Source organism: Myxine glutinosa, chromosome 2 (assembly GCF_964187855.1).
Source record: "Myxine glutinosa chromosome 2, kmMyxGlut1.1, whole genome shotgun sequence".
Classification (NCBI taxonomy): Eukaryota; Metazoa; Chordata; class Myxini; order Myxiniformes; family Myxinidae; genus Myxine; species Myxine glutinosa.
This window is the reverse complement of record NC_136262.1, coordinates 269724955-269869133: the sequence shown is the minus strand read 5'-3', so window position 1 is coordinate 269869133 and position 144179 is coordinate 269724955. Positions and strand designations below refer to the sequence as shown.

At 46.2% G+C, this 144179-nt stretch overlaps 2 protein-coding genes across 3 annotated transcripts in view; one reads left to right on the top strand and one right to left on the bottom strand.

The window, feature by feature from the left end:
• Nucleotides 1–20482, top strand: part of LOC137420551 (attractin-like protein 1) — a gene marked incomplete at its 5' end in the record, with an annotated part of 219432 nt that extends 198950 nt beyond the window's left edge. The window contains 3 exon segments of the mRNA XM_078772550.1: nt 3079–3186; nt 14069–14183; nt 19987–20482. Of these exon segments, the coding sequence (XP_078628676.1) occupies nt 3079–3186; nt 14069–14183; nt 19987–20111 (348 nt within the window).
• Nucleotides 20483–51226: 30744 nt separating this feature from the next.
• Nucleotides 51227–131430, bottom strand: LOC137420554 (GDNF family receptor alpha-4). Of its 2 annotated transcripts, none has more exons than XM_068105703.2 (8): nt 130881–131430; nt 121282–121923; nt 120649–120714; nt 103066–103402; nt 86412–86521; nt 66666–66800; nt 64347–64534; nt 51227–52388 (listed from the first exon to the last, which is right to left on the bottom strand). In XM_068105703.2, the coding sequence occupies exons 1-8, from the start codon at nt 130939–130941 to the stop codon at nt 52236–52238; spliced, it is 1692 nt and encodes a 563-aa protein (XP_067961804.2). In that variant the 5' UTR covers nt 130942–131430; the 3' UTR covers nt 51227–52235. The 2 variants fall into 2 exon arrangements, with proteins under 2 accessions (XP_067961804.2, XP_067961803.2); XM_068105702.2 differs by having other exon boundaries at nt 103066–103405; nt 130881–131238.
• Nucleotides 131431–144179: the final 12749 nt, after the last annotated feature.

Here is a 144179-nt window from a genome sequence, read left to right as displayed (position 1 = left end):
ACATGTTAGTGGTACTTTCACATGTTAGTGTTACTTTCACACGTTAGTGTTACTTTCACACGTTAGTGTTGCTTTCACATGTTAGTGGTACTTTCACATGGTAGTGGTACTTTCACATGGTAGTGGTACTTTCACACGTTAGTGTTACTTTCACACGGTAGTGTTACTTTCACATGTTAGTGTTACGTTCACATGTTAGTGGTACTTTCACACGTTATGGTTACTTTCACATGTTAGTGTTACTTTCACATGTTAGTGGTACTTTCACACGTTAGTGTTACTTTCACATGTTAGTGGTACTTTCACATGTGTTACGGATCCGTCACTTCCGCCTTTGTTGTTATTATATACTGTTAGGATTTTTAGTTTCAGGTAATATTGTTGTTAAGATTTTTGTGTGAAATGGAGATGACTTTAGTAAAAGATAAAAATAAATGTTTGTGGAGGAAAAAGGAAAAACGGGGCAAAGAAACCGGAAGAGAGAGAGGGAGAGGAGGAGAGAGACAGCTGTGAGTGGCATCGTGCTGCGAGCGGACTTTTTTGATATTGGTCGCGAATGAGTTGAGGCTTCCCGGGAAAGGGATTGTTTGTGACATCGTCATATATTGCGATTGCAATTAAACCTGCATCTCAGGTTATTACCAAGCATGAGTTATTGTTGGAGAAAAATCTAGCGCCTCCATTACAGGCCTATACGCCATTTTGTCCTCGAAGAGGCTGTCCACTTGGTGCATCGTGTTTGTCGTTGGGATTCCCATATCAACATCATTGTGTTGATCGCCGTTGGTTTTCCATATCGGCTTAACTACAACAAATATGAACCATTTTGTGTTCGAAAGTTTTGAGGCCATATGCAGATGTTGTGCGTTATATTTTTTACTTGCATGGAGAGCATTAAGAAGCACAAGTCACAAGTAACTCGAGGCTGATCTTGTTAGCATATTTGATATTACTTTGCTGCTCCGTATCATAAACATTAAGGGCAGGTGGTGTAACCTAGCCGGGCCACAATGGAAGTGAATATATACAGAGCCTCTTTCGCTCTGATGAAGCGTAAAGTCCGACACATCAGCACCTTCTAATCCTACGGAGGAAACTTCGAACCATGTTATTTTGATGTAAACACAGAGCAACTTGCTTTGCAATAAAGCATGCTTCATTGCAATTTCGTCCACATTTAATGATTTGCTTTTGGGTTAACGTTGAAGTGGGCATCGTTTTGAATGATTAAAAAGTGATTGTAAACGTTTGGAGGCAGCGGAGGTTTTTTGTGGAAGTGCAACAGGTGACCTGTTCCTTGTGATGAGCGTACACGTGAGAAGCAACAATCTGGTTGGTTTGCACTCGGGATGTGGTATTTTCAACAACAACACTCATTTTAAAAGGCCATTTTCCCTGCTAGAGCGGGGGTTAGCCTTGCGGCCCCCATGACAATCTTCTCCATCTTGCCCTATTTTCTGCATCTCCCCTTGTTAACCCCCTTGCCCGCATTTCTTCTTCCACCATCTTTCGCCAAGTCTTTCTCGGTCTTTCCCGTCCTCTACTTCCTTCTACATTCATTTCCATCATTCTTCTCAACCAGTCACTTTCATCCTTCCTCAACACATGACCAAACCATCTCAACCTGTTTCTCTTCAGAGCATCCATCACAGGCTCTCTTCCCATCGTATTTCACAATTCATCATTTGTCTTTGTGGACATGGTATATGTTGTATAGGTTGCATGCAAATGCAACTTCACTCTTGGCATTCCTACAGCGTTCACAAACACACTACAGCGCGACCTTAATGGTACATGGGATCGTTGTAGCTACTTGCCGTGGAATTACAAAATAGAAGCATTTGCCAAATGAACTGAGATAATATAAGAAGTCCTGTGCAAGTGGCTTTATGCATGGCTTGTTCTAATACATGAGGAATGTGTGATGATGTCTCCGTGGGTGCTTTAAGTGGTCGGGGCCTGTTGCACACAGCACAAGCAGCATTTTTTGGGGTCTGTTATGCAGGGCATGCAAAGCTTCTCGAGTATTGTGTATCACGTACAGAGCCTTCAGAAAGTATTGACACCCCTTGACTTTTTTCACATTTTGTTGTTACACTGAATTTAAAATGGATTTCATTGAGTTTTTTTTGCCACCGATCTACACATAATACCAAATAATGTCAAAGTGGAATTATTTTTTAAATTTTGTTTACAAAATAAATAAAAATGAAAAGCTGAAATGTCTTGAGTCAATAAGTATTCAACCCTTTTGCTAAGGCACTCCAAATTGATCTCAGGTGCATCCAATTTCCTTTGATCATCCTCGAGATGTCTCTCGAACTTGATTGGAGTCCAACTATGGCCAATTCAATTGATTGGACATAATTTTGAAAGAAACACACCTTTCTACAAGGTATATAAGGTCCCACAGTTGACGGTGCACGTCAGAGCAGAAACTCTACCATGAAGTCCAGGGACTTCTCCATACAACTCCAATATAGAATTGTGAGAAGACATAGATCTGGGAAGGGTATAAAACAATTTCTTGAGAGTTGAAAGTTCCCAAGAGCCCAGTGAGCTCCATAATTAGGAAATGGAAAGAATATTGAACTACCCAGACTCTTCCTCGGGCTGACAGTCCGACCAAACTGAGCAACCGGGCAAAAAGGACCTTCACCGACGCTCCCCATCCAACTTGACAGAGCTTGAGCAAATATACAAGGAATAATGGGAGAAACTCCCCAAATCCAGATGGGCAAAGCTGATACAGACAACCCCAAGAAGACTCAAAGCTTTCATCGCTGCCAAAGGCGCTTCTACGAAGTATTCACTCATGGGACTGAAAACTTATGTAAATTCGATATTTCTGTATCTTATTTTCTATACATTTGTAAAAGTTTCTAAAAACATGTTTTCACTTTGGCATGACGGGGTATTTTGTTTGAATCGGTGACAAAAAAATTAAATTTATTCCATTTTAAATTCAGGCTATAACACAATAAAATGTGAAAAAGTCAACTGGTGTGAGTACTTTATGAAGACAATGTATCGGTGTGTTTGTTAAAATCGTCGTGATTATCTGCATGTCTTCAACAGCAACTGATGCGTGAGATGCAGCAGATGGCGAGTCGTCCGTTTGCTAGCGTTGACGTGGCCCTCCAGGGAGACGATGAGCCGCCGGACCTTGTCGGAGGAAGCATGAAGGTGAGCGTCCAGATGGAGGGTATGCGATGTCAAAGTTGTACAAAGGTCTTATCATGGGTGTTCGTGGCATGACTTCACAGCGACTCCACACCTATCCCTGTCATTTAAGCACTTAATCAAATATTTATTTTCCCCATCAGTTTATGAAAGATGTGCAACTTGCAAAATATGATGCAAGGGGAAGATGGTCTTTTTTTTTTTTTTTTTGAATACAAGATCGAGGCTCGTGTAAGAGCTAACATTAAAGACAAAAAAACAAACGGACACATAAGACATAATAAAGGGGGTGGGAGACAAGATGGGGAGAGCACAGGGCCCAGAACACTGCCTTGGGGAACTCCAGCCTGAACAGGAAGGGGAGATGAGAGAAATCCATTCAGGGCCACACATTGACTACGACCAGAGAGGAAGTCCGCCAGCCATGCGTGGAGATTTCCATGGATACCAAAGGAGGAGAGTTTGGTGAGCAGAGCGCGGTGCCAGACCGTATCGAAGGCACGTGATGTCAAGGGAGACAGCTCTGATTTCCTGTTTGGCATTGAGGACCTCCATCCATTGTTGAGACAGCAGAAGCAACATGTCCAGAGTAGAATGACCTGGTCTGAATCCAAATTGATGATCAGAGATCAAGCCATTGGAGAAGAGGAAGGATTTCATATCCGAAGCAATGATTGATTCCATGACTTTGCTGATAATTGACAGCAGGCTGATTGGTCTGTGGTTGCAAGGATCTGTTTTTTGCACCTTTTTGTGTAAAGCGGTAATGTTTGCTGATTTCCAAGATGATGGCAGATGACCTTGAGAAAAAGAGAGGGTGAAAACAACAGAGAGAGGGTGAGATAGAGCGGCAGAGCAGGATTTTAGGACCCGTGGGCTGATGCCGTCTTGTCCAGTTGCAGAATCAGAGTCGAGGATTGACAGAAACTTCTCCGCCTTGTCAGGATAGAAGGACACAGAGTCCAGGAGCAGCTGGGTTCGACTGGGTAAGGTGGGAACAGAGAGAGATGGGTTTGGGACACAAGATTTTGAGGCAAACACAGAGTTAAGGCATTCGGCTTTTTCACATGTGGGTGTCAGCTGTGTAGCCATTTGAGGTAAGGAAGGGGATGGAGGGGGAACAAACACCAGAAACAGATTTGACCAGACGCCACCAGGATTTGGAAGAGGGAGACAGGTTTGGGAGTTCAGTCTTGAGAGTAGAGAGATAGTGCTCCCTGGCTCTCCTGAGGATGGAAACATACTTGTTTCGGGCTTTGTGAAAGGAAATGAGATTGCTTTCAGTTGGATTAACCTTCCATGAGGTGAAGGCAAGTTATTTCAGGGCAACAGTTTCACCACACGATGCCGTGTACCATGGGCAGGAGGAAGGGTAAGACAACTGAAGACGAGATGGGATAAATCTGTGCATGAGAGAGAGAGAGAACAGTTTACTTTGGAAGAATTCCCAAGAAGAGTTGATGTCAGAGGCGGTAGAGATGGGAGACCAGTCCAGACGATTGATGGCTGCTTGAAGACCGTGCCAGTCGGCCTGAGTGAAATGCCAGACTCGTCAGTGCTGAGGAGGCTCTCTGAGAATGGTCAGAAAGATGTCCACTTTCACAAGATCAGAAGAACCGATTGGAGCAGAAGAAGAGCAGCAGACATTAGCAGGGAAGTTTGTCATAACCAAGTCTAGAAGAGAAGATGCTCCATTGACTGAGATCCGTGTCGGGAAATTTACAGATTGTGTCAGTCCCAGTGAGTCGCAGAAGTCCTTTGCTGAGGTGCCATGGCTGGTGAGAGAGGAACCCACACCCAGCCAGTTGGCATGACGACAGTTGAAATCACCACATATGTGGAAGAGAGAGTTGGGATGAGTTGATAGAAGTTGGTCCATGTTGTCAGAGAGTGAAATGTAAATTGAGTCATCACTGTTTGGGGGACGGTACAGAACACATATGAACAAAAGGTGGGAGCGGAGAGGAAGCCGTAGCCAGAGGTACTCCTGGGGGTGAGGAGGAGAGAGGGCAGTGCAAGGAGAGTGAGGAAGAGAGTTTTTGATAAAGATAGCAACCCCACCACCAGGACGAGGCTCAGGTCTATCATACCGGAAGAGGGAGTAACCAGGAAGAGATATTGAGGAATCAGAGACATCTTGAAGGAGGAAAGTTTCTGTTAAGCAGATCACGTCTGGTTTGTCAGAAGCAACCTGTATGGAGAGATCAGTCAGGTTTGAGCGAAGGCCCCGGATGTTTGAGGTTCATACCGTTAAGGAAGAGGAAGGGGGAGCATCGGATACAGGACAGGGGAGGGGAGGGGTAGGGTAAGATGAGGAAGAGGTAGGGAGAGCTGTTGAGAGTGTGTCAGAGATTTCAGAAGACCTCGGAGAAAGGGAAGGATGAGGAGGACAAAAGGTTTGATGGTAATTGTCCTTTCACAGAACTTTTTCAAGGAAACGTGTGTCATGTGTGTGGTCATGTCTCCACCGTCACGTCAGTGTTAACTGCTACCTAATAGCTGTAAACATCACTGTCTTCTTAACTTCCTTTTTCTTTATCGCCTTCAGCCTTATTCTTTTACAATTCATTTATTTGACGTCTTCAACTCCTGCTTTAAAATTGTTCCAACAGAATTGTGTGGTAATTTGGCAATTCAGTACTTGCAGAGGTAAAAGTTCACTGAAAACATGAGCATTATTCTACCCTATTTAGACGAGACGGATTTCTGATAAATGTGGATGTTCGGTGCATTTTTGGGTAAAACTTGGGAACCTCACTTTTTAACATATTCAGGGTATGCTGAATTCGAATAACCCGGTTCCCAAGCCGAATTTCGAGTTTTTGATCTTCTAATTAGCATAAACAAAATGGCCGCCAAATTGCCATTTTTGGACAATTTCTTTGAACAAGCATTCATATATCATGTATATATACATGCAACTCTTTTACTTTAACTTTACAACTTTACCCCAAAATGTACCTCGAAGCTTAAACATGGCCTTTTTCCATAAATCCGTCCAGTCTAATTTGGCAAACTCAATCCTAGCTGTGGCATCTCTCCGCTGACACACGTGATTTGAACAATCCTCTGACTTTCTGTGCATTACGCAATTGGTGAACAGTTTGCGTCATGCACTGACTCCGCCCTCTATGAACAGCTCACGTCATGCACTGACTCCGCCCTCTGTGAACAACCACTATAATGCTCTGACCACGCCCTCTGTGAACAACCACTATAATGCTCTGACTACGCCCTCAGTGAACAACCACTATAATGCTCTGACTACGCCCTCAGTGAACAACCACTATAATGCTCTGACTATGCCCTCTGTGAACAACCACTATAATGCTCTGACCACGCCCTCTGTGAACAACCACTATAATGCTCTGACTACGCCCTCAGTGAACAACCACTATAATGCTCTGACTATGCCCTCTGTGAACAACCACTATAATGCTCTGACCACGCCCTCTGTGAACAACCACTATAATGCTCTGACTACGCCCTCAGTGAACAACCACTATAATGCTCTGCCTCCGCCCTCAGTGAACAACCACTATAATGCTCTGACTATGCCCTCTGTGAACAACCACTATAATGCTCTGCCTCTGCCCTCAGTGAACAACCACTATAATGCTCTGCCTCCGCCCTCTGTGAACAACCACTATAATGCTCTGCCTCCGCCCTCAGTGAACAACCACGATCATGCTCTGACTACGCCCTCTGTGAACAACCACTATAATGCTCTGACTACGCCCTCAGTGAACAACCACTATAATGCTCTGCCTCCGCCCTCTGTGAACAACCACTATAATGCTCTGCCTACGCCCTCAGTGAACAACCACGATCATGCTCTGACTACGCCCTCTGTGAACAACCACTATAATGCTCTGACTACGCCCTCAGTGAACAACCACTATAATGCTCTGCCTCCGCCCTCTGTGAACAACCACTATAATGCTCTGACTACGCCCTCAGTGAACAACCACTATAATGCTCTGACTACGCCCTCAGTGAACAACCACTATAATGCTCTGCCTCCACCCTCTGTGAACAACCACTATAATGCTCTGCCTACGCCCTCTGTGAACAACCACTATAATGCTCTGCCTCTGCCCTCAGTGAACAACCACTATAATGCTCTGCCTCCGCCCTCTGTGAACAACCACTATAATGCTCTGCCTCCGCCCTCAGTGAACAACCACGATCATGCTCTGACTACGCCCTCTGTGAACAACCACTATAATGCTCTGATTACGCCCTCAGTGAACAACCACTATAATGCTCTGACTATGCCCTCTGTGAACAACCACTATAATGCTCTGCCTCTGCCCTCAGTGAACAACCACTATAATGCTCTGCCTCTGCCCTCAGTGAACAACCACTATAATGCTCTGCCTAAGCCCTCAGTGAACAACCACTATAATGCTCTGCCTCCGCCCTCAGTGAACAACCACTATAATGCTCTGACTCCGCCCTCAGTGAACAACCACTATAATGCTCTGCCTCCGCCCTCGGTGAACAACCACTATAATGCTCTGCCTATGCCCTCACTGAACAACCACTATAATGCTCTGCCTACGCCCTCAGTGAACAACCACTATAATGCTCTGCCTCCGCCCTCAGTGAACAACCACTATAATGCTCTGCCTCCGCCCTCTGTGAACAACCACTATAATGCTCTGACTACGCCCTCTGTGAACAACCACTATAATGCTCTGCCTCCGCCCTCTGTGAACAACCACTATAATGCTCTGACTACACCCTCTGAACAAGCACTATAATGCTCTGCCTCCGCCCTCTGTGAACAACCACTATAATGCTCTGACTACACCCTCTAAACAAGCACTATAATGCTCTGCCTCCGCCCTCTGTGAACAACCACTATAATGCTCTGACTACGCCCTCTGAACAAGCACTATAATGCTCTGCCTCCGCCCTCTGTGAACAACCACTATAATGCTCTGACTACACCCTCTGAACAAGCACTATAATGCTCTGCCTCCGCCCTCTGTGAACAACCACTATAATGCTCTGACTACACCCTCTAAACAAGCACTATAATGCTCTGCCTACGCCCTCAGTGAACAAGCACTATAATGCTCTGCCTACGCCCTCAGTGAACAACCACTATAATGCTCTGACTACACCCTCTGAACAAGCACTATAATGCTCTGCCTACGCGCTCAGTGAACAACCACTATAATGCTCTGACTACACCCTCTGAACAAGCACTATAATGCTCTGCCTACGCCCTCAGTGAACAACCACTATAATGCTCTGACTACACCCTCTGAACAACCACTATAATGCTCTGCCTACGCCCTCAGTGAACAACCACTATAATGCTCTGCCTCCGCCCTCTGTGAACAACCACTATAATGCTCTGCCTCCGCCCTCTGTGAACAACCACTATAATGCTCTGCCTCCGCCCTCAGTGAACAACCACTATAATGCTCTGCCTCCGCCCTCAGTGAACAACCACTATAATGCTCTGACTACACCCTCTGAACAACCACTATAATGCTCTGCCTACGCCCTCAGTGAACAACCACTATAATGCTCTGACTACACCCTCTGAACAAGCACTATAATGCTCTGCCTACGCCCTCAGTGAACAACCACTATAATGCTCTGACTACACCCTCTGAACAACCACTATAATGCTCTGCCTACGCCCTCAGTGAACAACCACTATAATGCTCTGCCTCCGCCCTCTGTGAACAACCACTATAATGCTCTGCCTACGCCCTCAGTGAACAACCACTATAATGCTCTGCCTCCGCCCTCAGTGAACAACCACTATAATGCTCTGCCTCCGCCCTCTGTGAACAACCTCTATAATGCTCTGCCTCCGCCCTCTGTGAACAACCACTATAATGCTCTGCCTCCGCCCTCTGTGAACAACCACTATAATGCTCTGACTCCGCCCTCTATGAACAGCCACTATAATGCTCTGCCTCCGCCCTCTGTGAACAACCACTATAATGCTCTGCCTCCGCCCTCTGTGAACAACCACTACAATGCTCTGCTTCCGCCCTCTGTGAACAACCACTATAATGCTCTGCCTCCGCCCTCTGTGAACAACCACTATAATGCTCCGCCTCCGCCCTCAGTGTACAACCACTATAATGCTCTGCCTCCGCCCTCAGTGAACAACCACTATAATGCTCTGCCTCCGCCCTCTGTGAACAACCACTATAATGCTCTGCCTACGCCCTCAGTGAACAACCACGATAATGCTCTGCCTCCGCCCTCAGTGAACAACCTCTATAATGCTCTGCCTACGCCCTCAGTGAACAACCACTATAATGCTCTGACTACACCCTCTGAACAACCACTATAATGCTCTGACTCCGCCCTCTGTGAACAACCACTATAATGCTCTGACTACGCCCTCTGTGAACAACCACTATAATGCACAGACTCCGCCCTCTGTGAACAATCACTATAATGCTCTGACTCCACCCTCTATGAACAGCCACTATAATGCTCCGCCTATGCCCTCAGTGAACAACCACTATAATGCTCTGACTCCGCCCTCTGTGAACAACCACTATAATGCTCTGACTACGCCCTCTGTGAACAACCACTATAATGCTCTGACCTCGCCCTCTGTGAACAACCACTATAATGCACTGACTCCGCCCTCTGTGAACAACCACTATAATGCTCTGACTCCGCCCTCTGTGAACATCTCATGTGATGTATCTATTAATTATGTACTGTTTGGAGTCAGTGTCATCCTCTCTATTAATTACATGCGCCTATGTACTCTCGGAATTAATTATGTACTCTCGGAATGTACCTTTCGACACTTTGGACTGCTGAGACCCATTTTTTTTTTTTGTATTTTTTTTTTTTTGTATGTATACTGAATCGAGGCTCGTGAAAGAGCTAACATTTACTTCACAAACAAATCGACCAGACAAACAAAATACACAAAAAGGACCTTTGAGGAAACTTTAAGACCCCTCAAGACCCTTCGGGTCACCAAGACCCCAACATACCCTGAAGATCCGTAAATACCATGAAGAAGCAGAGGACCCCAACGACCCAAAAGACCCTGAGGACTCAGAAGACCCAAAAGATCCTGAGGACTCAAAACACCCCAATGACCCAAAGGACCTGAAACACCCGAGGACCCAAAAAACTCCGAGGATGCAAAAGACCCCTGGGACTGAAAAGACCCAGAGGACAGCCTCATTAAAAATATATATTTAAAATACAATGCTGAATTAAGCTTTATAAAGAGGACATCATGTGTCGCGGGTGTCTGATGAAAGGGGTTGTACAAAATAATGAAAGAATGTACAAAAACAACCCACAAAATAGACCTCACAAACATGTCCTGGAGAGGGTCTGCAATCTCTGATTGCTCTTTCTTGTTATTATTTGGAAAATCGTAGATTTTTCGTAGATTGTAGAATCGTAGATTTTTCAAGTGTATTGGTCAGTTGCATTTGTTATTCTGTCTGTCTGTCTGTTTGTCTGTCTCTGTCTGTCTGTCTGTTTGTCACTCACCGACAGGTCACAATTCTAAACCAATGGTCATGAAACGAAGTTTAAACTTTGGAATGATCGGAAGTTTAAACAGGATTTCCTTTTACTTCCGTATAATAATGATGATGATGAAACTTCACCAAGTTGTAGAGGTTGTCACAATTGAGAAGCGTATTGATTTTGAGGTCAAAGGTCATCTGGACGTCGAATTTTTAAAATCACCATTTTTGGTTTGACCATCTTGTAAAATTTCATCACTATTTCCATTTTGATTTCACCATGGTAAAATCACCATTTTGATTTCACCATGGTAAAATCACCATTTTGATTTCACCATGGTAAAATCACCATTTTGATTTCACCATGGTAAAATCACCATTTTGATTTCACCATGGTAAAATCACCATGGTAAAATCACCATTTTGATTTCACCATGGTAAAATCACCATTTTGATTTCACCATGGTAAAATCACCATTTTGATTTCACCATGGTAAAATCACCATTTTGATTTCACCATGGTAAAATCACCATTTTGATTTCACCATGGTAAAATCACCATTTTGATTTCACCATGGTAAAATCACCATTTTGATTTCACCATGGTAAAATCACCATGGTAAAATCACCATTTTGATTTCACCATGGTAAAATCACCATTTTGATTTCACCATGGTAAAATCACCATTTTGATTTCACCATGGTAAAATCACCATTTTGATTTCACCATGGTAAAATCACCATTTTGATTTCACCATGGTAAAATCACCATTTTGATTTCACCATGGTAAAATCACCATTTTGATTGACTTGAAAATCGAACAGCATTTGTGCATTGAGTCACTAAATTGGAAAACCAAATATTTTTGAGGTCAAAGGGTCACGTCATGCACCGTCTCCACCCTCTGTGTGAGCTGTTGAAGGTCAAACTTCCAAAATCTTCAATTCTCGTCTGAAAAACCGTCAAATTTCATCCGATTGACTTGACTACATCCTCCGATTGACTTGACTACATCCTCCGATTGACTTGACTACATCATCCGATTGACTTGACTACATCATCCGATTGACTTGACTACATCATCCGATTGACTTGACTACATCCTCCGATTGACTTGACTACATCATCCGATTGACTTGACTACATCATCCGATTGACTTGACTACATCCTCCGATTGACTTGACTACATCCCCCGATTGACTTGACTACATCATCCGATTGACTTGACTACATCCTCCGATTGACTTGACTACATCATCCGATTGACTTGACTACATCATCCGATTGACTTGACTACATCATCCGATTGACTTGACTACATCCTCCGATTGACTTGACTACATCCCCCGATTGACTTGACTACATCATCCGATTGACTTGACTACATCCGCCGATTGACTTGACTACATCATCCGATTGACTTGACTACATCATCCGATTGACTTGACTACATCCTCCGATTGACTGGACTACATCATCCGATTGACTTGACTACATCATCCGATTGACTTGACTACATCCTCCGATTGACTTGACTACATCATCCGATTGACTTGACTACATCCTCCGATTGACTTGACTACATCCCCCGATTGACTTGACTACATCATCCGATTGACTTGACTACATCCTCCGATTGACTTGACTACATCCTCCGATTGACTGGACTACATCATCCGATTGACTTGACTACATCATCCGATTGACTTGACTACATCCTCCGATTGACTTGACTACATCCTCCGATTGACTTGACTACATCCTCCGATTGACTTGACTACATCCTCCGATTGACTTGACTACATCCTCCGATTGACTGGACTACATCATCCGATTGACTTGACGACATCCTCCGATTGACTTGACTACATCCTCCGATTGACTTGACTACATCATCCGATTGACTTGACTACATCCTCCGATTGACTTGACTACATCATCCGATTGACTTGACTACATCATCCGATTGACTTGACTACATCCTCCGATTGACTTGACTACATCATCCGATTGACTTGACTACATCCTCCGATTGACTTGACTACATCATCCGATTGACTTGACTACATCATCCGATTGACTTGACTACATCCTCCGATTGACTTGACTACATCCTCCGATTGACTTGACTACATCCTCCGATTGACTTGACTACATCCTCCGATTGACTTGACTACATCCTCCGATTGACTGGACTACATCATCCGATTGACTTGACTACATCCTCCGATTGACTTGACTACATCCTCCGATTGACTTGACTACATCCTCCGATTGACTTGACTACATCATCCGATTGACTTGACTACATCCTCCGATTGACTTGACTACATCATCCGATTGACTGGACTACATCCTCCGATTGACTTGACTACATCATCCGATTGACTTGACTACATCATCCGATTGACTTGACTACATCCTCCGATTGACTACATCAGAGTGTGACTGGGATACATCGTCTTCAACTTTAATCCGCATTTCCCTATTTAATTCATATTTGATTGAGAGACCGGAATTGTTCAATCCTGACCTTATAGTAAGTCTAACGTTTGAGCACGAAACCACTGAAACCCTACATCCGGTGAGTTTAAGGGGCTCTGTGTTTGAGACACGTGTGTCATACATCTCATTTTCTCAGTGTTTACCTGAACTCGCAGTTTACCCTAGAGGTATGCACACTTGCGTCTGAGCAGTCTTCCCATCAGGAATAAGGGCGAGGACTCGATGTGCTTGCTATCCCTCCGATGGGCATGAAACGGGTATCCCGTCCGTCCAAACGGGTATCCCGTCCGTCCAAACGGGTATCCCGTCCGTCCAAACGGGTATCCCTTCCGTCCAAACGGGTATCCGTTCCGTACAAACGGGTATCCCGTCCGTCCAAACGGGTATCCCGTCCGTCCAAACGGGTATCCCTTCCGTCCAAACGGGTATCCCGTCCGTCCAAACGGGTATCCCTTCCGTCCAAACGGGTGTCCCTTCCGTCCAAACGGGTATCCCGTCCGTCCAAACGGATATCCCTTCCGTCCAAATGGGTATCCCGTCCGTCCAAACGGGTATCGCGTCTATCGCCGGCACCATGAACAAATTAGAAATTCCTGCTCTAACCTACAGGGGGCACTGTATCAGTCATTGGGAGAGCCGTGCCCCTCAGCCAGTGATGCTCTTCACTCATTCATGTGTTGCCTGCAAAAGAAGAAGATTACCAACTCGAGATTCTCTGCTTTTATTTCTCGGTCATACTTGAGAGGCGCACTGTGTTCACAGTTCATATCTTGTACTTGTATAATTAAGAGGCAGTGCTTATACACTTCTTATGCACTCTTCGCATTATATGCTGCATTGTGGATATTTGTCTTTCATATAATATCTTTGTAATGTGTTGTATGTACATGGCAGAGTTGTCTGCAGCCTATCGCGATTGAGCCATGTTTTGGAAATCGTGCAGCCATTTACTCTGTACTTGTTCGTCTGCCACGAGGACATGGGACATCTCCACCTCCGGGCCAGTCTGGTAAGGGCTGAAGCACACACGCACAAACACACATCATCCAGTAACATCTATACCAACAACATGCAAACTTCTAATGAGAATCCTCACAGAAATTGTGCACCACCACATAAACACAACAATGAGGCCAAGCCACATAACGGAAGGGATGTAAGAACCGCCTTTGGAGGCCATTTTTCCGGCCTTTTAATGGTCCCCTTTTTGAAGCAATGTTTTATGGCCGGATGCTCTTCCTGCCGCCAACCCTGTTAGTTGCCTCTTGGATGTAAGAAAGGTTGCTATTGAACAATAGACCACCTACGACTAAATAAGGCCATACTCAAAAACTGTAAAACGAGAAGAATCAAATTGTGCACAGCCTGGATAGACTACAACAAAGCTTCTGATGGAGTCCGACATTCATGGATGATAGAATGCATGCAATTGTACAAGATCAATCCCCAAATAATCAAAATGATTGAAAAAACAATGGAGCTTTGGAATACCACATTGATATTACACCACTGAGAAGGAAAGATCAAAATACCATTGAAATAGTGAAACTGTTCTCCGACGACATTGAAATGGAATTTGGCCTCGATATGTGTGCCAAGTGAACATTCGTGCAAGATAAAGCAACAAAAACAGACAACATAAAAATCGACCTAAATACAACAACACAGGAGCTAGACAACGAAGCATCTTACAAATATCTTGGAGTAGAAGAGGGCCACCAGATATGTCATAAACAAATGCGTAAAACAATTACCAAATAATACCTCCGTAGAACAATGCTGATCCTGAAAACACCTCTCTCCGAGAAAAAAAATGAAAATCATAAACCAACTTTCAGTACCAGTGTTCCAGTGCAGCTGCGGGATAGTAAACTGGCTACAAGCAGAAATCAACAAAGTACATATCAAAACAAGGAAACTCCTCACTATCCACAAAATGTTCTACAAAAATCAATATGTCCCAAGAATGTACCTGCCAAGACAAGGAGGTGAAGGCCTGATGGAGCTCAATCAAATGCACAGAGTGACGACTGTTGTATTGGCTGAGCGTGTGACAAGTTTGAAAGACTATCGAATCCAATCTGTATGCAAACACAAAGACGGCAAGACAGAAAATGTATTCCTAACCCACCTTGAAAACATATTCCACAGACAGGTGCAAATCGAACATGTCACACATGAAACCGCAACCACAACGATTACAGCCCCAAGAATTGTGAAAAAGACAAAATAAATATATAATGAAATATCAACAGATATTCACCAACAATTGTGAGAATGAATAAGAAGCAGAAAGGTGTAAAAAAAAAAGAATTGGACAGAGTGGGGATAGACAAAGAAGGCTCATTGGAATGGCTAAGAAGAGGTCAGCTCAACTGGGACTGAGAACGAATCATAATAAATGCCCAAGATCAAGGACACGACACCATTGGATTTAAAAAGATGGCGGGACTGAGCCAGACGGGCTAGTGTTGGTTCTGCAAGGTAGAAACAGAAAGCACGAGTCACCTCCTATCGGGATGTAAAAAAACTCATGTCAGAGCAGCTGTACACCCAAAGGCACAACAAGGTATGTAGAGTAATCCACCGGCACATCTGCAGAAATTTCGATATCCCAGTCCAGAAAACTCCTGGAAACATGAACGAACCAAAACCATTCACTGAAAACAAGGAAGCAAGGCTCACTTAGCACTTGATGATCCCATCAAGTGTGAACATAGAAATCAAAGCATTGTGACTGGATATTGTACTTCAATAGAAAAATCAAAAAAGGCATTCCTAATTGGCATATCAATACCCAGATATTTTGGCCGAAACACCGTGTAAATCAAGAAAATGACCGAATGCCTAGACCTGTGAAATGAAGTCAAAAGATCCTGGAAGCTGAAGAGCATCAAAATTTTAATTGGAGGAGTGATTGATTTATTGGAGAAACGGGAATGATAAAAAAAACCTTACAGCGATATTAAAAAGCATCCCTGGGAATATTATGACAAGCAAACTGCAGTTGGAAGCTGTGTACTCGGTGACGTACACACTCGGTGACTCGGTGGTCGGTGACTCGGTAATGTACACACTCGGTGACTCGGTCACTCGCTGGTCGGTGACTCGGTGACATACACACTCGGTGACTCGGTCACTCGGTGGTCAGTGACTCGGTGACGTACACAATCAGTGACTCGGTCACTCGGTGGTCGGTGACTCGGTAATGTACACACTCGGTGACTCGGTCACTCGCTGGTCGGTGACTCGGTGACGTACACACTCGGTGACTCGGTCAATTGGTGGTCGGTGACTCGGTGACGTACACACTCGGTGACTCGGTCACTCGCTGGTCGGTGACTCGGTGACGTACACACTCGGTGACTCGGTCACTCGGTGGTAGGTGACTCGGTGACGTACACACTCGGTGACTCGGTCACTCGGTGGTCGGTGACTCGGTGACGTACACACTCGGTGACTCGGTCACTCGCTGGTCGGTGACTCGGTGACGTACACACTCGGTGACTCGGTCACTCGTCGGTGACTCGGTGACGTACACACTCGGTGACTCGGTCACTCGGTGGTCGGTGACTCGGTGACGTACACACTCGGTGATGTGTAAATAGTTCGGTGACGATCCTTAAAAGAGCCCTTGGAACAAAACTCTGAAAACAACAAAACTTCACAACTTAGCCCATGAATCACAATCCTTCACCGGGGCGGGGTGGATACTTGGAGTCCTGGGAGGACTCCGTACCACCTTCTGAAACCTAAATTATGGAGATAACAACCAACATAGACACACACAAACACAGACATGTACACACAAGCACACTCAAAGACGCACACACACACACACACACACACACACACACACACACACACACACACACACACACACATCTTGATTTACTCACGCTGCACTGAATTTCGTTTTCCTTTACTTGTCTCATTACCTTAGGAATGGCTGTTCTTGAGGTAATGCTATTTATTCAGGATTGATGATCTCTTTGTCAAACTTGTATACCTGCATGGCTAACCTTTCTAGTTATTTTTCATGGCCAGTCTGTATTTCATTATAATGCTCTGAACCCAATGAGAACTTCGGAGCTGTTAATCTACCTAAGCTAGTCTTCATGAAGAGGAGCCTCAAGAGGCTGGATTGTTCTGATGTTGAAATTTCCTCTTGTAATGATGAAAATGACCCAAATAGAACGTTCACCAGGATTCACAGCAGAGTCGACTTTGATAACTTGGTATGAAGCCCATTAGAAAGAAACGCAAAGTTGGGGCTCGACAAGGCCAGGTGTCATCAGGCGTGCCAATTCCGGAATACTTTGGGTGGAACCTGACACCGCACGCGGACACGAAATAAACGCTTTTTCATTCAATTCACCACCAAATCGAGTTTGATGGGAACGGGGGAATGTGTGTCGGAGCGGTTTTCTTTCTAAATCATGTTACGTAACTGAGCCTGTAAATAGGTTTGAGTTTATTCCTTCTTTTTAACCATCGCTTATTGACGTTTGCACAGGAACCTGGAAGCCTTTTCCTTCCATACAAGGCCCAGCCTAGAGCAAAGCAGGTCGTTTGTTAGAGGCTTCGAGCAGTGCACGGCACCTTTTCATGCCAAGCGACTCTGATGACTTTAATGAAGCCGCTAATGTAATGTAATCTAATTGATTTGTGAGCACACACCATTCATGTTCACATACTATAACACCAACCACAGAATTGCTAACAACTCTGTACAATAAGTGTACTTTCTTCAGGTTCTAATTGGCATTCAATGATGCAGACTCATTTTCCTTTTTTTATACAAAGTCGCGGCTCATGGAGGAGCTAGAACGGAGAACAGATGAGGACATAACAGAACAAAAGGAAGAGGAGATAGGAACTCCTTGAGCAGAGATGAGGAACAAAATGGAGGGAGATTTGGACAAATGCGGGATGTGGGGACGAATTAGGGATTGGGAAGGACACATGGGGTGAACAAAGAGAGGACCCTTGTAGTGGACAAATGCGGGATGTGGGGACGAATTAGGGATTGGGAAGGACACATGGGGTGAACAAAGAGAGAACCCTTGTAGTGGACAAATGCGGGATGTGGGGACGAATTAGGGATTGGGAAGGACACATGGGGTGAACAAAGAGAGGACCCTTGGAGCGGACAAATGCGGGATGTGGGGACGAATTAGGGATTGGGAAGGACACATGGGGTGAACAAAGAGAGGACCCTTGGAGCGGACAAATGCGGGATGTGGGGACGAATTAGGGATTGGGAAGGACACATGGGGTGAACAAAGAGAGAACCCTTGGAGCGGACAAATGCGGGATGTGGGGACGAATTAGGGATTGCGAAGGACACATGGGGTGAACAAAGAGAGGACCCTTGGAGTGGACAAATGCGGGATGTGGGGACGAATTAGGGATTGGGAAGGACATATGGGGTGAACAAAGAGAGGACCCTTGGAGTGGACAAATGCGGGATGTGGGGACGAATTAGGGATTGGGAAGGACATATGGGGTGAACAAAGAGAGGACCCTTGGAGCGGACAAATGCGGGATGTGGGGACGAATTAGGGATTGGGAAGGACACATGGGGTGAACAAAGAGAGGACCCTTGGAGCGGACAAATGCGGGATGTGGGGACGAATTAGGGATTGGGAAGGACACATGGGGTGAACAAAGAGAGAACCCTTGGAGCGGACAAATGCGGGATGTGGGGACGAATTAGGGATTGTGAAGGACACATGGGGTGAACAAAGAGAGGACCCTTGGAGTGGACAAATGCGGGATGTGGGGACGAATTAGGGATTGCGAAGGACACATGGGGTGAACAAAGAGAGAACCCTTGGAGTGGACAAATGCGGGATGTGGGGACGAATTAGGGATTGGGAAGGACACATGGGGTGAACAAAGAGAGGACCCTTGGAGCGGACAAATGCGGGATGTGGGGACGAATTAGGGATTGGGAAGGACACATGGGGTGAACAAAGAGAGGACCCTTGGAGCGGACAAATGCGGGATGTGGGGACGAATTAGGGATTGGGAAGGACACATGGGGTGAACAAAGAGAGAACCCTTGGAGCGGACAAATGCGGGATGTGGGGACGAATTAGGGATTGCGAAGGACACATGGGGTGAACAAAGAGAGGACCCTTGGAGTGGACAAATGCGGGATGTGGGGACGAATTAGGGATTGGGAAGGACATATGGGGTGAACAAAGAGAGGACCCTTGGAGTGGACAAATGCGGGATGTGGGGACGAATTAGGGATTGGGAAGGACATATGGGGTGAACAAAGAGAGAACCCTTGGAGCAAAATTCCAGATTCTAGCAAAAGTCTGAAATTAAAGGGCCATAAAATAGGCAATAATGTTGGAGCGTGAGAGTTTGCATCCTGACAGCTGTGCTTTGGGGAGATTCATTGCTTCGATGGATGCATTTGCTCTCCGCGCAAGTTCCGATTTCCTTGATAAATCGTTACTAAGCTTTTGTTCCACAGAGCTTCCTCGGGTTTTCTGAAGGGCTTGACCGCAATCAAATTGGTCTGTCGGATATTTGTGGGACTAAAGCACTCCGAGTCTAAAGAACCCCAAACATCCCTCCCCAAATATACTCTACCATGAGGTTACAGAAGGAACCTCATTTTTGTTCCCCAAGGCAAACACACACTCGCCCGTCTTCACCCCCCAACTCCATCCCCATCGCCATTTACAAAAGATTGTTTCATTATGAATCCCCACCCCTTCGTTATCTGTTCCCCTCGCTGCTGTCCCCCGCTTCAAACTCACGAGGTTCCCTTGTACTCCACATGACCTGAACAGGTCTGGCTCTGGCCAGCGCGCTCGTCGACATTTCACATCGTAAGCCCATGGAGTGCAAGGAGAAGGTGGCTGCCGTAAGGAACCGCAAGCAGCAGGTACCCTCACAGCCCGGTACGTGCGTATGAGGACGCTCGGCCCAAACGTACTCTCTTTCACCCCTGGGGTCGTCTCCTCGGGGGTCGGCTCTACGGCTGCGACCGACGACCTTTCCTGGAGCTCGGCTCATTGAAGCTTTTGTGCCATTCCACGGTCGCCGTTTTTCATGCCACAAGATGGCTTTATGCATTCTCTCAACGACAAATGTCCGCTTTGTTTTTTCATTTCCCACAGAAATGCTGGTCATTTTGGAATTTCCTTCTCCAGGATTTTAGTGCAATGTATTTGTTTTCCAGCTGTGACATTTTGAGGTGAAGTCATGGTTTCTTATGCTTTTGTGAATCTGTTCATGATATGTTTGATTATTCTTTTTAACCGCGCACAGGAAATTACAAAACTGCGCATCGAGTTGGTGTTCGTCATTCCAAAGCATTTAAAGTTCATTGAAGTAGTGCGTCGACAGCTGATCCAGAAAGCCACGAACAAAGTGTCAATGTGGGTGTGATGAAGCCCAAGCTTTGTTCCAGCGACTTCGTTAATGCTTCGGATATCGCTCAAACCGCCTCGTCTTTGCATCGCATCTCGCGGGTTTGGAGCCATTTTAAAGGGGATTCCACCCAGAGAGCACGGATGTGCGTGCACGTTCAGGTACACACACGTGTCATTGGATGCATAACCTGCGAAGAAGTATTTTCAATATAAACCGTCGTGTTTATTGCATCTCAGATACGAGCAGGTTTTGCCTTTGGCTTACCCCATGCATCTCGCAGCCCGTGGAAACATTGTCAACGTCAGTTTTTCAATATCCATGCATTCCCTTCACCTCTTCCATCCTTCGTTGCGCAAATGAATATTTTACCCCAGAACAAGATGTGTTTTCATGTGAAGCATGCTTTCCTCCTCTGATTGGACAATTGTTATCACCATGTGTGTGTTAGAGCAGGAGTACGTTCTTTTACCTCCAAAAGAGTTATCTGATAATGAAGGATCACTTTATCCTTGGCTGTGATGCTGTATTATGACTGTACATATATGTAGATAATCAACAATGCACGAAATATGGTACGAAGACCTCACGCTACCTTAAACACTGCCACAGGGGTGGGGGGAGAGAGAGAGAGAGAGACAGCGACAGACACACACAGACAGACAGACAGGGAGAGAGATGGAGGGATGGAGAGAGCGAAAGGTAAACATGGAGAGATGGAGACAGCGAGAGGTAGACATGGAGGGATGGAGAGAGCGAGAGGTAAACATGGAGGGATGGAGACACCGAGAGGTAGAGATGGAGGGATGGAGAGAGAGCGAGAGGTAGAGATGGAGGGATGGAGACCGCGAGAGGTAGAGATTGAGGGATGGAGAGAGCGAGAGGTAAACATGGAGGGATGGAGAGAGCGAGAGGTAGAGATGGAGGGATGGAGAGAGCGAGAGGTAGAGATGGAGGGATGGAGAGAGCGAGAGGTAAACATGGAGGGATGGAGAGTGCGAGAGGTAGAGATGGAGGGATGGAGAGAGCGAGAGGTAGAGAGGTAGAGATGGAGGGATGGAGAGAGCGAGAGGTAAACATGGAGGGATGTAGAGAGCGAGAGGTAGAGATGGAGGGATGGAGAGAGCGAGAGGTAAACATGGAGGGATGGAGACAGCGAGAGGTAAACATGGAGGGATGGAGACAGCGAGAGGTAGAGATGGAGGGATGGAGAGAGCAAGAGGTAAACATGGAGGGATGGAGAGAGCGAGAGGTAGAGATGGAGGGATGGAGAGAGCGAGAGGTAGAGATGGAGAGAGCGAGAGGTAAACATGGAGGGATGGAGACAGCGAGAGGTAGAGATGGAGGGATGGAGAGAGCGAGAGGTAAACATGGAGGGATGGAGACAGCGAGAGGTAAACATGGAGGGATGGAGACAGCGAGAGGTAGAGATGGAGGGATGGAGAGAGCAAGAGGTAAACATGGAGGGATGGAGAGAGGTAGAGATGGAGGGATGGAGAGAGCGAGAGGTAAACATGGAGGGTTGGAGACAGCGAGAGGTAGAGATGGAGGGATGGAGAGAGCGAGAGGTAAACATGGAGGGATGGAGAGAGCGAGAGGTAAACATGGAGGGATGGAGAGAGCGAGAGGTAGAGATGGAGGGATGGAAAGAGCGAGAGGTAGAGATGGAGGGATGGAGAGAGCGAGAGGTAGAGATGGAGGGATGGAGAGAGCGAGAGGTAAACATGGAGGGATGTAGAGAGCGAGAGGTAGAGATGGAGGGATGGAGAGAGCGAGAGGTAAACATGGAGGGATGGAGACAGCGAGAGGTAAACATGGAGGGATGGAGACAGCGAGAGGTAGAGATGGAGGGATGGAGAGAGCAAGAGGTAAACATGGAGGGATGGAGAGAGCGAGAGGTAGAGATGGAGGGATGGAGAGAGCGAGAGGTAGAGATGGAGAGAGCGAGAGGTAAACATGGAGGGATGGAGACAGCGAGAGGTAGAGATGGAGGGATGGAGAGAGCGAGAGGTAAACATGGAGGGATGGAGACAGCGAGAGGTAAACATGGAGGGATGGAGACAGCGAGAGGTAGAGATGGAGGGATGGAGAGAGCAAGAGGTAAACATGGAGGGATGGAGAGAGGTAGAGATGGAGGGATGGAGAGAGCGAGAGGTAAACATGGAGGGTTGGAGACAGCGAGAGGTAGAGATGGAGGGATGGAGAGAGCGAGAGGTAAACATGGAGGGATGGAGAGAGCGAGAGGTAAACATGGAGGGATGGAGAGAGCGAGAGGTAGAGATGGAGGGATGGAAAGAGCGAGAGGTAGAGATGGAGGGATGGAGAGAGCGAGAGGTAGAGATGGAGGGATGGAGAGAGCGAGAGGTAAACATGGAGGGATGCAGACAGTGAGAGGTAGAGATGGAGGGATGGAGAGAGCGAGAGGTAAACATGGAGGGATGGAGACAGCGAGAGGTAGAGATGGAGGGATGGAGACAGCGAGAGGTAGAGATGGAGGGATGGAGACAGCGAGAGGTAGAGATGGAGGGATGGAGACAGCGAGAGGTAGAGATCGAGGGATGGAGAGAGCGAGAGGTAGAGATGGAGGGATAGAGAGAGAGATGGATGGATAGGGAGAGAGATGGAGGGATGGAGAGAGAGATGTGGGGATAGAGAGAGAGATGGATGGAGGGATAGAGAGAGAGATGGATGGAGGGATAGAGAGAGATGGATGGAGGGATAGAGAGAGAGATGGATGGAGGGATAGAGAGAGAGATGGATGGAGGGATAGAGAGAGAGATGGATGGAGGGATAGAGAGAGAGATGGATGGAGCGATAGAGAGAGATGGATGGAGGGATAGAGAGAGATGGATGGATGGATGGAGGGATAGAGAGAGATGGATGGAGGGATAGAGAGAGATGGATGGAGGGATAGAGAGAGATGGGTGGAGGGATAGAGAGAGATGGATTGAGGGATAGATAGAGAGAGAGATGGATGGAGGGATAGAGAGAGAGATGGATGGAGGGATAGAGAGAGAGATGGATGGAGGGACAGAGAGAGAGATGGATGGAGGGATAGAGAGAGAGATGGATGGATGGAGGGATAGAGAGAGAGATGGATGGAGGGACAGAGAGAGAGATGGATGGAGGGATAGAGAGAGAGATGGATGGATGGAGGGATAGAGAGAGATGGATGGAGGGATAGAGAGAGAGATGGATGGAGGGATAAAGAGAGATGGATTGAGGGATAGAGAGAGATGGATGGAGGGATAGAGAGAGATGGATGGAGGGATAGAGAGAGAGATGGATGGAGGGATAGAGAGAGATGGATGGATAGGGAGAGAGAGAGAGAGATTGAGAGAGTGCGTGTGTGTGTGTGTGAGTGAGGCCATACTGGTGATCGCTCAACAATGCTCTTTTCATTCCCCTAAACACTACGTCATTTTTTTTCTCATCTAATTATATTGTTTGTCCTTGGGGTTACAGTCGACAGAATTCCCCCCATGGGTCATTCCTCTATCCCCAAATCCAGGGTCCACGCATTTTTCCACCATTCCTTTTTTTTTCCCCCACTCCTTTTTCCCCCCACTTATCTTACCCCTATGTTTTTTGTGAATCCTCAAATTTCCCCCAAATGTTTTCTTTCTCACTCTCACCATCTATATTGCCATTTTTATTTACCTTTCTCTCACTACCTCATTTGCCTATTCCAACCCTCCTTTATCACCATCCATTTTTACTTCATCACCCCCTTTATTTTCCCACTCTGTTTTTTTGTTTTTTTTCCTGTTTTTTTCGTGTTTTTTTCTCAATGTTTTTTTCTGTTTTTTCTCTCAATGTTTTTTTCTGTTTTTTCTCTCAATGTTTTTTCACTCAGTTTTTTTCTCAGTTTTTTCTCTCAATGTTTTTTCTCTGTTTTTTCTCTCAATGTTTTTTTTCAGTTTTTTTCTGTTTTTTCTCTCAATGTTTTTTTCTCTCAATGTTTTTTCTCTCAATGTTTTTTTCTCCGTTTTTTCCGTTTTTTCTCTCAATGTTTTTTTCTCAGTTTTTGCTTAATGTTTTTTCTCAGTTTTTTCTTCTTCTTTTTTTTCTCAGTTTTTTTTCTGCTTTTTCTCTCAATGTTTTTTTCTCTCGATGTTTTTTCTCTCAATGTTTTTTTCTCAGTTGTTTCTCTCAATGTTTTTTCTCAATGTTTTTTCTCTCAATGTTTTTTCTCTCAATGTTTTTTTCTCTCTGTTTTTTTCTCTGTTTTTTTCTCTCAATGTTTTTTCTCTCAATGTTTTTTTCTCTGTTTTTTCTCTCAATGTTTTTTTTCAGTTTTTTTCTGTTTTTTCTCTCAATGTTTTTTTCTCTCAATGTTTTTTCTCTCAATGTTTTTTTCTCCGTTTTTTCCGTTTTTTCTCTCAATGTTTTTTTCTCAGTTTTTGCTTAATGTTTTTTCTCAGTTTTTTCTTCTTCTTTTTTTTCTCAGTTTTTTTTCTGCTTTTTCTCTCAATGTTTTTTTCTCTCGATGTTTTTTCTCTCAATGTTTTTTTCTCAGTTGTTTCTCTCAATGTTTTTTCTCAATGTTTTTTCTCTCAATGTTTTTTCTCTCAATGTTTTTTTCTCTCTGTTTTTTTCTCTCTGTTTTTTTCTCTCAATGTTTTTTCTCTCAATGTTTTTTCTCTCAATGTTTTTTTCTCTCAATGTTTTTTCTCTCAATGTTTTTTTCTCTCAATGTTTTTTTCTCAGTTTTTTTCCTCTCAATTTTTTTCTCCAAAATGTTTTCTGTGTTCTCACTCTACCCCCCATACACTTATCACCCCTTCCTCTACTCCTTTTCCATTACTTGCTATTTACCCTGCTGTGCCTTTTTTTTCATGACATTTGCCCCCATTAGTGTCCCAGTTGGGGGAAGTTTCTTCTTCTTCAAGCCAATTACCGCTCGACATGTATTGATGGTCATCCTGCCGAAATGTCACCTTGTCATCGTCTTTGCAAAGCTGTCTTTGTTTGTCACCGACATTTCGAATTTTGTTTTGATTGAGCCGAGATTTTTTGGGAAATGTTTGAAAGAAAATGGAAGTTAGTTTTAATGTAGTCATGCTGGAGATGCTGTAATAGACATGTACATTGGACATTGGACATACGCAAAGACAAATGGAAATGCTATAATGGATATATGTACATTGGACATGCACAAATACAAATGGAGATGCTGTAATGGACATGTACATTGGACATTGGACATGTACATTGGACATTGGACATACGCAAAGACAAATGGATATGCTGTAATGGACATGTACATTGGACATTGGACATGCACAAATACAAATGGGGATGATGTAATGGACATGGCCATGTACATTGGACATGCACAAAGACAAATGGGGATGATGTAATGGACATGGCCATGTACATTGGACATGCACAAAGACAAATGGGGATGATGTAATGGACATGGCCATGTACATTGGACATGCACAAAGACAAATGGGGATGATGTAATGGACATGGCCATGTACATTGGACATGCACAAATACAAATGGGGATGATGTAATGGACATGGCCATGTACATTGGACATGCACAAAGACAAATGGGGATGATGTAGATGTAACACAAATGAATGAATGTTTATCCTCTCTGTGTTCAAACTATAAACACATTCCGAGCATTCAAAACGACGTCCGTCACCTGGTTGACTTTCTGTACACCTTTGGTGCTTTCATAGTTCATTGTTTATTGGAACAGGTCTCGCACAACAAATCTTTGACTGTAATTATCAACATACAGCATATTGTTTCCATGTACAGTTTACCATTTATAATTAAATTAAACTTGTATTCTGCTTGTTGTGGATGTTAAAAATTGCTCCACTGTATATTGACAAACACCTGCGCTCTGTAATTACGGACTTACCCCGATTTCACATCCACGGCATCACCGGTTGGCTGTGCAGGACCAGATCGTTTCATCTTGAATAACTTTCGGGTCGATGTCTGAACGACGATGTGGAACTTTTGTAAACACAGCTGCACGGATTCCGTAAAACAGAGATAAATCCAACAATGTTCCAGGGACGCAGCCATGTCAAACGCTCAGGTGTGACAGGTAATATACTGCACCACTCAAATGCTCATTTATACCTGAACGCACTCTGTCTCTCTCCTACGCAACACCTAGATCTTTGTACAGAAGGTTATTACCTTTTTGTCACCTGTAGCTATTAACAATCTGTACATAATGGAAATGTCCATGTTGTATCAAAAATTGCATCATATTTGCTTATACATAATAAATGGGTGGCACCAAGTATGGGTTATTTGATCCATTGGATAGCAGAAGGTTTGCTTTCCCTTTGTGTACAAGGACATCAGGACACTATGGACAAACGATTCAAAGCCAGAGTTCCAGAAACGCTCTTAGGAACTCGGGCCATGTTACCGAATGCGGGCGAGTGTTGGAAAGGGACTTTTAGCAGTGTGTTTTAGTCAGGAGTGAGGTGTACTGATGTATCCCATCCAGCAGGTGGATAATCTCCATGGGAATGGAAGACGTGATGGTTCCACATTGCGATATCCTCATACGATTAAAATGTGCTTGGTTTGAGCTTCCATGATCGTCTCCACTGCATGCGTTCCTGCCGAGAAGAGTGGGAACCGCGACTGTACAGGGATCCTATAGGTCCAAAAGATGTGCTGAGAGATCCTTTGGGTCTGGTGAGTTCATTTGGCCAGATCCTTTATTGGTCTGGGACATCCGTCCTGGGATCCTACATGTCGAAAAGACTCGCTGAGAGATCTTTTAGGTCTGGCGAGCTCATTTGGCCAGATCTTTTATTGGTCTGGGAGATCCGTCCTGGGATCCTGCAGGTCAAAAAGACTCGCTGAGCGATCCTTTTGGTCTGGTGGGCCTATTTAGCCAGATCACTTATTGGTCTGGGAGATCCGTCCTGGAATCCTATAGTTCCAAACGACTTGCTGAGAGATCCTTTAGGTCTTGTGGGCTCATTGGAGATCCTTTATTGGTCTGGGAGATCCGTCCGTGGATCCTAAAGTTCCAAAAGACTTGCTGAGATGTCCTTTAGGTCTCGTGGGCTTATTTGGCCAGATCATTTAATGGTCTGGGAGATCCGTCCTGGAATCCTTCAGATCTGGAGGGCTTGCCCAGGTCCGGCGGAAGTACCTGTTGATCTTCAAAGTACTTGCACAATGTTAAAAGTACTTCAAAGATCTTCAAAGGCCAAAGCATGGAAAGAGCACATGGGGTGCAAGACCAGAAGTGAGGCATTAGAAGACAGAGAGACCACCGACGTGTTTGCGATAGCAAAATGAAAGGCCCATAGACCCGGCTTCATCGCAGGTGATTCCAACGATGTTGAAGGCCTTGGCTTCCATGACATCAAGCTGATCCAAATGTGAGGCAGGGGATCCAACCCAAAGGGGAGAGCAGTTCTCCATCAAACTGTGGATGAAAGCCTTGTAGGTGGATAGGAGTTTGAATGTGCCAAGGAAGCATTTTGTATGACGGACGATGCTCAGTCGACAACGGAGGCCAATTTTGAAATGCGATTTGCCCAAGAAAGGTCATGGCTGATAGAGAGACCCAAGAGTTTGAGTAACTGAACTTTCTGAAGAGAATTGTTAAATAGTTGGGTTTGCCAAACGATCCTTTCGGAGAGAGACGGTGAGAGAGTGTCATTTGTCAAGATTGAAAGACATATTCCAAGTGTATGGCCAGCTTGTAATTTCATTAACGTCTGAAGAGAAGGAAGGGGCTGCAGCCTGTCTATCTGTTTTATTTGTATCACAGGTACGTATGCTCCCTTATTCGTTTGTCTTTTGAGTGCCCGATCTCTGCATTTATTTATTATTGGCCAGATCCACCACCGAATGTGGACGTAGGTTATGTTTTCACCCCTGTCTGTCTGTCTGTTCGTGGGCAGAATATCTCAAAAACTTATGGATGGATTTGGACAAAACTTAGTGGACAGGTTAGGTGTGTGACACCGACGAATTGATTCGATTTTGGTGAAGATCCGAAGCTAGATATGAGGATTAAATAAAAAAATTGGAGGGATTTTTCACCATTGCAAAATGGGGCCAAAACGATATATAACAAATACATTCAAAGTACATCGCCCCCATGACAAATAAATAAATAACATGTCATGCAGCTCCTGACATTGCTGAGCACCTTCGGCTCCCGGCGATCCCGCTGTGGATCACATAGAGACGGTATAAGGAGGGAGAGGTGTACAATAATTTATTGATTAATTGCGTAATTATAATGAATAAATAATAATCGTAAAATAATTAATTTCTTAATCAATTGGCTAATAGCATGTCGAAATCATCAGTTTCATCTGAAGCTGTAATATTTTGAAAATTAATTAAATAATGTATTACTGGAAAATTAAATGATTAATTGCTTAATGTATAAATAATCAATGAATCAAAATACAGCAAATCAAAAGCAATCAAAATCAAAATACAATAATCCTTTACAGCCAATTCACATGGACATTGCCGTGCCCAAATATCAGCTTGCTAGCTTAAAGGGTGCCTGAGATATTACCCAGATGAGAAAGAAAATAAATAAGTACTTAATAAATGGATGATAATTGCGGAATGAATCAATTAATTGATCAATAAACAAATACAATTTTTGCCAAAGCACATGCTCACTATTGTGCCCTAATATCAGCTTCCGAGCTTAAAGGGTGCCTGAGATATTACCCAGATGAGAAAAAAAAGTACTTAATAAATGGATGATAATTGCAGAATTAATTGATCAATAAACAAATACAATTTTTGCCAAAGCACATGCTCACTATTGTGCCCAAATATCAGCTTCCGAGCTTAAAGGGTGCCTGAGATATTACCCAGATGAGAAAGAAAATAATAATAAATGGATGATAATTGCGTAATTAATCAATTAATTGATCAATAAACAAACCATTTTTGCCAAAGCACTTGCTCACTATTGTTCCCAAATTTCAGCTTCCTAGCTCAAAGGATAGCTGAGATATCACCCGGACAAACAACCAAATGAGATAGACAGGTGGAGATATAAGGAATTATAACACCCCAAGGCATTTTTTGTTACAAGTGTTACGTGCTCCTCCCCAAACCCCCTGGTCACGGTGTACCTCTGAGACCCGAGAGGAGTCACGGCAGAAAAATGTGTTATTCTGTATGTCAAAGATCAATGGTGAAGCCATGGTGACTATTAGTTAACACCTGTTAACCTTCACACAAAAATTCCAAATTTTTTTTTTTTTTGAAAAATTTGGGAATGTTAGAAAAATTCCAAATTTGGGAGTTTTGGGAATGTTAGGGAATTCTATCTCAGACGAATTTAGGGAATTCTATCCCGGATGAGGATGTTAGGGAATGTTGACAGCAAAGACGAGCCCCCAATTTCAATTTGGGCCAATTTTGGACGAGCCCCCAATTTCTGTTCGTGCTCCTCCCCAAACCCCGGTCACGGTGTACCTCCGAGCCCCGAGAGGAGTCACGGCAGAAAGATGTGTTATTCTGTATGTCAAAGATCAATGGTGAAACCACACCAATTGTTACCAACAAACAAGTATTGTATTAAGATCACACAAAAATAACAGTACAACAACAATAGTAATCAAAAGTACAATCAATATATATCCTATGATGGTACCATCAGTTTCGTAATATATAACTCACTGTGCTCCAAGTGAGTGAAACAAGAACATTCCCAATGTCTCTTTCCCGGCTTCAAACCAAAGTTGATTCCGGCTTCAAGCCAAAGTCGATCCGCTCCAGCGATCGTCAGATCAATGTCCAATCGAGACCAGAAACCCGTTGGGTTGGCAGTTACAGTCCTGCTGCCAAAGCTGCGCAAAGGCGCCCTCCAGGCGACTGGGAAATCACACCCTCGGGTATGGACGTTTCACGGCTCACAGTCGGCGAACCGCAAATTAACCTTCAAAAGCCACGTTGCACACACACGCACACACCAGATACGTCTGAATGTGGTGAAAACGGCTGAAGCGAAGCAAAGACCTTGCGCGATGCGCAAAGCGCGTGAGTCAAAATGGCCGACGGCCCGTTCTCGAGGCGTGACGGCAGTCCAACGAGTCTCTTCGGAATCGACCGCAAAACCTGACACGCAGGTTGATCTGTCACAGCGATAACTCTGTCACAGGAATCCCTTTCCCGGGAAATCCAAAGTTCACTCGTGACTCTTGCTCGCCAACGTTCGCTCCAGACCGCAAAGCAACTATGCTTCTTTTCCGACTCACTCGCTCCGCCTTCTTTTCCCTCTCTTCCTCTTCGTCGTCGTCCGGTTCTCGGTCCGGTTTCCGGTTTCTTTTAACTCTAACTTTTTCACCTTTTGAAAACAGTTCATAAACAATAAACCTTTTGAAAACCATAATAGTACATGGAATCAAAAATGTTTACAGTGGATGAAAACCACAACAACGGAAGTGACGAATCCGTAACACAAGTCATCTTATCATCTTTTCAAGACAATTCGGGTATGATGAATTCAAAAATCGCTGTTACCAACAAATCTTTTGTCACTAAGGGCCCAAAATGGCGTAACAAAGATGGCCGCCCAAAACACCTTTTTCGGAGATAAGTCCTGAATACAATTGAATCTGTGGCTCTCATCGTATTTAGACTTATTTCAATTCTGCTAAGAATAGAGCGGAAGAACAAATATACAATCACCAGACTACAAAAGAGTGAAATTACACATTTGAACGTCTTTATTTACACCAAAATTAAGCCTCTCTGGCATGGGATGTGGTCCATAGTGTCCATATTGCGGCACCATGAAGGACTATAATGACACACATTTTCACTTTGTTGATATACGTCTAAATATTGGGCAAAATTGGGTTTAGAAGATGTTGTATTGTGATTTGTCATATCTCAAAAGTTGAATATACTGCCAACAAGCGGTTATTTGATCTTCACGCTATCTGCAATTGCATGTCCAGGCAATACTATTAAATTACTGTGCAGCATTGTCTTCCTACAGTTGTCATTGTTCACTGTGATTGTACGTAGCAAGTCTACGTCAACAGCTATTTACCTCTCTGTTCAGACAATTACAACAAAAACGGCATCCCGATGATTATAAATAATGATGTAATTTACAAAACAAATAATTTACAGCCCAGGTTGATCTCTATTTAGGATTCAGATATTTAACTCGCACCACCAGGTAACAAAAGTCAGATCCACGACAGCAGTTTCCTTCCAATATCCTCGTAATACCTTGCGATTCCGCATACTCGCTTATCTCTAATATACATGCACATGAAATCCGGCTCTTCAGTGCCTGGACACGTACATGCCTGCGTACAGAAAACATTGGATTTTCGGCACTTGCACCGCATCGTTTTACAACCAGTTTTGCATTGGCATGCCAGCATCTCCATGCAGCCGTCTGGGATAGCACTGAGCTTAGTCAGAATAGGTGTGTGTTTACCTTCTCCATCCGATGTCCATCCATTGTCGCTCGGCAACGGAAGGATGAGTTGTGCGCAGTTTGCGCGTTTCCAGACCAAGCTCTGGTAGTTTGCCCTCATTATGTGGTACTTCAAGGCATCACTCGTTGGTGGCGATGCTTCCGGTTTCTTTGTCGTGGAGAAAAGTAGACAGCGAGCCTGGTTTCCTGTATCCACAGAGTTTGGCACATTGTACGCTTTGCACAGAAATTTCTCAGCAGAGGCGATGGCGTCCGGTGTGAGGACGTCTACCCCAATGCCGCGGAGAAGTTCACGGTGTTCTTTAAACACCGTACATAGTGTCTTCTTTGTGTGACCAGATAGGGTATCTTTGATGAACATTGTCATGGCTCTATGGAAGCCGTCGGTTTGAGCAAGCTTCACATACTTCTCGGCATCAGCGGGTCATGTTCCTTGGCATGTTCGATGAATTGTAGCAACAATATCCTCCACAACGCTTGGAATGTTGTTTTATGAGCACGATTGCTTTGTTGTAGGACTTACCGGTCATGGCTTTCTCGGCAGAGAGTGGTCCAAGCAAACCGGCCTCCACCCAAGCCTCAACTAGTCCGGAACCCCCCATGTGCTTTCCAATGACGCCCAGGAAGTCCATGGAGATATGGAGGCCACCAAGTCGAGGGATCACGCTCTGTCTGTATCCAGGAACAGACCATTTCAGTTCCATAATCTTGCAGTAGAATTGCCTGATCTCCAGTGATGACAGTATACCGTTGACCAGGTGTGAGGATATGGACGTACAACGCTGAACCACTGTGTTCAAGGTATCCAATTCATGGGCCCGAGCTTGTATTATTGGCAAATATCCCACTGATGTTACCTCCTCGTCATTCACACTCAATAGTTGGTTGAAAACTGTCCATCCAGGTTTTATGTCCGACTTCTGCCTTTTGGGGACGAACGCAACATCAGTCGCTCTGGCAGCCTCTGCAAAGGCTGGCTCGTTATCAGGTTTCTTGAACCAAGAGGGGTAAAGCTTTTCATACTTTGGTTCAACCTTTGATTCAACAACGGTAGTAGGAATTAGTGCAGTCATAATTGCAGGAACATCTAGCTGACGTCGTTTACTTGGCTGCAGATTGTCTAGAACGTTAACAGAGCCTGGTCCCCTCTGCCACGCAGCCACCTGGGTGGCATGAAAGGTATTTTTGCCATCGAGCGTGTCATCACAGATATCAATGTTGTCAGCAGTGAAGTGAACAAACCTTCCTGGCCTAAGAAAGTAACCCAAGTAACCCAAACCTAAGAAAGTCGTCATGCAGAGTACGACACTTGCAAAATCCACCATCCCCAAAATAAAAAGTTGCCATGGATACATCAAACATCCATTTCACTAAGATTAAAATTGACGATCTTGGTTAAAGCTCGGGTTAATTGGATTAAAATCGATGATTTTTCAGATTAAAATTGATGATTTTCGAAGTTTGACCTTTGGACCCCAAAGATAGTTGGTTTTCCTTTCCTTTAATTTTGAGGTTAATTGGATGAAAATTGCCGATTTTTCAGATGAAAAAAAATGATTTTAGAAGTTTGACCTTGAGTTGACCATTGTCCTTTTGACCTCAAAATAGTTGGTTTCCCAATTCAGTGATGTACTATGTAATTGCTGTTTAATTTCCTAGTTAATAGGATCAAAATTGACTATTTTCCAGATGCAAATTGATTATTTTATAAGTTTGACCTTGAGTGGACCTTTGCCCTTTTGACCTAAAAATAGTTGTTTTCCCAATTAATGACTCAATATGCAAATGCTGTTCAACTTTCAAATCAATCGGATGAAAAATGACAATTTTAGAAGTTTGACCTGCAGATGATCTTTGACATTTGACCTCAAAATCAATAATCTTCCTTATGACCAACTTTACCATCTGATGAAGTTTCGTGAAGATCAGTTTAAAATTGTGACCTGTAGGTGATCGTCAGACAGACAGAATAACGCACAAGACAAACCACAATATACTTGAAAACCCTTCGATTTTGCAAGTACTGTACCAAGTACAGATACATTCAAAGTACACCGCCCCCATACCAAATAAATAAATAAAATATCCTCCGGTGCGCGGCATTGCCCGGGAGCCTTTGGCACCCGGCGTTGCGAACGTGACGTTATTGGGAGGGAGAGGTGTGCAATAATCGATTGATTAATTGCGTAAATAAAATAAATAAATAAATAATTGTAAAAGAATGAAGTTCTTAATCAAATGACTAAGAGAACACCGAAACCACCACCGTTTCTTTTTTTTGTAGACAAAGTAGTATAAGTCGAGGCTCGTGCTAAAGCTAACACATAAAACATCAAATAGATGCCAGTAGAATTAAACACCAGAAGAGAACAGGGACATCGGGAGATCTGTGGAAGGGAAAGGGCCGATGCAGGGTTAACGGGATAAACAAGATGGACACGACAAGGACTTTCAGGAAAGAAAATGGAATTTGAAGGAGGTGGGTTAGTCGGATTAAGGTCGGAGAGGAGTCGGTATAAAACAGAAATACCACCTACTTGCCTGCGGTGAGTGAGTGAAAGGCCCTCAGAATCGGGAGATTCCAATGATTCTTAATGCTTTGGTTTCAACCGCGTGAAGCCGAGCTAGGTGTGAGGCAGAAGCACCAGCCCAGAAGGGAGAGCAGTATTTCATTGAGCTGCGGATGAAAGCTTTATATCAGGTGAGACACTCAGATGTGCCAAGGAAGGACTTCGCACGACGGAGGATGCCCAGTCGGCGACTGGCTTTGGAGGCCAGCTTTTAAATGTGGTTTTCCCAGGAAAGATCATGGCAGACAGTGAGACCCAAAAGCTTGAGTAACAGAACTTCTTTGAGAGGATTGTTAAGAAAGTAGATCGGAGGGTTTTCCAGATGGTTTTTTTCGGTGAGATAGTAAGAGTGAGATTTGTCAGGATTGAAAGACATGTTCAACTTGTCTGACCAGTCTGTGTTTTTGTCCAGGTCTGCAGAGAGTAAAGAGGCTGCTGTATGCCGATCTGAGGGTTGAGTATGGAGCGGCAGAGAGTGGAGTCATCAGCAAAGAGATAGAGAGGATTTTCCAGAGAGTCGGAGAGATCATTGATGAAGACCAGAAAAAGCACAGGGCCAGAACACTGCCTTGAGGAACTCCAGCCTGAACAGGAAGAGGAGATGAAAGAATTCCATTGAGAGCCACACGTTGACTAAGACAGAAGAGGCAGGCCGCGAGCCATGTATGGAGATTTCCATGGATACCATAAGAGGGGAGTTTGGTGAGCAGAGCTGGGTGCCAGACCGTATCGAAGGCACGTGATATGTCAAGGGAAACAGCTCTGATTTCCTGTTTGGCATTGAGGACCTCCATCCATTGTTGAGACAGCAGAAGCAGCATGTCCAGAGTTGAATGATCAGGTCTGAATCCAAACTGATGATCCGCGATCAAACCATTGGAGAACAGAAAAGATTTGATATCCGAAGCAATGATGGATTCCATGACTTTGCTGATAATTTGGAGAAGGCTGATTGGTCTGTAGTTGCAAGGATCTGTTTTTTGCACCTTTTTGTGTAAAGCGGTAATGTTTGCTGATTTCCAAGCTGATAGCAGATGACCTTGAGCAAAAGAGAGGGTGAAGAGAACAGAGAGGGTGAGATAGAGTGGCAGAGCAGGATTTTAGGACCCGTGGGCTGATGCCATCTGGTCCAGTTGCAGAATCAGAGTTGAGGTTTGACAGAAACTTCTCCACCTTGTCAGGAGAGAAGGACACAGCGTTCAGGAGCAGCTGGGTAAGGTGGGTACAGAGAGAGATGGGTTTGCGACACAATATTTTGAGGCAAACACAGAGTTGAGGCATTCTGCCTTGTCACGTGTGGTGTCAGCTGTGTAACCGTTTGAGGTAAGGGAGGGGATGGAGCGGGAACAAACACCAGAAACAGATTTGACCAGTCACCACCAGGATTTGGAGGAGGGAAACAGGTTTAAGAGTTCAGTCTTGAGAGTAGAGGGATATTATTTCCTGGCCCTCCTGAGGGTGGACACACACTTGTTCCAAGCTTTGTGAAAGGAAATGAGATTGCCTTCAGTTGGATTTGCCTTCCATGGGGCAAAGGCAACTTGTTTCAAGGCAACTGCCTCACCACAAGCTTCAGTGTACCATGGATAGGAGGAAGGGTTTTCACCCATACTCCCTTGTTTTAAAATCTCAAAAAAAACCAAAAATTTTTTTCCCTTCCCTGTTCTTATCCGCTTGTGCGTTCTTATTTGTTCTTTCGTTCTTCGTTCTTTTGCTCTTTCGTTCTTCGTTATTTGTTCTTTCGTTCTTCGACCACGTTGTTCGAGATCACGTGATCAAGTTGTTAATACATGTTTCATCTGTCCCCTGAAGAACTTTATTATTATGTCATATTCTATAACACTTTTTTCTACTTCTTCTATAAAAGGATGCTTTCGACTTGCTCACCAATTCTATTCATTCAAAAAAAAAATTCCATCTCTTACAGTGCATCTTTCATTCATTCCCTAAACTCTCCAGAACTCCACCCATCCTTCAGCGTCCTCAAACTTATTTTTGACTCGAATGTCTCAAGAAACTCATTTTGCAATAGATGTTCGTTTCCCATTAATCGTACACTTTTCAAAATCCAATCACACCCCTCCCCTCCAAATCTTCCCCATCACCCATCTCTGTCAAATCTTCCCCCTTGCCCCTCCCCCCCAAATCTTCCCAAACACACATCCCTTTCAAATCTCCCCCCCTGCCCCTTCCCTCCTAAACTCCCCCCAAACCCCTCCCCTCCGAGACTCTCCCTCACTCCTCCCCTCCTAGACTCCCCTCTCACCCCTCCTCCTCAAAGCGTCCTACCCGCTTCTTCCCCCTTCCAACTTTCACCTTCATCTTCCTCAACCTTCTGCCTCACTCTTCCCCCTCCTCAAATAACACCTCACTGCGCCTCACCCAAACACCATCAAACCTTTTGTCCGCCCCATTCTTCCCTTTCTCCAAGCTATTCTGTAATCTCTGATACACCTGCAACAGCTCTCCCTACCTCTTCCTCCTCTTCCACATCCTGCCCTACCGCTCCCCCCCCCCCCTCCCTGTTCTGTATCCGATGCTCCCCCTGCCTCTTCCTTAACAGTATGGACCTCAAACATTCGGGGCCTTCGCTCAAACTTAACTGATCTCTCCATACAGGTTGCTTCTGACAAACCAGACGTGATCTGCTTAACAGAAACCTTCCTCCTTCATGATGTCTCTGATTCCTTGGTATCTCTCCCAGGTTACTCCCTCCTCCGGTATGATACACCTGAGCCTCGTCCTGGAGGTGGGGTTGCTATCTTTATAAAAAACTCTTCCTCACTCGCCCTGCACTGCCCTCTCTCCACCTCACCCCCAGGAATACCTTTGGCTACGGCTTCCCCTTCGCTCCCACCTTTTGTTCATATGCGTGTTGTACCGTCCACCAAACAGTGATGACACAATCTACATCTCGCTGTCTGATAATATGGACCAACTTCTATCTACCCATCCCAACTCTCTCTTCCTCATATGTGGTGATTTCAACTGTCACCATGCCAGTTGGCTGGGGGTGGGTACCTCTCTCACCAGCCATGGCTCTTCAGCAAAGGACTTCTGTGACTCACTGGGACTGACACAATCTGTCAATTTCCCAACCCGGATCTGAGTCAACGGAGAATCTTCTCTTCTGGACTTGGTTATGACTAACTTCCCTGAAAATGTCTGCTGCTCTTCTTCTGCTCCAATCGGCTCTTCTGATCATGTGCTTGTTAAAGTGGACATCTCTCTGACCATTTTCAGAGAGCCTCCTCAGCGTCGACGAGTCTGGCATTTCACTCAGGCCAACTGGCACGGTCTTCAAGCAGCCATCAATCATCTGGACTGGTCTCCCATCTCTACTGCCTCTTACATCAACTCATCCTGGGAATTCTTCCAAAGTAAATTGCTCTCTCTCATGCACAGATTTATCCCTTCTCGTCTTCAGTTGTCATACCCTTCCTCCCGTCCATGGTACACGGAATCTTGTGGTGAGGCTATTGCCCAGAAACAACTTGCTTTCGTCTCCTGGAAAGCAAATCCAACGGAAGGAAATCTCATTTCCTTTCACAAAGCCCGAAACAAGTGTGTGTCCACCCTCAGGAGAGCCAGGAAACAATATCTCTCCGTCCTCAGGACCGAACTCTCTTATCTGTCTCCCTCTTCCAAATCCTGGTGGCGTCTGGTAAAATCTGTTTCTGGTGTTTGTTCCCCCTCCATCCCCTCCCTCACCTTAAATGGCCACACGGCTGACTCCGCACGTGAAAAAGCTGAATGCCTCAACTCTGTGTTTGCCTCTAAATCTTGTGTCCCAAACCCATCCCTCTCTGTACCCACCGTACCCAGTCGTACCCAGCTGCTTCTGGACTCTGTGTCCTTTCCTCCTGACAAGGTGGAAAAGTTTCTGTCAACCCTCGACTCTGATTCTGCAACTGGACCTGACGGCATCAGCCCACGGGTCCTAAAATCATGTTCTTCTGCTCTTTCACTCCCTCTCTCTGTTCTCTTCACCCTCTCTTTTGCTCAAGGTCATCTTCCATCTGCTTGGAAATCTGCCAACACCACCGCTTTGCACAAAAAAGGTGCAAAAACAGATCCCAGCAACTACAGACCAATCAGCCTTCTCCCAATTATCAGCAAAGTCATGGAATCCATCATTGCTTCAGATATGAAATCTTTCCTCTTCTCCAATGGCTTGATCTCTGATCATCAATTTGGTTTCAGACCTGGACACTCCACTCTGGACATGCTGCTTCTGCTTTCTCAACAATGGATGGAGGTTCTCAATGCCAAACAGGAAATTAGAGCGGTCTCCCTTGACATATCACGTGCCTTCGATACGGTCTGGCACCCCGCTCTGCTCACCAAACTCTCCTCTTTTGGTATCCATGGAAATCTCCACGCATGGCTGGCGGACTTCCTCTCTAGTCGTAGTCAACGTGTGGCCCTGAATGGGTTTCTCTCATCTCCTCTTCCTGTTCAGGCTGGAGTTCCCCCAAGGCAGTGTTCTGGGCCCTGTGCTTTTTCTGGTCTTCATCAATGATCTCTCTGACTCTCTTGAAAATCCTCTCTATCTCTTTGCTGACGACTCTACTCTCTGTCGCTCAATTCTTCATCCCTCAGATCGGCAGTCTGCAGCCTCCTCACTCTCTGCAGACCTTGACAAAATCACAGACTGGGCAAACAAGTGGAACATGTCTTTCAATCCTGACAAATCTCACACTCTTACGATGTCTCTCCGAAAAGACCGACTGGACAACCCTCCCATCCACTTTCTGAATAATCCTCTCCAAGAAGTTCTGTCACTCAAGCTTTTGGGTCTCACTATCTGCCATGATCTTTCCTGGAAAAACCACATTTCAAATCTGGCCTCCAAAGCCAGTCGCCGACTGGGCATCCTCCGTCGTGCGAAGTCCTTCCTTGGCACACCTGAGCTCCTCACCACATACAAGGCTTTCATCCGCAGCTCAATGGAATACTGCTCTCCCCTCTGGGCTGGTGCTCCTGCCTCACACCTAGCTCGCCTTCGCGCTGTTGAAACCAAAGCATTCAGAATCATTGGAATCTCCCGCGATGAAGCTAACTCCAAGGGCCTCTCACTCACTCACCGCAGGCAGGTTGGTGGTCTTTCCGTCTTCTACCGACTCCTCTCTGGCCTTGCCCCCCCTGCTCTCTCTGGTCTCTGTCCCGCAAATATTCCTACAGGTCGCACAAGATCTGCCTGCAACCCTCTTTTGGTTAAACTGCCAAAATCAAGACTCTCTGCTCACCTTCACTCCTTCATTCCTCTTTTCTCCCGCCTCTGGAACAAACTCCCTCACTCTCTTCAATCCCACTCCACCCTCCAAGTCTTTAAAACAGCTGTTCACCACCATCTCTTATCTTCCCCCATCCAAAACCTTGATCCTTTCTACCCCCGCTAATTTCACCCCAATTCCACTTTTTGAAATACCAACTTCTGTCCTGGAAATCCTTGGTGTCCTTGTGCTTTATACTTCTCCCTCCCCCCCCCTCCCCCCCTTCCCATACCTCCTCCCCCCGGGCCCTCTCCCTTCCACACATCTCCCTGCTCTCGGATGTTGTGTTTGTGTGCTTCCCCTTTTCTCCCTATCTTGTCTTCCGCTCCCTCTTTTTGTGTATTTTGTTTGTCTGGTCGATTTGTTTGTGAAGTAAATGTTAGCTCTTTCACGAGCCTCGATTCAGTATACAAAAAAAAAAAAGAAAAAAAAAAGGGTATGACAACTGAAGACAAGATGGGATAAATCTGTGCATGAGAGAGACCACTTTACTTTGGAAGAATTCCCAGGAAGAGTTGATGTCAGAGGCAGTAGAGATGGGAGACCAGTCCAGATGATTTATGGCTGCTGGAAGACCATGCCAGTCGGCCTGAGTGAAATACCAGACTCGTCAACGCCGAGGAGGCTCTCTGAGAACGGCCACAGAGATGTCCACTCTGACAAGCAAATGATCAAAAGAACCAATTGGAGCAGAAAAAAACAGCAGACATTTGCAGGGAAGTTTGTCATAACGAAGTCGAGCAGAGATGATGTACCATTGACTGAGATCTGGGTCGGGAAGTTGACAGATTGTGTCAGTCCCATTGAGTCGCAAAAGTTATTTGCTGAGGAGCCATGGCTGGTGAGAGAGGTACCCACACCCAGCCAGCTGGCATGATTACAGTTGTCGCCCCATATGAGGAAGAGAGAGTTGGGACGAGTGGATACAAGTTGGTCCATGTTGTCAGACAGCGAGATGTAAATTGGGTCATCACTTTTTGGTGGATGGTACAGAACACATATGAACAAAAGTTGGGAGCTTGTAGGAGGGGAAGTTGTAGCCAGAGGTACTCCTGGGGTTTGGGAAGTATAAGAGCAGCACACGGAGAGTGAGATATTGAGTTTTTTTTAATGTACTGTGCACCTCCACCACCAGGCCGACACTCAGCTCTATCATACCAAAGTAGGGAGTACCCAGAGAGAGATTCGAAGGAGGAAGTAAATAGAAAAATAAAAAAACATGGTCCGTCTGTGTGGCTGTGTGTCTGCATACATGTCCATTAATTACGTACTGTTTGAGCGTCAGTTGCATCCTGTCTATTAATTACATACTATTAGAATATGTCCAATGTACCTTTCATTCCATTTGCACTGCTGAGACCCATGAGACCTTTGAAGACCCTTTAAGTCCTCCAAGACCCTGAAGACCACTAAAGACCCCAAAGCTCCCAAAAGATCCTAAAGAACCCGAAGACCATGAAAGACAGCTTCCTTTTCGAAGCTGTCCATGCGCTCACGCTTTCGAAGTTAAGTAATTTTTCACAATTGCGTTTTTGTCGAAACTGTATCTATCTTTCGGAGTGTGTACCGATAGTGTGTATTTAGTAAGATTCTTGGTGTTAATTTTTCATACATGTATACAAAATCGTCGGTTAATTCGTGTCGCGTATTTTGAGGCCTAGTAGGCTACCGTGTCCGACCTTGAGGCTTTGTTTTTCTCTCAGCGGTCCGTCGATTGTGCTGCAATTACTTTCGTTCTCTGTTTTTGTCCGTCTTTCACCCCATACTTCTTTGTTTAAAATGTCAACTCAAAAAAAAAAAAAAAAATTCCTTCTCTGTTCTTATTCGTTGTTCTTATTCATTTATTTGTTGTTCTTATTCGTTTATTCGTTGTTCTTATTTGTTCATTCGTTCTTCGATCACGTGTTTCACCCCCATTTCCATTTTCCATTTCCCCAGATAGTTTTCACTGCTCAATTTAAAAATGTTTAAACTTTCCCCTGAAGAACTGTATTCTGTCGTATATTATTACACCTTTTTCTTCTTCTGCTATAAAAGGATGCTTTCGACTTGCTCACCAAATCTATTCATTCCAAAAAAAAATTCCATCTCTTACAGTTCCTCTTTTCTACATTCCAGAAACTCTCCTGCACTCCACCCCTCCTTCAGCGTCCTCAAACGTATTTTTGACTCGAAGGTCACAAGAAACTCATTTTGCAATAAATGTTCGTTTCCCATTAATCGTACACTTTCTAAAATCCAATCTCACCCCTTCCCTCCAAAACTCCCCATCACCCCTCCCCTCCAAATCTACCCCCTTGCCCCTCCCCTCCAAATCTTCCCCATCACACATCTCTTTCAAATCTTCCTCCTCCCCTCCAAATCTTCCCCATCACCCATCCCTTTCAAATCTTCTCCCTTGCCCCTCCCCTCCAAATCTTCCCCATCACCCCTTCCCTCCAAAACTTCCCCATCACCCCTCCCCTCCAAATCTACCCCCTTGCCCCACCCCTCCAAATCTTCCCCATCACCCATCTCTTTCAAATCTTCCCCCTTGCCCCTCCCCTCCAAATCTTCCCCATCACCCATCCCTTTCAAATCTCCCCCCTTGCCCCTTCCCTCCTAAACTCCCCCCACACACCTCCCCTCCATGACTCTCCCTCGCTCCTCCCCTCCTAGACTCCCCTCTCACCCCTCCTCCTCCTCAAAGCGTCCTCCCCGCTTCTTCCCCATTCCAACTTTCACCTTCATCTCCCCCAACCTTCTGCCTCGCTCTTCCCCCTCCTCAAATAACACCTCACTGTGCCTCACCCAATCACTATCAAACCTTTTGGCTGCCCCATTCTTCCCTTTCTCCAAGCTATTCTGAAATCTCTGACACAACTTCAACAGCTCTCCCTACCACTTCCTCCTCTTCCACAGCTTACCCTACCCCTCCCCCCCCCCTGTTCTGTATCCCATGCTCCCCCCTCCTCTTCATTAAGGTATGGACCTCAAACATCCGGGGCCTTCGCTGAAACTTGACTGATCTCTCCATGCAGGTTGCTTCTGACAATCCAGACGTGATCTGCTTTACAGAAACTTTCCTCCTTCATGATGTCTCTGATTCCTTGGTATCTCTCCCAGGTTACTCCCTCCTCCGGTATGATAGACCTGAGCCTCGTCCTGGAGGTGGGGATGCTATCTTTATTTAAAAAAACTCTCTTCCTCACTCGCCCTGCACTGCCCTCTCTCCACCTCACCCCCAGGAATACCTTTGGCTACGGCTTCCCCTTCGCTCCCACCTTTTGTTCATATGTGTGTTGTACCGTCCACCAAACAGTGATGACTCCATCAAAATCTCGCTGTCTGATAATATGGACCAACTTCTATCTACCCATCCCAACTCTCTCTTCCTCATATGTGGTGATTTCAATTGTCACCATGCCAGTTGGCTGGGTGTGGGTACCTCTCTCACCAGCCTTGGCTCCTCAGCAAAGAACTTCTGTGACTCACTGGGACTGACACAATCTGTCAATTTCCCGACCCGGATCTCAGTCAACGGAGCATCTTCTCTTCTGGACTTGGTTATGACTCACTTCCCTGAAAATGTCTGCTGCTCTTCTTCTGCTCCAATCGGCTCATCTGATCATGTGTTTGTTAAAGTGGACATCTCTCTGACCATTCTCAGAGAGCCTCCTCAGCGTTGTTACGGCCTGAAGCACACCAGACCAAGCCTTCAATCACACGGTCTTTATTTATTTATTATCACACGAAAATCTCTTCCTACACATAAAACAAAGAAGGGAGAAGAGAGGGAAAAACCCTAATAGGCCAGTCAAGAGTAGGCAGGTCCAAGAGTAGGCCAGTCCAAGACTAGGTAGGTCCAAGAGTAGGCCAGTCCAAGAGTAGGCCGGTCCAAGGGTAGGCTGGTCCAAGAGTAGGTAGGTCCAAGAGTAGGCCAGTCCAAGACTATGCCGGTCCAAGGGTAGGCCAGTCCAAGGGTAGGCCGGTCCAAGAGTAGGCCGGGCAGTAGGCCCCAGGGCAGGCCCCGTAGTAGACCCCAAGGCAAGCCCAGTGGTAGGCCCCAAGGCAGGCCTAGTGGTAGGCCAGATGACGCTCAGTGCAGGCCCAGCACGAGAGGGTAGGAGTCGGCAAGTCCACGAGTAGGCCCCAAGGCGGGCCTAGTGATAGGCCCCAGTGAAAGCCCAGCACGAGAGGGTAGGAGTAGGCAAGTCCACGAGTAGGCTCCAAGGCGGACCTAGTGGTAGGCCCCAGTGCAGGCCCAGTGGTAGGCCCCAGTGCAGGCCCAGCACGAGAGGGTAGGAGTAGGCAACAAGAGTTCGATCAACGTCACCCTTCCGGTCGAGAGATTGCAGCTGGACACTCTACAACCACCGAAAAGCACTCTGCCATAAGCCCTCTCCCAAAATGGCCACTCACTCCTCTGAATCACCTTCCTGGCCACTCCACCTGCCCCACAGCCAATCATAGGCTTTATACCCACGGACCAAACCACCTGGTCTAAATCACAGGGGGGTGTGGGGGAAGGAAGAAGAAAAAGGTCACAGACCGTAACAGCGTCAACGAGTCTAGCATTTCACTCAGGCCAACTGGCACGGTCTTCAAGCAGCCATCAATCATCTGGACTGGTCTCCCATCTCTACCGCCTCTGACATCAACTCATCCTGGGAATTCTTCCAAAGTAAATTGCTCTCTCATATGCACAGATTTATCCCATCTCGTCTTCAGTTGTCAGACCCTTCCTCCCGTCCATTGTACAGTTGGTACACGGAATCTTGTGGTGAGGCTGTTGCCCAGAAACAACTTGCCTTCGTCTCCTGGAAAGCAAATCCAACGGAAGGAAATCTCATTTCCTTTCACAAAGCCCGAAACAAGAGTGTGTCCACCCTCAGGAGACCCAGGAAACAATATCTCTCCGTTCTCAAGACCGAACTCTCTTATCTGTCTCCCTCTTCCAAATCCTGGTGGGGTCTGGTCAAATCTGTTTCTGGTGTTTGTTCCCCCTCCATCCACTCCCTCACCTCAAACAGCTACACGGCTGACTCCGCACGTGAAAAAGCTGAATGCCTCAACTCTGTGTTTGCCTCTAAATCTTGTGTCCCAAACCCATCCCTCTCTGTACCCACCATACCCAGTCGTACCCAGCTGCTCCTGGACTCTGTGTCCTTTCCTCTTGACAAGGTGGAAAAGTTTCTGTCAACCCTCGACTCTGATTCTGCAACTGGACCCGACGGCATCAGCCCACGGGTCCTAAAATCCTGTTATTCCGCTCTTTCACTCCCTCTCTCTGTTCTCTTCACCCTCTCTTTTGCTCAAGGTCATCTGCCATCTGCTTGGAAATCAGCCAACATCACCGCTTTGCACAAAAAAGTGCAAAAACAGATCCGAGCAACTACAGACCAATCAGCCTTCTCCCAATTATCAGCAAAGTCATGGAATCCATCATTGCTTCGGATATGAAGTCTTTCCTCTTCTCCAATGGCTTAATCTCTGATCATCTGTTTGGTTTCAGACCTGGTCACTCTACTCTGGACATGCTGCTTCTGCTTTCTCAACAATGGATGGAGGTCCTCAATGCCAAACAGGAAATTAGAGCTGTCTCCCTTGACATATAACGTGCCTTCTATACGGTCTGGCACCCCGCTCTGCTCACCACACACTCCTCCTTTGGTATCCATGGAAATCTCCATGCATGGCTGGCGGACTTCCTCTCTAGTCGTCGTCAACGTGTGGCCCTGAATAGGTTTCTCTCATCTCCTCTTCCTGTTCAGGCTGGAGTTCCCCAAGGCAGTGTTCTGGGCCCTGTGCTTTTTCTGGTCTTCATCAATGATCTCTCTGACTCTCTTGAAAATCCTCTCTATCTCTTTGCTGGTGACTCTACTCTCTCTCGCTATATTGTTCATCCCTCAGATCGGCAGTCTGCAGCCTCCTCACTCTCTGCAGACCTGGACAAAATCACAGACTGGCCAAACAAGTGGAACATGTCTTTTAATCCTGACAAATCTCACACTCTTACGATGTCTCACCGAAAACACCGACTGGACAACCCTCCCATCCACTTTCTGAATAATCCTCTCCAAGAAGTTCTGTCACTCAAGATTTTGGGTCTCACTATCTACCATGATCTTTCCTGGGAAAACCACATTTCAAATCTGGCCTCCAAAGCCAGTCGCCGACTGGGCATCCTCCGTCGTGCGAAGTCCTTCCTTGGCACACCTGAGCTCCTCACCACATACAATGCTTTCATCTGCAGCTCAATGGAATACTGCTCTCCCCTCTGGGCTGGTGCTCCTGCCTCACACCTAGCTCATCTTCACGCTGTTGAAACCAAAGCGTTCAGAATCATTGGAATCTCCCGTGATGAAGCTAACTCCAAGGGCCTTTGACTCACTCACCGCAGGCAGGTTGGTAGTCTTTCCGTCTTTTACCGGCTCCTCTCCGGCCTTGCCCCCCCCCAGCTCTCTCTGGGCTCTGTCCCCCAAATATTCCTACAGGTCGCACAAGATCTGCCTGCAACCCTCTTATGGTTAAACTGCCAAAATCAAGACCCTCTGCTCACCTTCACTCCTTCATTCCTCTTTTCTCCCGCCTTTGGAACAAACTCCCTTACTCTCTTCATTCCCACTCCTCCCTCCAGGTCTTTAAAACAGCTGTTCACCACCATCTCTTATCTTCCCCCATCCAAAACCTTGATATTTTCTACCCCCGCTAATTTCACCCCAAATCCACTTTTTTGAAATACCAACTTCTGTCCTGGAAGTCCTTGGTGTGCTTGTGTTTTATACTCCTCCCACCCCCCCCCCCCCCTTCCCACGCCTCCTCCCCCCAAGCCCTCTCCCGCCCACACATCTCCCGATGTCCCTGCTCTCAAATGTTGTGTTTGTGTGCTTCCCCTTCTCTCCCCATCTTGTCTACCGCTCCCTCCTGTTATATATTTTGTTTGTCTGTTTGATTTGTTTGTGAAATAAATGTTAGCTCTTTCACGAGCCTCTATTCTGTATTAAAAAAAAAAAAAAAAAACACGAATATCCAAAAGGCCCCTAAGAATCTGATGATCCGTCAGGCACTTTATAGTCTTATTAATTATGTACTTATGGACTATACCTTTCGACCCTTTAGACTCCTGAGCCCTCTTTGACCCTCTAATACCCCGAAGACCCTTAAGACCCCAAAGTCCCTTTAAGACCAATTAGTCCCAAAATACCCTTTAATATCCCCAAAAACCCTGAAGACCCAAAGACCTCCTAAAATCCTCTGGACCCATAAGACCGCTAATATCCTTTTAAGGGCCCTTAGGCCCTTGATATCCTTCAGACCCCAAGACCCTTAATACCCCTTTTATCTTTAAGACACTGGAGACACCTTTAGGTGCGTTCACCCTTTCGACCTTTTATACCATTTATACCCCGATAACTTTTAGACCTTTGGACCCCTTAAGTCTCTTTAGTGTTTAGACCCCCTTCGACCTCAACACCATTTAGACCCCCTTTCATTCTTCAGACAGATTAGACAGCTTGGACAGAGAACCATTTATAGCTTCAGACAATTTCGACCTTTTGAGACCCTTTATACATGCTTGAAAGATTAGACCCTTTCGACCCCTTAGACACCAACTACGATTGGAATGTACCCTTGAGACCTTCAGACCTTTTATGTCCACACCATTCAAACATATGTAGTCCTCTTGCTAAATGCAGACTATACTTTTTCAGCAAGTGATGCGCAAACTCGAACCACCCAGAGGGTGGCTACTCTGGTAGTCAATATATGTATAAACAAGAATTGCCACACTGTAGTCACAACCTGCAACAAAATCCGGTAACGGATCAATTGGGAAACGTGCATTGAACGCACTCTTTGAAGATGAACAGCGCGATTGGGAAACACGCATTTAACACGCTATTTAAAAAATTAATTGGACACGTCTTATCCTTGTCACCCTATGCACGGTTACATCGGAATGAGCTGATTCGTCACACGGTCACGGATTGCCAAACCCCAACATGGGTCCCGTTCAAAAATTATGAAACGCTTTTTTGTCTGTAATTTGCGTAACGTAACACTTTATACTTAACGTAAGGCTTGATTACCATGCGTTTTGACGAGCTTGATTAAATTAAACCGTACCATTATTCAACATATGATTAGATTTTTCGGAGTTCCTCCTTGTGAATAAACACTCGACTAAAACAAAGCCAATGGAAGTCTGATGCAACAAACCCGAATTATGATGGGTAGAGTCGAGCGACAGAACATCGCGGCATCAACAAAAGTCCCACGTGGCATCGCGAAAGTTCCCACGTGGAATAGGAAAAGTCCCACATGATATCGTGAGAAGTCCTACGTGGAAAAGGAAAAGTCCCACATGGTATCGTGAAAAGTCCCACGTGGAATAGGAAAACTCCCACATGGTATCGTGAAAAGTCCCACTTGGAATAGGAAAACTCCCACGTGGTATCGTGAAAAGTCCCAAGTGGAATAGGAAAAGTCCCACATTGTATCGTGAAAAGTCCCATGTGGAATGGGAAAAATCCCACATGGTATCGTGAATGAAAAGTCCCACGTGGAAAAGGAAAAGTCCCACATGGTATCGTGAAAAGTCCCATGTGGAATAGGAAAACTACCACATGGTATCGTGAAAAGTCCCAAGTGGAAGAGGAAAAGTCCCACATGGTATCGTGAAAAGTTCCATGTGGAATAGGAAAAATCCCACATAGTATCGTGAAAAGTCCCATGTGGAATTGGAAAAGTCCCACATGGAATCGGAAAAATCCCACATGGTATCATGAAAAGTCCCACATGTTATTGTGAAAAGTCCCAAGTGGAATAGGAAATGTCCCACGTGGAATAGGAAAACGTGCTCATGGTATCGTGAAAAGTCCCACGTGGAATAGGAAAAGTCGCACGTGGAATAGGAAAACTTGCTCATGGTATCGTGAAAAGTCCCACGTGGAATAGGGAAAGTCCCACATGGTATCGTGAAAAGTCCCACGTGGAATAGGAAAAGTTGCACATGGTATCGTGAAAAGTCCTACGTAGAATAGGAAAAGTTGCACATGGTATTGTGGAATAGGAAAAGTCCCACGTGGAATAGGAAAAGTCCCACATGGTATCGTGAAATGTCCCACGTGGAATAGGAAAAGTCCCACATGGTATCGTGAAAAGTCACACGTGGAATAGGAAAAGTCCCACACGTTATCGTGAAAAGTCCCACGTGGAATAGGAAAAGTTGCACATGGTATCGTGAAAAGTCCCACGTGGAATAGGAAAACTCCCACATGGTATCGTGAAAAGTCCCAAGTGGAAGAGGAAAAGTCCCACATGGTATCGTGAAAAGTCCCATGTGGAATAGGAAAAATCTCACATGGTGTCGTGAAAAGTCCCACGTGGAATTGGAAAAGTCCCACATGGAATAGGAAAAAATCCCACATGGTATCATGAAAAGTCCCACATGGTACTGTGAAAAGTCCCACGTGGAATAGGAAAAGTCCCACATGGTATCGTGAAAAGTCCCACGTGGAATAGGAAAAGTTGCACATGGTATCGTGAAAAGTCCTACGTAGAATAGGAAAAGTTGCACATGGTATTGTGGAATAGGAAAAGTCCCAAGTGGAATAGGAAAAGTCCCACATGGTATCGTGAAAAGTCCCACGTGGAATAGGAAAAGTCCCACATGGTATCGTGAAAAGTCACACGTGGAATAGGAAAAGCCCCACATGGTATCGTGAAAAGTCCCACGTGGAATAGGAAAAGTTGCACATGGTATCGTGAAAAGTCCCACGTGGAATAGGAAAAATCTCACATGGTATCGTGAAAAGTCCCACGTGGAATTGGAAAAGTCAGGGAAAATCCCACATGGTATCATGAAAAGTCCCACATGGTACTGTGAAAAGTCCCACGTGGAATAGGAAAAGTCCCACGTGGAATAGGAAAAGTTGCACATGGTATCGTGAAAAGTCCCACGGGGAATAGGAAAAGTCCCATGTGGAATAGGAAAAGTTGCACATGGTATCGTGAAAGGTCCCACGTGGAATAGGGAAAGTCCCACATGGTATTGTGAAAAGTCCCACGTGGAATTGGAAAAGTCCCACATGGTATTGTGAAAAGTCCCACATGGTATCGTGAAAAGTCCCACGGTCCATTCCATCCAAAACGTCTAAAACACCTATTAGGCAGCAATTAGAAAATGTATCAACCAAAATTTGTTCTGCACAACTTTCCATCATTTAAAACATTTGATTAATTTTCCTAATTTCCTAATATTTCTAATCCTAATTTCCTAATTTTTTAAATAATTCCTAATTTTTCAAATTTCTGTTTCCATGGCAACTATTGCTTATTTGGATTTCACAAGTATCGTGTTTCGCACGACATCTTTCTTGTCTGTTTGTTAGTCTGTGAGCACGATGTTTCAAAAAGTTGTGGACGAATTATAACAAATCTTGGTGGATGAGTTGGGTGAGTGACAAGAACAAGGTGATTCGATTTTGGTTCAGGTGCGAATCCAGATCCGACCTATCAGTGGGATACAAACGTAGTAAACTGTTCGACCTGGCGGAGGTATCGTTCTATATGTTGTAGTTCTGTTGTATTTCTACAACGATCACTCGTTCACCATCTCTGCCTTGGCTTCATCTGTGCTCAATGCAAACCGAAACGGTCTATATCCTCAGTGTCCGCCATTGTTAAAGTTCCCTCCTTCACTGCACTAGTAGACAAGGCTACAAGAACTAATTTAAGCAAATTTTAATGAGTATTCTCCCATCGCCTTTCGGTTATCACAACATTTTATGACAAAATATAAGTTAAAATTCGAATGCAATTTTTACATAGTAGTTGTGTCGTGCGCACACTACCCACCATGAACACAATGGATTTTTGCAAAATAATGTTTTACACAAAATAACAATCGATTTACTTTTAGTGATTCATCCAAATGTCGAAAAAGAGGAACAGTTTGTGTTAATGCTCTCTCTATCTATTTCTCTGCGATTGTGATAAAACATTTTTCATCACCTCCAAACTACATTTTGCTTTATTAGTAATGACGTCATAATGCTAAGTGCATCAGGTGACAGCAAGTGTAAGCCGAGGCTTGCAGAGGTTTTCAACACAACGTTTTACAGAAGAGAATGAGATCCCTTGGTACACCTTTTGGGTTTCCATGAAACAGAATGGGATGGAAAGATTTAATTGATGGGGTGGGGTGGAGGAGTGGGGGATGGGGTGGGGGATGGGGTGGGAGATGGGGGGGATGGGGTGGAGGATTGGGGATGGGGTGGGTGGGGGATGTGGTGGGGGATGTGGTGGGGGAGTGGGGGATGGGGTGGTTGGGAGATGGGGTGGAGGAGTGGGCGATGAGAGAGTGGGGGATGGGGTGGGTGGGAGATGGGGTGGATGAGTGGGGGATGGGAGAGTGTGAGATGGGGTGGAGGAGTGGGGGATGGGATGGGTGGGAAATAGGGTGGTGGATGGGAGTGAGGGAGATGGAGTGGAGTGTCGGATTGGGTGGGTGGAGAAGTGGGGTATGGGGTGGAGGAGTGGGGGATTGGGTGAGGTGGAGATGGGGTGGGGAATGGCAGGGTGGGAGATGGGGTGGAGGAGTGGGGGATGGGTGGGTGGGAGATGGGGTGGAGGAGTGAGGGGATGAGAGATTGGGTGGGGGATGGGAGAGTGGGGTGAGGGGATGGTGTGGGGTGGAGTAGTGGGGGATGGGGTGGGTGGGAAATGTGGTAAGGTAATTGTGGCACAAATGGGATCCTTTTGAGGTACATGAGGCATAAATGGGATTCCATGTGGGTGTATGTGGCATGCTTGGAATCCCATGGTGACCGTGGTAGTGGGGTGCATGAGGCATGAAAGGGATTCTATGGGCATGTCTGGTATGAACGGGATTGCATGTGGGAGTATATGACAAACATGGGATCTTCTGGGAGTGCACGTGACATGAATGTCATTCCATGGAGTGCATGAGACATCAACTTGGTTGGGAATGCACATGGTATGAGTGTGATTCCACGGCAGGGTGTTTGAATTATGAATGCGAGGGGACACATGTGGTGTGGTATTGCATGAAACTGGATTATTTAGTTTATGCAGATGGTAATGTGATGCCATGGAGTGGTGTGTGCCCCCATCGGTGATAATCCACGTTGTCAATTTGCCGTCTGGAATGCATTCATTGTTCTTCCAAAAAATAAACAGATAATGGAAAAGGAAGTTTTGACTCATTTTTTATGTAACTTCAGCTCAAGAGTGTAAGAAGGGATTTTTGATCATTCTTGGTCGAGTATCAATCACAACGTCCTCCAGGCAGCACCCAGCAGCGAGGTACAGTAGCGGAGAAAAGTGCCGAGCTGGCCGGGCAGGCCCCGAGGTTTGGGAAGAGCGAGGCCATCACAGGGGCAGCAGAAGCAATGGCAGCGTGAGCAGACCCAAGGGACACAAGACCGGCATGGCGGACCGTGGCGCCATGTTTGGGTCAGGGCTCGATGCCTGATGTCCGGCCAGGGACTGCTTCCGGTCGGCTTGACTGTTGGATGCATCATCCTGCAGAAGGCAATGCACTGTTTACAATAACATACTGATGTCAGGCAGGTGTACACCATGATATGGACCATACTTGACAAAATATCAAAATCAGGAAAAGGTCGACAACAACATTCTCTTTATAATTGAGCAGGGCGTGCAGCTGCTCCCACTGTGTACACCAATTTTGGATGCATTTCCTGTGTAACCAAAGATCTTGAATGTCCCTTCTATCTCCTGTTTCCTTGAATGTGGCATCAATGTTAACGGGTCCATGGTTACCGCCATCTTGGTTGGGTAAGAGTTGTACAACTCACCCTTCTACTTCCCTGTTGTACTATTGTGTTGTGCAATGATCTTGACCTCGCCTCCACTTTTTCAACTTTACAACATTCACACATTTGATGTTCACACATTTGATGTTCACACATTTGATATTCACACATTTGATGTTCACACATTTGATGTTCACGCATTTAATGTTCACACATTTAATGTTCACACATTTGATGTTCACACATTTCATTTTCACACATATGATTTTCACACATTTAATGTTCACACATTTGATGTTCACACATTTAATGTCCACACATTTAATGTTCACACATTTGATGTTCACACATTTCATTTTCACACATTTGATTTTCACACATTTCATTTTCACACATATGATTTTCACACATATGATTTTCACACATTTAATGTTCACACATTTGATGTTCACACATTTGATGTTCACACATTTGATGTTCACACATTTGATGTTCACACATTTGATGTTCACACATTTAATGTTCACACATTTGATGTTCACACATTTGATGTTTACACATTTGATGTTCACACATTTGATGTTCACACATTTAATGTTCACACATTTAATGTTCACACATTTGATGTTCACACATTTCATTTTCACACATTTCATTTTCACACATTTCATTTTCATACATTTCATTTTCACACATTTCCTTTTCACACATTTGATTTTCACACATTTCATTTTCATACATTTGATTCTCACACATTTCATTTTCATACATATGATTTTCACACATTTGATGTTCACACATTTCATTTTCACACATTTGATGTTCACACATTTCATTTTCACACATTTGATTTTCACACATTTCATTTTCACACATTTCATTTTCACACATTTCATTTTCACACATTTCATTTTCACACATTTCATTTTCACACATTTGATTTTCACACATTTGATTTTCACACATTTCATTTTCACACATTTGATTTTCACACATTTGATTTTCACACATTTCATTTTCACACATTTGATTTTCACACATTTCCTTTTCACACATTTCCTTTTCACACATTTCCTTTTCACACATTTCATTTTCACACATTTCATTTTCACACATTTCATTTTCACACATTTCATTTTCACACATTTCATTTTCACACATTTCATTTTCACACATTTCATTTTCACACATTTGATGTTCACACATTTAATGTTCACACATTTGATGTTCACACATTTGATGTTCACACATTTGATTTTCACACATTTGATGTTCACACATTTGATGTTCACACATTTAATGTTCACACATTTGATGTTCACACATTTGATGTTCACACATTTCATTTTCACACATTTGATTTTCACACATTTCATTTTCATACATTTCATTTTCACACATTTCATTTTCACACATTTCATTTTCACACATTTCATTGTCACACATTTGATTTTCACACATTTGATTTTCACACATTTGATTTTCACACATTTCATTTTCACACATTTCATTTTCACACATTTCATTTTCATACATTTCATTTTCACACATTTCCCTTTCACACATTTCATTTTCATACATTTGATTTTCACACATTTGATGTTCACACATTTCATTTTTACACATTTCATTTTCACACATTTCATTTTCACACATTTAATTTTCACACATTTCATTTTCACACATTTCATTTTCACACATTTGATTTTCACACATTTGATTTTCACACATTTGATTTTCACACATTTGATTTTCACACATTTCCTTTTCACACATTTCATTTTGACACATTTCATTTTGACACATTTCATTTTCACACATTTCATTTTCACACATTTCATTTTCACACATTTGATTTTCACACATTTCATTTTCACACATTTCATTTTCACACATTTCATTTTCACACATTTCATTTTCATACATATGATTTTCACACATTTCATTTTCATACATATGATTTTCACACATTTCATTTTCACACATGATTTTCACACATTTGATGTTCACACATTTCATTTTCACACATTTGATTTTCACACATTTCATTTTCATACATTTCATTTTCACACATTTCCTTTTCACACATTTGATTTTCACATTTCATTTTCATACATTTGATTTTCACACATTTCATTTTCATACATATGATTTTCACACATTTCATTTTCACACATTTGATGTTCACACATTTCATTTTCACACATTTCATTTTCACACATTTCATTTTCACACATTTCATTTTCACACATTTCATTTTCACACATTTTCTTTTCACACATTTCATTTTCACACATTTCCTTTTCACACATTTCATTTTCACACATTTCATTTTCACACATTTCATTTTCACACATTTGATTTTCACACATTTCCTTTTCACACATTTCCTTTTCACACATTTCCTTTTCACACATTTCCTTTTCACACATTTCCTTTTCACACATTTCCTTTTCACACATTTCCTTTTCACACATTTCATTTTCACACATTTCATTTTCACACATTTCATTTTCACACATTTCATTTTCACACATTTCATTTTCACACATTTCATTTTCACACATTTGATTTTCACACATTTCCTTTTCACACATTTCCTTTTCACACATTTCCTTTTCACACATTTCCTTTTCACACATTTCCTTTTCACACATTTCCTTTTCACACATTTCATTTTCACACTTCATTTTCACACATTTCATTTTCACACATTTCATTTTCACACATTTCATTTTCACACATATGATTTTCACACATTTGATGTTCACACATTTGATGTTCACACATTTCCTTTTCACACATTTGATTTTCACACATTTCATTTTCACACATTTCCTTTTCACACATTTCATTTTCACACATTTCATTTTCACCCATTTCATTTTCACACATTTCATTTTCACACATTTCATTTTCACACATTTCATTTTCACACATATGATTTTCACACATTTGATGTTCACACATTTGATTTTCACACATTTGATTTTCACACATTTCATTTTCACACATTTGATTTTCACACATTTCATTTTCACACATTTGATTTTCACACATTTGATTTTCACACATTTCATTTTCACACATTTCATTTTCACACATTTGATTTTCACACATTTCATTTTCACACATTTGATTTTCACACATTTGATGTTCACACATTTCATTTTCACACATTTCCTTTTCACACATTTCATTTTCACACATTTCATTTTCATACATTTGATTTTCACACATTTCATTTTCATACATATGATTTTCACACATTTGATGTTCACACATTTGATTTTCACACATTTGATGTTCACACATTTCATTTTCACACATTTCATTTTCACACATTTGATGTTCACACATTTCATTTTCACACATTTCATTTTCACACATTTCATTTTCACACATTTCATTTTCACACATTTCATTTTCACACGTTTGATTTTCACACGTTTGATTTTCACACATTTCATTTTCACACATTTCATTTTCACACATTTCATTTTCATACATTTCATTTTCACACATTTCCTTTTCACACATTTCATTTTCATACATTTGATTTTCACACATTTCATTTTCATACATATGATTTTCACACATTTGATGTTCACACATTTCATTTTCACACATTTGATGTTCACACATTTCATTTTCACACATTTCAGTTTCACACATTTCATTTTCACACATTTGATTTTCACACATTTGATTTTCACACATTTGATTTTCACACATTTGATTTTCACACATTTGATTTTCACACATTTCCTTTTCACACATTTCCTTTTCACACATTTCATTTTCACACATTTCATTTTCACACATTTCATTTTCACACATTTCATTTTCACACATTTCATTTTCACACATTTCATTTTCACACATTTCATTTTCACACATTTCCTTTTCACACATTTCATTTTCACACATTTCATTTTCACACATTTCATTTTCACACATTTGATTTTCACACATTTCATTTTCACACATTTCATTTTCACACATTTGATTTTCACACATTTCATTTTCACACATTTGATTTTCACACATCATTTTCACACATTTGATTTTCACACATTTGATTTTCACACATTTCATTTTCACACATTTCATTTTCACACATTTCATTTTCACATATTTCATTTTCACACATTTGATTTTCACACATTTCATTTTCACACATTTCATTTTCACACATTTCATTTTCACACATTTCATTTTCACACATTTCATTTTCATACATATGATTTTCACACATTTCATTTTCACACATTTGATTTTCACACATTTGATTTTCACACTTGATTTTCACACATTTGATATTCACACATTTCATTTTCACACATTTGATTTTCACACATTTGATTTTCACACATTTGATTTTTACACATTTGATTTTCACACATTTCCTTTTCACACATTTCCTTTTCACACATTTCATTTTCACACATTTCATTTTCACACATTTCATTTTCACACATTTCATTTTCACACTTTTGATTTTCACACATTTCATTTTCACACATTTCATTTTCACACATTTCATTTTCACACATTTCATTTTCACACATTTCATTTTCACACATTTCATTTTCACACATTCCATTTTCACACATTCCATTTTCACACATTTGATTTTGCTGAAATGCTTTTAGTCCTTCTGCCATGTCGTGATCTCTGGGATCCATTACTGTAACTTTATTCCTGTTGGATTGCCTCCATATCCCTTGGCTGCTCAATGTAACGCACACAATACACTTTAAGGCTTTAGCACCTGCTTGCAAACATGATCATATCTCACCTGTTTCACCTTAGCTCTATTGGCTCGTTATCCTCCCCGATTGGTTTCAATCCTTCATAATCCCTTGAAATAGAATCTCTACATGGATGTTGATCGGATAGCTCAGAGAATGCGAACTCCTCTTTGAACGGTTTCCTTTGGTGTCGATACCGTACCAGAAGATAAACCGTCACCACGGTGCTCGACAGGTATCTGTCACTCTGAGGGGACATTGTGCCACCTGTCCTATCTAATGGCACTTGCTTGCAGTCATGAAAGATGTTGTAGGTGGTTTCCAAATAGGCCATTGTGTTCTGCTACCCTGAACAGATTCTACATCTCTGTCCTGGTTGAGGACCACATTGAAAGTACCCTCCCAATTATTCATGTATGCTCTCATGTTCCCCAGAGGAATATGAAAATAATGACAACATTGCTTTCCCACTTCAGGTGAGGCCGAGCTAGCAATACACCACCGGAATAAAATGTCTCTCGTGCACAATAACATCAGTGAATGCTTTTGTGTTATCGAGTGGGAAAGTTGATCTGCAGTTACACGTGACATTGAGGAGAGAGAGAAAGTTATGGTGTTATGGTAAAAAATGCCTCTGAAATGTCCGGGCTGTTACAGGCCCAGAGTCCAACGCAGTGGACGCAACATTGGTGGAATTGCATAATTTCTTGCACTTGATGTTCTTGGTATAAGAAAGGTTGTTTTGGGGTCCGCCAACAACAGGGACATCGAGCTCTGCACCTAATGGAAACGCAAGTGTGCTTGGAAAAGCCTTCATGAAAGTTTGGTTTTCCTGGCAGCTTGAGCAGCTGGAAAACAAACTTCCTTTGCGTAGTTTACTTGGAGACGGGCTGTTGCTATAGTAACAGGATTGAATGTACCAAATAATGTTCAATTGAGATTGAGGTTTAATCTAAATTGTACATTGGGGGGATAAGTCAGACCGGATAAGTCGGGCCGGATTAGTCAGGCCGGATAAGTCAGGCCGGATAAGTCAGGCCGGCTAAGTCAGGCCGGATAAGACAGGCCGGATAAGTCAGGCCGGATTAGTCAGGCCGGCTAAGTCAGGCCGGATAACACAGGCCGGATAAGTCAGGCCGGATAAGTCAGGCCGGATAAGTCAGGCCGGATAAGACAGGGGAGGAGGCTTTCCGAAGCGGCAGGACTGTGGGGGGAGGTGGGGCTTTGCGGGGGCAGGTTGATGGCAAGGTTTAAGTGGGTGGGGTGATGGGGAAGTTTGAGTGGGTGGGGTGATGGGGCGGTTTGAGTGGGTGGGGTGATGGGGCGGTTTGAGTGGGTGGGGTGATGTGGAGGTTTGAGTGGGTGGGGTGATGGGGAGGTTTGAGTGGGTGGGGTGATGGGGAGGTTTGAGTGGGTGGGGTGATGGGGAGGTTTGAGTGGGTGGGGTGATGGGGAGGTTTGAGTGGGTGGGGTTATGGGGAGGTTTAAGTGGGTGGGGTGATGGGGAGGTTTAAGTGGGTGGGATGATGGGGAGGTTTGAGTGGGTGGGATGATGGGGAGGTTTGAGTGGGTGGGGTGATGGGGAGGTTTGAGTGGGTGGGATGATGGGGAGGTTTAAGTGGGTGGGGTGATGGGGAGGTTTGAGTGGGTGGGATGATGGGGAGGTTTGAGTGGGTGGGGGGATGGGAAGGTTTGAGTGGGTGGGGTGATGGGGAGGTTTGAGTGGGTGGGGTGATGGGGAGGTATGAGTGGGTGGGGTGATGGGGAGGTTTGAGTGGGTGGGGTGATGGGGAGGTTTGAGTGGGTGGGGTGATGGGGAGGTTTGGGTGGGGTGATGGGGAGGTTTGAGTGGGTGGGGTGATGGGGAGGTTTGAGTGGGTGGGATGATGGGGAGGTTTGAGTGGGTGGGGTGATGGGGAGGTTTGAGTGGGTGGGATGATGGGGAGGTTTGAGTGGGTGGGGTGATAGGTAAAGCATTAAAAAAAAAAAAAAAAGCTTTTTTTTTTTTTTTTTTTTTTTTTTTGTTTGTTTGTTTGTTTGTATACAAGATCGATGCTCGTGAAAGAGCGAACATTTATCACACAGAAAGACAAACCGACAAACCGACACATAACCGACAAACCGACACATAACCGACAAACCGACACATAAAACAAATAACATCGGGAGCGGTAGACAAGATGGGGAGAGAGGGGGAAGGACACAAACACAACATTTGAGAGCAGGAACCGATACATGGAGACATCGAGAGATCTGTGGGAGGGAGAGGGCTTTGGGGGGAGGCATGGGAAAGGGGGTGGGAGAGGCATAAAACATATGGACACTGCCAGGACTACCAGGAAAGAAGTTGGAATTACAAACAAGGTGGATCTGGGGTGAATTAGTGGGGGTAGAAAAGATCAAGGTTTTAGATGGGGGAAGATAAGAGATGGTGGTGAACAGCTGTTTTAAAGACCTGGAGGGAGGAGTGGGATTGAAGGGAGTGTGGGAGTTTGTTCCAGAGGCGGGAGAAAAGAGGAATGAAGGAGTGAAGGTGAGCAGAGAGCCGAGATTTCGGCAGTTTAACCATCAGAGGCTTGCTGGCAGATCTTGTGCGACCTGTAGGAATATTTGGGGGACAGAGCACAGAGAGAGCTGGGGGAGCAAGGCCGGAGAGGAGTCGGTAGAAGACAGAAAGACCACCTACCTGCCTGCGGTGAGTGAGTGAAAGGCCCTCAGAGATAGCTTCATCGCGGGAGATTCCAATGATTCTGAAAGCTTTGGTTTCAACAGCGTGAAGACGAGCTAGGTGTGAGGCAGGAGCACCAGCCCAAAGGGGGGAACAGTATTCCATTGAGCTGCGGATGAAAGCCTTGTATGTGGTGAGGAGCTCAGGTGTGCCAAGGAAGGACTTCGCACGACGGAGGATGCCCAGTCGGCGACTGGCTTTGCAGGCCAGCTTGGAAATGTGGTTTTCCCAAGAAAGATCATGGCAGATAGTGAGACCCAAAAGCTTGAGCGACAGAACTTCTTGGAGAGGATTGTTGAGAAAGTAGATGGGAGGGTTGTCCAGTCGATCTTTTCGGAGAGACATAGTAAGAGTGTGAGATTTGTCAGGATTGAAAGACATGTTCCACTTGTTTGACCAGTCTGTGATTTTGTCCAGGTCTTCAGAGAGTGAGGAGGCTGCAGAAGAAGGAAAGGAAAAAGACCTGGAGGAGACCTGGAGGAGACCAGGAAGAAGCGATTAAAGGAAGAAGGAAGAAGCGATTAAATTGAACGAGGATTCCGTTTGGAGATATTGAGAAAAGTGAGAAAAAGGAAGAGCACGTGCAGGAAGTACAGAAAGAAGGAAATTAAAGTGGAATGAGATTGTGGTGGAGTGTAAAAACAAAGGTTTTTTTTCGTTTGATTTTATTTTCCTGAAGCGATGAGGGGAAATATGATAACGTTAAGGAGGTAGAAGTAAAATATTTGGTAAGAAGCAAATTTAGGAATTCGGAGACAAAGGGGACAGAATTTTCACAGTTACTATCCGAGGAGTGGCTAAGGTAGGCCTTGAACAACACAAAAACAAATTTGACAACTACAGTTGATCAAGGTACAATTTATCATGGACCATTGTACGGGACATAACACTATAACAGCAACACTGAGACGGAGCTATAACAGAAAAACACGACAAATCCCATTCAGAAAACTTCCCTAAGACGACGTGGAAGTGGCAGCTGCAGATTCGATGAAGCGTGGAAAAATCCCCAAACCGGAAGTCAAAATGGAGGATGTGCCAAATAATTTTAGCTATTAGATGTACGTGTGATGGCTTCTTCAGACACATGTTCATTGATATCTCAGAATGCGAAGCTGCTGTAAAAGTTCTTCCTGTAATTGATCGCCATCATTGTTTGCTCTCCTTGGATTTCAGGTGAATTCACCCAGCCTTGTCTTTGTTGCAAAATGTGTACACTCGCCCAGGCCGCACCGTACACTCGCTCAGGCCACACCGTACACTCGCTCAGGCCGCACCGTTCACTCGTTCAGGCCGCACCGCACACTCGCTCATGCCTCACCGCACACTCGATCAGGCCGCACCGCACACTCGCTCAGCCCGCACCGCACACACGCTCAGGCCGCACCGCACACTCGCTCAGGCCGCACCGTACACTCGCTCAGGCCACACCGTACACTCGCTCAGGCCACACCGTACACTCGCCCAGACCGCACCGTTCACTCGCTCAGGCCGCACCGCACACTCGCTCAGCCCACAATGCACACTCGCTCAGGCCGCACCATACACTCGCTCAGGCCACACCGTACACTCGCTCAGGCCACACCGTACACTCGCTCAGGCCGCACCGCACACTCGATCAGGCCGCACCGCACACTCGCTCAGCCCGCACCACACACTCGCTCAGCCCGCACCACACACTCGCTCAGCCCGCACCGCACAATCGATCAGGCCGCACCGCACACTCGCTCAGCCCGCACCGCACACTCGCTCAGCCCGCACCGCACACACGCTCAGGCCGCACAGTACACTCGCTCAGCCCGCACCGCACACTCGCTCAGCCCGCACCGCACACACGCTCAGGCCGCACCGTACACTCGTTCAGGCCGCACCGCACACTCGCTCAGCCCGCACCGCACACACGCTCAGCCCGCACCACACACTCGCTCAGCCCGCACCGCACCCTCGCTCAGGCCGCACCGTTCACTCGTTCAGGCCGCACCGCACACTCGCTCAGCCCGCACCGCACACACGCTCAGGCCACACCGTACACTCGCGCAGACCGCACCGTTCACTCGCTCAGGCCGCACCGCACACTCGCTCAGCCCACAATGCACACTCGCTCAGGCCGCACCATACACTCGCTCAGGCCACACCGTACACTCGCTCAGGCCACACCGTACACTCGCTCAGGCCGCACCGCACACTCGATCAGGCCGCACCGCACACTCGCTCAGCCCGCACCACACACTCGCTCAGCCCGCACCACACACTCGCTCAGCCCGCACCGCACAATCGATCAGGCCGCACCGCACACTCGCTCAGCCCGCACCGCACACTCGCTCAGCCCGCACCGCACACACGCTCAGGCCGCACCGTACACTCGCTCAGCCCGCACCGCACACTCGCTCAGCCCGCACCGCACACACGCTCAGGCCGCACCGTACACTCGTTCAGGCCGCACCGCACACTCGCTCATGCCTCACCGCACACTCGCTCAGGCCGCACCGTACACTCGCTCAGCCCGCACCGCACACTCGCTCAGCCCGCACCGCTCACACGCTCAGGCCGCACCGTACACTCATTCAGGCCGCACCGTACACTCGCTCAGGCCACACCACACACTCGTTCAGGCCGCTCCGCACACTCGCTCAGCCCGCACCGTACACTCGCTCAGCCCGCACCGCACACTCGATCAGGCCGCACCGCACACTCGCTCAGCCCGCACCGTACACTCGATCAGGCCGCTCCGCACACTCGCTCAGCCCGCACCGTACACTCGCTCAGCCCGCACCGCACACTCGATCAGGCCGCTCCGCACACTCGCTCAGCCCGCACCGTACACTCGCTCAGCCCGCACCGCACACTCGATCAGGCCGCACCGTACACTCGCTCAGGCCGCACCGTACACTCGCTCAGGCCACACCGCACACTCGTTCAGGCCGCACCGCACACTCGCTCAGCCCGCACCGCACACCTGCTCAGGCCGCACCGCACACTCGATCAGGCCGCACCGCACACTCGCTCAGGCCGCACCGTACACTCGCTCAGGCCACACCGCACACTCGTTCAGGCCGCACCGCACACTCGCTCAGCCCGCACCGCACACCTGCTCAGGCCGCACCGCACACTCGATCAGGCCGCACCGCACACTCGCTCAGGCCGCACCGTACACTCGCTCAGGCTGCACCGTACACTCATTCAGGCCGCACCGCACACTCGCTCAGGCCACACCACACTACTTGCTCAGGCCGCACCGCACACTCGTTCAGGCCGCACCGCACACTCGTTCAGGCCGCACCACGCACTCGCTCAGGCCGCACCATGCACCTCGCTCAGGCCGCACCGTACACTCGTTCAGGCCGCACTGCACACTCAATGAATGCCGTTTTCGACACATGTACGTACGTAACTTGTACACTTAAGTTAGCTAGCTCTTGTGATAGCTGTGGCGCATTTATCAATCTCAAGAACAAACTTTCTCCGTAGCTTTAGTCGAGCTACTGATGAAGTTCAGTCGACCCAGGTCTTACCATGGTCTTCATTTCTGTATGCATCCGGAAGACTGGCACAAAGTTGTTGAAACCATGGTACGCTCGTACTGCGTTCCAATGAACTCAGATCCTGGGGGATATTTTGAACGAATTGCAAATGGGGAGTTCGACCAGGGATCGTCCATTGTCGCCAGCTACCACACAGCTCAGTAGCACAAGACCGAATGTATCTCGTACCGGTTCAGTACGTACAAGCGCACAGTACGGCACACGGTGCCACGGCTGCAGTGGATGTGGACGTCGCGGGTACACGACCAACGCCATTTTAATGGTATATGGGATGTGTGTAGGTGGTAGTGCTAGTCTTTGGTCTGCTAAGCTTCACTATGTGGCGGCCATATTGCAAAAAAGATCAAAAATCTGGGAAATACCAAATAGTAGGGCGCCCGCCTTAAAGCCCCGATGAGAAAGTAATAATTTCTTTGACTTGGCCTTTTTGGTCATGCCCATAGAACAGAAGCTCACAAAGCATTGAGATGTTGGGCGGTGGTAGTTGTAGAAATAGAAATTGAGTTAAAGACATGTTGAGGATTCTGTGAATGGACCATGGACTGATTTTTATTGTTGTGATGAAAGTGCTTTCTTCAGTATTTGGCTGATCAAACAAAGTCTGCTGAGCATCATAAAAAGTGTGAAAACAACGTTTTCATTTCAGATTGTACCTCAAATGTACAATATGTTTTGCTCACGTTGTGCAAAGGTGGGATGACGTTTTCCTCACTATCGAGCATCTCCTCTCTGCTCTCTGAGAGGTCCTCGTAGCTGAACTCCCTCCTGTCGTCCTCCCTGAGGGTTGTGGGCACCGTGGCCACCGGAGAGAGTCTTGATCCTCCTTTTCCAAGTTCACTGCCATTCCCAAAAGCTTGCATTGCATTCCCTACCAGACAGAGAGCGAGGAGTGGTGTCATTACGAGGTTATGGGAGAGTGCATGGGAATGTCGTTATAAAAGGCCACAAGTAAGGGTGGTGGTTACAATGCTATTATGAAATGTTGTACTGTGATTAATCAACAGTGAGTACTTCACTCACAACTAAAGAAAATGCAAATATAGATTCTATCACAAGTATCAGGACCACAACTTGTAAGTTTGCAATGGGAAACCAACAATGTTTTGATTGAAGGGAAACAACTTTCAGAGTAATTTCTTTCAGCTCCGACCATAAAATGATGATGTGCAGCTTCTTCAGAAAATATTCACACCCCTTGACTTTTTCACATTTTGTTGTTTTTGCCTGAACTTAAAATGGATTGAATTGAGATTTATTTTGTCACTGATCGACACATAATACCTCATAATATCAAAGTGAAAAAGTTTTTAGAATGTTTTTACACAATTAAAAATGAAAAGCTGAAATGTATTGAGTCAATAGGTATTCAACCCCTTTGCTCTGACACTCAAATTGAGCTCAGGTGCATCTAATTTCCTCTGATCATCCTTGAGATGTCTCTACAACTTGATTGGAGTCCACCTGTGGCCAATTCAATTGATTGGACATAATTTAAAAAGAAACACACCTTTCTACATAAGGTCCCACAGTTTACGGTGCATGTCAGAGCAGAAACACTACCATGAAGTCCAAGGAAATGTCTATAGAACTCCAAGATACAATTGTGAAGAGGCAAAGATCTGGGGAAGGGTCCAAAATAATTTCTGGAGTGTTGAAAGTTCCCAAGAGCACAGTGAGCTCGATAATTCGGAAATGGGAAAAATATGGAACTACCCAGACTCTTGCTCGAGCTGGCCGTCCGACCACACTGAGCAACCTGGCTAAAAGGATCTTGATCAGGGAGGTGACCAAGAACCCAATGACCACTCTGACAGAACTACAGAGCTTCCTTGGCTGAGATGGGAGAACCTGCCGGAAGGACAACAGTCTCTGCAGCACTTCACAATTCTAGGCTTTATGGGAGATTGGTCAGACAGAAGCCACTACTGAGAAAAAGACACATGACAGCACACCTGGATTTGCAAAAAGGCACGTGAAAGACTCTGAGAGCATGAGGTAAAATATTCTGTGGGCTGGAGAGACGGAAATTTAACTATTTGTTCTGAATGCAAAATGCTATGTCTGGTGGAAACCAAGCACAGCTCATCGCCCATCTAACACCATCCCTACCGTGAAGCATGGTCGTGTCAGCATCATGTTATGGGGATGCTTTTCAGCAGCAGGGCCTGGGAGACTTGTAATGATAGAGGGAACAATGAATGGAGTGAAATTCAGGCAAATCCTTGAAGACAACCTGTTTCAGAGTGCAAAAGACCTCAGACTGCATGAAGATTTACGTTGCAACAGGACAATGACCAAGCATACAGCCAACGCAACACTGGAATGGCTTCAGAACAAAAACGTGAAACTCCTTGAGTGGCCCAGCCAACGCCCAGACTTGAATCCATTGAGAATCTGTGGAAAGACTTGAGATTGCTGTTCACCGACGCTCCCCATCCAACTTGACAGAGCTTGAGCAAATCTGCAAAGAAGCTGACAGACAAACCCAAGAAGACTCAAAGCTGTCATCACTGCTAAAAGTGCTTCTACGAAGTATTGATTCAGGGGGCTGAATACTTATGTAAATTAGATATTTCTGTATCTTATTTTTAATTAATTTGTAAACATTTTGAAAAAACAATTCCACTTTGACATTATGGGGTATTCTTTGTAGATCAGGGACAAAAAAAATCTCAATTTAATCCATTTTAAATTCAGGCTGTAACAACAAAATGTGAAAAAGTGAAGGGGTGTGAATACTTTCTGAAGACACGACACATCCATGTGGGAGAGCATAACTATAGTGGATGGCCCTCTGCACCCTTTGCACCCAAGATGACCGTGAGGTTTTAACAAGACGCCAAGCATATGCGCCTGAACGTTGAACCAAGGGATATGTTCCACATTTTTAAAAGGACCGTTGCATCCAATTAAACTCTTCTCTACCTATTACAGTTCTCTCGGTGCTGCCAATAATTTTCTGCTTGGCATGTGCCATTGTTCCTGCCAAGTGGACTCACGCAGGCAAATGTTCCGTGTGAATAGCTGCAGAAAGGAGTCGCAGTCATCGCGTTGATTTCCGCTCTTGCTGCACGTACACCAAGGTGCCACGGTGAGGCTGGACGTATCTATGTAATTTGGGGTCATCGCCGTTCCTGTCCGGCACAACACACTTCTGTCATGTGACAATATCAAACAAGAAAGGGTAATCAGAGATTGCAGACCCTCACCAGGGCTTGTTTTTGTGTGGTGCATTTTGTGTGACAAATAAATGGAAGGATGTACGAAATTAAAGGTCGATGATTACAAATGAAAGATCTAAATGGTCTAGTTATAAATGTGTAAAAGTCTGAAAAGTTGTAAAGGTTTAAAGGGTAGAAAAGAATCTAAGGGTCTTTGGGATTCGAAAGAGTCCAAGAGGTCTAAGGGTTATAAAGAGTGTAACAGGGTATGTGGGGACGACAGGGTGTGTGTGGGCGTGGGGTAGCCTGAGAAAAGGAGGAATGGTGTGCGCTCCAATATGACATGCCTCGGGTTAAGCGCACACCATGCTCGGCATGGTGTGCGCTTAACCCGATCAGGGTACATGGTATATGGAGGTATTGGGGGTCTTAAAAGGTTTTAGTGGGCTTAAATTGTCTTGGCGTTACAGGGGATCTTAAGGGTCTCAAAAGGTATTGGGGTTCTAAAGGCTCTGAAAAGTTTTTAGGGGTCATAAAGGATCTTCTAGGGGTCTGAGAGTGTTTTCGGGGTCTTTATGGTCTTTAAGGTTTTTGTGGTCTTAATGGGTCTTAGGGTTGAAAAGGGTCTAAAGGGTCTTTGGGTTCTAAAGAGTCTAATGTAATTAATACACACTGGCAGAGTACCTACCCCCTTGAAGAGTCGACTTTACACATCATTTGCTGAAAAAGTATAGTCTACGTTTTCCAAGAGGACTAAAGATGCATGATGCTAAAGATACTTTATGCATGGTGTGCGCTTAACCCTCTGGAGTCTACTATTAAACCATTACACACACATCGAATCCAGGAGGCGGTAATTGTGCGGTAAATTTGAATGCGGTTAGAGCCGATAAATCCGGCCTGTAGACATTTCGGCGCATGCGTGAAGCCGATAGAATCGGCTTGTAGACTCCATAGGGTTTTTTTTTTTGGTTTTTTTGTATACAGAGTCGAGGCTCGTGAAAGAGCTAACATTTATCAAACAAACAAATCAAACAAACAAGCAAACAAAGTATATAAAAAGGGGAGCTGTCGACAAGATGGGGAGAGAAGGGGAGGAAGCACACAAATACAACATTTGAGAGCAGGGACATCGGGAGATGTTTTTGGAGGGAGAGGGCCTGGGGGGAGGCAGGATAGGTATAAAACGCAAGGACGCCAAGGACTTCCAGGAAAGAAGTCAAAAGTCACCTCAAAAAAGTGGATTTGGGGTGAAATTAGCGGGGGTAGAAAAGATCAAGGTTTTGGATTGGGGAAGATAAGAGATGGTGGTGAACAGCCGTTTTAAAGACCTGGAGGGAGGAGTGGGATTGAAGAGAGTGAGGGAGTTTGTTCCAGAGGCGGGAGAAAAGAGGAATGAAGGAGTGAAGGTGAGCAGAGAGTCTTGATTTTGGCAGTTTAACCATAAGAGGGTTGCAGGCAGATCTTGTGCGACCTGCAGGAATATTTGGGGGACAGAGCCCAGAGAGAGCTGGGGGAGCAAGGCCGGAGAGGAGTCGGTAGAAGATGGAAAGACCACCAACCTGCCTGCGGTGATTAAGTGAAAGGCCCTCGGAGATAGCGTCATCGCGGGAGATTCCAATGATTCTGAACGCTTTGGTTTCAACAGCGTGAAGACGAGCTAGGTGTGAGGCAGGAGCACCAGTCCAGAGGGGAGAGCAGTACTCCATTGAGCTGCGGATGAAAGCCTTGTATGTGGTGAGCTCAGGTGTGCCAAGGAAGGACTTCGCATGACGGAGGGTGCCCAGTCGGTGACTGGCTTTGGAGGCCAGCTTGGAAATGTGGTTTTCCCAGGAAAGATCATGGCAGATAGTGAGACCCAAAAGCTTGAGTGACAGAACTTCTTGGAGAGGATTATTCAGAAAGTAGATGGGAGGGTTGTCCAGTCGGTCTTTTCGGAGAGACATCGTAAGAGTGTGAGATTTGTCAGGATTGAAAGACATGTTCCACTTGTTTGCCCAGTCTGTGATTTTGTCCAGGTCTGCAGAGAGTGAGGAGGCTGCGGACTGCCGATCTGAGGGATGAGGAATGGAGCGGCAGAGAGTGGAGTCATCAACAAAGAGATAGAGAGGATTTTCAAGTGAGTCAGAGAGATCATTGAGGAAGACCAGAAAAAGCACAGGGCCCAGAACACCGCCTTGGGGAACTCCAGTCTGAACAGGAAGAGGAGATGAGAGAAACCCATTCAGGGCCACACGTTGACTACGACTAGAGAGGAAGTCCGCCAGCCATGCGTGGAGATTTCCATGGATACCAAAGGAGGAGAGGTTGGTGAGCAGAGCGGGGTGCCAGACCGTATCGAAGGCACGTGATATGTCGAGGGAGACAGCTCTAATTTCCTGTTTGGCATTGAGGACCTCCATCCATTGTTGAGACAGCAGAAGCAGCATGTCCAGAGTAGAGTGACCTGGTCTGAAACCAAATTGATGATCAGAGATCAAGCCATTGGAGAAGAGGAAAGATTTCATATCCGAAGCAATGATGGATTCCATGACTTTGCTTATAATTGGGAGAAGGCTGATTGGTCTGTAGTTGCTAGGATCTGTTTTTACACCTTTTTTGTGCAAAGCGGTGATGTTGGCTGATTTCCAAGCAGATGGCAGTTGACCTTGAGCAAAAGAGAGGGTGAAGAGAACAGAGAGAGGGAGTGAAAGAGCGGAAGAACAGGATTTTAGGACCCATGGGCTGATGCCGTCAGGTCCAGTTGCAGAATCAGAGTCGAGGGTTGACAGAAACTTTTCCACCTTGTCAGGAGGAAAGGACACGGAATCCAGGAGCAGCTGGGTACGACTGGGTATGGTGGGTACAGAGAGGGATGGGTTTGGGACACAAGATTTAGAGGCAAACACAGAGTTGAGGCATTCAGCTTTTTCACGTGCGGAGTCAGCTGTGTAGCCGTTTGAGGTAAGGGAGGGGATGGAGGGGGAACAAACACCAGAAACAGATTTGACCAGACGCCACCAGGATTTGGAAGAGGGAGACAGATAAGAGAGTTCGGTCTTGAGAACGGAGAGATATTGTTTCCTGGCTCTCCTGAGGGTGGACACACACTTGTTTCGGGCTTTGTGAAAGGAAATGAGATTTCCTTCCATTGGATTTTCTATGCTGGGTTAAAAGATTCTAGATGTAAAAAGGTCTAAACTATAATGGGTACGTTAGTGTTTAACGGGTCGAAAGGATCTAATCTCTCGAGTATCAAAAAAGGGTCGAAAAGGTCCAAGTGGTCTAAAGCTCCAAATGTTCAAGGGCCAAGCTGTCTAGTCTTACTGAAAGATGAAAGGCCTCTAAATGGTGTTAAGGTCACCCACACTCTAAGGTGTCTAAAGGAACTTAATGGGTCTTAACCCTAAGATGCAGGCGTAAAAAATCCGACATAAACGCAGCCATTGGGCCTCGGAGGCCCAACGGATGTATTCGTGTAATGTTTTTTTTGTTTGTTTTTTTTTCAGAGATTTTTTTTCTTTCATATCCTTTTTCAATCCAAGTCGATGCTCATTCGGGTGGTCCACAGATCTATGTAATATTTAATACTATTAAACATCCATGCTCCACAAGGCTGCCCTTGTTCCTGTGTTTATAAAGATCATGTGAACCAAATATGAGGTCAATTGGAACTTATTTAGAGGTTGCTCAAAAAATAACATTTTTAATTTATCCTGTTTTTTTCAGATGGCAGAAACTCGCAGCTCTTCCACAGTTTGGTTGCTGGGCAAGTCTGAAAAGGAAATAATATGTGGGGGACGACCAACCAAAGGACACATTGCAGAAAATGGTGTACCATGACATACAAGAACACCATACAGTTCGTGAAAGTGCCAACCTTAGTGTACAAGCTGTGTGTGCATACTGGGAGAAAGCACGAATTCCAGTGCAGAGAGTAGATTCCTGTGAGCGCCAACTTTTGAAGTTGTATGATGCCTACAAACTGGTAAAGAGAAATAGAACCAAGACATTCGAAAACTATAGAGTGAAGGAGCAGATGTTCAAAGATGATCTTCAATCCCTCCTCGATATCTCGCCAAATGATGCACTTGAGAAAATGACGAATGAAGAAGACAAAGCATTCCTTATCATGCAGCGTGAGGATCCCTCAAGTTCACATATGGGATCTGTGGACAACACTCTGTCAGTGAAGGAGAACAGAAAGCGTATCAGGCTTGAGAATGAAGACAAAAGAAAGAAGAAACATGCTGCTGAGACTCTAACAGCAATGCAATCTGTTCCATCAACATCGGCTGTGGTTGATGATGATGATGAGTCTGAGATTGAAAGCTCCGATTCAGGGGACAATGAATTCAAACTCCAAAGTCCATCTTCTGCCAAACAGGCGAAAAAGGCTCCATGTGATCATCATCGTGATCAAAAGTGATCATCGAGGTGATCACTCCAGCAATAGTGGCAACTCTGGACAGAGTAAATCTCTCAGATCGGCGTGCTATGTTTGTGGCCAATGCTTTTGCACAAATCTCTTGGTCATACCATTGAAGACAAGTGCAAGCCAACAATAATTTGAGTAATTGAAAATAGATAATTATCTAAGAAATTGATGCATGATGCTAAAAATTCTGTATCTTATTATTCATTACAATTTGTCAACATTTTGAGCAACCTCTAAATATTGTCCAATCAAGCTCAAATTTTCACCACAAACTACTTTCTTCAATAGGAATAGAGGCAGGCTTTGGAGAAATGAAAATCCAATCTTCAAATTTTTGGACCACCCTAATGCTCATGGATGTGTATTTGCTCAGAAAATGTGAATCATTGATCCTATTATTTGAAAGAATCCCATACAAGTCATGAATCTTTTTTTTTTGCGAAAAATAATTTTTGTTCTTGGTTTTTCAACTTTTTTTTCTCTAAAAAGTTGAGGCTCATGGAGGGGTATTTGCTCAAAAAATATGATTCACTGATCCTTTTATTTCGAATGTATATGACCACAACTCAAAAACCCTACACCTATGCAGCCATTGGGCCTTGGAGGCCCCACAAATGTTCCCACTAACCTGAATGAAATTTTCATATTTTTGTCACTGAATTATTTGTAACCAAGTTATAGGTGCATATAATGAGGCTCATATCAAGAAAATAATGATGTAACATAGTAGTACAACAACATTTATGCGGGGCCTCGAAGGCCCCAGGCCTGCATTCGTGTCGGATTTTGGGTTATAAGTGAAGAATGAAGATTTTCCCACGAGCCTGAATGAATTTTTTTTCATTTCAATGAATTTTGTGTAACAACATGAAAGTCGGTGAAAATGAGGCTCATTCCCCCCAAAAAAATTGTACAGCATAGTTTTTGCAACAAAAAAAACCTTGTGAGCCTCCGAGGCCCAATCACTGCATCCAAGGGTTAAAGAGACTTAAGGAGTGTAAAGGTCTCAAGGGTATAAAAGGTCTTTAGGGTCCTCTGTGTCCTTGGGGTCTTATTGGTAAACTTGTTCCTCACCACAAATTTGATTGGACAAAAAGATAAAATAATTGGTGGTTGAATTCAATGACCAAATATGCAAATCCTGTTTAAATTTCAAGTCATTCAGATGAAAATTGAGGATTTTGTAAATTGCACCTAAGTTGTTGACCTTTGGCCTTTGTTGACCTTAAAAATAATTGGTGGTTGAATTCATTTACGTGATGTGCAAATTCTCTTCAAATTTCAAATCAATTGGATGAAAATTGAGGATTTTAGAAATTTATAAATTTGACAAAGTTGTTGGCCTTTGGCTTATATTGACCTTTTGACCTCAAAATCAAAAGACCTCTTCCTTAAGACCAACTCTACCATGTGGTTAAATTTCGTGAAGATCGGTTTAAAGTTGTAGCCTGTAAGCGATGGACATACAGACTAACAGAAAAGAAAAACAGCCAGGATAACATACACGACAAACCAATAAACTTGAAAACAATTTCCATTCTGCAGGTAACAAACAAACAAACAAACGGACCCAAATGCAATACCCTGTCTTCTGGCGAGAGTAGCAATACTCTGTATTGTAATATCACAAGTTATTGTTGTCATCAACTCTGTGCCACAGAGCTTCCACTGCAAGTGTGCGGTCTTAGGAGTTATTCTTACTCCTATGACCGCAATAAAACAAACTACATAGAAATCTTACCCTGTGCAGTCAACTTGGTGCGATCCAACTCTTCTCTTTTTGAAGGGTTTTTTTCTTTGATCCAATATAGCTACCAGACCATGTGAGCGATGACATCATAAATTTATATTATCTAATATAATTATAGCGTAGATCACTCTCAAGAAATTTCAAAATGATCAGACGAAGTGTTATCCCTGTCGAATTGTGACGTCATAATTAAGGCACCAATGACATCATCGTTAACAACACTTATTCGCCATGCAGAGTTCTTTATAATTGAGCCACGTTTAAATTTCTTCCATGGAGCGGTTTCCGAGAAATAGAGGTGCAACGTTTTTCAGTTTTTCCAAGATTGTGCCTGCACCACATGACATATGACGACGTCCTTGTTCTCCACTGTTGTTGTGCTTCTGTGCTTCCCTCTCTCCCCTCTTGTCAACGGCTCCCCCACCCCCTCCTGTCTCCCGCTCCCTGCATTGCATGTTTTATGTGTCTGTGCATGTTTTCATGTTCAATGTGTTGGCTCTTCCACGAGCCTCGATTCTGTATAGAAAAAAAAACCCCATGGGTATCCCCACTGTGTGCTGCAGTATCTTGGGATCTAAACCCATGGGTATCCCCACTGTGTGCTGGTGTATCTTGGGATCTAAACCCATGGGTATCCCCACTGTGTGCTGGAGTATCTTGGGATCTAAACCCATGGGTATCCCCACTGTCTGCTGGAGTATCTTGGGATCTAAACCCATGGGTATCCCCACTGTGTGCTGGAGTATCTTGGGATCTAGACCCATGGGTATGCCCACTGTCTGCTGGAGTATCTTGGGATCGGAACCCATGGGTATCCCCACTGTGTGCTGGAGTATCTTGGGATCTAAACCCATGGGTATCCCCACTGTGTGCTGGACTATCTTGGGATCTGAACCCATGGGTATCCCCACTGTGTGCTGGAGTATCTTGGGATCTAAACCCATGGGTATCCCCACTGTCTGCTGGAGTATCTTGGGATCTAAACCCATGGGTATCCCCACTGTGTGCTGGAGTATCTTGGGATCTAAACCCATGGGTATCCCCACTGTGTGCTGGAGTATCATGGGATCTGAACCCATGGGTATCCCCACTGTGTGCTGGAGTATCTTGGGATCTAAACCCGGTATCCCCACTGTATGCTGGAGTATCTTGGGATCTAAACCCATGGGTATCCCCACTGTCTGCTGGAGTGTCATAGGATCTGAACCCATGGGTATCCCCACTGTGTGCTGGAGTATCTTGGGATCTAAACCCATGGGTATCCCCACTGTCTGCTGGAGTATCATGGGATCTGAACCCATGGGTATGCCCACTGTGTGCTGGAGTGTCATAGGATCTAAACCCATGGGTATCCTCACTGTATGCTGGAGTATCTTGGGATCTAAACCCATGGGTATCCCCACTGTCTGCTGGAGTGTCATATGATCTAAACCCATGGGTATCCCCACTGTCTGCTGGAGTATCATGGGATCTAAACCCATGGGTATCCCCACTGTCTGCTGGAGTGTCATAGGATCTAAACCCATGGGTATCCCCACTGTCTGCTGGAGTGTCATAGGATCTAAACCCATGGGTATCCCCACTGTCTGCTGGAGTATCATGGGATCTAAACCCATGGGTATCCCCACTGTCTGCTGGAGTGTCATAGGATCTAAACCCATGGGTGTCCCCACTGTATGCGGGAGTATCTTGGGATCTAAACCCATGGGTATCCCCACTGTCTGCTGGAGTGTCATTGGATCTGAACCCATGGGTATCCCCACTGTGTGCTGGAGTATCTTGGGATCTAAACCCATGGGTATCCCCACTGTGTGCTGGAGTATCTTGGGATCTAAACCCATGGGTATCCCCACTGTGTGCTGGAGTATCTTGGGATCTAAACCCATGGGTATGCTCACTGTCTGCTGGAGTATCATGGGATCTGAACCCATGGGTATGCCCACTGTCTGCTGGAGTATCTTGGGATCTAAACCCATGGGTATCCCCACTGTATGCTGGAGTATCTTGGGATCTAAACCCATGGGTATCCCCACTGTCTGCTGGAGTATCATGGGATCTGAACCCATGGGTATGCCCACTGTCTGCTGGAGTATCTTGGGATCTAAACCCATGGGTATGCCCACTGTCTGCTGGAGTATCTTGGGATCTAAACCCATGGGTATCCCCATTGTCTGCTGGAGTATCATGGGATCTGAACCCATGGGTATGCCCACTGTCTGCTGGAGTATCTTGGGATCTGAACCCATGGGTATGCCCACTGTCTGCTGGAGTATCTTGGGATCTAAACCCATGGGTATGCCCACTGTCTGCTGGAGTATCTTGTTGCCAAATGTAAAGAAACTGTTGTTCAGCAGAAATCGAATACTTTCTTTGAGTTTACTTTTTGAAAAAACTGCATGAATATTGATTATCCTCAACAGACCAGTGTGCTCTGTTTTTATATACATTAATGTATACTTTATTACCTCCTGCAAATGCTTTATCTACCGGTCTGTCCAATGCGGTTACGAGCTTGTCATGTGGAATGTTTGTGAACAATGTGGAAAGATCAAAAGTTGAAAGACATTTTGCCTTACCCTTGTTACCCTCACCAGAGGAGAGGGTAATGCATTTGAGTCCGTTTGTCTGTTTGTTTGTCTGCACAGAATAAATATGATTTTCTCTGCAACCGTTGGTCCGATTGACAGTAAATTTTCACCGTAGATGCAACTCCACCTGTAGAATTTTTAAATTATAATTACTAGGGCATGCCCGTACTATATCTATATCTAAAATTATATCCCCCCCTCTATTTACATGAAATGTTTTGGTTCATTCGCAACGCCAAAGCGAACGGCGAACGCTTTACATGAAATGGTTTGGTCCATGAAATGTGTTGGTCCATTCGCAACGCCAAAGCGAACGGCGAACGGCTTGCGAGTACAGTGACAATCCCCCCCCCCCCCCCCCTCTATTTAGATGAAATGGTTTTTATTAGTTTTAAAACATAGTTTAACGCCAACATAGCGGCAACATAGTTTGCAAACGTGAAATAAATGAATACGCTCTCAAATGTGCCATCCGAGGCAGAGTGTGTTCGCCACGTTCGGCACACGCGATAGCTCGCTGCTCTCTGATTGGTTGAATCGTTTTTTGGACATAGCTCGGTAAGTAATTGTCCGATTAATATGAAACCTTGAAAAGGCACATCCTCGGGTCCCCAGCAATATACCTGGCAAGTTTAAAGTATATCGGACCCGTGGTTGTCGAGAAACAGCGGTCACAGACAAACAAACATACAAACGTACAAACAAACACACAGAGATTACTGGAATTATAGATAGATGACGTCATCGGTCAGTGGTTCGGCCGCCATCTTGGAAAAATCGAAAACATTTGCACCTCTATATCTCGGAAAGCGCTGAATTGAAAAAATTGACACGGCTCATTGTAAAGAACTCTCCATGGGGAATAAAATATGTTAATGATGATGTCATAGGTGCCTCCATTATGACGTCATAATTCGACAAGTACAAAACTTCATCCGATCATGATGAAATTTCTTGAGGGCCATGTCGGCATAACCTGGTGGAGAAAAAAAAAATGATGACGTCATCGGTCAAGTGATTCGGCCGCCATATTTGTTTTAACACAAAAGCCTTAAAAACCACTGAAAATACATCCTGGCGAGGGTTTGCAATCTCTGATTGCTCTTTTTCTTGTTATTAATGTTGTGGACACTGTCGATTACCGGTTTGGAATTGTCAATGGTCCAGAATTTCTTAATACCAGAATAAAACTTCACTTTTTCATGGTAGTTGTTAAAGCATTTATAGATTCGTTTCATTGCCGCTGTTACACTGCCCGACAAAGGTTTCAAGCTACATTCTCTACTTGCGATGATGAACCTCATCTTACAAGGGAGTTTGTGCATTTTTGGGATCCAGTAAATGAACGGTAATTCATGGTGTTTACCCGGAACTCGCAGTCTTCTCACCGTTGAGTGATTTGTATGGTGTTGTATCAAGTCTGTTTTGTTATCGTTACTTATTTTGTAGGTCTTTGAAATTCCCGTGTCGAGGCCCAATTCTTCCAAAAGTGTTTGAATGTAGAATGTTTTTCATACAAATGCGATATTATTATTTGCTTTGTCAATTGGAACAATAACATGTTGTGCTTGAAGCTGCCTTAAGCAATCACGTGTCTCTGGATTGTTTAAAATTGCCTTTGGATTATTGATTCGAACTTTTCTTTTCAAATCAACAACTCTCCTTTTCACATGTTTCTCTACCTCCTCCAACCATAAAGCCATTTGTGTGTTTGGTACTTCATGTTTATCAATTTGTTCTTTCATCCATTCGCCCAGTCCCATCATTGTAGGTTCCTTTGCTTTATTCCAGTTTATTCTTTTGTTTTCTCTATAATTTGGTCCTTTTGTAAGTAACGCACGTAATCTTTTATCTTTCACTATTCTGAGATCACCTGTGATGACGTGTTTATGCTGTGGATCTTTGAATGCAGAATGTTCACAATTACAATGATGTTATTTAACCATTCCTCTACATCTATAGATTGTACAGTGTCCTTGTAGTTGAAGATCTTTCCCCGAATTGAATTTCCCAAAGTGTACACAACTCTTGGTCGCTCTCTCTGTTGTATTGTTTCTGGAAGTTTACTCCACACTTCCTTATGTTGAAGTATTTTCTCGATATTTATCATTTCCACCCCTTTGTTATCAAACATAATTTTGATGATGTCATTGTCTTTTCTACGATTCACTTTTTTAGGTTTCTCTTTGTACATTTTATGATCAATCATGTCCAGAATTGCTCCCAAGTGTTGGATTGGGAGTTCCTCTTGATCGTCCTCTTCCATTAATCTGTTCACGATTTGCCAAACTTCTTTCAGTTGATAGTATTGATCTTAACTCTGCTGATGTTAAGTAATGTACACATTTGATTTGTTAAGATCGAACCACTCATTTACGATTTGTTGTGGTGTGTCTGTAACTGGACATCTGCATCCATAATTATGTACTCTGTGTCTGAGAGTCTCGTGTTAAGGTGTTAAAAACAGAGACGATTATGTTTTGTCCATTATGCTGTGTATATGTATCATTGATTATTTGATTTAATCCATAAGAGTAGGCAGATCCTAATTCTTTAATCCAGAAAAGTTCTCTACGCTTATACAATTGTGTGATTGTTTTATCTTTCATCCCATTCTTTTTTCGGCCATTTCCGTTTATCCTTTCTACAACCTGAACACTGAAGCTCGCATTTTTACAATATCCATAAGTAAAGTGATGGGTAAGTATTGGACAGCCAGTCGTTCTATCTGGGTTTTTCGTGCCGTTTGCGACTACGAAAGCCTTCATGTCAATCCTGCTGGTTAATTATTTTCATTGCACTCAATTCCCGCTGGTTAATTATCATTTCACTGAATAAAGTTACACTTTTGGCCACATTCCTTAATATTTTCTTCACTCAACATAATTGTTGGAATAGTAGAAAAAGTTATGTTTAATTATTTGGCAAAATGGACAAAGAGGAAGAACAGCCTTACTTAAAGCTGAGTAAAAAAACAAAAAAAAACAAAGATCTATATATACACACACTAGCAAAAATACCCAGCAACGAATCGCTTCCTTATGGGAATATGACATACGCAATCTGGGTCCATCATCCACAGACTGGGTCAATTTTCTGAAAATGTGCATATTTAAAGTGCTGAAGGCAAATCATGTTAATTTAGGGCACACAATGTTTTTAGTTTTAGGGGTATTGAGGGGTGCTGAACTCAAATCTGCTGTATGCCCAGCGCAAAAATGGCCGATAATGCCTCAAAATTGAGAAATCCAAGATGGCCACCACCACCAGGCTGAAATGTATTTATCTACATATCTTTTTGACTAAACAAGGTAGAAACTTGAATGAAATGTGCTTTTGTAGGTTTTCATATATGGGGAATCCAATGCCATATTCAGTTTTGAAATAAAATGTGAATAAACTCCTTGAAACTCATATTTATTTCTAAAATAGTTGTTTTTAACATTGAATAATTCGTCGACCAGATAAGATCCGATCCACAAGCAGGTTGATCCTCAGTGTCCATGAATAATTTTCTTACTTTGCAGTTTTTTTTTCAGATATGTCCAATATGCTGTAATGGAATATTTGATGTGAACATCTTTGTATGTCATTGTAATTACTAACGATGGTATAATCGACTCTCTTTTTTATTCCAGGTCTGAATTGATCTACCGGTGACTGAAAACATGGCTGAAGGCACAGACCGTACTCGAAAAAGACCAGTGTCACTGGAGCCACAGTTATGCCTCATATGCCAGAAAGACAAGAAGCAAAAGCTCATGACAGTCAGCAGTGATGGGCTCCAGTCAGTTTATTCTTTTAGGCAACTCCGGTCGGAATTACATAATGACAATTTCCGAGAAGAAACCGATCGACTTCCTGAAATGCTTCGAGCGGACTCACCTCAACCGTCCTCATGGCATAAGGACTGCCGATCTAGTTACATGAGTAAATTTAGAGTTGAAAGATAAAGGAAGGCTGGATTGAAAGAAATGAATGACCAAAGTTCGTCTGCATCCACACCAAATGCCCATCTGCAAAATGTTAGTCTATGGAGCAAAACACCTCAGATAGATTGGAAGCAGTGTATCTCTTGTCAACAAGATCAGAAAGAAGCACTTCATCTCATACAAGAAATGAAAGTCAGCAGCAGAATATTGGAAGCAGCGAAGTATGACCAATTCTTAAGAGTTCGACTAGTTTGTGTAAATGATCTGACAGCTGCAGATGAAAAACATCACACGAGTTGCATCGTCAAGTTCGAACGTAGGACAAAACGCCGAGCAAATACGTCACTCCAGAGCACGGAGATGACGTCAGCGTGGCTTTGCCAAGAACTTGAACAATCAGCAGAGCAAGCTGATATCCAGGATCTAGTAAATGTGTGGGACAGGTACTGCACAATAGCTAGTGATGCTCAGATAGATATACCATCTTCATTTCTGAGTCGGAGGAACACTTTCAAGGACAAATTAGCTGACCGTCTTGAGGGCATAGACGAAGTCGTTGTACTGCATGATCAGCCTCGAAATGAACCTCATACTGTATTGGTTCCATCCAAATTCCAGCATATTCCAGTGTCAGCAATGGTGAAAGACGACACCACTGATATTAATAGACTCATTCCTTCATTCAAACATGAGGATCAGGATAAGTTCCTGAGCATGGTCCACGTGGCATTGCAGATCGGTGGTGACATGTTGTCACATCCCAAACCAAAAGGGACAGACATCAGCGAAGACAGCAATAGACAGCATACCCGACAGCATGTACATGTTCCTCAACTTGTTACTAGTAGGTGGTCAGCGTCTACTGGAGGATGATGAACTGGACGATGATAAGAACGAAGCCAGACGGCGGCTTAGAATCATCAGCATCGCTCAGGATCTTATGTACACAGCCAATGGAGACACGTTCCTCACTCCGAAGCACATATGAATGGCCAGTACCCTTCACCAAGCTACACGTTCGAAAGAGTTGGTGAACATGTTTCACCAGGCAGGTGTCATGAGTTAACGTGAGGTAATCAAACTTGGCACTGCACTGGCTAAGAAGGCATGAGAGACCTTGGACGACGATGGTGCTGTTGTTTCCCAAAATCTAGTAAAGGGTCGCTTTGTCCATTTCTTGACAGACAACGTCGACATTAATGAGTACACTCTGGACGGAAAAGGAACATTCCATGCCTCTCAAGTGGCTGCCTGGCAACACGGTCCACCTGAAGGTGATCTCCTCAATGGAATTGAGATTTCCAAGACAGGAACATTCCACATCCCCGAGGCGATGACTGACATCATACCTGCAACAAACAGAGAAATTCATCTGTAAGATATATGGCGTGCCAGAGGTCGATACATGCAACAAAGCACGAGTCAAGTTGTTTTGTATCGGTCGTGCACAAGAGACTCTGCCACCAACCTCAGATGCAGCAAAGTTTCACATCATGCGTTCACACTATCAAGCAAGTGTCTGGAACCAAGCACACTCGCCATAACCTGATCTTCATCCAGTGACCGAAATGGGATGGATGCACCTGGATGGTCAATTAGTGCCACGGCTACTCTCACTGCCATCCATGCCGAAAGCTTGCAGGGAGATCACCTCATGTGGTTGTACCAAGGGGTGCCTCAGCCAACGCTGCAGCTGGAGGAAAATTTGCATGGAATGCATCGAGGCGTGCATTTCGCTGTCGGACAACATGGACCAACTTCGATCAACTCATCCAAATTCTCTCTTCCTCATATGTGGCGACTTCAACTGTCATCATGCCAGCTGGCTGGGTGTGGGTTCATCTCTCACCAGCCATGGCACCTCAGCAAAGGACTTATGCGACTCATTGGGACTGACACAATCTGTCAATTTCCCGACCCGGATCTCAGTCAATGGAGTATCTTCTCTTTTTGACTTGGTTATGACTAACTTCCCTGCAAATGTCTGCTGCTATTCTTCTGCTCCAATCGGTTCTTCTGATCATGTGCTTGTTAAAGTGGACATCTCTCTGGCCATTCTCAGAGAGCCTCCTCAGCGCTGACGAGTCTGGCATTTCACTCAGGCTGACTTGCACCGTCTGCAAGCAGCCATCAATCATCTGGACTGGTCTCCCATCTCTACTGCCTCTGACATAAATTCTTCCTGGGAATTCTTCCAAAGCAAACTGCTCTCTCTCATGCACAGATTTATCCCATCTCGTCTTCAGTTGTCTTACCCTTCCTCCCGTCCATGGTACACTGAATCTTGTGGTGAGGCAGTTGCCCTGAACCAACTTGCGTTTGCCTCTTGGAAGGCAAATCCAACTGAAGGCAATCTCAGTTCCTCCCACCAAGCTCGGAACAAGTGTGTGTCGACCCTCAGGAGTGCCAGGAAGCACTATCTCTCCACACTCAAGATTGAACTCTCAAACCTGTCTCCTTCCTCCAAATCATGGTGGCATCTGGTCAAATCCGTTTCTGGTGTTTGTTCCCCCTCCATCCCCTCCCTTACCTCAAATGGTGACACAGTTGACACTGCACGTGACAAAGCCGAATGCCTCAACTCTGTGTTTGCCTCAAAATCTTGTGTCCCAAACCCATCTCTCTCTGTTCCCACCTTTCCCAGTCGAACCCAACTGCTCCTGGACTCTGTGTCATCCTCTCCTGACAAGGTGGAGAAGTTTCTGTCAAACCTCGACTCTGATTCTGCAACTGGACCAGACGGCATCAGCTCACGGGTCCTAAAATCCTGCTCTGCCGCTCTATCTCACCCTCTCTCTGTTCTTTTCACCCTCTCTTTTGCTCAAGGTCATCTGCCAGCATCTTGGAAATCAGCAAACATTACCGATTTACACAAAAAGGTGCAAAAACAGATCCTTGCAACTACAGACCAATCAGCCTGCTTCCAATTATCAGCAAAGTCATGGAATCCATCATTGCTTCGGATATAAAATCCTTTCTCTTCTCCAATGGCTTGATCTCTGATCATCAATCTGGTTTCAGACCAGGTCATTCTACTCTGGACATGTTGCTTCTGCTGTCTCAACAATGGATGGAGGTCCTCAATGCCAAAGAGGAAATCAGAGCTGTCTCACTTGACATATCACGTGCCTTTGATACGGTCTGGCACCCAGCTCTGCTCACCAAACTCTCCTCCTATGGTATCCAAGAAAATCTCCACTCATGGCTTGCGGACTTCCTCTCTGGTCGAAGGCAACATGTGGCCCTGAATGGATTTCTCTCATCTCCCCTCCTGTTCTGGCTGGAGTTCCCCAAGGTAGTGTTCTGGGCCCTGTGCTATTTCTGGTCTTCATCAATGATCACTCCGACTCTCTGGAAAATCCTCTATCTCTTTGCTGATGACTCCACTATCTGCCGCTCCATTCCTAATCCCTCAGATCGGCAGTCTGCAGCCTCCTCACTCTCTGCAGACCTGGAAAAAAATCACAGACTGTTCAAACAAATGGAACATGTCTTTCAATCCTGACAAATCCCACACTCTTACAATGTCTTTCCGAAAGGACCGACTGGAAAACCCTCCCATCTACTTTCTCAACAATCCTCTCCAAGAAGTTCTGTCGCTCAAGCTTTTGGGTGTCACTATCTGCCATGATGTTTCTTGGGAAAACCACATTTCCAAGCTGGCCTCCAAAGCCAGTCGCCAACTTGGCATCCTCCGTCGTGCGAAGTCCTTCCTTGGCACAACTGAGCTCCTCACCACATACAAGGCTTTCATCCGCAGCTCTATGGAATACTGTTCCCCCCTCTGGGCTGGTGCTCCTGCCTCACACCTATCTCGGCTTCACGCTGTTGAAACCAAAGCTTTCAGAATCAATGGAATCTCCTGCGATGAAGCTAACTCCGAGGGCCTTTCACTCAATCACCGCAGACAGGTTGGTGGTCTTTCTGTCTTCTACCGACTCCTCACCGGCCTTGCTCCCCAAGCTCTCTCTGTGCTCTGCCCCCCCAATATTCCTTCAGGTCACACAAGATCTGCCTGCAACCCTCTTATGGTTAAACTGCCAAAATCTAGGCTCTCTGCTCACCTTCACTCCTTCATTCCTCTTTTCTCCCACCTCTGGAACAAACTCCCCCACTCCCTTCAATCCCACTCGTCCCTCCAGGTCTTTAAAACAGTTGTTGACCACCATCTCTTATCTTCCCCCATCCAAAACCTTGATCTTTTCTACCCCCACTAATTCACCCCAGATACACTTTTTTTTTTGGAAATTCCAACTTCTTTCCTGGAAGTCCTTGCAGTGTTGATATGTTTTATACCTCTCCCATCTCCCCCAAAGCCCTCCCCCTCCCACATTTCTCCCGTTGTCCCTGCTCTCAAATGTTGTATTTGTGTCCTTCCCCCTCTCCCCATCTTGTCTGCCGCTCCCCTTATTTTTTGTGTTTTATGTGTCGGTTTGTCTTTTTGTGTGATTAATGTTAGCTCTTTCACGAGCCTCGATCTTGTATACAAAAAAAAAAAAAAAAAAAACTAAAGGAAACTTGGCGACAACTGCCGGAACACTCATGACGACCGGGAATAAGTTCATGTGGGCACATCTACCTGTACACACAATGAAGGACTGTATATAACGCTTTGACAGCAGATATGATCAGCTCATACAATTCATGCACAATTGAGGAAAAATTATTGCCGTTGCTGTCATGTTACAAATAAATAAATTGCTTGTCAAATGTTGGTTTACGTCGAAGAGCGTCAGTGTTATTTGAGGTACCTTACTTTGCTTCGCCAAGATGGGAATTGCATCCCTAATATGTTTCCTGCCAACATTTAAATCATATGTAGTGTCCCTCTGGGCTTAAATGGGCGGTCTGTGTTCCTGGTTGGGAGGGGGAGGGATGGGGCTTGTGGATCTTATCTGGTCGACGAATTATTCATCGTTAAAAACGACTATTTTAGAAATAAATATGAGTTTCAAGCAGTTTATTCACACTTTATTTCAAAACTGAATATGGCATTGGATTCCCCATATATGAAAACCTACAAAAGCACATTTCATTCAAGTTTCTACCTTGTTTAGTCAAAAAGATATGTAGATAAATGCATTTCAGCCTGGTGGTGGCGGCCATCTTGGATTTCTCAATTTTGAGGCATTGTCGGCCATTTTTGAGCTGGGCATGCAGCAGATTTGAGTTCAGCACCCCTCAATACCCCTAAAAACATTGTGTGCCCTAAATTAACACGATTTGCCTTCGGGGTTAAGCTTTTTTGAAAATTGACCCGTCTATTAGGGGGATTCCATAAATAGATCGCAGGTACAGTGGACTCTGACGCAGTGGAGTGACACCCAATCCCATGGAAGTTACACTCACAAACTGCTTACGAAGTACCAGGCCGTGCTTCTGCAATTTAATAAACCATTCGTGGAGGACAATGACGTTCTTTTGCTCCTTCAGCTGACAGTTTCGTTAAAATTTCAGTTACACACACACACACACACACACACACACACACACACACACACACACACACACACACACACACACACACACACAAACTAACACACACATAGTAATACACACACACACACACATATAGTAACACACACACACAAACTAACACAGTAACGCACACAAACACACACATAGTAACACACACACACACACACAGTAACACACACAAACACAGCAACACACACACACACAAACACAGTAACACACACACACACAAACACAGCAACACACACACAAACACAGTAACACACACAAACACAGCAACACACACACAAACACAAACACAGCAACACACACACACACAAACTAACACACACATAGTAACACACACACACACACACATATAGTAACACACACACACACACACAAACTAACACAGTAACGCACACAAACACACACATAGTAACACACACACACACACAGTAACACACACAAACACACACACACACACACACAAACACAGTAACACACACACACACACACACAAACACAGTAACACACACACACAAACACAGCAACACACACACAAACACAGTAACACACACAAACATAAACACAGTAACACACAGCAACACACACACACACACAAACACAGTAACACACACACACACAAACACAGCAACACAGACACACACACAAACACAAACACAGCAACATACACACACACTGATGTTTATTCCATAATTATCCCAAGTTTGACTCCACCAATGTTGAAACAAACAGGGAAGGCCCGTCCTCCGCTCAGGTCTCGTCCTGACCGTGGGATCTCTCTCGGCCCTGATCCGATCTTGACGGAACCTTTACATTGTTTGTTGTATCCGAACTTGGATTCGGCCGATGCTGATCATCACGTAGGGAGTTTCACTCTCTAAAGGAAGTATGTGTTGTTATTCTATCCGATGGTAAAGAAAAGTGAAGCTGTGTTTGTAAATAATTGCACACATTTACGAAAAGCTCATTTGGTGAGCTCAGTCGCACACTGTAAGGAAGGTAACCTGTGATCTCGCAGCTGCTGCGTCACTTTGGGGTAAAGTATCATTCCAGAGCACTCAGGGGTACAAAGGAAATGTGATGACACCCTCACCCCATACCCCTCACCCCCTACCCCTCACCCCCTACCCCTCACCCCCTACCCCCTACCCCCTACCCCACCCCCAACCCCTACCCTACCCCCAACGCAGCCGTTCTCTGTGTACACCCGTACGCCGTCTGTCCCGGGGATAGTGCGGGTCATGCCTTACCCACAAGGCCGGTGTATGCCATCAGCATCAGGCCTTACCCACAAGGCCGGTGTATGCCATCAGGCCTTACCCACAAGGCCGGTGTATGCCATCAGGCCTTACCCACAAGGCCGGTGTATGCCATCAGGCCTTACCCACAAGGCCGGTGTATGCCATCAGGCCTTACCCACAAGGCCGGTGTATGCCATCAGGCAGGCCGCATAGTTGTCATGATAGCAGGCCGTGCGGGAGTGAGACGATGCACGACAGTTGGTGAAGAAGTCTGCAAGACGGGACCTGTGCGACATGGACAGGGTCACGTGGACTGCACAAACACCTTGTTCACATGAGCTCGACTGGTCACGTGGCGCAATGAGTTCATTCACCTTTTAAATTAAAAATACCTGTGAACAGCTCACGGGAATTAGGACACAACAATTTCCATTTACACGAAAAAAGAGACAATAAAAAACGTGACACAGGAGTGTGCACGGAAAGAACCACGTGACCTGTACATTGAGATGAGAATGAACCACGTGACCTGTACATTGAGATGAGAATGAACCACGTGACCTGTACATTGAGATGAGAATGAACCACGTGACCTGTACATTGAGATGAGAACATCAAATACCAAACCACATAAACCATTCCGATTGTCCAGGTTGATTTCTTGACAGGTGTCTCGTTGTTTCTCTGTTATTGACAATTACCTGTGTGATGTGCTGTCCAAATGCCCCGAGGGTCGTCTGGGTCTGCCTGGATTTGAACCCCAAAGCCTCAAACCCCAAGACTATTTTACAAGCACTTCACCATCCCTGAGCTAAATCGATGAGAAAACACTTACAAGAGCAGAAAAGGTCTAAATGAGTTGGCCTGTTTGGCAGGAGCGCCAACCTGCCTGGCACCGGGCCCACCTGTTACTTTCAAAACGTCCAAGCAGACCAACCAGACTGCGAGTGCTGCATTTCAACATGGCCCTTCATCTTTTTAAAGCACCACATGGTACGTCATGGATAAAGTCAACAAAACCTAATGAAATGTCACATTCGTTTGTAAAACATTTTACCTTACCATAACACCTGAACATCGGGGAAATGACAAACACGGTGGCCCATCCAGGTGGCCTTTGAAGGTTAAAACACATCCTCCCGAACCCCATAATCTCTGGCACAATATATACCTTCAAAAAGTTCTTGTATTTTACCAAGAAATGAACAAGCAATGGGAGAGGTAAAGGTTCCTACTTCAGGTTCAAATGATTCCATATAACCTGGTGAACGTTTTATTACTGTACATGGAGTAAAACATTGAGGGAGGCCCCCCCACCCCCCTGCAAATATAACATCTTACAAATTCCCTCCTGCCCCCCCCCCCCCAATATAACATCTTACAAATTCCCTCCTGCGGCCACCCGAGTATAACATCTTACAAATTCCCGCCTGCGGCCACCCGAATATAACATCTTACAAATTCCCTCCTGCGGCCACCCGAGTATAACATCTTACAAATTCCCTCTGCGGCCACCCGAATATAACATCTTACAAATTCCAGCCTGCCCCCCCCCCAAATATAACATCTTACAAATTCCCTCCTGCCGCCCCAAATATAACATCTTACAAATTACCTCCTGCAGCCCCCCAAATATAACATCTTACAAATTCCCTCTGCGGCCACCCGAATATAACATCTTACAAATTCCAGCATGCCCCCCCCAAATATAACATCTTACAAATTCCCTCCTGCAGCCCCCAAAATATAACATCTTACAAATTCCCTCCTGCCACCCCCAAATATAACATCTTACATATTCCCTCATGCGCCCTCCAAATATAACATATTACAAATTCCCTCCTGCAGCCCCCCAAATATAACATCTTACAAATTACCTCCTGCAGCCCCCCAAATATAACATCTTACAAATTACCTCCTGCAGCCCCCCAAATATAACATCTTACAAATTCCCTCTGCGGCCACCCGAATAGAACATCTTACAAATTCCAGCATGCCCCCCCCCCAAATATAACATCTTACAAATTCCCTCCTGCAGCCCCCAAAATATAACATCTTACAAATTCCCTCCTGCCACCCCCAAATATAACATCTTACATATTCCCTCATGCGCCCTCCAAATATAACATATTACAAATTCCCTCCTGCAGCCCCCCAAATATAACATCTTACAAATTACCTCCTGCTGCCCCCGAAATATAACATCTTACAAATTCCCTCCTGCAGCCCCCAAAATATAACATCTTAGAAATTCCATCCTGCCACCCCAAATATAACATCTTACAAATTCTCTCCTGCCGCCTCCCAAATATAACATCTTACAAATTACCTCCTGCTGCCCCCGAAATATAACATCTTACAAATTACCTTCCTGCAGCCCCCAAAATATAACATCTTAGAAATTACATCCTGCCACCCCAAATATAACATCGTACAAATTCCCCCCTGCCGCCTCCCAAATATAACATCTGACAAATTCCCTCCTGCCACCCCCACATATCACATCTTACAAATTACCTCCTGCCAACCCCACATATAACATCTTACAAATTCCCTCCTGCTGCCTCCCAAATTTATCATCTTACAAATTCCCTCCTGCCACCCACACATATAACATGTTACAAATTACCTCCTGCCACCCCCACAAATAACATCTGACAAATTCCCGCCTGCCCCCCCCCCTCCCCAAATATAACATCTTACAAATTCCCTCCTGCCGCCCCAAATATAACCACTTACAAATTACCTCCTGCCGCCCCCCAAATATAAGATCTTACAAATTTCCTCCTGCGGCCGCCCAAGTATAACATCTTACAAATTCCCTCCTGCCACCCCCAAATATAACATCTTAAAAATTCCCTCATGCGCCCTCCAAATATAACATATTACAAATTCCCTCCTGCAGCCCCCCAAATATAACATCTTACAAATTACCTCCTGCTGCCCCCGAAATATAACATCTTACAAATTACCTTCCTGCAGCCCCCCAAATATAACATCTTACAAATTACCTCCTGCTGCCCCCGAAATATAACATCTTACAAATTACCTTCCTGCAGCCCCCCAAATATAACATCTTACAAATTACTGCCTGATGCCCCCATAATATAACATCTTACAAATTCCCTCCTGCCACCCCCCAAATATGACATCTTACAAATTCCCTCCTGCCGCCCCCCAAATATAACATCTTACAAATTCCCTCCTTCTGCCCCCCAAATATAACATCTTACAAATTCTCTCCTGCCACCCCCCACATATAACATCGTACAAATTCCCTTTTGCCGCCCCCCAAATATAACATCTTACAAATTCCCTCCTGCCACCCCCAAATATAACATCTTACAAATTCTCTCCTGCTACCCCCCAAATATAACATCTTACAAATTCCCTCCTGCCGCCCCCCAAATATAACATCTTACAAATTACCTCCCCGATTGTGACTACCACTTTGATCGTAGTGGGGAAGCTTGCGTTCTCCTGTGACCCTTTGGGCGAGACTGGTGGGAACTTTGCTGCTGCTAGGTTTTACCTAGCCACGCAGGTCAACGGGTAGGAGCCAGACGAAGTGTAGTCACACATTTTTTGGGGTAGGAAAAGTCATTTTTCCGCCTGGCCTCGTCACCCTCACCTTCTCAGTGGTCCTGTGAAGAGGGTTTCCCTTGTTTCAGGACAAGGTGAATGGTACCTTTCAGTCTTCTTCTTCATCTCCTTTCTCCACTTCTTCTTCATTGTTTTTGTCCTTGTCTTCTTTATTTTCTTCTATTCTATCATTTCTCGTCTAAGTTATTTTGCATTTTTCTTGTCCATGATCTGATGAATTCTAGCTCTGTGAAGGGTACCAGAAATAAACATGTCGCAGGTCATGTCCACCTGGTAGTACCGGATCCCGAACTCTTTGGTAACGCTCTGAGAAGCTGATCTATCAACAGGTGTAAAATATCGAAATGGTTCTGCTGCCATGGACATGCATCGGGGTGGTCCGTGCAGCCATTTTGGTTGCATTCCTGAGGCCATCAGAGTGGCATTGCTATGACAATGTGTTCGCATGAGTTTGTGGGACCTTATTGAGTGGCTTGGACTGGTCTGTAGATTTGTTAAGGTAACTTTGACTGTCCTCTCCTTCGTTTTCTTCTTCTTCCTTGTCCGGGCCTGTTCACTACCTTTCAATGTTTTATATATTTCTGTCACTATTAATCTGGTTCAACAATCTAAGAATAACAGATCTCTACCTGTGCGACGTGCGTGCTAATCCACCAGCCCGTGCACAGCGAAGCTCAAATCCATTTAATATTTGCTTTTCCAATGTCGGGGATTTCGCTCCAACTGTTCTTCTGTGCAATCAGCTTAACTCACCTGACCTGCTGGCTCCATCTGAGTGTCGGTTGGACAGTGGTAACTCCTCCGTTTCTTTCAAGTTACCTGGTTACATTTGTCATCGACTTGATCACCCTCCTTCTCATGGTCTTGGTATCTATGTTAAGGATTGTCTACCTTGAGCTCGTGTAAACTCTCTTGGAAGTGGCTCTCATGAGTTTACGTGTTTCCGCCTTGCTCTCCTGCATTCAACAACATATCTTTCTGCATCGCTCACCTTACTTTCCCTCTTGTGCCGCACTCGATGCAATCTCAGACAGCATTGACAGGTCTATTTTACTCCACCCTTCTGCACACATCATGGTATTTGGTTGGTATACACCACAAGGATTGGTTGGTACACTCCCGCAATACCAACCTCCCTGGTATAAATGCCTGTCATTTCTCAATCTCTTAAAACCTCACCCAAATTGTTTCCTCTCTCACTCATATTCTTGACCGTGCTTCTGATGGAAGATACCTGCTTGATCTCTTTCTGTGTTCTCACCCAGGTGATTGTGTTGCCGATGTTCTGTCTCCAATCGGTAACTCGGATCATTCCATTGTTTCTGTTTGTGTCTCCTTCTCCTCATTCTCGACTCCAGTGCATACTTTTCACCGCACTGTGTTTCAGTTTGGGAAAGCTGATTGGGATGGATTCCGTTCATTTCTTGCTGATGTGCCACAGACCTCAGCTTTTAGCCTTGGTCCTGATATGGCTGCCGATGAAATATCCCAATGGATTTGCACGGGTAGGGGCATTTATATTCCCTCTTGTGCCGATAAAGTGAAGGTCCATTCCCATCCATGGTTCACTCCGGCTTGTGCATCATCAATTGCTCATCGCAACCACTATTTCAAGCAGTACCATGTGCAAGGGTCTCTGGAGTCCAAATGTCTCTTCCACAAAGCAAGTAACCACTGTAAAAGAGTTCTTGATGATGTCAAGCAACAATGTGCTGCTTCTGTAGCCGATTCCATTGCGACTCAGCAATTTGGCTCTTGGGACTTTTGACAGTTTACCAACAGTGTACTCAACCGAAATAAATCTTCTATACCTCCTCTTTTTCATGGACCAGAGGTTGTTACTTCACCTCTGGATAAGACTAAGCTCTTTTCAAACCGCTTTATTTCTAATTCAACACTCAATGATCAGGGATACCCTCTTCCTGATTTTCCATCTCGTACAGACTCTGATATTCTTGTTCCATTTATCACTCCTAAGAAGGTTACCAGAATTATTCGTACCCTAGATGCCTCCAAAGCGACTGGTCCTGATGGAATCTCTGTGATTGTGTTGGAGTTGTGTTGTCCCGAACTGTCACCGATTCTTGCCAAGCTCTTCAACATGCGCTTGTCTGCTTCATTGTTTCCTTCATCATGGAAAGTGGCTTCTGTTGTAACCAGGTGTTTTCAAGGGTGCAGGTGAGCATTCTGAACCAAGTAACTATCACCCCATCAGCCTGCTTCCTGTAATAAGTAAGGCATTTGAATGCTTCATCAATGAACAACTTCTCAGCCATCTGGAGGACAATGAACTTCTCGCCATTTGCCAGTATGGCCTTCGCTATTCTTGCTCTACAGGTGATCTGCTATCCTCAATTACGGATCATGTGAACAGGGCATTGGAGCTCAAGGGTGAAGCTCAATTAGTTGCTTTGAATCTCTCAAAAGCCTTTGATAAAGTATGGCACAAGGGTTTGCTCCACAAGCTTCAGTCACATGGTGTATCTGGAGTGATGCATTCAATAGTCTCAGCTTTCCTTTCAAATCTCAAGATGAAGGTGGTACTTGAGGGTCAATCTTCTCCAACTTGCTCCATCCTTTCTGGTGTTCCACAGGGTTCTGTCCTTGGTCCCACATTGTTCCTTGTTTATATCAATGATCTTCCTCATAATGTTCTGTCTCAGCTAGCCATGTATGCTGATCATTCCTCACTCTACTGTACATCTGCTGATTCACTAAATGCCACTCGTAATGAGGTCGGAGTTTCTCTGGACAATGATTTCGAGAATGTGTTGACGTGGGGGCATGAGTGGCAGGTAACCTTCAATGCAAAGAGAACGAAACTGTTGTCCATATCTCGCTCCAGGAGCAGGTCTTCCCCTTTTGTGCACATGGGGTCTTCAACCTTACCAAAATCATCGGAGCTTTGGCTTCTTGGTCTGGACATGTCTTCTAACCTCCGTTAGGATAAGTACATTTCTGGTGTTGCTGGGAGTGCTTCCAAGCGAGTTGGTTGTCTTTATCGAGCACAGAGGTATTTACCGCCTGAGGCCATTTTGTACCTGTATAAGGCAACTATACGTCCCCTCATGGAGTACTGTTGTCACATTTGGGCTGGAGCACCAGCTTGCCACTTATCTTTACTTGATTGGCTCCAGAAACGCATAGTCAACCAGGTTGGTGTGGAGATGTGTTCAACTCTTCAACAGCTCTCTCACCGTAGGTCTGTTGTCACTCTTGGTTTGTTCTATAGATATTTTCTTGGCAAATGTTCTGTTGGACTTTCTAACTTGGTTCCTCCCATACGAGTGTTTGGACCCAAGACTCAGTTTGCCATCTCCGCACACCTGTACACTATAGCTGATCCAAGATGCAGAATGAAAGGCCATGGAGATAGTTTTATCCCTCGTGCTGTCTCACTCTGGAATTCACTTCCTGTAACATGCTTCCCATTATCCTACGATTTACTCTCCTTTAAGAGGAATGTCAATTCATACTTCCTACATCTTTGAGGTTTAACGCAGTTTACCCGACCTCTGCTACTTCCTGTGCCTTGGATGTTTTCTTGTTATTTTTTGAAACTGATTTATATGCGTGTATACATATATATATATATATATATATATATATATATATATATATATATATATATCAATATACAGTCACTTGAAAAAGTAAGTACACCCTTGGCTCTAATAGGTGGTATTGTCCCCTTTGGCAGAAACGACCTCAAGTCAGCGTTTCTTATAACTGTCTACCAGTCTTTGACATCGACTGGGAGAATTTTTTGCCCTTTTGACTTGGCCATTCCAGAACCCTCCATTTCTTTCTTTTCAGCCATTCCTTGGTGGATTTACTGGTATGTTTAGGGTCATTGTCATGTTACAACGTCCACGTTCGGTTGAGCTTCAACTTTCCGACAGATGGCCTCACATTATCCTCAAGCACCCTCTGGTACAATGAAGAATTCATAGTGGATTCTATGATGGTGAGCTGCCCAGGCCCAGATGCAGCAAAGCTGCCCCAAACCTTAATATTTCCACCATCATGCTTTACAGTTGGTATCAGGTTCTTGTGGTCAAATGCTGTCTTTGGTTTTCGCCAAACATGTCTTCTGGTACTGTGGCCAAATAGCTCTACCTTTGACTCATCTGTCCAGAGCACATTGTTCCAGAAGTGCTGGTCTTTGCCCAGGTGTTCATTGGCAAACTTTAGTCTTGCCCTGATGTTCTTTCTGGACAGCAAAGGTTTCCTCCTGGCACACCTCCCACGTAGATCAAATTTGTGCAGCCTCTTTCTAATGGTAGACTCGTGCACTTTGACATCAACAGTGGAAGAGCTACCTGTAGGTCCCGTGATGACATTCTGGGGTTCTTAGAGACTTTTTTCAGCATCTTGCGGTCTGCTCTCGGGCTGAACTTGCTAGGGCGGCCTGGTCTGAACAAGTTGGCAGTTGTTTGGAATCTCCTCCACTTGCAGATGATCTTCCGGACAGTCGAATGATTGATTTCAAATTGTTTGGAGATCTTTTTAAATCCCTTCCCAGACTCGTAGGCATCTATAACCTTCTTTCTGAAGGCCTCAGAGAGCTCTTTTGATCTAGGTATGGTGACGCCGCACACTTCAACAACAAAGAGCAAACCAAACTAAATGTCTGAGGTTTAAATAAGACAGGTTCCTCCAAGATCTTCTCTAACGATGTTCTAATCATTTGCACCTGAGCTGGTGCACCTGATTCTAATTTTAGGTATTTGAAGTAGTGATAAATGTAAGGGTGTACTTACTTTTTCCACATGCGAAATTTGCATTTATGTTTATTTAAATTATACAATGGACTACAAAATGTAAATGTTTCATGATATTTGTTGTATTATATCACCTTTATCTATCAATATTGTTGAAATGAAGATCAAATAGCTGTATGTTGAAATATGTTAAAAAGTGAAAACTTTACATGGGGTGTACTTACTTTTTCACGTGACTGTATATATATATATACATATATATATATATACACACATATACATATATATACACACACACACACACACACACATACACACACACACACGTACATGCACACACACACATGTATACAACAACAACAGGCATTTTAAGGCCATTTTCCCTGCTAGAGCGGGGGTTAGCCACACACACATAATTATGTATATATATATTTATTGTTCTTTAACGGGCACTATTATCCCACCTTGTGGAGTCGGTCAGGGGAAGCTTGGCCCAAGTCTTTCACGAACCGGCTGGCTCGGCCTGACATTCGCCTAGTTTGGGCAGGAATTTGTAATTTGTTCCTGGTACCGGCAATACTTGCCTCCTCTTTGTGAAGGACACCATGGAATCTTTATGGTTCAGCAACCAGTGCTGGCAGATGGGAGTCCTGGTTTAACATCGGGAGTCCTGGTTTAACGTCGGGAGTCCTGGTTTAACGTCGGGAGTCCTGGTTTAACGTCGGGAGTCCTTGTTTAACGTCGGGAGTCCTGGTTTAACGTCGGGAGTCCTGGTTTAACGTCGGGAGTCCTGGTTTAACGTCGGGAGTCCTTGTTTAACGTCGGGAGTCCTGGTTTAACGTCGGGAGTCCTGGTTTAACGTCGGGAGTCCTGGTTTAACGTCGGAAGTCCTTGTTTAACGTCGGGAGTCCTTGTTTAACGTCGGGAGTCCTGGTTTAACGTCGGGAGTCCTGGTTTAACGTCGGGAGTCCTGGTTTAACGTCGGGAGTCCTGGTTTAACATCGGGAGTCCTGGTTTAACGTCGGGAGTCCTGGTTTAACGTCGGGAGTCCTGGTTTAACGTCGGGAGTCCTTGTTTAACGTCGGGAGTCCTGGTTTAACGTCGGGAGTCCTGGTTTAACGTCGGGAGTCCTGGTTTAACGTCGGAAGTCCTTGTTTAACGTCGGGAGTCCTTGTTTAACGTCGGGAGTCCTGGTTTAACGTCGGGAGTCCTGGTTTAACGTCGGGAGTCCTGGTTTAACGTCGGGAGTCCTTGTTTAACGTCGGGAGTCCTGGTTTAACGTCGGGAGTCCTGGTTTAACGTCGGGAGTCCTGGTTTAACGTCGGGAGTCCTGGTTTAACGTCGGGAGTCCTGGTTTAACGTCGGGAGTCCTGGTTTAACGTCGGGAGTCCTGGTTTAACGTCGGGAGTCCTTGTTTAACGTCGGGAGTCCTGGTTTAACGTCGGGAGTCCTGGTTTAACGTCGGGAGTCCTGGTTTAACGTCGGGAGTCCTGGTTTAACGTCGGGAGTCCTGGTTTAACGTCGGGATTCCTGGTTTAACGTCCATCCGAGGAACACCAAACTGACAGTTTATAGGTGGCTCGGGATTCGAACCCAGCCAAGACACCTAAGAGGTGAGTATGTGTTCATCCTATCAGCCCATATATACATAGGTATGTATGTATATAACAGGGGGCACGCTCTGGTTTTAGAAAGTGCGACGTCAGTGGATGCATATGAGCACGTCGATCCCAGGTGAGCACTTTGATCACACGTCGATCCCAGGTGAGCACTTTGATCACACGTCGATCGCATGCAAATCCGTTGAGCGCAGATGACCACGGCATGTGCACGTGAGTGTGTCGAGCACATATGACCATGGCGTGCTCAGGTGACCACGGCATGAGCGTGTCGATGACACGGGAGCACACGTTGGTCGCAGGTGAGTGCTGCCACTGCTCCCATAACCGGTGTCTCTAGGTTTGCGAATAGATTGCATTTCATTCGTGATTCAGATGTTATATTTACTTTCGTCACCAAAGGTGGATGCAGGTTATGTTTTCACCCTGTCTGTCTGTCCGTCTGTCTGTCCGTTTGTGAACAAAATATCTCAAAAAGTTGTGGATGGATTTGGACGAAACTTGGTGAACAGGTTGGGTGTGTGACAAGGAAGAATCGATTCGATTTTGGTGAAGATCTGAATATGGATTCGGATATGAGAATTATTTAATTTTTTAAGTGATTCTTCACCATTGGGAGATATGGCCAACCAGGTGGAGGTGTGTGTGCTCTCTACTGAGTGCTGTTCGGGTATAAAATGTTGCAGCATCTCAGTTTGGAGAAACACATAAAGACGGTATAGCGAGTATAAGACGGTATATGTATAAGATACACTAAATTATATTATGACGTCATAGTGGGGCGTGAAATTAGGCCTGGCATTGTCCTGGCACAAATCAATGTATCACTGCACAAAATACCTTTCCTTTCTACCTGCTCTCACAGACCACTCGTTTGGGCAAACATTCCCTTTTGAAGGGAGACATTTAAGGCAAAGCGTTTCATCTGAAATCTTGGGAAGAACCTGCTAGGGTTGCGTGGACCTAACCCGTGTGGACCCTTCCGCATGGACCTAACCTGTGTGGCACCTTCCACATGGACCTAACCTGTGTGGACCCTTCCGCATGGACCTAACTTGTGTGGCCCCTTCCGCATGGACCTAACCTGTGTGGACCCTTCCGCATGGACCTAACCCATGTGGACCCTTCTGCATGGACCTAACCTGTGTGGCACCTTCCACATGGACCTAACCTGTGTGGACCCTTCCGCATGGACCTAACCCGTGTGGACCCTTCCACATGGACCAAACCTGTGTGGCCCCTTCCGCATGGACCTAACCCATGTGGACCCTTCCGCATGGACCGAACCCATGTGGACCCTTCCGGATGGGCCTACCCCATGTAGACCCTTCCGGATGGGCCTACCCCATGTAGACCCTTCCGCATGGACATAACCCGTGTGGACCCTTCCGCATGGACCTAAGCAGTGTGGACCCTTCCGCATGGACCTAACCCATGTGGCCCCTTCCGCAAGGACCTAACCCATGTGGACCCTTCCGGATGGACCTACCCCGTGTAGACTCTTCTGCATGGACATAACCCGTGTGGACCCTTCCGCATGGACATAACCCGTGTGGACCCTTCCGCATGGACATAACCCGTGTGGACCCTTCCGCATGGACCTAACCTGTGTGGACGCTCCCGCATGGACCTAACCCGTGTGGACCCTTCCACATGGACCAAACCTGTGTGGCCCCTTCCGCATGGACCTAACCCGTGTGGACCCTTCCGCATGGACCGAACCCATGTGGGCCCTTCCGGATGGACCTACCCCATGTAGACCCTTCCGCATGGACATAACCCGTGTGGACCCTTCCGCATGGACCTAACCCATGTGGCCCCTTCCGCAAGGACCTAACCCATGTGGACCCTTCCGCAAGGACCTAACCCATGTGGACCCTTCCACATGGACCTAACCTGTGTATACCCTTAAGCATGGACCTAACCCATGTGGACCCTTCCACATGGACCTAACCCGTGTGTACCCTTAAGCGTGGACCTAACCCATGTGGACCCTTCCACATGGACCTAACCTGTGTGCACCTAACCTGTTTGGACCCTTCTGGGTGGATCTATCCCACGTGCACCAAACCCGTGTGGACTCTTCCGCATGGGCCTAACCGTCAGGTGGAAATGTCGAAATCACTCATTCGCATCAACATTATTCCTTCATTTTGTTCATTCCAAGGAGGAAAAAAAAGGCATAATGAAGGTTTTATTGTAAAATTAATTTAAGTACTCACTGATGCGATCACAAGTTAGTCATGTGCATGGACAGCAAGTGGTAAAATGAAGTCCTGCCATGTGGACCGATAACAGGTGAAGTGGAAATATCCGATTACGAGTAGACTCGATCGTTCATATCAGTTTCCATCAGAGTGGCATCATTGTCATTGAGAAAGCTATCGGGAATATCGCATTCCCAAATGTTTAACATCAAGAACACCGCCAGGCTTCTTTGGTTACCGAGGGCAGCCTGGAAGAGCCTCTGGATACCATGAAATATAAGGGGCGGGAGGAGAAAAAGTGGTGGGTTATTGAGAAGGCAGCAGAGAAAGGGGGGCAGAGCTTGAGCATACTGGGGTGAAAAAGTCGTGGGTTATGGAGAAGGCAGCAGAGAAAGGGGGGCAAAGCTCAAGCATACTGGGGAGAAAAAGTCGTGGGTTATGGAGAAGGCAGCAGAGAAATGGTGGCAGAGCTCGAGCATCCTGGGGAGAAAAATCGTGGGTTATTGAGAAGGCAGCAGAGAAGGGGGGGGGGGGCAGAGCTCGAGCATCCTGGGGAGAAAAAGTCGTGGGTTATTGAGAAGGCAGCAGAGAAAGGGGGGCAGAGCTCGAGCATCCTGGGGAGAAAAATCGTGGGTTATTGAGAAGGCAGCAGAGAAAGGGGGGCAGAGCTCGAGCATCCTGGGGAGAAAAATCGTGGGTTATTGAGAAGGCAGCAGAGAAGGGGGGGGGGCAGAGCTCGAGCATCCTGGGGAGAAAAAGTCGTGGGTTATTGAGAAGGCAGCAGAGAAAGGGGGGCAGAGCTCGAGCATCCTGGGGAGAAAAAGTCGTGGGTTATGGAGAAGGCAGCAGAGAAAGGGGGGCAGAGCTCGAGCATCATGGAGAGAAAAATCGTGGGTTATTGAGAAGGAAGCAGAGAAAGGGGGGCAAAGCTCGAGCATCCTGGGGAGAAAAAGTCGTGGGTTATGGAGAAGGCAGCAGAGAAAGGGGGGCAGAGCTTGAGCATACTGGGGTGAAAAAGTCGTGGGTTATGGAGAAGGCAGCAGAGAAAGGGGGGCAAAGCTCAAGCATACTGGGGAGAAAAAGTCGTGGGTTATGGAGAAGGCAGCAGAGAAAGGGGGGCAGAGCTCGAGCATCCTGGGGAGAAAAATCGTGGGTTATTGAGAAGGCAGCAGAGAAGGGGGGGCAGAGCTCGAGCATCCTGGGGAGAAAAAGTCATGGGTTATTGAGAAGGCAGCAGAGAAAGGGGGGCAGAGCTCGAGCATCCTGGGGAGAAAAAGTCATGGCTTATGGAGAAGGAAGCAGAGAAAGGGGGGCACAGCTCGAGTATCCTGGGGAGAAAAAGTCGTGGGTTATTGAGAAGGCAGCAGAGAAAGGGGTCAGAGCTCGAGCATACTGGGGAGAAAAAGTCGTGGATTATGGAGAAGGCAGCAGAGAAAGAGGGGCAGAGCTCAAGCATCCTGGGGAGAAAAAGTCGTGGGTTATTGAGAAGGCAGCAGAGAAAGGGGGGCAGAGCTCGAGCATCCTGGGGAGAAAAAGTCATGGGTTATGGAGAAGGAAGCAGAGAAAGGGGGGCAGAGCTCGAGTATCCTGGGGAGAAAAAGTCGTGGGTTATTGAGAAGGCAGCAGAGAAAGGGGGGCAGAGCTCGAGCATCCTGGGGAGAAAAAGTCATGGGTTATTGAGAAGGAAGCAGAGAAAGGGGGGCAGAGCTCGAGTATCCTGGGGAGAAACAGTCGTTGGTTATTGAGAAGGAAGCAGAGAAAGGGGGGGCAGAGCTCGAGCATCCTGGGGAGAAAAAGTCGTGGGTTATGGAGAAGGAAGCAGAGAAAGGGGGGCAGAGCTTGAGCATTCTGGGGAGAAAAAGTCGTGGGTTATGGAGAAGGAAGCAGAGAAAGGGGGGCAGAGCTTGAGCATGCTGGGGAGAAAAAGTCGTGGGTTATGGAGAAGGAAGCAGAGAAAGGGGGGCAGAGCTCGAGCATCCTGGGGAGAAAAATCGTGGGTTATTGAGAAGACAGCAGAGAAAGGGGGGCAAAGCTCAAGCATACTGGGGAGAAAAAGTCATGGGTTATTGAGAAGGAAGCAGAGAAAGGGGGGCAGAGCTCAAGTATCCTGGGGAGAAACAGTCGTTGGTTATTGAGAAGGAAGCAGAGAAAGGGGGGCAGAGCTCGAGCATCCTGGGGAGAAAACGTGATGGGTTATGGAGAAGGAAGCAGAGAAAGGGGGGCAGAGCTTGAGCATGCTGGGGAGAAAAAGTCGTGGGTTATGGAGAAGGAAGCAGAGAAAGGGGGGCAGAGCTTGAGCATGCTGGGGAGAAAAAGTCGTGGGTTATGGAGAAGGAAGCAGAGAAAGGGGGGCAGAGCTCGAGCATCCTGGGGAGAAAAATCGTGGGTTATTGAGAAGGAAGCAGAGAAAGGGGGGCAGAGCTCGAGTATCCTGGGGAGAAAAAAGTCGTGGGTTGTTGAGAAGGCAGCAGAGAAAGGGGAGCAGAGCTCGAGCATCCTGGGGAGAAAAATCGTGGGTTATTGAGAAGGCAGCAGAGAAAGGGGGGCAGAGCTCGAGCATACTGGGGAGAAAAAGTCGTGGGCTATTGAGAAGGCAGCAGAGAAAGGGGGGCAGAGCTCGAGCATCCTGGGGAGAAAAAGTCGTGGGTTATGTAGAAGGCAGCAGAGAAAGGGGGGCAAAGCTCGAGCATCCTGGGGAGAAAAAGTCGTGGGTTATTGAGAAGGAGGCAGAGAAAGGGGGGCAGAGCTCGAGCATCCTGGGGAGAAAAAGTCGTGGGTTATTGAGAAGGAAGCAGAGAAAGGGGGGCAGAGCTCGAGCATCCTGGGGAGAAAAAGTCGTGGGTTATTGAGAAGGCAGCAGAGAAAGGGGGCAGAGCTCGAGCATCCTGGGGAGAAAAAGTCATGGGTTATTGAGAAGGAAGCAGAGAAAGGGGGGCAGAGCTCGAGCATCCTGGGGAGAAAAGTGGTGGGTTATGTAGAAGGCAGCAGAGAAAGGGGGGCAGAGCTCGAGCATCCTGGGGAGAAAAAGTCGTGTGTTATGGAGAAGGAAGCAGAGAAAGGGGGGCAGAGCTTGAGCATCCTGGGGAGAAAAAGTCGTGGGTTATGGAGAAGGAAGCTGGGAAAGGGGGGCAGAGCTTGAGCATGCTGGGGAGAAAAAGTCGTGGGTTATGGAGAAGGAAGCAGAGAAAGGGGGGCAGAGCTCGAGCATCCTGGGGAGAAAAATCGTGGGTTTATGAGAAGGCAGCAGAGAAAGGGGGGCAAAGCTCAAGCATACTGGGGAGAAAAAGTCATGGGTTATTGAGAAGGAAGCAGAGAAAGGGGGGCAAAGCTCAAGCATACTGGGGAGAAAAAGTCATGGGTTATTGAGAAGGAAGCAGAGAAAGGGGGGCAGAGCTCGAGTATCCTGGGGAGAAACAGTCGTTGGTTATTGAGAAGGAAGCAGAGAAAGGGGGGCAGAGCTCGAGCATCCTGGGGAGAAAACGTCATGGGTTATGGAGAAGGAAGCAGAGAAAGGGGGGCAGAGCTTGAGCATGCTGGGGAGAAAAAGTCGTGGGTTATGGAGAAGGAAGCAGAGAGAGGGGGGCAGAGCTTGAGCATGCTGGGGAGAAAAAGTCGTGGGTTATGGAGAAGGAAGCAGAGAAAGGGGGGCAGAGCTCGAGCATACTGGGGAGAAAAATCGTGGGTTATTGAGAAGGAAGCAGAGAAAGGGGGGCAGAGCTCGAGTATCCTGGGGTGAAAAAAGTCGTGGGTTGTTGAGAAGGCAGCAGAGAAAGGGGGGCAGAGCTCGAGCATCCTGGGGAGAAAAATCGTGGGTTATTGAGAAGGCAGCAGAGAAAGGGGGGCAGAGCTCGAGTATACTGGGGAGAAAAAGTCGTGGGCTATTGAGAAGGCAGCAGAGAAAGGGGAGCAGAGCTCGAGCATCCTGGGGAGAAAAAGTGGTGGGTTATGTTGAAGGCAGCAGAGAAAGGGGGGCAAAGCTCGAGCATCCTGGGGAGAAAAAGTCGTGGGTTATTGAGAAGGAGGCAGAGAAAGGGGGGCAGAGCTCGAGCATCCTGGGGAGAAAACGTCATGGGTTATGGAGAAGGAAGCAGAGAAAGGGGGGCAGAGCTTGAGCATGCTGGGGAGAAAAAGTCGTGGGTTATGGAGAAGGAAGCAGAGAAAGGGGGGCAGAGCTTGAGCATGCTGGGGAGAAAAAGTCGTGGGTTATGGAGAAGGAAGCAGAGAAAGTGGGGGCAGAGCTCGAGCATCCTGGGGAGAAAAATCGTGGGTTATTGAGAAGGAAGCAGAGAAAGGGGGGCAGAGCTCGAGTATCCTGGGGAGAAAAAAGTCGTGGGTTGTTGAGAAGGCAGCAGAGAAAGGGGGGCAGAGCTCGAGCATCCTGGGGAGAAAAAGTCGTGGGTTATTGAGAAGGAAGCAGAGAAAGGGGGGCAGAGCTCGAGCATCCTGGGGAGGAGGAAGAGCATCTTGAGGTCAAAAATTGAGAGGAGGGAAGATCATGAGGGCTTGTGGGAGAAGGAAATTGGTGTGTGAGTTTGTGTAACCTCCGTTATTGTTGAGGGAACTGTTTGAGATGAAGAGGGGAGGTGATCATGAGAACCTGCAATTTCAGGTGTCCTGGTGGGAGCAGTAATGGAGAGAGGGAAAGATTATACTCGAGAACGTGTGCAGCTCCTCACCTGCACACAAAGTTGCTCTTACAAGAACGATGTAGACTCAGGCAGTTGATCTTTTCCCGGTCTGCGTAGGAGCATGATGGGACGATGGTCTTGCGCTTCCGCTCAGTGCATGCATATTCATGGCATGGACAAAACAGCATCCCATGACTCGAGTTGGCCGGGACCCGATCAAAGAAGCGTCTCAGAGCCGAGTGACACCTGCGCCGGTTGCAGGAGTCCCCACGAGGCGCGCACGCCTGCACATACTCCGTCTTGTACTTGGTGCACGCCTCCTCCATGTTACATGCCATGGCGGCTGCCATGCATGCATTGCCAGACGTAGGGTTAGCAGGGCGACCTGCTGATGGGGTAGAGGGTTAGAGACAAACGGTACCATGTTCGTGATGACACCAACGACTCGAGACGAGCACAAGTCTACACGCATAGGGTATAGGTGGACGTGGCATTAAAATCGTTATGCATGGAAGAGTGCACACATGTTAACAAACCATTGCAATCATTGGCGGTAACTTGTACAAAATAATAATAGTAATTGTGACAAAGTTAATATTTAATGAATGAATGGTGCATCTTGGAGTCGGTGGCCGGATTTGCAGTCCGGCCGCCGAAAGAACACCTCATTCCACAACACACACAGTGGTGAGTATCCGGATGGTGCTGAGGAGTCGTCCAAGGAGCCAGCGACGTGACGATCCAGCGTACGCTCCCATATACAGGCACGCGAAAAAGTAAGTACACCCCATGTAAAGTTTTGACTTTTTCAATATATTTCAACATACAGCTATTTGATCTTCATTTCAACAATATTGATAGATAAAGGTGATATAATATAACAAATATCATGAAACATTTACATTTTGTAGTCCATTGTATAATTTAAATAAACATAAATGCAAATTTCGCATGTGGAAAAACTAAGTACACCCTTGGCTCTAATAGGTGGTATTGCCCCCTTTGGCAGAAACAACCTCAAGTCGGCGTTTCTTATAACTGTCCACCAGTCTCTGACATCGACAGGGAGAAATTTTTGCCCACTCCTCCATGCAGAATTCTTTCAGCTGTGCGATGTTTGAGGGGTTTCTTGCATGCACAGCTCGTTTCAAATCCCCCCACAACATCTCAATGGGATTTAGATCCGGGCTTTGACTTGGCCATTCCAGAACCCTCCATTTCTTTCTTTTCAGCCATTCCTTGGTGGATTTACTGGTATGTTTAGGGTCATTGTCATGTTGCAAGGTCCACCTTCGGTTGAGCTTCAACACTCCGCCAGATGGCCTCACATTATCCTCAAGCACTCACTGGTACAATGAAGAATTCATAGTGGATTATATGGTGGTGAGCTGCCCAGGCCCTGATGCAGCAAAGCTGCCCCAAACCATAATATTTCCACCACCATGCTTTACAGTTGGTATCAGGTTCTTGTGGTCAAATGCTGTCTTTGGTTTTCACCAAACATGTCTTCTGGTACTGTGGCCAAATAGCTCTACCTTTGACTCATCTATCCAGAGCACATTGTTCCAGAAGTGCTGGTCTTTGCCTAGCTGTTCATTGACAAACTTTAGTCTTGCCCTGATGTTCTTTCTGGAGAGCAAAGGTTTCCTCCTGGCACACCTCCCATGTAGATCAAATGTGTGCAGCCTCTTTCTAATGGTAGACTCGTGCACTTTGACATTAACAGTGGCAAGAGCTACCTGTAGGTCCCGTGATGACATTCTGGGGTTCTTAGAGACTTCTTTCAGCATCCTGCGGTCTGCTCTCGGGCTGAACTTGCTGGGGCGGCCTGGCCTGAACAAGTTGACAGTTGTTTGGAATCTTCTCCACTTGTAGATGATTTTCCGGACAGTCGAATGATTGATTTCAAATTGTGTGGAGATCTTTTTAAATCCCTTCCCAGACTCGAAGGCATCTATAACCTTCTTTCTGAAGGCCTCAGAGAGCTCTTTTGATCTGGGCATGGTGACGGCGCACACTTCAACAACAAAGAGCAAACCAAACTAAATGTCTGAGGTTTAAATAAGACAGGTTCCTCCAAGATCCTCTCTAACGATGTTCTAATCATTTGCACCTGAGCTGGTGCACCTGATTCTAATTTTAGGTATTTGAAGTAGTGATAAATGTCGGGGTGTACTTACTTTTTGCACATGCGAAATTTGCATTTATGTTTATTTAAATTATACAATGGACTACAAAATGTAAATGTTTCATGATATTTGTTATATTATATCACCTTTATCTATCAATATTGTTGAAATGAAGATCAAATAGCTGTATGTTGAAATATGTTGAAAAAGTCAAAACTTTACATGGGGTGTACTTACTTTTTCACATGACTGTATATATATATATATATATATATATATATATATATATATATATATATATATATATATATATATATATATATAGGAAGGGTGGAAGATAGATTGAGAAAGATGAATGAGATTGTGTTTGAGTATGCATGTGTCACGTTTGGAGTGAAAGAGTGTGTAGAGAGGGGTGAGAAGGAGGCATGTTTGAGCAGGAGGCAGAGGGAGATCCATGAGTTGAGAATGGAGTTGAGGAGTTTGAATGTAAGATGGAAGAGGGCAGTGGAAGGGGAGAGGAATGGGCTTGAGGTGTTGACGAAGCAGGTGAGGATGAGGTTGGTGAAGTTGAAGAGAGTCGGAAGGATGAAGAGGTGAAGAAAGGAGAGGCAGAGGAAGAGAAAGAGGTTCTTTGAGAAGCCTTTTCAGTTTGTGAAGGATCTGTTGGAGCCGTCTCGATTTGGTGTACTGAAGGTACCAAAGGAAGAGTTGGAAGGTCACCTGCGTGTCACGTATGCAGACACAAGGAGGAACGAAGTGGTGGGAGGACATCGAAGGATTGGTGAGACCGACAGAGCCAGGTGTTCCATTTGATTTGTCAGAGCCAAAGATGTCTGAGATTGAGGCAGTTTTGAGGAAGGCACCGGCGGCATCGGCTGCAGGACCAAGTGGAGTGCCATACAAGGTGTTTAAGAGTTGTGAAGGCATCAGGCAGTATCTGTGGAAGGCTCTGAAGGTGGTATGGAGGCAAGGAGTGGTGCCCAGTCAATGGACAAGGGCGGAAGGAGTTTATATTCCAAAGCAGGAGGAGGCTGTGACACTGGAGCAGTTTAGACCAATATCATTGCTCGATGTAGATGGGAAGATATTGATGAGTCTTTGCGGCACGGCTCTCAGGCTTCATCAGACGGAATGGTTTTGTGGATGGTTCTGTGCAGAAGGAAGGAATACCAGGATCACCAGGATGCATTGAACACTCGGCAATGGTCTGGCAAGTGTTACAGGAGGCAACGAGGCAAAGGAAGGATGTGGCGGTGGTATGGCTGGATTTGGAGAATGCATATGGGTCAGTGCCGCATGCCTTGATCAGGTATGCCATGGATTTCTTTTGGGTGCCACGGAGATTTGGGGATTTTTTGATGGCATATTATGATCAGTTTTGGATGCGGTTTGCGACACAGTCCTATGTAACAGAGTGGCAGAAGTTGGAAGTGGGGATCCCGATGGGATGTACCATCTCCCCGATTTTGTTTGTGCTGGTTATGGAGTTGTTGATACGTGCGGTGAGTGGACATGGGAAAGAAGTGGAGCTAGCCCCTGGTCAGAGGTTGCCAGCAATGTTTGCTTTCATGGATGACCTGACAGTTGTTCAACAGTCCGCTGATGCAGCAGTAGAAGTACTGGGACGACTGGAAAGGTTGATGCGGTGGGCAAGAATGGGATTTAAAGCAAGAAAGTCGAGGAGTGTGGTAGTGAGACGAGGAGGGGTGGATAACATGCACAGGTTTCGGCTGGGGCGATGGCCTCACCCTCATCTGCTTTGAACTTGTTACCCTCGCCTGAGGAGAGAGTATTGCATTTTAGTCCGATTGTTATTTGCAAAATCGAAGGTTTTTCAAGTATATTGGTCGGTTGCGTTTGTGGTTCTGTCTGTCTGTCTGTTTGTTTATGTGTTTGTCTGTTTGTTACTTGGCAAAAAAAAATTTTTTTGCAAGTATGTTGCTCACTCCGGTTTGTGTGTGTGTGTGTGTGTGTGTGTGTGTGTGTGTGTGTGTGTGTGTGTGTGTGTGTGTGTGTGTGTGTGTGTGTGTGTGTCAACAGGACTCAATTTTAAACCGATCTTCACGAAACGCTACCAAATGGTAGGGTTCGTGGTCCGACAAAATCCTATATGTTTTTGGGGTCAAAAGGTCAAAAGGTCAACATTGGACAAAGGTCAACCACTTTTTTCAAATTTCTAAAATCCTCAATTTTCATCCGATTGCCTTGAAATTTGAATAGGATTTACATATCGGTGAACTGAATTCAACCACCAACTATTTTTGACATCAGCATAGGCCAAAAGGTCAACATAGGCCAAAAGTCAATCAATTTTTTCAAATTTCTAAAATCCTCAATTTTCATCCGATTGACTTGAAATTTGAAAAGGATTTTCATATCACCTTACTCAGCAACCACCAACAATTTTTGAGGTCAACATCGGCCAAAAGGTCAACATAGGCCAAATTTCTAAAATTGTCAATTTTCATCCTTTTAACTTAAACTTTGAAGACGGTTTACATATCAGGTCACTGAATTCAACCACTAATTATTTTTGAGGTCAACATAGGCCAAAAGATCAACATAGGCCAAATTTCTAAAATCCTCGATTTTCATCCGATTGACTTGAAATTTGAAGAGGATCTGAAGAGTCTGGTCACTGAATTCTACCACCAAGTATATTTGAGGTCAACATATGCCAAAACATCAACAAAGGCCAAATTTCTAAAATCTTAAATTTTCATCCAATTGACTTGAAATTTGAAGAGGACTTGCATATCTGGTCAATGTATTCAACGACCAAGTATATTTGAGGTCAACATCGGCCAAAAGGTCAACGTAGGCCACATTTATAAAATCCTCAATTTTCATCCAATTGACTTGAAATTTGAAGAGGACTTGCATATCTGGTCACTGAATTCAACCACCAAGTATTTTGAGGTCAACATAGGCCAAAAGGTCAATATAGGCCAAATTTTTTAAATCCTCAATTTTCATCTAATTGACTTGAAATTTGAAGAAGACTTGCATATCTGGTCACTGAATTCAACCACCAAGTATTTTGAGATCAACATAGGCCAAAAGGTCAACGTAGGCCACATTTATAAAAATCCTCAATTTTCATCCAATTAACTTGAAATTTGAAGAGGACTTGCATATCTGGTCACTGAATTCAACCACCAAGTATTTTGAGGTCAACATAGGCCAAAAGGTCAATATAGGCCAAAAAAATTTAATCCTCAATTTTCATCTGATTGACTTGAAATTTGAAGAGGACTTGCATATCTGGTCACTGAATTCAACCACCAAGTATTTTGAGGTCAACATAGGCCAAAAGGTCAACATAGGCCAAGTTTCAAAAATCCTCAATTTTCATCCGATTGACTTGAAAATTGAACAGCATTTGCACATTGAGTCACTAAATAGGGAAACTAACTTTTTTGAGGTCAAAAGGTCAAAGGTAAACCGTCCAAAATCATCATTTTTCATCTCAAAAATCCTCACTTTTCTTCCTATTGACCTGAGCTTTGATCAAGATTGTCAATTTTAATCTTGATGGATTGGACAATTTGCTGTATCAATGGAATTTTTTTTCCTTAGGGGTGGGGGGCGAATTTTGCAAGTATCGTGCTCCGCATGACGTCTTCTTGTTCGTCTGTTTGTCTGTTTGTCTGTTTGTCCACACAGAATGAATATGATTTTCTCTGCAACCGTTGGTCCGATTGACAGGAAATTTTCACCATAGGTGCAACTCCACCTGTATGATTTTTTTTAATGATAATTATGATGCCAGCCAGAGGTCACGTGGTATGGGCGCCATCTTGGAAAAACCGAAAAATTTTGCACCTCTAACTCTGAAAAAGTTGCATATAAAAAATTGAGACATGGTTCATTGTAAAGAACTCTGCATGGAGAATAACATATGTTAATGATGATGTCATAGATTCCTCCATTATGACGTCATAATTTGACAAGTACAAAACTTCATCCGATCAAGATGATATTTATTGAGCGTCATCGTTGGATCAATTGGTGGAGACACATAATAATATGATGTCATCAGTTACGTGGGTCGGCCGCCATGTTTGCTTTTACACAAAAGTCTTTAAAATCACTAAAAACACGTCCTGGCGGGTGTTCACAATCTCTGATTGCTCTTTTTTGTTCTTATATTTTAATTTGATTAATTATATTGATAACAAGATGCAATTTTCTCAGCGTTTTACTTTTTACACTTTGTATGCAAATTTCTGATTTTGTACCATTTTATACTCTGCTCATTTTATGTAAACCACGTGCAATTTGGCTTATTGCCACGATACATTGGAACAAATAAAATAATTTTGGATTGACTGATTGAGAAATACATTTGATGGTTTTGTATTCTGGAATACTTGCATTTGGATAGACCCTATAAAACTACCTTTATGCAGAAACATATGACTTCGTCACAACACAAGTCTCTAAAATGAGCATCACTGGGGCACAGAGTTTGAAAATGTTGAACCTTCTATGGGAAAAAGTCTTTGAAAAGTGTTCTTTAAATGACCTGAAAATGACAAAGAGTGACACGTTTGTAAAATGATGACAGCTGTTTGAAAAGTTGCACATTTTGGACCATCCTGTATGCAAAAGACAAAGACTGTGCAAAAGTCTTTGGCCATCTTGAAAATAGACATCTTTATTGTCATATTGGCATATTTTGATCAATAAACGGTGTTATATTGCTCATGTTTTGAGAAACAAAAATGAATTGTATTTTACAATATTAATGCAAGAAATTTCAATAATTGGTTTGAGCACCTTTTTCTTACACAACAGCAGATGTCCGTTTTGGAATGCTTTCATACAATTTCTGGAGAAATTCCATTGGAAGGTTGCTCCATATATACTGCGATGCTTCCCAGAATTCATCTTTCCATTTTGGTTGTTTTTTTTGTTTTTTTCTTCCTGTCCAAATAATCCCAAACAGTTTCTATGATGTTAAGGTCAAGACTTTGAGGCTGACCATTTCAATAGTTGTGGAGTTCCTGGATTTCCTTTCCTTTGGAAGTAAATATGTTTAGCAACATTTGTAGTGTGTTTGGGTCATTGTCGTGATGAAAAAAAAGTTGTTGCCAATTGGCCTCCTTCCGGACGGTATACCATGGTGGAGTAGAACCTGCTGGCACTTGCATTCATTCTTCTTTCAATTCTCACCAAATCATTAACGCCAGCAGGAGATATACATCCCCAAACCTGAACAGAACCTCCACACTCCACAATGCTTCATTGCAGACACATCCTTATAATTCCCACCAATGCTCCTTCTGATATACTGCCTTCTCTTTGTTCAAAAAGTTTCAAACTTTGACTCGTCTCGACCTCCAAGTTACCTTTCCCCACTGATTAGCATCTTAACTCTAATGTTCTTGGCCATATTTCAGTTTCTTGGCTTTGTTACCATCTCGCCCATGGAGTCCACTTGTGCAAAAGGGATCTTCTGACAATGGATCACTCGGTTTTACAAGGAAAAATCCCCGGGGGTGATTGTTCCAATAAATCTATAAAGTCGGTAAATTAATCGAGAGACGGATGTTCAGGCCGACATTCTGGGAAAGTTGGGTCCAGTTGATTCCAGCGATGAGTTTTAAATTCTGCCTGGAGGAGATCACGACTAATCGCTTGGAAATCCTGATCCGATGAAAACATGAACCACATGAAGGTCGATGTACATCGATAAATAAACGTCGATGTACATCGACCTTCATCTGCGAGGTGTGCCGTGTGACGATAGTTACATTCACTATGTACATGGTGAGGCGTCATTCACTGAGTGTCCATTGAAGGAATGATCAATGCGCTCAAGGTGTGTGCTTTGTCCGGATTTCTACAGGGCTCACATGGTCCACCATCAACCCCATTCTAGTGAAGCTACACAAATCCAGGATCACTGCTCACCTCCACTCATTTTGTTTCTCCTTTTTTCCCACCTGTGGAACCAACTTCCACATCCTCTTCCATCTCACTCACCCCTCCAGGTCTTCAAGACAGATGTTTACCACCATCTCAAATTGTCCCTAATTCAAAACCATGATGTTTCCGACCCACGTTAACCCCCCCCCCCCCCCCCCTTCATCCCACCTCACCCCAAACCCTCATCCTTCCAAATTCCAGTTTCCCCTCCTGAGAAATTATTTCTTTATCCATCTTGTCCACCCCATGCATCCTCTCCTCCTCCCCCACCCCCATTCTTCCACCTCCCCCTGTCTTGGCCTTTGGCTCTGCTGTTGGTGTTTCCCTCCTCTCTCTGCTGTTGGTGTTTCCCCCTCTCTCTCCTGTTGGTGTTTACCCCTCTCTCTCCTGTTGGTGTTTCCCTCCTCTCTCTACTGTTGGTGTTTCCCCCCTCTCTCTCCTGTTGGTGTTTCCCTCCTCTCTCTCCTGTTGGTGTTTCCCCCTCTCTCTACTGTTGGTGTTCCCTCCTCTCTCTCCTGTTGGTGTTTCCCCCTCTCTCTGCTGTTGGTGTTCCCTCCTCTCTCTGCTGTTTGTGTTTCCCTCCTCTCTCTCCTGTTGGTGTTTCCCTCCTCTCTCTCCTGTTGGTGTTTACCCCTCTCTCTACTGTTGGTGTTTCCCCTCTCTCTATTGTTGGTGTTTCCCTCCTCTCTCTCCTGTTGGTGTTTCCCCCTCTCTCTGCTGTTGGTGTTTCCCTCCTCTCTGCTGTTGGTGTTTTCCTTCTCTCTGCTGTCGGTGTTTCCCTTCTCTCTGCTGTTGGTGCTTCCCTCCTCTCTGCTGTTGGTGTTTCCCTCCTCTCTGCTGTTGGTGTTTCCCCTCTCTCTGCTGTTGGTGTTTCCCTCCTCTCTCTGCTGTTTGTTTTTCCCTCCTCTCTCTCCTGTTGGTGTTTCCCCTCTCTCTACTGTTTGTGTTTCCCCCTCTCTCTACTGTTGGTGTTGCCCCCTCTCTCTACTGTTGGTGTGCCCTCCTCTCTCTGCTGTTGGTGTTTCCTCCTCTCTCTGCTGTTGGTATTTCCCCATCTCTCTGCTGTTGATGTTTTCCGTCCTCTCTCTGCTGTTGGTGTTTTCCCCCTCTCTCTGCTGTTGGTGTTTCCCCATCTCTCTGCTGTTGATGTTTTCCGTCCTCTCTCTGCTGTTGGTGTTTTCCCCCTCTCTCTGCTGTTGGTATTTCCCCATCTCTCTGCTGTTGATGTTTTCCGTCCTCTATCTGCTGTTGGTATTTCCCCCTCTCTCTGCTGTTGGTGTTCCCCCCTCTCTCTGCTGTTGGTGTTTCCCCCTCTCTCTGCTGTTGGTATTTCCCCCTCCCTCTGCTTTTGGTGTTTTCCCCCTCTCTCTGCTGTTGGTATTTCCCCCTCTCTCTGCTGTTGGTGTTTCCTCCTCTCTCTGCTGTTGGTATTTCCCCATCTCTCTGCTGTTGATGTTTTCCATCCTCTATCTGCTGTTGGTATTTCCCCCTCTCTCTGCTGTTGGTGTTCCCCCCTCTCTCTGCTGTTGGTGTTTCCCCCTCTCTCTGCTGTTGGTGTTCCCCCCTCTCTCTGCTGTTGGTGTTTCCCCCTCTCTCTGCTGATGGTGTTTTCCGTCCTCTATCTGCTGTTGGTGCTTCCCTCCTCTCTGCTGTTGGTGTTTCACTCCTCTCTGCTGTTGGTATTTCCCCCTCTCTCTGCTGTTGGTGTTCCCCCCCTCTCTCTGCTGTTGGTGCTTCCCTCCTCTCTGCTGTTGGTGTTTCCCTTCTCTCTGCTGTTGGTGTTTCCCTTCTCTCTGCTGTTGGTGTTTCCCTTCTCTCTGCTGTTGGTGTTTCCCTTCTCTCTGCGGTTGGTGTTTCCCTTCTCTCTGCGGTTGGTGCTTCCCTCCTCTCTGCTGTTGGTGTTTCCCTTCTCTCTGCTGTTGGTGTTTCCCTTCTCTCTGCTGTTGGTGCTTCCCTCCTCTCTGCTGTTGGTGTTTCCTTCTCTCTGCTGTTGGTGTTTCCCTTCTCTCTGCGGTTGGTGCTTCCCTCCTCTCTGCTGTTGGTGTTTCCCTTCTCTCTGCTGTTGGTGTTTCCCTTCTCTCTGCTGTTGGTGCTTCCCTCCTCTCTGCTGTTGGTGTTTCCCTTCTCTCTGCTGTTGGTGTTTCCCTTCCCTCTGCTGTTGGTGTTTCCCTTCTCTCTGCTGTTGGTGTTTCCCTTCTCTCTGCTGTTGGTGTTTCCCTCCTCTCTGCTGTTGGTGCTTCCCTTCTCTCTGCTGTTGGGGCTTCCCTCCTCTCTGCTGTTGGTGTTTCCCTTCTCTCTGCTGTTTGTGTTTCCCTCCTCTCTGCTGTTGGTGTTTCCCTCCTCTCTGCTGTTGGTGTTTCCCTTCTCTCTGCTGTTGGTGTATCCCTCCTCTCTGCTGTTGGTGCTTCCCTCCTCTCTGCTGTTGGTGTTTCCCTTCTCTCTGCTGTTCGTGCTTCCCTCCTCTCTGCTGTTGGTGCTTCCCTCCTCTCTGCTGTTGGTGCTTCCCTTCTCTCTGCTGTTGGTGTTTCCCTTCTCTCTGCTGTTGGTGCTTCCCTCCTCTCTGCTGTTGGTGCTTCCCTCCTCTCTGCTGTTGGTGCTTCCCTCCTCTCTGCTGTTGGTGTTTCCCTTCTCTCTGCTGTTGGTGCTTCCCTCCTCTCTGCTGTTGGTGTTTCCCTCCTCTCTGCTGTTGGTGCTTCCCTCCTCTCTGCTGTTGGTGCTTCCCTCCTCTCTGCTGTTGGTGTTTCCCTTCTCTCTGCTGTTGGTGTTTCCCTCCTCTCTGCTGTTGGTGTTTTCCTTCTCTCTGCTGTTGGTGTTTCCCTTCTCTCTGCTGTTGGTGCTTCCCTCCTCTCTGCTGTTGGTGTTTCCCTCCTCTCTGCTGTTGGTGTTTCCCCTCTCTCTGCTGTTGGTGTTTCCCTCCTCTCTCTGCTGTTTGTGTTTCCCTCCTCTCTCTCCTGTTGGTGTTTCCCCCTCTCTCTACTGTTGGTGTTGCCCCCTCTCTCTACTGTTGGTGTGCCCTCCTCTCTCTGCTGTTGGTATTTCCCCATCTCTCTGCTGTTGATGTTTTCCGTCCTCTCTCTGCTGTTGGTGTTTTCCCCCTCTCTCTGCTGTTGGTGTTTCCCCATCTCTCTGCTGTTGATGTTTTCCATCCTCTCTCTGCTGTTGGTGTTTTCCCCCTCTCTCTGCTGTTGGTATTTCCCCATCTCTCTGCTGTTGATGTTTTCCGTCCTCTATCTGCTGTTGGTATTTCCCCCTCTCTCTGCTGTTGGTGTTCCCCCCTCTCTCTGCTGTTGGTGTTTCCCCCTCTCTCTGCTGTTGGTATTTCCCCCTCTCTCTGCTGTTGGTGTTTCCCCATCTCTCTGCTGTTGGTGTTTTCCCCCTCTCTCTGCTGTTGGTATTTCCCCCTCTCTCTGCTGTTGGTGTTTCCTCCTCTCTCTGCTGTTGGTATTTCCCCATCTCTCTGCTGTTGATGTTTTCCGTCCTCTATCTGCTGTTGGTATTTCCCCCTCTCTCTGCTGTTGGTGTTCCCCCCTCTCTCTGCTGTTGGTGTTTCCCCCTCTCTCTGCTGATGGTGTTTTCCGTCCTCTATCTGCTGTTGGTGCTTCCCTCCTGTCTGCTGTTGGTGTTTCCCTCCTCTCTGCTGTTGGTATTTCCCCCTCTCTCTGCTGTTGGTGTTCCCCCCTCTCTCTCTGCTGTTGGTGCTTCCCTCCTCTCTGCTGTTGGTGTTTCCCTTCTCTCTGCTGTTGGTGTTTCCCTTCTCTCTGCTGTTGGTGTTTCCCTTCTCTCTGCTGTTGGTGTTTCCCTTCTATCTGCTGTTGGTATTTCCCCCTCTCTCTGCTGTTGGTGTTTCCCTTCTCTCTGCTGTTGGTGTTTCCCTTCTCTCTGCTGTTGGTGTTTCCCTTCTCTCTGCTGTTGGTGTTTCCCTTCTCTCTGCTGTTGGTGTTTCCCCTCTCTCTGCTGTTGGTGTTTCCCTTCTCTCTGCTGTTGGTGTTTCCCTTCTCTCTGCTGTTGGTGTTTCCCTCCTCTCTGCTGTTGGTGCTTCCCTCCTCTCTGCTGTTGGTGTTTCCCTTCTCTCTGCTGTTGGTGTTTCCCTTCTCTCTGCTGTTGGTGCTTCCCTCCTCTCTGCTGTTGGTGTTTCCTTCTCTCTGCTGTTGGTGTTTCCCTTCTCTCTGCGGTTGGTGCTTCCCTCCTCTCTGCTGTTGGTGTTTCCCTTCTCTCTGCTGTTGGTGTTTCCCTTCTCTCTGCTGTTGGTGCTTCCCTCCTCTCTGCTGTTGGTGTTTCCCTTCTCTCTGCTGTTGGTGTTTCCCTTCCCTCTGCTGTTGGTGTTTCCCTTCTCTCTGCTGTTGGTGTTTCCCTTCTCTCTGCTGTTGGTGTTTCCCTCCTCTCTGCTGTTGGTGCTTCCCTTCTCTCTGCTGTTGGGGCTTCCCTCCTCTCTGCTGTTGGTGTTTCCCTTCTCTCTGCTGTTTGTGTTTCCCTCCTCTCTGCTGTTGGTGTTTCCCTCCTCTCTGCTGTTGGTGTTTCCCTTCTCTCTGCTGTTGGTGTATCCCTCCTCTCTGCTGTTGGTGCTTCCCTCCTCTCTGCTGTTGGTGTTTCCCTTCTCTCTGCTGTTCGTGCTTCCCTCCTCTCTGCTGTTGGTGCTTCCCTCCTCTCTGCTGTTGGTGCTTCCCTTCTCTCTGCTGTTGGTGTTTCCCTTCTCTCTGCTGTTGGTGCTTCCCTCCTCTCTGCTGTTGGTGCTTCCCTCCTCTCTGCTGTTGGTGCTTCCCTCCTCTCTGCTGTTGGTGTTTCCCTTCTCTCTGCTGTTGGTGCTTCCCTCCTCTCTGCTGTTGGTGTTTCCCTCCTCTCTGCTGTTGGTGCTTCCCTCCTCTCTGCTGTTGGTGCTTCCCTCCTCTCTGCTGTTGGTGTTTCCCTTCTCTCTGCTGTTGGTGTTTCCCTCCTCTCTGCTGTTGGTGTTTTCCTTCTCTCTGCTGTTGGTGTTTCCCTTCTCTCTGCTGTTGGTGCTTCCCTCCTCTCTGCTGTTGGTGTTTCCCTCCTCTCTGCTGTTGGTGTTTCCCCTCTCTCTGCTGTTGGTGTTTCCCTCCTCTCTCTGCTGTTTGTGTTTCCCTCCTCTCTCTCCTGTTGGTGTTTCCCCCTCTCTCTACTGTTGGTGTTGCCCCCTCTCTCTACTGTTGGTGTGCCCTCCTCTCTCTGCTGTTGGTATTTCCCCATCTCTCTGCTGTTGATGTTTTCCGTCCTCTCTCTGCTGTTGGTGTTTTCCCCCTCTCTCTGCTGTTGGTGTTTCCCCATCTCTCTGCTGTTGATGTTTTCCATCCTCTCTCTGCTGTTGGTGTTTTCCCCCTCTCTCTGCTGTTGGTATTTCCCCATCTCTCTGCTGTTGATGTTTTCCGTCCTCTATCTGCTGTTGGTATTTCCCCCTCTCTCTGCTGTTGGTGTTCCCCCCTCTCTCTGCTGTTGGTGTTTCCCCCTCTCTCTGCTGTTGGTATTTCCCCCTCTCTCTGCTGTTGGTGTTTCCCCATCTCTCTGCTGTTGGTGTTTTCCCCCTCTCTCTGCTGTTGGTATTTCCCCCTCTCTCTGCTGTTGGTGTTTCCTCCTCTCTCTGCTGTTGGTATTTCCCCATCTCTCTGCTGTTGATGTTTTCCGTCCTCTATCTGCTGTTGGTATTTCCCCCTCTCTCTGCTGTTGGTGTTCCCCCCTCTCTCTGCTGTTGGTGTTTCCCCCTCTCTCTGCTGATGGTGTTTTCCGTCCTCTATCTGCTGTTGGTGCTTCCCTCCTGTCTGCTGTTGGTGTTTCCCTCCTCTCTGCTGTTGGTATTTCCCCCTCTCTCTGCTGTTGGTGTTCCCCCCTCTCTCTCTGCTGTTGGTGCTTCCCTCCTCTCTGCTGTTGGTGTTTCCCTTCTCTCTGCTGTTGGTGTTTCCCTTCTCTCTGCTGTTGGTGTTTCCCTTCTCTCTGCTGTTGGTGTTTCCCTTCTATCTGCTGTTGGTATTTCCCCCTCTCTCTGCTGTTGGTGTTTCCCTTCTCTCTGCTGTTGGTGTTTCCCTTCTCTCTGCTGTTGGTGTTTCCCTTCTCTCTGCTGTTGGTGTTTCCCTTCTCTCTGCTGTTGGTGTTTCCCCTCTCTCTGCTGTTGGTGTTTCCCTTCTCTCTGCTGTTGGTGTTTCCCTTCTCTCTGCTGTTGGTGTTTCCCTCCTCTCTGCTGTTGGTGTTTCCCTCCTCTCTGCTGTTGGTGCTTCCCTCCTCTCTGCTGTTGGTGTTTCCCTTCTCTCTGCTGTTGGTGTTTCCCTCCTCTCTGCTGTTGGTGCTTCCCTCCTCTCTGCTGTTGGTGTTTCCCTTCTCTCTGCTGTTGGTGCTTCCCTCCTCTCTGCTGTTGGTGCTTCCCTCCTCTCTGCTGTTGGTGCTTCCCTCCTCTCTGCTGTTGGTGCTTCCCTCCTCTCTGCTGTTGGTGTTTCCCTTCTCTCTGCTGTTGGTGTTTCCCTTCTCTCTGCTGTTGGTGCTTCCCTCCTCTCTGCTGTTGGTGCTTCCCTCCTCTCTGCTGTTGGTGCTTCCCTCCTCTCTGCTGTTGGTGCTTCCCTCCTCTCTGCTGTTGGTGCTTCCCTCCTCTCTGCTGTTGGTGCTTCCCTCCTCTCTGCTGTTGGTGCTTCCCTCCTCTCTGCTGTTGGTGCTTCCCTCCTCTCTGCTGTTGGTGCTTCCCTCCTCTCTGCTGTTGGTGCTTCCTTCCTCTCTGCTGTTGGTGTTTCCCTTCTCTCTGCTGTTGGTGTTTCCCTCCTCTCTGCTGTTGGTGTTTCCCTTCTCTCTGCTGTTGGTGTTTCCCTCCTCTCTGCTGTTGGTGCTTCCCTCCTCTCTGCTGTTGGTGTTTCCCTCCTCTCTGCTGTTGGTGTTTCCCTCCTCTCTGCTGTTGGTGCTTCCCTCCTCTCTGCTGTTGGTGCTTCCCTCCTCTCTGCTGTTGGTGTTTCCCTCTCTGCTGTTGGTGTTTTCCTTCTCTCTGCTGTTGGTGTTTCCCTTCTCTCTGCTGTTGGTGCTTCCCTCCTCTCTGCTGTTGGTGTTTCCCTTCTCTCTGCTGTTGGTGTTTCCCTTCTCTCTGCTGTTGGTGTTTCCCTCCTCTCTGCTGTTGGTGTTTTCCTTCTCTCTGCTGTTGGTGTTTCCCTTCTCTCTGCTGTTGGTGCTTCCCTCCTCTCTGCTGTTGGTGTTTCCCTCCTCTCTGCTGTTCGTGTTTCCCTTCTCTCTGCTGTTGTTGTTTCCCTTCTCTCTGCTGTTGGTGTTTCCCTCCTCTCTGCTGTTGGTGTTTCCCTCCTCTCTGCTGTTGTTGTTTCCCTTCTCTCTGCTGTTGGTGTTTCCCTTCTCTCTGCTGTTGGTGCTTCCCTCCTCTCTGCTGTTGTTGTTTCCCTCCTTTCTGCTGTTGGTGTTTCCCTTCTCTCTGCTGATGGTGTTTCCCCCCTCTCTCTGCTGTTGGTGTTTCCCTCCTCTCTCTGCTGTTGGTGTTTCCTCCTCTCTCTGCTGTTGGTGTTTCCCTTCTCTCTGCTGTTGGTGTTTCCCTCCTCTCTCTGCTGTTGGTGTTTCCCCTCTCTCTGCTGTTGGTGTTTCCCTCCTCTCTCTGCTGTTGGTGTTTCCCTCCTCTCTGCTGTTGGTGTTTCCCTCCTCTCTGCTGTTGGTGTTTCCCTCCTCTCTCTGCTGTTGGTGTTTCCCCTCTCTCTGCTGTTGGTGTTTCCCCTCTCTCTGCTGTTGCTGTTTCCCTCCTCTCTCTGCTGTTGGTGTTTCCCCTCTCTCTGCTGTTGGTGTTTCCCTCCTCTCTCTGCTGTTGGTGTTTCCCCTCTCTCTGCTGTTGGTGTTTCCCCTCTCTCTGCTGTTGGTGTTTCCCCTCTCTCTGCTGTTGGTGTTTCCCTCCTCTCTCTGCTGTTGGTGTTTCCCCTCTCTCTGCTGTTGGTGTTTCCCCTCTCTCTGCTGTTGGTGTTTCCCCTCTCTCTGCTGTTGGTGTTTCCCCTCTCTCTGCTGTTGGTGTTTCCCTCCTCTCTCTGTTGTTGGTGTTTCCCTCCTCTCTCTGCTGTTGGTGTTTCCCTCCTCTCTCTGCTGTTGGTGTTTCCCTCCTCTCTCTGCTGTTGGTGTTTCCCTCCTCTCTCTGTTGTTGGTGTTTCCCTCCTCTCTCTGTTGTTGGTGTTTCCCTTCATTTACAGTGAGGATGGGGAAGATCTTATTTACAGTGAGGAAGGGGGAAGGTCTTATTTACAGTGAGGAAGGGGAAGGTCTTATTTACAGTGAGGAAGGGGGAAGGTCTTATTTACAGTGAGGAAGGGGGAAGGTCTCATTTACAGTGAGGAAGGGGGAAGGTCTTATTTACAGTGAGGAAAGGAAAGATCTTATTTCCAGTGAGGAAGGGGGAAGGTCTTATTTACAGTGAGGAAGGGGAAGGTCTTATTTACAGTGAGGAAGGGGGAAGGTCTTATTTACAGTGAGGAAGGGGAAGGTCTTATTTACAGTGAGGAAGGGGGAAGGTCTTATTTACAGTGAGGAAGGGGGAAGGTCTCATTTACAGTGAGGAAGGGGAAGATCTTATTTTCATTGAGGAAGGGGGAAGGTCTTATTTACAGTGAGGAAGAGGGAAGGTCTTATTTACAGTGAGGAAGGGGAAGATCTTATTTACAGCGAGGAAGGGTGAAGATCTTATTTACAGTGAGGAAGAGGAAGGTCTTATTTACAGTGAGGAAGGGGGAAGGTCTTATTTACAGTGAGGAAGAGGGAAGGTCTTATTTACAGTGAGGATGGGGGAAGATCTTATTTACAGTGAGGAAGGGGGAAGATCTTATTTACAGTGAGGAAGGGGGAAGGTCTTACCCACAATAAAAAGAGGGGTTGGAGTTTAGCTGCAATGAGGAAAATGGGTAGGGTGGTGGGGTTTACCTACAGTGAGAAAGAGAAGGTGTGTTATCGGTGTGTTATACCCACAGGTAGGAAAGGAAATGGGTTCTTACGCAGTTAGGAAGGGAGGCAGGGTCTTAAGCACAGGGAGGTCTTACCCGCAGCTGGGAAAGGAGCGGGGTCTTACTCAAAGCTTGCAAGTACATGGAGGAGGGGTTCTTACCTGCAGCGAGAAAGGAAAGGAATGGGGGAGTTTCAGAGCAGAGGGGCTTCACTGCAGCTAAGTAGGGAAGAGGGGTCTTCCCATCAGCTACAAGGTGAAGGGGTGGGGTCTTACACATACAGGGACCATACCTACAACTATGAAGGGAGGAGGTTTTAAGTGTCGGGCAATCTTACCCACAGCTAGGAAGGAAAGAAGGGTCTTAGCCGCAACTAAGAAGGAAATTGGGGAATGTCTTACCCTGTGTGTGGGGTGGGGACCATGGGGTAAGTGTAGGGAGGTCTTACCCACAGTTAGGAAAGGAAAAGTGGTCTTGCCCAAAGCTAGGAAGGGCTGGCTGTCCGTAAACGCACGGTGTTTTTCCCGAATCCCTGAAGCTCGGAAAGGAAGAGGGGTCTTTGCTGCAGCTCTGAAGGGTGGGCTTTTGTGCATGGGGGTCTTACCTGCATATCGGAAAATTACAGGGGTCTTACCCTCAGTAAGTAAGTGAAAGGGATGCCTTACCTGTAGCAAGAGCTTGTGATAAGTAACTCGTGGGTTCGTAGGGTGAATTCTCGAAAAGGTCGTCTCCTTGGGGAAGGAAAAGGAGGGTTGGGTGCATCGATGAGTCGACAGAAAATTGTGGTGTACTCTTGACCCCCTAAACTCCATACCTTATCAAGCACAGGCTTCTCAAATGACAATGTGCAGCAGTCACACAGGTTTAGCAAATCTTAAATCGACAACCATTCCTGGCAAATTGTGCCGGTCTCAATGATCTGGCTGGTTGTATCATGTATCCTCGACCATTATGTATTAGGTGTCCGAGACCACTGGCATTCACGATTAATCGATTGCCCTTAAGGTCACCACCCAGAATGTGTTTCGTTATTGTTGGAGAAAAGAAAGAAAGAACCATCAGTCATATGGGGCTGGCTTGGAGGAGGGTTCGGAGCATTGATTTGTCGTTAGCGCTGATTTTATAACCAGTCGATCTGTTGTAGAATGTTCGCAATTTGGATCATTAATATTTTTCTGCATTAAACAAGACATGCCTGGATAAGCCATTGTCATAATAATAATAATATTATCAAGTGACAATGATGATGTAATTTGGTGCACTGCGTGATTGGTTAAAAAGGCAGAAACGGCTCTTACCTCGTGCCAGGCCCTCGTTGATGACCCAGTAGATCCTCAAGCAGCTCTTCTCACGCCTCATGCCCCGCCGGCACCGGCAGTAGTAGAGAGCGCTCGCCTGCAGAGCCTCCACGGCCGCCACGCACTCCTTGAGTGCCAACAAGTCCCCTGAGCCGGCCACGCACTGCCTCATCGTACGGAGACTGCTTGAGCACACGGTGTCAGCCATACACAGCTCTTGGCCGCGCACACAGTCTGTCTGGTACGGAGGAGGTCCTGTTCGCAACAAGGAGTCGGCTTGGTACGGAGGAGGTCCTGCTCGCAACATTGAGTCGGCTTGGTACGGTGGAGGTCCTGCTCGCAACATGGAGTCCGTTTGGTATGGATGAGCTCCTGCTCGTAACATGGAGTCAGTTTGGTACGGAGGAGGTCCTGCTCGCAACATGGAGTCAGTTTGGTATGGATGAGGTCCTGCTCGCAACATGGAGTCAGTTTGGTACGGAGGAGGTCCTGCTCGCAACATGGAGTCAGTTTGGTATTGGTGAGGTCCTGCTCGCAGTACGGTGTCGGTCTGGTACTGAGGACGTCCTGCTCCCAGCATGGTGTCGAAATGGCTGGTTCGCCGGGACACCGAGTCCGATTCTGAGGAAGCGGCACAGTGTCCTGCAAAAGCGGGGGAATGGGTGAGGGGAGAGGGTTAGGTAGTCATTAATGGGTGAGCACGACTAAGGCTTTGAGAGAATGTGACCAGGAAAGAAGCTGGGAATAAGGGACAGACCTCAGAATACGGAGAATTATTAGTGAGATAAAGAGCAGGACTCAGAAAAACAACAATAATGAGTGAGATAATGGAAAGGATTTGGAATATCATGAAGAAGGAGAGCGAAAAAGGACAGGACTCAGAATACAAGGAAATATAATGAGTGAGATAAGGGAAAGGCCTTGGAATACTGTAAATAATGTGTGAGATAAGGAGCAAGACTTGGAATACTGGGAATAATGCGTGAGATGAGGAAAACGATTTGGAATATCATGATGGAGGAGTGAGAAAAAGGACAGGACTCAGAATACAAGGAATATAATGAGTGAATAAGGGACACGACTCAGAATACATTGAAGAAGTGAGATAAAGAGTAGGACTTGGAATACTGGGAATAATGTGTGAGATGAGGAAAAGAATTTGAAATATCATGATGGAGGAGTGAGAAAAAGGACAGGACTCAGAATACAAGGAAATAAAATGAGTGAGATAAGGAAAAGGACTTGGAATACTGGGAATAATGTGTGAGATAAAGTGTAGGACTTGGAATACTGGGAATAATGTGTGAGATAAAGTGTAGGACTTGGAATACTGGGAATAATGTGTGAGATAAGGAACAGGACTTGGAATACTGTGAATAATGTGTGAGATAAGGAGCAAGACGTGGAATACTGGGAATAATGTGTGAGATGAGGAAAAGGATTTGGAATAATGTGAATAATGTGTGAGATAAGGAGCAAGACTTGGAATACTGGGAATAATGCGTGAGATGAGGAAAAGGATTTGGAATATCATGATGGAGGAGTGAGAAAAAGGACAGGACTCAGAATACAAGGAATATAATGAGTGAATAAGGGACACGACTCAGAATACATTGAAGAAGTGAGATAAAGAGTAGAACTTGGAATACTGGGAATAATGTGTGAGATGAGGAAAAGGATTTGAAATATCATGATGGAGGAGTGAGAAAAAGGGCAGGACTCAGAATACAAGGAAATATAATGAGTGAGATAAGGAAAAGGACTTGGAATACTGGGAATAATGTGTGAGATAAAGTGTAGGACTTGGAATACTGGGAATAATGTGTGAGATAAAGTGTAGGACTTGGAATCCTGGGAATAATGTGTGAGATAAGGAGCAAGACTTGGAATACTGGGAATAATGTGTGAGATGAGGAAAAGGATTTGGAATAATGTGAATAATGTGTGAGATAAGGAGCAAGACTTGGAATACTGGGAATAATGCGTGAGATGAGGAAAAGGATTTGAAATATCATGATGGAGGAGTGAGAAAAAGGACAGGACTCAGAATACAAGGAATATAATGAGTGAGATAAGGAAAAGGACTTGGAATACTGGGAATAATGTGTGAGATAAAGTGTAGGACTTGGAATACTGGGAATAATGTGTGAGATAAAGTGTAGGACTTGGAATCCTGGGAATAATGTGTGAGATAAGGAGCAAGACTTGGAATACTGGGAATAATGTGTGAGATGAGGAAAAGGATTTGGAATAATGTGAATAATGTGTGAGATAAGGAGCAAGACTTGGAATACTGGGAATAATGCGTGAGATGAGGAAAAGGATTTGGAATATCATGATGGAGGAGTGAGAAAAAGGACAGGACTCAGAATACAAGGAATATAATGAGTGAATAAGGGACACGACTCAGAATACATTGAAGAAGTGAGATAAAGAGTAGGACTTGGAATACTGGGAATAATGTGTGAGATGAGGAAAAGGATTTGAAATATCATGATGGAGGAGTGAGAAAAAGGGCAGGACTCAGAATACAAGGAAATATAATGAGTGAGATAAGGAAAAGGACTTGGAATACTGGGAATAATGTGTGAGATAAAGTGTAGGACTTGGAATACTGGGAATAATGTGTGAGATAAAGTGTAGGACTTGGAATACTGGGAATAATGTGTGAGATAAGGAACAGGACTTGGAATACTGTGAATAATGTGTGAGATGAGGAAAAGGATTTGGAATAATGTGAATAATGTGTGAGATAAGGAGCAAGACTTGGAATACTGGGAATAATGCGTGAGATGAGGAAAAGGATTTGGAATATCATGATGGAGGAGTGAGAAAAAGGACAGGACTCAGAATACAAGGAATATAATGAGTGAATAAGGGAAAGGACTTGGAATACTGGGAATAATGTGTGAGATAAGGAGCCAGACTTGGAATACTGGGAATAATGTGTGAGATAAGGAACAGGACTTGGAATAATGCGTGAGATAAGGAGCAAGACTTGGAATACTGGGAATAATGCGTGAGATAAGGAACAGGATTTGGAATATCATGATGGAGGAGTGAGAAAAAGGACAGGACTCAGAATACAAGGAATATAATGAGTGAATAAGGGACACGACTCAGAATACATTGAAGAAGTGAGATAAAGAGTAGAACTTGGAATACTGGGAATAATGTGTGAGATGAGGAAAAGGATTTGAAATATCATGATGGAGGAGTGAGAAAAAGGGCAGGACTCAGAATACAAGGAAATATAATGAGTGAGATAAGGAAAATGACTTGGAATACTGGGAATAATGTGTGAGATAAAGTGTAGGACTTGGAATACTGGGAATAATGTGTGAGATAAAGTGTAGGACTTGGAATACTGGGAATAATGTGTGAGATAAGGAACAGGACTTGGAATACTGTGAATAATGTGTGAGATGAGGAAAAGGATTTGGAATAATGTGAATAATGTGTGAGATAAGGAGCAAGACTTGGAATACTGGGAATAATGCGTGAGATGAGGAAAAGGATTTGGAATATCATGATGGAGGAGTGAGAAAAAGGACAGGACTCAGAATACAAGGAATATAATGAGTGAATAAGGGAAAGGACTTGGAATACTGGGAATAATGTGTGAGATAAGGAGCCAGACTTGGAATACTGGGAATAATGTGTGAGATAAGGAACAGGACTTGGAATAATGCGTGAGATAAGGAGCAAGACTTGGAATACTGGGAATAATGCGTGAGATAAGGAACAGGATTTGGAATATCATGATGGAGGAGTGAGAAAAAGGACAGGAATCAGAATACATGGAATATAATGAGTGAATAAGGGACACGACTCCGAATACATTGAAGGAGTGAGATAAAGAGTAGGACTTGGAATACTGGGAATAATGTGTGAGATAAAGTGTAGGACTTGGAATACTGTGAATAATGTGTGAGATAAGGAACAGGACTTGGAATACTGTGAATAATGTGTGAGATAAGGAACAGGACTTGGAATACTGGGAATAATGTGTGAGATAAAGTGTAGGACTTGGAATACTGTGAATAATGTGTGAGATATGGAACAAGACTTGGAATACTGGGAATAATGTGTGAGATAAAGTGTAGGACTTGGAATACTGTGAATAATGTGTGAGATAAGGAACAGGACTTGGAATACTGTGAATAATGTGTGAGATAAGGAACAGGACTTGGAATACTGGGAATAATGTGTGAGATAAAGTGTAGGACTTGGAATACTGTGAATAATGTGTGAGATAAGGAACAAGACTTGGAATACTGGGAATAATGTGTGAGATAAAGTGTAGGACTTGGAATACTGTGAATAATGTGTGAGATAAGGAACAAGACTTGGAATACTGGGAATAATGTGTGAGATAAAGTGTAGGACTTGGAATACTGTGAATAATGTGTGAGATAAAGTGTAGGACTTGGAATACTGGGAATAATGTGTGAGATAAAGTGTAGGACTTGGAATACTGTGAATAATGTGTGAGATAAGGAACAGGACTTGGAATACTGTGAATAATGTGTGAGATATGGAACAGGACTTGGAATATTGGGAATAAGGAGATGAGGCAAAGTACTTGAAATACCATGAGTACGGAATGAGATATGGGCAGGACTCAGAATACCTGGAATAAAGATGGAGATAAAGGAGAGGATTATCTCCAATGTTCATCACTCACAAACTAAGTTAGTGGCACCCACTGGGGGAGGGATTTAATAATCTGTGGTTGAAACTTTAAATGTTGGATGCTCACAAAATAATACCAATGACGATCGAGTTGATGGACTTAAGAACAGCGGTGTTACCTGCAACCTCAACAGGTTGTGGTTTCTTTTATGTGCGACTCCTTCAATTTGATTCCCCATCCATAACTAATTCCTCAGACTGTGAATGACTCCCCGAACTGTGACTGACTACCCGTGTGGCGGTGGACGACTCCCCGTCCCCGTGCGGCCCTTGTTGACTCCCCTTCCCCGTGCGGCCCTGATTGACTCCCCGTCCCCGTGCGGCCCTGGTTGACTCCCCGTCCCCGTGCGGCCCTGGTTGACTCCCCGTCCCCGTGCGGCCCTGGTTGACTTCCTCTCCCTACACTGCCCTGGTGGACTCCCCGTCCCCGTGCTGCCCTGGTTGACTTCCTCTCCCTACACTGCCCTGGTGGACTCCCCGTCCCCGTTCTGCCCTGGTTGACTCCCTGATCCCGTGCTGCCCTGGTTGACTCCCTGTCACTATGCTTCCCTGGTTGACTCCCCGTCCCCATGCTGCCCTGGTTGACTCCCTGTTCCCGTGTTGCCCTGGTTGACTCCCCATCACCATGCTGCCCTGGTTGACTCCCTGTCCATATTCTGCCCTGGTTGACTCCCTGTCCCTGTGCTGCCCTGGTTGACTCCCTGTCCCCGTGCTGCCCTGGTTGACTCCCTGTCCCTATGCTGCCCTGGTTGACTCCCTGTCCCCGTGCTGCCCTGGTTGACTCCCTGTCCCTATGCTGCCCTGGTTGACTCCCCATCCCCGTGCTGCCCTGGTTGAATCCCTGTCCCTATGCTGCCCTGGTTGACTCCCTGTCCCCATGCTGCCCTGGTTGACTCCCCGTCCCCGTGCTGCCCTGGTTGACTCCCCGTCCCTGTGCTGCCCTGGTTGACTCCCTGTCCCAGTGCTGCCCTGGTTGACTCCCTGTCCCTATGCTGCCCTGGTTGACTCCCTGTCCCCGTGCTGCCCTGGTTGACTCCCTGTGTCCGTGCTGCTGTGGTTGACTCCCTGTCCCTGTGCTGCCCTGGTTGAGTCCCTGTCCCTATGCTGCCCTGGTTGACTCCCTGTGTCCATGTTGCCCTGGTTGACTCCCTGTCCCCATACTGCCCTGGTTGACTCCCTGTCCCCATGCTGCCCTGGTTGACTCCCAGTCCCCGTGCTGCCCTGGTTGACTCCCTGTCCCCGTGCAGCCCTGGTTGACTCCCCATCACCATGCTGCCCTGGTTGACTCCCCGTCCCTGTGCTGCCCTGGTTGACTCCCTGTCCCCTTGCTGCCCTGGTTGAATCCCCGTCCCCGTGCTGCCTTGGTCGACTCCCTGTCCCCGTGCTGCCTTGGTCGACTCCCTGTCCCCGTGCTGCCTTGGTCGACTCCCTGTCCCCCGTGCTGCCCTGGTTGACTCCCTGTCCCCGTGCTGCCCTGGTTGACTCCCTGTCCCCGTGCTGCCCTGGCTGACTCCCTGTCCCCGTGCTGTCCTTGTTGACTCCGTATCCCCGTGTGGCCCTGGTTGAATCCCCGTTCCCGTGCTGCCCTGGTTGACTCCCCGTCCCCGTGCTGCCCTAGTTGACTCCCCGTCCCCGTGCTGCCCTGGTTGATTCCCTGTCGCCGTGCTGCCCTGGTTGACTCCCCGTCACCGTGCTGCCCTGTTTGACTCCCCGTCCCCGTGCTGCCCTGTTTGACTCCCCGTCCCCGTGCTGCCCTGGTTGACTCCCCGTCCCCGTGCTGCCCTGGTTGACTCCCTGTTCTCGTGCTGCCCTGGTTGACTCCCTGTCCCCGTGCTGCCCTGGTTGACTCCCTGTCCCCATGCTGCCCTGGTTGACTCCCTGTCCCCGTTCTGCCCTGGGTGACTCCCTGTCCCCGTGCTGCCCTGGTTGACTCCCTGTCCCCGTGCTGCCATTGTTGGGTGACCTGGCGTGGGTGACCTCCAGTGCTGCCGTGTTGACTCCCTGTCCCTTCGTATTGACTCCCCATACTGTGGTGGTTGTTGCCGTGGTTGGCCTGTAGTGGTGCCGTGGATGATTCACCGTGTTGCCATGTTGATTCACCATGTTGTCGTGTTGATTCACCGTGCTGTCGTGTTGCTTCACCGTGCTGTCGTGTTGATTCACCGTGCTGTCGTGTTGATTCCCCGTGCTGTCGTGTTGATTCACCATGCTGCCGTCATGACTCCGCATGCTGCTGTGGTTGACCTCAAGTTCTGCACCTGATGACTCCCCATGCTCCCATGGTTGACCCCCAGTGCAGTTGTTGTTTACACCTCGTGCTGCTGTGCTTTGACCCCTGTGCTCCATCTCCTCCCCCCAGTGCTGCCGTGGTTGATCCCCTGTGCAGTTGTTGTTTACACCTCGTGCTGCTGTGGTTGACCCCTATGCTCCACCTCCTCCCCCAGTGCTGCCGTGGTCGAGCCCCACCCACGTGCTTTTATTCTTGACCCTTCCCATGCTGCCGTGGTTTATTCCCGTGCTGTGTTGTCTATCTTGCTGTGATTTACTCCACGTGATGTGATTTAATCCCCATGCTGTGGTGCAATCCCCGTGCTGTGATTTAATCCTCGTGCTATGGTTTAATCCCAGTGCTGTGATTTAATCCCAGTGCTGTGATTTAATCCCCGTGCTATGATTTACTCTCCATGTCGCGATTTACTCTCTGTGCCGTGATTTACTACCTGTTCTGTGATTTACTCTCCATGCTGTGATTTACTCTTAGTGCTGTGATTTACTCTCAGTGCTGTGATTTAACCCCTGTGCTGTGATTTACTTCCCGTGCTGTGATTTATTCCCCGTGTTGTGATTTACTCCCCGTGCAATGATTTACCCTCCGTGCTGTGATATATTTAATCCCCATGATGTGATTTACTCCCATGTTGTTATTTAATCCACGTGCTATGGTTTAATCCCAGTGCTGTGATTTGATCCCCATGCCATGATTTACTCTCCGTGCTGTGATTTAATCCCAGTGATGTGATTTACTTTCATGCTGTTATCCATGTGCTATGATTTACTCTCCATGCTGTGATTTACTTCCCATGCTGTGATTTACTCTCCATGCTGTGATTTACTCTCCATGCTGTGATTTACTTCCCATGCTGTGATTTACTCTCCATGCTGTGATTTACTCTCCATGCTGTGATTTACTTCCCATGCTGTGATTTACTCTCCATGCTGTGATTTACTCTCCATGCTGTGATTGACTCTCCATGCTGTTATTTAATCCACGTGCTATGGTTTAATCCCAGTGTTATGGTTTAATCCCTGTGATGTGATTTACTCCTCGTGCCATGATTTACTCCGTGCTGTGATTTACTCCCCATGCTGTGATTTTCTCTCCATGCTGTGATTTTCTCTCCATGCTGTGATTGACTCTCCATGCTGTTATTTAATCCACATGCTATGGTTTAATCCCAGTGTTATGGTTTAATCCCTGTGATGTGATTTACTCCTTGTGCCATGATTTACTCCCCATGCTGTGATTTACTCTCCATGCTGTGATTTACTCTCCATGCTGTGATTGACTCTCCATGCTGTTATTTAATCCACATGCTATGGTTTAATCCCAGTGTTATGGTTTAATCCCTGTGATGTGATTTACTCCTTGTGCCATGATTTACTCCGTGCTGTGATTTACTCCCCATGCTGTGATTATCTCTCCGTACTGTGGTTGATTCCCCGTGCTGTGATTTAATCTCCGTGCTGTGATTTAATCCACGTGCTATGGTTTAATCCACATGCTATGGTTTAATCCCCGTGCCGTGATTTAGTCCCTGTGCCATGATTTACTCTCCGTGCTGTGATTTACTCTCCATGCTGTTCTTTAATCCACGTGCTATGGTTTAATCCCCGTGTTATGGTTTAATCCCCGTGCTGTGATATACTCCCTGTGGCATGATTTACTCCCTGTGCCATGATTTTCTCTCCATGCTGTGATTGACTCTCCATGCTGTTATTTAATCCACGTGCTATGGTTTAATCCCAGTGTTATGGTTTAATCCCTGTGATGTGATTTACTCCTTGTGCCATGATTTACTCCGTGCTGTGATTTACTCCCGATGCTGTGATTTTCTCTCCATGCTGTGATTTACTCTCCATGCTGTGATTGACTCTCCATGCTGTTATTTAATCCACATGCTATGGTTTAATCCCAGTGTTATGGTTTAATCCCTGTGATGTGATTTACTCCTTGTGCCATGATTTACTCCGTGCTGTGATTTACTCCCCATGCTGTGATTATCTCTCCGTACTGTGGTTGATTCCCCGTGCTGTGATTTAATCTCCGTGCTGTGATTTAATCCACGTGCTATGGTTTAATCCACATGCTATGGTTTAATCCCCGTGCCGTGATTTAGTCCCTGTGCCATGATTTACTCTCCGTGCTGTGATTTACTCTCCATGCTGTTCTTTAATCCACGTGCTATGGTTTAATCCCCGTGTTATGGTTTAATCCCCGTGCTGTGATATACTCCCTGTGGCATGATTTACTCCCTGTGCCATGATTTACTCCCCATGCTGTGATTTACTCTCCGTACTGTGGTTGATTTCCCCGTGCTGGGATTTACTCTCCGTGCTGTTATTTAATCCACGTGCTATGGTTTAATCCACGTGCTATGGTCTAATCCACGTGCTATGGTTTAATCCCCGTGCTGTGATTTACTCCCCGTGCTGCGATTTACTCTCCGTGCTGCGATTTACTCTCCGTGCTGCGATTTACTCTCCGTACTGTGATTTACTCTCCGTACTGTGGTTGATTTCCCCGTGCTGGGATTGACGTGCCGTGTTGTAGGAACGTCAAGGCCGCGATGTCATCCCAGGTCGCTCATCCCGAGAGACAAACACAAACCGCGCTCATTACTCACCCACACCGATCAGCGCAGCAGTTCCGACGGTCGCAATAGTGAGGATGAAGATCCGATCCATAATGTAGTCTTCAACAGCACTGGGAGTGGGACCGCGCAGACCTTGAAACCACGAAAGCCGAGCGATCCCGCTTCAGTTTGTCTTGCGCTCAAAGTCCGGAGTTCGCTGATCATCGGACGCGCATCGTGGGATCTTCGTGGGATCCGGTCACCAAGAGTGGTCGCGCCATCCGTGCATAGCAAGACCCCCGGAGGAGTCCTCGGGTATGGGATCGAAGGGTTTTATCAACACAATACGCACTGGAAGGGCCGAGACCTTAGAGCGCCGAAACCTTAGACTTAGAGAAAGAGCAACTGTAGAGAGACAGACAGAGAGAGAGAGAGAGAGAGAGAGGGAGAGGGAGAGGCGGTTCCAAACCCTTTAATCCACTGCGACCCGTGATCTGCGGCAGCGGGGCGGGAGAACGAGCGCGGGTTCGATCGACGCTCAGTGACAACCGCAGGGAAAGTGCTCACTCGGGGGGAACCCTCCACCACCAATACCCTCCCCGCACCCTACATCTGTACCCTCTCTATATATATGCAACACCTGTACCCTCCCCGCACCCTACATCTGTACCCTCCCCGCACCCTACATCTGTACCCTCCCCACACCCTACATCTGTACCCTCCCCGCATCCTACATCTGTACCCTCCCCGCATCCTACATCTGTACCCTCCCCGCACCCTACATCTGTACCCTCCCCGCACCCTATATCTGTACCCTCCCCGCACCCTACATCTGTACCTTCCCCACACCCTACATCTGTACCCTCCCCGCACCCTACATCTGTACCCTCTCTATATGCAACACCAGTATCCTCCCCGCACCCTTCATCTGTACCCTCTCTCTATGCAACACCAGTACCCTCCCCGCACCCTTCATCTGTACCCTCTCTATATGCAACACCAGTACCCTCCCCACACCCTACATCGATACCCTCCCCACACCCTACATCTGTACCCTATCTATATGCAACACCAGTACCCTCCCCGCACCCTACATCTGTACCCTCTCTATATGCAACAGCAGTATCACACCATCTCTCTCTCTCTCTCTCTCTCTCTCTCCCTCTATCCCTCTCCCTCTCCCTTTCCCTCTCCCTCTCCCTTTCCCTCTCCCTCTCTTCCTCTCCCTCTCCCTCTCTCTCCCTCCCTCCATCCATCACACCACCTCCCTCCCTCCATCCATCACACCACCTCCCTCCCTCCATCCATCACACCATCTCTCTCTCTCCCTCCATCACACCATCTCTCTCTCTCCCTCCATCACACCATCTCTCTCTCTCCCTCCATCACACCATCTCTCTCTCTCTCCCTCCATCACACCATCTCTCTCTCTCTCTCTCCCTCCATCACACCATCTCTCTCTCTCTCCCTCCATCACACCATCTCTCTCTCTCTCTCTCTCCCTCCATCACACCATCTCTCTCTCTCCCTCCATCGCACCATCTCTCTCTCCCTCCATCGCACCATCTCTCTCTCCATCACACCATCTCTCTCTCTCTCTCCTTCCATCACACCATCTCTCCCTCTCTCCCTCCATCACACCATCTCTCTCTCTCTCCCTCCAACACACCATCTCTCTCTCCCTCCATCACACCATCTCTCTCTCTCCCTCCATCACACCATCTCTCTCTCTCTCCCTCCATCACACCATCTCTCTCTCTCTCTCTCCATCGCACCATCTCTCTCACTCCCTCCATCGCACCATCTCTCTCTCCATCACACCATCTCTCTCTGTCTCCCTCCATCACACCATCTCTCTCTCCATCCCTCCATCACACCATCTCTCTCTCCCTCCATCACACCATCTCTCTCTCTCTCCCTCCATCACACCATCTCTCTTACTCTCCCTCCATCACACCATCTCTCCCTCTCCCTCCATCACACCATCTCTCTCTCTCCCTCCATCACACCATCTCTCTCTCTCCCTCCATCACACCATCTCTCTCTCTCCATCACACCATCTCTCTCTCCCTCCATCACACCATCTCTCTCTCTCCCTCCATCACACCATCTCTCTCTCTCTCCCTCCATCACACCATCTCTCTCTCTCCCTCCATCACACCATCTCTCTCTCTCCCTCCATCACCCGATACGGGCTCCGAGTACAGGTACGGGCTCCGAGCGCCGATGCGGGGCTCCGAGTACAGCTACAGGCTTCAAGCGCCGATACGGGCTCCGAGTACAGGTACGGGCTTCGAGCGCAGATACGGGCTCCGAGTGCAGGCACGGGCTTCGAGCGCAGATACGGGCTCCGAGTACAGGTACGGGCTTCGAGCGCAGATACGGGCTCCGAGTGCAGATACGGGCTCCGAGTGCAGGCACGGGCTTCGAGCGCCGATACGGGCTCCGAGTACAGGTACGGGCTCCGAATACAGGTACGGGCTTCGAGCGCAGATACGGGCTCCGAGCGCAGATACGGGCTCCGAGTACAGGTATGGGCTCCGAGTACAGGTATGGGCTTCGAGCGCCGATGCGGTCTCCGAGTACAGGTACAGGCTTCATGCGCCGATACTGGCTCCGAGTACAGGTACGGGCTCCGAGCGCCGATACGGGGCTCCGAGTACAGGTACGGGCTTCAAGCGCCGATACGGGCTCCGAGTACAGGTACGGGCTTCGAGCGCAGATACGGGCTCCGAGTGCAGGCATGGGCTTCGAGCGCAGATACGGGCTCCGAGTGCAGATACGGGCTCCGAGTGCAGATACGGGCTCCGAGTGCAGATACGGGCTCCGAGTGCAGGCACGGGCTTCGAGCGCCGATACAGGCTCCGAGTACAGGTACGGGCTCCGAGCGCAGGTACGGGCTTCGAGCGCAGATACCGGCTCCGAGTACAGGTACGGGCTCCGAGTACAGGTACGGGCTTCGAGCGCAGATACGGGCTCTGAGTGCAGGTACGGGCTTCGAGCGCCGATACGGGCTCCGAGTACAGGTACGGGCTTCGAGCACTGATATGGGCTCCGAGTACAGGTACGGGCTTCGAGCGCAGATATGGGCTCCGAGTACAGGTACGGGCTTCGAGCGCCGATACGGGCTCCGAGTACAGGTACACGCTCCGAATACCGAAACGGGGCTCCGATTATCGATAAGCGCTCCGAGTACAGGTACGGGCTTCGAGCGCCGAGACGGGCTCCGAGTACAGGTACGGGCTTCGACCACCGATACGGGCTCCGAGTACAGGTACGGGCTTCGACCACCGATATGGGCTCCGAGTACAGGTACGGGCTTCGAGCGCCGATACGGGCTCCGAGTACAGGTACGGGCTTCGAGCGCCGATACGGGCTCCGAGTGCAGGTACGGGCTCCGAATACCGAAACGGGGCTCCGATTACCGATAAGCGCTCCGAGTACAGGTACGGGCTCCGAGTACAGGTATGGGCTTCGAGCGCCGATACGGGCTCCGAGTACAGGTAAGGGCTTCGAGCCCAGATACGGGCTCCGAGTGCAGGTACGGGCTTCGAGCGCCAATACGGGCTCCGAGTACAGGTACGGGCTCTGATTATCGGTATGAGCTTGGAGTTCCGATACGTGTCCAGAGTACCGATACGGGCTCCGAATACAGGTACGTGCCAAAGGGAAAACAAATGCGTAACCGAATCCTGCCGTTCGACCTCTTCATGACCATTTTAACTGAATTTATGGGATTCAGTTGGTGGTTTGAAGTAGGCCAAAAGCCAAAACATAACGGGGGAGAAAGAACCAAGGTAACGTCACTCTGCTCCTTTCTATCTTCTTCCAGGAAGGTGTGTGGTCTTTCTTGTGCGTGGGGTTGGGTGTGGGCTTGGGAGGGAGGAGGGAGGTTGTGGACCCAGCAAGCAGCATACTTTGGGGCATCACGGGTGGTGAAGGTTGTGTTCAAGGTTCATCGAAATTGTGTGTGTAGTTTCAGAGAAGAACGCAAATATCTATTTTGGGCGGGGGGGGGGGGGGGGGGGGAGGGCGTGGTTGGGGGAGGGGTCAAACCTGCATCCAATTTGACCCACCATAGAGCCCCGACGGTCCCATCTGATGTTTTTGGAAAAAGAATCGAGGCTCATAGAAGAGCTAACACATAAAAAAAGAAACACACATGAAACATATTGCTACGGTTTTGAGATTTGTACATATGACATCATTAAAGGCTAAAGGTTTTCCCCCTCATAGTTAGTCCACAAGCAACACGTAGGCCCACTTAGAGTATTAGTTCTGTCATAGTATGTGTGAGTATAGGCCATTTCCCTAGTAATATCTGCGTTGTGTAAAGCCATGAGTTTCGGTCCCTTCATTTTTGCTCCACCCTTCAATTCTACATATGGGCATAATTGATCCTGTGCCCCATTTGGCTGATCCCTCAATTCTGTTATGCTTTGGGCTACCCACAGCAATTTGTTATGCTTTGGCTGCCAGCAGCATTAGCTGCCCTTTGTTCGCTCGAACTAGCCGAGTAACACGAGGTAGGCCTAAGAGGGAGGAGCGCGGGGTCGAGGTGTGGCGGCGTCAAGGAGCACGTCAGAGGCGATGACGGTAAGGGCCACCAGCCAACCAGGGCTCTGAAGGGAATGGCGTGATAGGGCGTGGTAAGGGCGTCTAGCAAGTGCTAGAAGGTTCGCGGGGCGTGGATTTAAAAGCCTTCGCACAAAGCCCTTGAACAGGACTGTATCAAGAGGACTTATGAGAGAGGACTCGCATGAAAGTACTTGCCAGAGAACCTATGCACGAGAGGAAGGAACTGTGTCGAGAGGACTGCAGTGAGGACTTGCACGAGAGAAGAAGGCTGGTTGAGAGCACTTCATTGTGTGAACACTTCAAGGCTTAGCGCTGTATTGAACTATTACGTACGCAACCACGCGAGTGAACGCAGCAATAGCCACCAGTATTAACCACCAGAGCCCAGACCCTACCGTTCGCCCCGTGTTATCCCATGGCGCCAACGACACGCGGAGAGCTCCTGCAGTCTCTACTATCCATCTTCGCGGTACGAGCTGGGGACTGGAGAGAGCTGCCCGGACGCCATCCCTGGACGTGCTGACCTTCGTCTGCAATCCCCGTGTGAGTGTCTGTGTGTGAGACGGGCCGTTTGTCTGGGGAGTAAGTTAAGACTGTTATTAAGGCTGCACTGTGTCCTCTTCTGCTGAACCATTGTAAATAGTGTGAATAAATCTTGTTAATCCTTTTCTTCCAATTTGACCGCTTCTGTGATTTCCATCATTGGGTAAGCGTGGCACGAATAAGAACCGCTTGGATCGGGGTCTAGTAATTGATAACGGCTCGGATCACTGGTTCGCTACCGCTCGGCGTATCCACTAACACCCGTGATTCGGGCGAGGCTTAGCTCCTCGTTTCAGGGCAGCGCTAGTACTTAGGTAATAGCGAATCTGGTCCTACAACCCTATTTAGCGCTGTCCGGAAAGGACGTCATAGGCCTCGGGTCACGCCTGGTCAGTCAAAGACAAGGGGACTAATCCCCCCTTGGTAAGGGGAGAAGGCCGGCGTTGAGATCCGCAACATTTGGTGTCGCGAGTGGGATTTGGAACCTGGGACAAAATTTGATAGACAAAATTTTGGACACCAATTTTGCATATTGGCCGCAACAATTGGTGTCGGGGAGTGGGATTGGACCCGAAGTGCGCTTAACGCACTTAAAATTACGAGCGGCCGACATTTAATTATTAAAACCCAAATTTAATTCGTGCCATGGATAGCCAAGACGGTCGGATGCCAGTGGGGGTAAATGAGGAGGTAGATAACGTAGAATTAATAACCCAGGACCAAGAAGGACAGTTGGCAATGGAGGAGGACATTGATGAGGGGCAGGTAGCAGGGGAAGAAAATGGTGGCGCCTCGCACATGGCGGCGAGAGTCGAGCCCGCAGCGCCAATAGATATGGGCCTATTTATGATACAAATGATGGCCTTTATGGTCAAGACGGGTGAAGATGAATGGGACAATGGGTGCCCAAAAGGACGAACTGCACGGGATAAATAAAAACATGAAGAAAGAAATAAAAGAGATGGGGGACAAATCAAAAAGAGAAATAATTGACGCCCAAAAGAATGACATAGATAAATTGGAAAACAAAATGGGGGGCCAATTGAAGGAAATGGGGGACAAATCTACCCAGGAAATAAAAGGGTTGGAAAACAAGATGGGGGATCAATTAAAAGATTTAAAAAACGGGCTGGGAAGCTAAATGGACGCCCAAAAGAACGAATTGGAACAAATGAGGGTGGCATCTAAGAGGGAAATGGGGGAGGCCATAAGGCGCAGGTTGTTGCATTGGTACGCGACGAGGTAAAGCAGTGCGAGAGTGCGTGGAGAAGGAGTTGAGGAAGAGTACGGCTAGGTTACATGGGGGTATAGAGGAGTTGACGCGGGAAGTAGAGAAGCTGACGGTGGGACAGCGGGAGTTGAGGGAGCAAGTGGGTAAGAACACGGACGTGATAGGGGGGCTGAAAGCAGCACAGAGGGAAATTAAGAAAGAACTTATAGCGACGAAGAAAGAATGTCAGATGGTACACGAGGGGCTGACAAAGAGGATAGATGACGTGGTGGAGACGTTGGGGACAAGGGAACGAGAGGTTAGGACACATATAGAGACGACCAAGGTGGCCTTAGAAGAAGAAATTGTGGGGGCGCACCGGGAAATAGAAGAGGTGAAACAAAAGTTAGGAGGTAGAAGAAGGGGTGAGTGAAATTAAAAAGAGACGGAAGGAGACTAAGAAAGAAATAAAGGAGGAGGTGTTGGAATATGTGCAAGGTCTGTGTTCACATCGTGATGACGTGCTCGCAAACCAAATAAAGAGTTTGCAGGTGGCGGGGGAGAAGCAAAGAGGAAGAAGCGCCGAGGTGAGTGGCGATAATGTTGGGAATGTGTATGGTGTGAGGGGAGGTTCGACGAGCTTGGGAGTTGGCATAGACCCGGGCGTTCGTGAGAGGCCGATGGTAAGGTGTGTGACTGTTCCGGAGTGCGTGGAGAGAGAGTGTGCGCAGGGATGTCCGACCATGGGGAGTGCGAGAGGTGTTGGTGAGGCAGGGTGTGCGAGTATGGAATGGGTTGCGACGAGGCAACCCAAGCATCGACACCGACCGGGGTATTCTTTAGAGGGACGGGGGACGCACGCGAGCCCCCAGGGAGTAGTGTACTGTGGGGGCCCGAACGGTTCGGCCCCGCGTTAATTCCGCAGGAAGCGACGCAAGGCGTCCGGCCTTCGGGCGGCCATAAGGTTCCACTCGCGCCGTATGACGGCAAGAGTGATTTGAGGGTGAACCTGGCACAATTCGACCATGTGTGTAGGGGTAAAGGTTGGAACCTGGACGAAGGTGGGGTACACCTTGTGGGGGCACTGCGCGGCGTGGCGGCGGAGGTTCTGACGGCCTTACCACCGGGTGCTATCACCTTGCCAGATCTCCGTGCAGCCCTAATTAACCGATTTGGCATAGAACAGCAGAGCGAGCTTGTTAAAGCTCAACTCACGGTGCGAAATGGAAGCCCCGGGAGACCATCGGGGAGCTCGTCTATGACATTCGCCGCGCAGTGGGGATCGCACACGCAGACATGGCCGCGACCTCTCAGGAAAGCCTGGCATTGGACCATTTTATCCAGGCCTTCCCGGACCCCGAGCTTCCCGGATCCTTCCCTTCCCGAGCTTCCCGCTTCCCGGATCCCGGACCCCGGATCCCGGACCCCGGACCCCGAGGAAACAGCTCGCCATGTGGCGCCCGTGGACCTTGAGCCAAACGGCCGACGCTGCAGCCCGTTGGGAAGCAGCGAGGCCCCTGGCCCGGGGAAGCGAGCGCCACGCAGTGGCGATGCGACAGGTAGGGCCCGTGCCTGGTGGCGGCCCCCTGAGAGGGTCCGCCCCCGAAAGGGGCCCTGACCTGGAAAGCATGGTCCAAAGGCTGGTGGACCAGTGCCTGGCAGGATCTGGACAATGGCAGGCAGCTCCAGAGGTGGCGCACGGTAGGCCACGGACAAATGCCCCAATTAGGACCTACAGGGGGGGCAATTTGGAATTCTGTAGGCAAGCACCTTACCAGGTGAGGTACTTTAATTGTAGCCGGCTGGGTCACCGTGCGTGGGAGTGTCGAGCCCCGCGCCGGGACGGATCCCGGCAGCCGGGACCATCAACTCCGCCTCAAACGGGTCGGGCTAGCTGACCCCAGACACCCCCCCGCCAGGGCCTGGCAAACTAATATGTGCCGAGCATGCAGGGCTGTGTTCGGTAGTAGGGGATGGAAAAGAGCCCTCATTGACGCGACAGGTCATCTATTGTGGCCAAATTGGTACAGGTAGCTTGACAGTTCGGTGCAAAATTGCCGGCGTGGGGGTAGACGCCGTAGTGGACACAGGAGCTAGTGCCACGATCATCAGCCCTGTGATCCTTAATTCGAGTGCAGACAGCTGGGATAAAATCCAGCATCTGGAAAATCATAGTTTGCAGCTGGCTACCGGGGTAACCATCATAGGGGTGAGCACGGGCGTGGTTTTGTAGGGCTACCCCATCATAGGCCGTGGTTTTGTAACCCTCAAGTTGGGGTCGGTAAAGAGGGAGACAGAAGTTTGGGTGGCAGAAGTGTGCGACCCATGCGTAATCGGGTTGGATCTGTTGACTGCCAGCGGTTGTAAAATCGATTTGTGCCGGGGGACCCTGCAAGTGGGAATAGATGAGCTGCCATTGGGAGGGGTGAGCACGGCTGAAAGGGCGGAGCTGGAGGCTTCTGAGGCCGTGACCATTCCCCCAAGGGCCGAGGCAATAGTGCCGGCCCGATGGCTAGCTCGCCCAACATGGCAGGAGTCCTGCGGCCTGGTCGAACCGGTGGCAGCGCAGTCCATCCCGGGTTTAGTCATGGGCCGCACCCTCGTAAAAACGGACGGGCCCGTGGTGGCCGTCCGAGTAATTAATATTAGTACAGAACCACGCACTATAGGACGGGGCATGAAGATAGCCGGCTGCACCCCAGTTAATGAAGTCGCGGCAGTGAGGGGCGAGAACATCCAGCCGAGCCGGCCCCGGAGGGATTCTTTAGGAAATAGTAGGAATTGGCCCGATCCCATTTGTGAGATGGTAAATCGAAGTAGCGTAGAGTTGGAGGAGACCCAGAGGGAGGCCTTACACAAATTAATTGAATCCCATTTGGATATCTTCTCCTTGTCCTCCGAGGATATTGGACGTACGGGCCTGGTGAAACATCAGATCCACACCGGTGAGGCCCGGCCTATTCGTCAGCCCGCCCGACGGCTCCCTTGGAGCAAGAGGGAGGAGGCTGATGAGCAGGCAGAAAAGATGCTCGATGCAGGTATCATCGAGCCCTCGGGAAGTTCTTAGATGTCACCTGTTGTGTTGGTCAAAAAGAAAGATGGGACCACGCGTTTCTGCGTGGACTATCGCCAACTGAACAACGTGACACTCAAAGACTCATATCCCCTGCCAAGAATTGACGATACCCTCGATGCCGTTGCGGGCTCAAATTGGTTCTCAACATTGGACCTCAAGAGTGGGTATTGGCAGGTGGAGATGGATATGGCAGGGAAGGAGAAAACGGCATTTTCCACAGGTAAGGGGCTGTATCAGTTCACTATGATGCCGTTTGGTTTGTGTAACGCCCCCGCCACCTTTGAACGATTGATGGAGCATGTACTAGGCGGCATGCCATGGCAGTCATGCGTGGTGTACCTGGATGACGTCCTGGTACATGCTAAAACATTTCCCCAAGCCATAGCTAATTTGGCCCAGGTGTTTGGGTGCCTCAGACAGGCAGGGTTAAAGCTGAGCCCGAGTAAGTGCACTTTGTTTGCTAGAGAGGTGGCCTATCTAGGTCACGTCATTGGTCACGAGGGGGTAAAAACAGACCCAGGCAAAATTACAGTGGTAGAGGAGTGGCCCGCACTACGTACCATCAAGGAGGTGCGGGGATTTTTGGGACTCTGCTCCTACTACAGGCGTTTTGTGGCAAAATTTGCAGAGTTGGCCCGGCCCCTTCACCGCCTTACGGATAAGGGGACGAGATTTAATTGGACAAGGGAGTGCCAAGAGGCCTTCCTAGTGTAGGGGAATTTGTAGCTGAGAGACTCAAGACTCCAATGACCGGACACAGGTTTACAAAAGGTCTGGTTTATTAACTGGTTATTCACTTCATTCCATTTACCAAATAATACCGCACAATTCAATGGACCAGGTTAACTCTTTTCGCATGGTCCTTCTCGTTCGGCTGATGTTCCTCCGCCACTCCCGTTGGTCAGAGCTCCTGGTAACAAGTCCTCTCGACTCCACGTTTGCTCTCGTTTATATGGACAAACTGGACTTAATCCCCTGTCCGCTGACCGTTAATCCTTTCTCCGCTAATGCCCCGAGGTCATGCGTGCACCGAGTCCTGGCATCAGCTCGCTCCCCTCCTGCTGTGAGTTCCGTTTACCAAACGATAGGGGGGTGCTTCAGCCAGGGGCTGTGACCAGGTGGACAAGAGATTATCATGTTCGGGCACATTCCTAACACTCATTTACGAACTCGTCTTTCACAGAGTTTGCAGGTAAAATGTATCTGCTTCGTTACCAGGTTAATTAATAAGTTACCAGTGCCAATTAATAAGTTACACTGAGTTACACTTCCACAATTCCCTCATCTTTTTGTTTTTTTGTTTATATTAACCATTAATCTAAACATCAATATAAGTAAACAATCAATCACTACAAGTAAACATCATTACAAGTATAAGTAAATAATCAATCACTACAAGTAAACATCATTACAAGTATAAGTAAATAATCAATCACTTTGGTAATCAAATTCCCTTGGGCATACACCGTCATCCTGCAAGAATCACAAAACATTTCGTTGGTCATTGACTCCTTCCATATCGTTCAATCTATTGCATTTGCATCACAAATATATTTTCAAAACAACACTTCACCATCACCAGGATACAACAATTTCACTTCATTTTCAAGTTTTGTAAAGCATCTGCACCATCTGGCAAAAAACGTTTGCCTCCACACAAATGTTGACTTTGTTTGAAAGGAAGGGCTGATCACTTGTGTTTGAATCCTGGTATGAAACATTTTCTCCTAATGTCTTCATAGCTCCTGCACTACTTCGTGTAGGATTTCGCTGTTGTGGTAACATTGCGGAGTCATAGACTGACCCTGCTCTCCTTGTAGCATTCTTGCCACTTTTTGCTGTAAACCATAGTAATTCCTGAACAAGGCCTTCACCCAGTTGTAGTCGACTTGCCTCCTCCCTCATTGTGAGTGGGCAGCAAGTATTGGTGTGACGTTGATTGGCCAGCAAGATGTGGAACAGGGATGCCGGATGCATCCACAATGATGTTGGGACCATGGTGTTCAGGTCATTCATGGTCCTTACCAGGAGCAACCAGCAGAATCGTGCACAGCTGTTGTGACAAGGGCACAGCCGTTTTTTGCAGCTCCATGCTGGTTCCCCGGACGTTGGTGAAGTAATAACATATGTCCCCGCATTTCACAGAGGTTGCAGGTAAAATGTCGTTGTCCTGCAACTTCTGATGTGGTGAATGTTCGAAGCCTTCGAACAAGAGTAAGTGATCGCCTTTCTTTCATATGTTGCAGTGTAATCCAGGCAAATGGTCACATAAATTTCCTTGGTGAAGGTAAGCATTCATCTCCAAGTTACACGGGAGAATGTCTTCATCATTCTTTGAGAAAGAGGGTGTATGCCATGATTAACTTCATTTTTTAGCCACAAATTTTCTTTCTCGAACTTCTTCCCAATTCCGTTAGCAATCCCTCCAAAATGTGATCTCGTCTTATCCTTATGCTCAGTCACATCTGAATCTGCTTTCCGCACACACTGGATCAGATAGGGTACATCTTACCATGAAATCAGCATAATCATGTATGTCTTCCGACAGTTTCACATTCAACAATTTGTTGTTTTTTTCTTAACACAAAAGTTATATTCATTTATATGCGTCACACAAATAATATTCAATCAGGTATGTATTTTATTACTAAACTAAGAATAGCATTGTATATGATTACAATCACAAACGGGAATACCTAATTCCCAACAACAATTTTTCCAAACCAACAAATTAAACATAATGTATTATTACCATAATTCCTCTCCACTTTTTCTTTTCCCTCTTTTTCCTAACAGTGTGTCACTCGTGGTGATATGAGTTCACTGATATTGTAATTGACACAACTCATAACATTGTCGTTATGCCATTATCTTAATTCTACTGTTTCATTTGCAACATCACTTGATTTAATCTTTTAATCTCAGTATTTATTCATATCATCATAACAATCTTTCTATTTTAGGTCCATATTTGTTTCTATTCTTATCAACCTCCTACGGTTTATCAATTTGTTCCAAAACACTGCAACCAAAGGTTTTAACCAAAGCTCTACCAAACTATTTCCAATTTGAACTCAAAATGCTAATTAAACAACAATTCAAAGAATTAACTTCAATGGGTCAACAAACTCATTTTATAAACAGATCTAATTTTCCCATCCAATAATTTTCCTTGCCAAATGTCATATTGCAACACTTTAATAAACCTTCGAAAAATGTCTCCCAAATCAATAAATTCCCTTTTTACTTCCCAAATACTCATCTGTAAATTACATATTCAATTACAGTTTTTTTCCTATTTGTTCGGCCTAAATGGCCACTGAAGTGGCTGCCAACATGCAGTACCGTTTTTATCTACCAAGCAAGTATTCGTCCACATAAGATCTCTACCAAAATGTTGTTTGTAAAAAACAAATCTGGGATTTCTGATTACATGGATGCACACTCTCAGGACATTTCAGGCTGCTTGTTAACAATCCACTACGATAAATTAATTCCTTTACCCACAATCAAATAATTAGTACAAATTGAGGATATTATCCCTATCACATTCATTTATAGATTCATTATGTTGGATCTAAATTTTCTCCCACTGTTGCAAGGAAGAACAATAGCTCTAATAAGTCTTTGTAATATCTCACTTCATTTACCCAGCATCGAAGAATTTATTTACTATCCATTCCCATCTGTTAACCAGTGACTTTGTTTGAACTCCAAAACTTAATTTGATGAATCCCATGTGTATGGTACCACTTATTGAAACCCATACTTTTGTAGAAAATATCCAAGTAAGTGTTTTTTTTACACCCCCTTAACTGTTGCTCATCCATTTCTATGCACCCAGTGAGTACTACTGACACCAGTATGCCAATATAGGTGTGCGAGATTAACAAATATGTTGCAGGTACACGTAACAGCGCGTTCTGAGTATAAATAACGTAAC

Bases quoted from the DNA above. Each gene is read 5' to 3' on its own strand.
- LOC137420554 (XM_068105702.2), bottom strand. From the start codon at position 130,941: ATGGATCGGATCTTCATCCTCACTATTGCGACCGTCGGAACTGCTGCG. The intron at 121,924-130,880 runs GTGAGTAATGAG...CCGCTTTTGCAG, and splicing joins TGCTGCGCTGATCGGTGTGG to GACACTGTGCCGCTTCCTCA. The intron at 103,406-120,648 runs GTAAGGCATCCC...CTACCCCATCAG, and splicing joins ATCACAAGCTCTTGCTACAG to CAGGTCGCCCTGCTAACCCT.